Source organism: Sceloporus occidentalis, unplaced genomic scaffold (genome assembly GCF_023333645.1).
Source record: "Sceloporus occidentalis isolate IW3139 unplaced genomic scaffold, rSceOcc1.0.p SCAF_20, whole genome shotgun sequence".
Classification (NCBI taxonomy): Eukaryota; Metazoa; Chordata; class Lepidosauria; order Squamata; family Phrynosomatidae; genus Sceloporus; species Sceloporus occidentalis.
Window position 1 is genome coordinate 4,360,201 of NW_028317000.1, and position 140,344 is coordinate 4,500,544.

A 140,344-nucleotide genomic window follows, 5' to 3' on the forward strand; every position below is an offset into this window, starting at 1 on the left:
CATTTTCTCTAGGCTTCCCTGAGGACTAGAGCCTTCATAAGCAAAGTTGCGGGAGACTCCGTTCACTACAAAACCCTTCTTTCTGTGCAGCCCCAGGGCTCTTTGTTCCTTGCAGGTCCTCTGCCCCACCACCAAACGGCTGTGGATTTCACCAGAAAGGTTTTGAAGCATTGAGGATTTGTGATGGAGGAATGATTGTTTTGCTACCTTTTGGATTCAGAGATGTTTTGTCTGGTGGTGATCTTGGATTGGGGTCAGCAAGTAGCATTGAACTATTTTCTGTCCTTCCTCCATTGCTTCATATCAGTCTCTAGTTTGGACTCAAGGGTTATTTAGGCTGTGGGCTGCCAGCTGTAGAGCTGGACAGTAGACCTGGACAGATTTCCAGCTCAGTTAGCTGGCCAGGCAGGGTAAGACATTGAGATCAGTTTTGAGCGACACTTATCATAACAAAAATTCAGGCAGCTCTGTTGAATCGTACCAAAAAAATCAGCCACAGGTGGTTTGCAAAGCTAATGGCTCTTAATGGTCTGCTCAGCCAAACTCTCCCCTAACACTGGGCATGGTAGCAGAGTGGTTGGCATGGGTGCATTCTTCCTGAGCACAGTCCAACCGCAGAGTCCGATGCCTTTGCAGCTACACGCAGAGAAAAATAGGGATGCCTGAGAGGCAGGTGGGCTATGAAGCTGCTGGTCTTGGTGCCCAGAATGTCCTGGCACTCCAACTCCATGAGCCTTGGCCCCACTTCCAACAACACTGCAGGGAGGTTGGCTTGAATGGTCCTGGTGCAAGGAGTCCTTTTCTCCCTCTTGTTCCTGCAACTGACACCCCAGTCAGGCTCAGGGGAGTAAGAGGCCAAGCATGAAGGATGGAGTGCAGGCCGGCACCCGCTTCAGCCAGGAAGGAAGGGCAGTGTCAGAATGAGGCTGCTTCAGTCTCTCCAAGCCATAATGGTGTCTCCAAATAAAACCTCTTGCCATGGTCAGGGGCCTGTGACTTTCTGCGTAGGAAGGGCACTGTGCCTTCTGGTTTGGGTCTCTGCATGTCTAGAGGTTGGACCTGATTTCTAAACACTTTTGCCCCCTTCTCTGGTGCTCATTCTTCATGGGCCCTGTCCTGATTCCCTGGGGGTGGGTGAAGGGTTTTTCCATCCTTGTATTTATTTATTTGTTGTAGATTTGACTGCTTGCACACAGTAACCATCAATAGGAATAATTCCCGTCAACAGGTTGAGTCTCCCTTACCCGAAATGCTTGGAACCAGGAGGATTTTGGATTATGTGCATATAATCCTGGAGAAATCCTGGAGGTGAGACCCAACTCTAAACCCAAAACACATTCATGTTTTGCATACGCCTCATAGCCTGAAGGCAGCTTTATGCACAGTATTTTAATAATTTTGTGCATGAAACAAAAGTGTGTGTACGTTGCGCTGCTGGAAAGCAAAAGGGGTCACTGTCTCAGCCACCCATGTGGACAATTTTGGCTTCCGGATAAGGGGTACTCAACCTGTATTAGCAAGGGAAATGTTTGCCTTTCCTAAGTTTATAGCACCATTGTATTTCTTTCCTCCTATTCTCTAGCTTCAGTCTCTTCATGTTAGCTTGGCCCTCGGTCCTGTCCTCCTATCGCTGCCTCTTGAGTTTTTAGGTGAGTCAGTGGCATTTGGAAGTGGATTCTCCATTTCTTTGTGGCTGTTCCCCCCCCCCCCCCAAAAGGCTCATCTTCTCCTCCTCTTCCGGAGGCACTCCAGCTTCTTCTAGGCTCCTGCTCTTCTCCAACTCCTTTGAGCCCGTGCCGTTCTGCTGTTTGTCCCAGCCATACTGTAAATAGATATGAATCATATATATAAATATATAAATATATATAATTTTGTACATCACTGTCATCTCTATCTTCCAGTGTTTTGCTTTTTTTCTAACAAAACGTTGGGGTGGGGAGCAAAACGCCAAACAAAAACCCACGCCACGCACCGCAGCCTGCTATAGTGCACCACGGACTCCCGTTTGGGCTTTCTTGTTAACAGGCTTGGAGTTTAAAATGGCTGTTTTTGACAGAGGCCGACTGTTTTGGTCCCCTCCTGTTTTTGCTCGGGCGTTGGGATAGTTTTCCTGGTTGTGTGAAGGAAAAGAGCCAGAGTGTGAAAACGTAAGCAAGAACGTTTGGAAATAAAGTAACCCTTGTCTCAACCCGTGAATTGGATGCTTCTCTCTTAACCTCTGAAGAACCTATCTGTGTGTTTCATTTCTATCCTGTACATACACACTCCATTGAAAACCTTTCTGCCTAGCCATTTAGTCAAACACATCTTTACCTGCTGGCCCAAGGAAAGTGCCCTAGAAATGCAGCCTCTTTGAGTTTGCATCCGTCTCTGAATTCCTGCGTCTGCCTCTGCAGTGACTTGGACATTAACCTGAACAGTAACAGTTCCCTGTCTGATGGCTGTTTTATATTTCTCCCATCTTAATCTAGTCCTAACACAATGAAGGTATAAATGTTTCTTTAAACATAACAGACCTGTGCGACTCTGGGATTGCAGTTGGCCGGAAAAGCAGACCCATTCGTAATGCAAATCATTATGTACGCATCCTTGTCTTTGCCTCTTACTCAAGGGGTCTGTAATACAAGTGAGTGTTTCTCATGCTATCTGATCAAGGAAATCGTGTGCCAGGGCCTGGCATCATCTTTGTGTCTAATGATAGAACTATTTCTTTCCTACAATCCCCCTGAGTCTGTAACGCTGATATAAGCAGTAAAATTTGTAATCCCGAAAGCACCAAATCCTGGAAGATAACCATGTTCTGGCCTGGTTAGTATTTGGGTGGGGGGCTTCCAAGGAATGCCATGTGCTGTAGGTTATGTTTCAGAGGAATGCAATGGCAAACCACCTCTGAGTATTCCCTAAATGAACCCTGTAAAGACTGGGACACGATCTGGTGGGTTCCAGTTGCAAGGAAAGAGATTCCAGCTACATATTAGGAAGAACCTCTTGACTGTGAGAGATGTTTGTCAGTGGAATGGACTCCTCTGAGGCTGGTAGATTCCTTTGGAGATCCTTAAAAAGAGGTTGGATGGCTATCTCTTGGGAGTGCTTTCCTTGTGTGTTTGTGCATGGCAGGGGGTTGGACTAGGTGTCCCTTGGGGTCTCTTCTAGGGTTTTATGCCTTGTCAGGAAGGAGCCCTTGTAATTCGTCTTATGGCCGGCAGAGAGCGGAAAGAGCTTTGTCCGCACAGGACAGGAACATGATTCACCCGCAAACAAGGGAGCTGGATGTTGGTTTGCATTTTCCAAGGCTGAGGTCATACTGTTCTGTCTGGAAAATGTGGAAATACGTAGTTGAACAGCGGGTGGAGGGGGGCGAAGATGCAAAGACGATGGTTTTGCTGATTCTGCCCTGAGTCCGGAGAGCTGTGTAGCTTAGCTTGAAAACTTTGGATCTAGATACTGACTCAAACTTTTTGAAGCAGTTCTGCCTCTGCACACACATCATCAAAACATCAAATCGGAAACAAGCTTTTGCTTATTTTGGTGGGGCAAATGTCCAGTCACTCAAAAGTTAGCTCAAAGTCTAAACTATGCACAACTTGATTCAGGTTTTGGCTGCGTTTCCCTTGACATTTGCTCCCATCCCAGTTAAAGAAAATAAATTCTCAGGCTCCCCTTGCCTTCAGATGAAAGGATCTTAACCTCTTCTCAAGCCTGTCCTGCACAGCAGAGTCAACAGTCGATGTTTTTAAAGCCTGGATCCGGGCTGCAGCCTGTTGCTTGTGAGCCTTTTGAAAACAAGCCTCTCCTGTTTGCTTTCAAAGATTTAATCTCTTGTTTTCTTTTGCCCAGGTGCCTTGCTGGGACCCTGTTATTAAACTGGAGCGCATCAGGCTTGCAATAACATCACTTTGCCCAAACGGGTGGGGAGGACGCCTGGGAGGAAGGTGAGGGGCAAGCTTCGCTCAGCCAGGCTGGTAAAGTTTTGGGGTCTTTTTAAGACAGGGCACATGCCATAAAAACACGACTTCCAGCAAGCCCTTAACAGTCAAATCTCTCTTTAAATGAAAGTCTCTGAGGGCTGAGAGGAGGCCAGCTTACCTTCCTGTGGAAGGGAATTAACCTGGGAGCAGCCACCCAGAAGGCCCTCTCCAGGGCCCTCAGCAGATGGGCCTCTGATAAATGGTGGGACCAAGACCCTTCCCCTGAGAGTCTTAAGGCTTGGGTAGGTTCACATATGGGATGTATGCTCTTTCAGTCTGGCCTTAAGCTTTGTTGGACTATAGCTTCCATTGATCCCAGCCAGTGAATGTTGAATGCTGGGGTTTGTGGTCTGATAACATCTGTGGAGCTCCCCTGTACCTACTGCGACAAAAGGGGAGGTTTGGGGCCAAAGTGAATCCCTTAGTCTGGGCCACCTCCTTTAGTAAGTCTCATATCTCCATAAAGGGCAACCTTATAGGAAGCTGAAATCCCTACAGCGAGAGAAGGTGGGTTCCATCTCTCCTCCTTTGGCTTCTTGAAATCCCACAACCTCAATTTTGGGTAACGTTTAAGCATTGCGCCAGATCTGTTTGGACACAGAGGGAGGGCCAATGTACCCCCAAAGGCATTAGATCAGTCTGATCTTGCAAGCTAAGCAGAGTCAGCTCTGTTAACACTTGGTTTACTGGGTGCTGTAGGCAAAACCACCTATGAGGGTTCCCTGTCTACGGAAATCCTATGAAATCCATAAGTCCACAGGTGATGTGACAGTGACATGACACACACAAACAGGAGATGTGGTATCTCCAGCCTGGAAAGACTCACTCCTTAGGAATTAGAAGGAAGAAGGGAAAGGTTATCTCCGCATCTCTCTCTGTTTATTGCCTTTCCGAAAAGGAAGTCTCTTTCTGTGATCTGCTGACTCCTAACCCAAAAATAGCTCCCAACGGAATGCGTTGTCTGAAAAGCAAGGCTCACTTCTTCCCCTCCAGGCTCTGAATCTGTGAATCAAAAGACTTTTCAAAAGAGGGGAGGAGGGACGGCATGAAATTCCAGGTCTAGCAAAAATAACAGGGATCCCTTAGTATCCTTTGGATGCTTTCATCCCTTAAGAAAAATGTTAAAATCCACCAGTGACACCCTAATGTTGTGGGGGACATTCCATCCCAGATGCAAAAGGTATCTGCAAAGAGATTTTTCCAGTGGAAAATGTAAGAAAAGTCATTCCTTTTTGTGAACTGAACTGGACTGGACTCCGGAGGCAGCTGCTATTTGCCTGTTGTCGATAGGTACACACTTCTACAATAGGACCAGCTAGAGCAGTGATGGTGAACCTTTTGAGGCCGAGTGCCCAAACTGCAACCCAAAACCCACTTATTTATTGCAAAGCGCCATGTCCCTCTGGCTTTCTAGTAACAAACTCTGGCAAACTCTGTGCTGGGGCGATGGCACATGTGCCCAGAGAGAGGGCATGCCATAGGTTCGCCTTCACTGAGCTAGAGTATTATTGTTATGGTTTTATTTTCTTATATCCCGCCTTTCTCCCAACATAGGGACTCAAGGCGGCGAACAACACAATTAAAAACAGTACAAGAATATGAAAATAGAGAAATATAAAATTTTAAAAATTAATTAAACAATTGAAGGAGTTAAAACAGTTACAATTTAAAATATAACATGTTAAAATAAAAAGGGTAGCATCTTGTTTGTTCTCAGTTCAGTCTTATTGCGTTGTGTATTGCTGGCTCAAGCCAGCACTGAAAACCTGTGTTCCTCTAGCCTTCTTTTGCCATCCTCACATTGCTGATGCTGCTAAAAACAAAACCTAGCAACCAGACAGAGGATGAATAATAATAATAATAATAATAATAATAAGCCTACCTTTTCCCTAAACTATCAACGTAAATTGAAAGTGGCTAAAACCACGTTAAAAATAAAAACCATGAAGGGAAAATAGAGCACGTTGTCCAAGGCCTGCCCTGACTAAACAACTGGTCCTCAAAGGCTGGTTGAGAAGAAAACACTGTTCCCTTGTTTGCAAAAATGAGAATCAGAAGAGCACTGGCCAAACGCCTCCCAAAAGGGAATACCAGGCCCTGGGGGCCACCGGTGAGAAGACCCCGTCTCTGCCATGGTCCCATGGTGAAGACAGTGGGATAGAGAAGGGCTTCACAGCGGATGAAGCAGAAAAAAGGAGACTGGGTGGGCATAAAAAGACTGCAAAAAAGGAGCTTCTTGGTCAGACCATTTCTTAACTGGCATACCTGTATTGGCCAGCCAGTACTTTGACAGTTAATTGCATATGGAGATTGTAGACCACACTCGCCGGAGAGAAAGTTTGTGCATAGGATGCAGCCATACAAGGCGAAGGAGAGCTTGAGGCCAAGAGCGTGATCCAGTGCAATCTACAATGCGTTCTTGATATGGACTATACATTCCTGCATTTTTGATCCACACCCAGCGCTCTCCCACGCACCATGATTCTGCTGGGCCAAAGACCGACCGTAACTTCCTCTGAATTGAGATAAGACAGCAAACTTTGCTCCTTTGTCAAATATTTTCTCGTGTGAGTCAGCCTCTAGTCCCATGAAGGCAAGGCCGTTCAATGACTTCTCTTTTTCAATCCCACGGTTAGAAGATCTGCGCATGGGCCAACCTCCGGACATCCAGAGAGATGCCATGCTGAGTAATGCATGCTGACGTCATGCGGCTCCTGCACTTAATCGTTCCCTTGCAGGTTCTGACTTGGGTTCGACTTTAAAAAAGATACGCCTATGAGCAAGTGCAGAGTACGTTCCTTTGTCTCCGTTGCTGAAACATAGCACCGTTTTCAGGTTCTTTCCTATTCTGAAACTTCACAGTTGCATGCAAATTGGAGGAAGGAACCTCAGCAAAGTAAGATACGCAGATGACACCGTAACACTTGCAGAAAATAGCAAAGGCTTGGCGATGTTGAAGACACTGAAATAATTTGAGATTTTCCATACTTTGGCTCAGAAGGGAGACTACAGACAGGAAATGAGAAGAAGGCTAGGGCTTGGAAGAGCAACTAGACAAGATCCTGAAGTATAGGGATGTATCTACCATTGAATGCACGAATCACTAGAAAAGACCATGATGCTTGATAAGGCGGAAAGCAGTATGAAAGAGGAAGATCACATTAGAGGTGGATAGAGTCCACCAAGGAAGCCACAATAGTTGCCTGAGTTTGCAGGACCTGAGCAGGGCTGTTGAAGATAAGCGACCTGGAGGCCCTTCATTTATAGGGTTGCCGTAAGTCGAAGTTGGCTTGGTGTCACTCAACAGTATTTGCTCAGTATCATCATGTATCGCTGCTTTTCAGGGCTCCAGGTTTAGAAGGAGGTTAGGATTCAGATGCATTGTTGTCGTCATTATTTAAACTCGTTTGCTCATTTTCGCTTGTCAGCTCCACCAAATCTCCCTAACGGATGCCCCCCAAAATACTTAAAAGCAGAGGAAAACCATTTTCAAAGCCCGCCGTGAAAGCCAGGGACCTGACACAACAATGCTCAGGATGCTCCGACACACAAAGCACTAAATGACCCTCCATCTTGAAACGTTTGTGGGCCTCCATGGGGACCAGAAGCTTGCTCCGCTTGGCGGTCGATGTTTGCAAGCGGCTGTTTAATACGCATTGGGCTGTGGCTCGCTTTACATGCTGAATGGGCTTTGAGATGCTAAACAGGCTCTGTGTGTTTTGCTAATCTTATTTGCGTCTTTCCTAAAATAGAAACCAAACTGGACGGCTCGCAGCAGCGCCCAGGAGTCACAATCCGGAACAGGTTTGAGCTTGTTGCGTGCCATCTTTGCGACGCACGGACCTGGCGCATGCTTTTCAGAACCCAGGTGTGTGTTTTCCCTACCCTTCCTGTCGGTTCTTTCCCACCAAAGGAGCCTTGTGTAATCTCAAATTCGACCCGTTCAAAGCCTGGTCTTTTCAGAGACATTGTCTGAATCAGTAGGACAACGGTCTCATTCACGTCACTTTCTAGGACTGTCCAGGTTGACTGTCCTCAAATGGGGACACAGGACTGGGCCTTGGGAGGAAGACGACCAACTTGTACCCCACTTAGGGAGTACAGATAGCCATCCAGATTTGCAGACTCCACTGTTACGGATTCGATTAATTGCGTATTTGAGTATTGGGTTCTCTCTAGGAATCTCTAGGTCCTCCAGTACAACTCTAGCCTGACCATAGAGTCATGTCGGAGGCATTTGTAGGTCTTCTAATGTAATTGTATGGTCAACTTGCAGATGTTGGCTACAGAAGCATAGAATCGTAGAGTTGGAAGAGACCCCAAGGGCCACCCAGTCCAACCCCATTCAGCCATGCAGGAACTCTCAATCGAAATATCCCCTGTGACCGATGGCCACCCAGCCTCTTGTTTAAAGACCTCCAAAGAAGGAGACTCCACCACAGTCTCAGAGGGAATATCTTCCACCCTTGAACAGCCCTTACTGTCAGGACGTTCCTCCTAATGTTGAGCTGGAATCTCTTTTCCTGTGGCTTGCATCCATTGCTCCATTGGGTCCTATTCTCTGGAGCAGCAGAAAACAAGCTTGCTCCCTCCTCAATATGACATCCGTTCAAGTATTTAAACAGGGCTTTCAATCACCTCTTAATCTTCTCTTCTCCAGCTCCCTGAGTCCTTCCTCATAGGGCTTCATGGTTTCCAGACCCTTCACCATTTTAGTTGCTCTCCTTTGGACACATGGCTCCAGTTTCTCAAAGTCTTTTTTGAATTGTGGTGCCCAGAACTGGACACAGTATTCCAGGTGGGGCCTGACCAGAGCAGAATAGAGTGGCACTATTACTTCCCTTGATCTAGACACTATACTTCTATTGATGCAGCCTAGGATCGCATTGGCCTTCTTAGCTGCCGCATCACACTGTTGACTCATGTGGTCTACTTAGACTCCTAGCTCTGAGAAGGGCTTTCCCACCGCCTTCCTTCCTTACATATAATAAACATAAGAATAAAGATGACAGTCTGTTTCTTGCTTTTTCTCCTAATCCGGTTACATAAGAACATCCCTTTTTGGGGGCTGCTTTTGCAAAACCCTTCCTCTGCAAAAGTGCCCAGCTGCCACAGCTTCCTTCCCTTTTTCCTTCGCTCAAGATCTTCTTTCTCTGTAAGGAAAGGCAAGATGATGATGATGATGATGATGATGATGATGATGATGATGATCATCTTGTCTTTCCTTACAGAAGGAAGGAAAAAGGGAAGGAAGCTGTGGCAGCTGGGCACTTTTGCCCAGACATAAACGTCTCACAAAACTACAGATCCCAGGATTCCTTAAAAGCGGTGTCAGACTGCCCTAATTCTGCAGTGCGGACGCAACCTTACAGTCTTGTGGTGGCCAGATGTCCTCCTTGCAAAGGAGGACAAGGCAAAATGTAGGATGTGGGAGGGGAAAATGAGGACATGACCCAATAATGCATACTTCTTCTTCATGCTCAAGATGAGAGGCATTTTGGGGTTCCAGAAGGCTGGATTGGAGGGCATGTCCGGGAAAAGGAGGACATTCTCTACAGTCTGCAATGACAGGTGGCCAACACTCCAGGGCTGTTGTTGTGAGCATCATTGGCAAACCTTGGCATGAAACCAGGCCTGAGCGAGAAAGAGCAGTGGCTCATTTCTATACTTCCAGCAAAGTTGGCCTTTTGACCATCATTTGCCCCCAAATTTGGAATATCTTCCTCTTTATTGCTGGCAAAATTGGGAAGCGACCCGTTGAATCCGGGGCGGAGGTTCACTCTTTGACAATTCCTAGATCTATGGTGCCCATTTGGAGGCCACGCCCCCTCCTCCCTGCCAGCTTGGTTTCTGCTTAGCCACGCCCCTTAGCGCGCGGAGTGGCTGCTTTGTTCTGCGTGCGCGCTGGCGTCACGCGCCGGTATAAAAGCCGTCGCCGGCGACGCCTCTCCCCCTCAAAGCAGCTCCGCGTCGAGGAGTAAAGAGCTCGCGAAGCGTCTTGAGGAGGCCGCCGCCATGTTCAACAAGAAAACCATGGTGCTGTATTGCGGCGGGGCGCCCAGCATCGCGCCTAACGCGCCGACGTCGCCGGCAGCCGGAGGAGTCGTCGGAGGAAGCGGCGGAGGGACTACTACTGCCACCGCCGCCGCCGCCGCCGCTACTTCAGAGCCTGGGCGCCCGGCGCTGCCCTCCATGATGGGCGTGGCTTCTCCGTGGGGTTCCAACGGCCTTTCGGAGGGGCGGGGCTTAATCGGCGGACCCTTGGCGCTGATTGGTCACTGCGATGGGCCGCCGCGGGCGCTGATTGGCTCCGGCGCAGAGGAAGGCCGAGAGCAGCCGCCATTTTGGAGCCCGGCGCCTTCGTCGTCGTCGTCGTTGTCTCTCGAGGCAGAAGAGATCGACGGCTGCGAGGCGGACTCCGACTCGGAAGCGGTTGTAGTTCCCGAGATGGAGGCCAAGGCGGGCGAAGGAGCCGCTTCTCCTCCTCCCTCCCCGGAGCTTCCCCCGGACGAGCTCCGGAAGGTGACTCTGGCCGTCGTGGGGCGCTACCTGAGAGAAGCCGCCGACGGAAGAAGCACGAAAGGCGGCGTCGGCTTAGAGGCAGCAGCGGGGGTCAAAGGGCCCTTCTCCCTGCAGGGCTTCCTGGGCCGCTTCGGGAGCGGCGGGAGCGAGGCGGAGGCGGCCAGGGCCCTGGAGACCCTCAGGAGGGTCGGGGAGAGCATCCTCGAGAGGCACCAGGTCGCCTTCCAAGGTCAGAGGCTGCAGGGGAGGAGACAGACACACGTCCCCGGAGGGACATATTGGGCCCCGTTTCCCCGGAGGGAATCGCTGAGGGAGGACATTGGCCCATAGGGATGCATTGGGGAATACATCCCCATAGGGAACCATAGGGACACTGTTTCTGCCCATAGGGAATCATTGCAGAATGCTGGTCCATAGGGAGACATAGGGGAACACCTGCCCATAGAGAAACATCGGAGGGCACTTTGCCACCAGGAAACACTGAGGAATACTTGCCCATAGGGAAGCATTGAATACTGGCCCAGTGCTTCCCTATGGGCAAGGGCTCTGCCATGGTTCCCTACGGGCAGCAAGTGCCGCTTCCTTTAGCATGTCTCTTGTTTGCCGTTGGTGCGGAAGGAGTGGGAAACAGGCGGCTTGAAGGCAGACAGGTTCTACGTAATCCGTGCGGAGAGAGAGATTGTAGCACCTTTGACACTGGCTGAGAGAAAGAAGTTATTCCTTCGTGGCGGTTTTGCCACTTCCATGGCTATGTAGATATGTAGATATGCACAGGTTTATTCACACAACGTACTGCTTTGCTACTCTCAAAACTGTGCTCAACTATTAACCAGCCCCTTCTGATCATAGGTACTGTTTCCTTTGCATCTCATCCGCTCCATCTTCCTTGCCTTGGGAATGTTTTCCCTTATTAATTTCCTTCCTTTGTAATATGGAAGACGCTTTTGACAGCTCCCTTTACATCGTCATACCCCTTTCTCTCAACAAACTCAATCCTTATTTCCCCAAACCTTTCGGTTGACCAAAATACCCCCCCCCCCCCATTTTTCTCATTGTAAAGTCACACATCCCATTCCCTGATAAGTTCTGCCATTTCATAGTCTCTGCCCCCAATCCCTTGGTGTTTGGTTTCCCATCAAAGGACTAACCAGGCCAGGCCCTGCTTAGCTGCCAAGACCAGGCAGGGCTCTGGTGCCTCCAGGGCGTTACAGGCCTTGTGCTGCATTGTGTGTGGATGTTCATGGGGTTTTCTTAGGCGGAGAATCCCCCCCAGAGGTAGTTTGGCCAGTTCCTTCTGCCACAATCTACCCTGCAGCATGTGGGATTCATTGGTGGGCTCCCATCCAGAGAGTAACCATGCCTGGTATCAGGCCTCTGTTGCCTTGTGGGTGAGTCGCATTCAGCCTGAGGAAAGATTGTGACAGGGTTGCCTTAAGTCGGAAAGCGTTGGGAAAGAGGGGGACGGAGACATGAAACGTAAAGCCATAACTCTGAATGCTCAAGAGGGGATTCTTCCCCATCATCATGTGTGGATGTGAGAATTGGGCACTGAGAAAAAGCCAAAAGGAGTAAGAGAAACGCATTGGGGATGTGGCAATAGAGAAGACTTACAGAGGAAGAATTGGGGTTGGATTTCTGTCTGTTGGGGGAAGCCCACACTCTGGTTTCTCTCCTTCTCCCTCCCCCTTGCAAAAAACAACCAGCCACAAACATACACAAGAAAGCAAAGTATAAAACATGCCCAGGTCCTGTTTTCTCCCCTGCCAGACATTCATGGGCATTGAGCTGCTTTGGGAGGGGGATCGAGGGCCAAAATTGTGGTTTTCTGTGAATGGGGGGAGACCACCAAGAAGGGGGGAGATTGTGGGTGAGGGAAGAGGAAAGGGCGAGGGAATGAACCATCTGATGGTGGGGGACGGAAAATGGGTGTGAAAAGCCTCTAAGCTTAATGGACTCCTGGTCATGGTTTGGGGGAGAGGTAGAAAAGATGTGGGGGAGGAGATGGATGGAGAAAGGGAAGCCAAAAAGGGAGTGGAAGGGAGAAAGAGAGGTGTCCAGTTTAACCCAGGGAATGAGAGGCCACTTCAGGCAGATGGGAGTCAGGCTGCTTGGCTGCCTGTTACTGTTCCAGGGGACTGGAAGTTTTGCTGCCTAAGAGCTGTTGTCTGGCCTTTCAGGGTGTCTTTGAACATGGGAAGAGTACAGAAGATGGCAGTCTGTAGTGGTTGAAGGCAGTTCAGACATGAAAAGGGCATAGTTGTGATACCATCTGGTGGCAGAAGGATAACATAGGGGAGACCTATCTGATGGCCCTGGGTTGAATTTTCAGGGTTTGGGATCTGCCACTGAGAAGGCCCAGCCGACTTGATGGGTCTGAGAGAGAGGTCTGGGCAGGACCCATCTGGGAGGAGAGGCTCCTTCAGGTGGCCTGGGTTGAAGTGGTGTTTGTTGGTAAGGTTTAGGCATATATGCGAGGGAGGTCTTGACCTAGATCTGATTGTCTTTTAAACCATCCCTTAGCAGGAGCTGCGCAGAGGCTCAGCTGTGGTTGCCATCTCCTCTCTCTCTCACCCCCTTCGCTGCAAGGAGTCATTGTGAAAGCTCCAAACCAGCAGAAATGAAACTGAACTTTGTACTCCAGAGAGCAGAATGGGGAAAAACCTGGCCTGCAGAAAAGATCATCTGGTTATAGATTAGCCTTAGCTGTTGCTCACATCCGGCTCCGCTCAGCAGGGAAAACAGAAGTCACTATAAACAGTGATGGAAGATTAGCTAGCATTTGCTTATGGGCCATTAATTTCTACATTGGGGTGAAGAACCTGCGCTTTAGTGAGTGAAGTGGGAGCTCCTCTGAAAGCACTACAAAACAGATAACCAGAAACAGATGGCATACCAGTAGAGCTTTTTAAAGCTCCAGGGACAGAATCCTTCCAACAACAAAAAGCCAGATATCAAGGAAGAGGCACTGCAGTCCTTATTGCAAACACAGGTTTCATCTTTTGATATGGGAGAGTAGTCATTTGACTTGAAGTCATAATAGCACGGGTTGCTTTTCAGAGGGCGATGTTTATTTCCTGGATTAGACTGATCTTAAGATCCGGCTCACTCATTTAGTTCCATGGGAACATATTTCACCAGTGTGTTTACCAGTTGGCTTTCAAGTCTTACGTGTAGTTGCTTCACTTGAATAAAGAAGCTGGTTTGGTAACTCCCTGATGCAAATGCTAGCTTCCTTGTTCCTTAGTCTCAAAACTGTTTGGAGTCATTTCCTTTAAACCAGAATTTTAGCTGTCTTAAAAGACTTAAGTGGGAGTCCATAATAAAAATTCGTAGCAGTTGGGTGCAGTTGAAATGTTTCACAATTTAAAGATGTCCTGAAAATTAGTCCAAGTCAGGATGACCTCCAGACACTGATGATATTGGCAATGGTAGGAATAGGTCTGCCAAATACCAGAGAGAGCTAAAAGCAGTAGTATTGAAGGCAAAATAATATAAGAATGGTATTTTTCTCGTTCCTGGAGTGCCCACTTGACACACGTGTCCTTCTTTCTCATTCAGGGATGCTTAGGAAGATGGAAATAAAGAAAGAAGAAGACTTGAAGAGTATATCAGAAGTTGCAACCGAGGTCTTCAGAGATGGCATAATAAACTGGGGCCGCATTGTGACTCTCATCTCTTTTGGCGCCTTCGTTGCCAAGCATCTGAAGAGCATAAATCAAGAGAATGGCATCAACACTTTGATAGAAATCATCACTGATGTGCTGGTGACTGACAAACGAGAATGGCTGGTGAAGCACGATGCCTGGGTAAGTGGGCTGCCCTTTCTTCCTCTTGTAGCTCTTCTAAGGTTTGGTTTCAAAGTGTGTTTGGAAGGAGTCGTCTGGGCTAATAAACAAGTGGTTCAGCCAAAACATGGTCTGTTTTGCCAAGGCACCTTGTAAAGATGGTATGCCCTGAAAGGCAGAGTTAAATAGACTTTTAGGATGCCTTCCCATGATATTGATCTTGTGATACATCTAGCTGTTGCATGAAGAAGTACACTCTGGTAGGTTTCCCTGAAAGAACTAAAATCTCTGTATGCATAATCATTGAAAATTAAAATGGGGGGGAAACAGTTAATGCTTCAGTGCAGATCTCTCTTGTACTTTCTCAGTCTACCAACAATGTCTGTGGTCTGCTTTGTTGCTGGTCCATGCTGTGTCTTTGTGCTTTCTTAGACTTAAAATCTCCTGAACGCCACTGGCGCTATGGGCGCTCGAAAGCAATTAATGCTTCGCTTCTTTTTTTATCCAGGAAGGGTTTGTTAAATTCTTCCATGTAGAGGACATAGAAGGTGGCCTCAGGAACGTTCTGGTGGCTTTTGCGAGCATTGCTGGGATCGGAGCAAGTCTGGCGTACATGATCCGGTGAGCCAAAGAGCGTTCCCACGGAGGAACTCGCTTGGACAATCCTGTTCCTGCTGCGACTAGAAAACTGAGCTGTTCTTTGAAAGTTGATGGGAGAATAAACACCTGGAAATCCCATGGAAGAAGGTTTTGTTTGAGCTTTTCAGTTATACAAGGTAACCAACCAGGATGTCTTGCAGATGGGAGTAGATCTGTCCGATGAAGAAATGGTCGCTCTGCTTCCCCAAGAAGCAACGCGGCGAGAAACTAAAGGCGGCCCAGTGCAGGACTAACCTGTGGTTGCATTGGGTTTGGATTAAGAACAATCTCTTGGCTCAATAAACTGATGGCACTATTGACTAGTTGGCTCTGTTCAAAGCCTGTTCCCTTTTTTAAAAGTTCCACCTTCCTCTAAAAGGGGAAGGAAGCATTTTGAATTGTTAGGGCTTTTATACTTCATGTTTTATTTTGGCTCCTGCTTTCCTTAAAGTCAGTTTTTGAAAAGCTGCGTTTGTGGCTGAATTTGTACGTCTCTCTTAAGAATGAATGAATCCAGTCAGTTGGCGGTTTCCAGACCAGGCACATGCAAACAATGATGCTGCATATTTCCATGAGAGAGAATCTGGGGCAGGCTTGTAGACTTGGGGTTCTTCAACTCTGTTATTAGGCAGGTGGCTTCACGTAAGCAAGAGTTGTCAGTTGTCTTGCAGTTGGACTAGATTGCTCTTAGTCTCCACTGTACTGTTGGCTTTGTTTAGACCAAATTTTGGCAATGTGACTCGACATGGTGCTATGGTTTAGACCTGTTTGTTTACATAAACTTGTTTAATAAACCAATTTACAGGTGTTCGTTCCGCTGTGTCTCTTCTCTAAGAGGTGGAAAAATGAAACAATTTTGTCTCTGTGGCCAAATACTTGGTCAAGCTGCTCGAGGCCTGAGCACCGTCCTTTCTTTCTTTCTTTCTTTCTTTCTTTCTTTCTTTCTTTCTTTTACTTGTTGCAGGTAAATCTCCAGGGCGCCTGTGAGGAGAAACTTCAAAAGGGCTTGCTTTGCTTTGTGTTTCAATAGGGAAGTGTACAGACTGCAAAAAACTCTATCAGCTGGTAGCATTTTATGCATCAGGAGTGGAAACCATCCAGTAGTGGTGGACTTCCAATGTCCCATCGACCCCAAGCCATTATGTTCAATAGTCAGGAACAATAGATAGTACTTATTGGTAGCCTCAAGTCTATGAAAGTTCCTGCTGCCCACTTCTTTCTTTCAGTGAGCCTCAAAGGTGCTACAAGATCTCTCTACATACTGATTCTACAGACTAACATGGCTATATCGTTCAACAGCGTAGCTTAATACCTGGAGCGCCCTGGGTTCCAGACCAGGGTTCCTGACTTACACTCTGCTGTTTTTCAGCAATGATTCCCATCTTGTTTTGGCTTTCCTGTAACCTGTACAACTCGATCTGCATAGTTTGTGTAGCACAGCAGGTAGTTATGCCTAACATGTTCCATTTGTTTCAGAGGGTGTGCTCTAGCCAAGCCTAAAATTGGAATTAGTCCAGTGTAAGTTAAGACAAAGAGGAGGGAGTACGCTACCAGTATATGTCCTTCACGCAGTATGTAAAAATGGAAGAGTGTTAGGAACCAGCTCTTACACAAAGAATCAGGGCGTGTATTTTAAATATTTTGCCAGAGGTAAGTTGAAATGATCCAGCAAGTTGTGGAAGCTGTGTTTTTGAAAGCCTTGCATGGTTCTCAGGGTGCTGCCTGGCTCTATGCAAAGCTTTGCCCTGGAACTATGCAAATCGGCAGTTGTGCAAAGTTGGTGCAGCGCATATCGAAAAGTGGTTTCCTGGCAACCTCTGGGGTAGCTTCTTTCTCATAACAGGAAATCTGTTGTCTGGTGAGGAAGGGGTTGCTCCAGATAAGTGTTAAAACCCAAAACTTTTGCTTGCTTGTTTTGTTTTGAGCTTGTAAATAAAGTTCTAGGCATTTCATAGCTGGGGTGAGGAACCAAGCCCTCTACCAGAAACCTAACCTCCTTCCCTATTAGGCAGAACCATACACTTGAGGCTTACTTTCCCTGCTATTGCTATAGGCTTTAGAAGGGTTATTTTTTGCATTCAGTAGAAGTATTAAAGTCCTCCTGACATTTTGTACCTCAAGAAGTTAAGCCAAAATGTCTAGTGATCCAAACCTCTGGAATCCCAACGTTTGAGAAACACTTCTCTAGCTAACTTCCTTGGTCTAGCAGCATGAACATTATTGTTTCCAAAATCGCCCATACAGTTTTTGTTGGACGGCTCTTTTTCCAACCAGAAGTAAATTGCCTGCTTAAATTGCAGACTTCCGCCTGCAAAAGCGAGGATCCACAGTGCCTTTGAGGAGCGAATAAGGTTTTTCAACTTCCTTGAATGATGATGAAGAAGACTATTTGCTCAGGAATTACCAAGGTTATCCAAAACCCGTGTATTTTCCAGACCCTAAATTAGGTGGATCCCAGCACCTAAGCATACAAATCATCATCCCAGCCTTGACTATTCTCTAATCTGGTTTAATAGGCTTTGTTTCTGTTCCTCTTCCCAGAACCAGGCCTTGATCAATCTGAACAAACGTTTTTTTCAGCCTTGCAAGAAACAGATGGCTGTTTTGGAAGTGGGGCTGGGTGTGTTGTGGTTCACACTCCCTGGCTGTTCTTTAGGGAAGAAATAATAGCAAGGTCAAATGGGAGAGAATCACAGACACACGAGAACGAAATGAACAGAAAAAGAAGCAAACTTGAATCTCTACAGAGCTTTCTTGGGTGAGCTTTTTTCTCCTCCCAACCCTAAGAATTCAGCCTTTGCTGAAATGAAATTCTGATTCGCTTATTCCAGCGTTGGATGAATTGGTTGTGTTCGCCCAAATAAAAGGAAAACCACATTAAGTTTCCTATTTAAATGTTAAGCAATATTTGAATGAGCGAATGCTCCATTGAAGCCTAAGATCATGACACTTTTTGAGGAAGGCAGGCTGAAAAAGTCAAGAGTGAAATAAACAAGGGCTAGGAAACTTCTTTTTTGTTGTTTTGAGGAAGTTGAAAGACGCAGCTGAGTTCTGCAAACAGAACAACCCTGTCATAAATGGCTTTTCCTAGTTTAGATGGCTGGTAGAAGAAGCCTTCCTCCCAAAGGATGCAGACCTTCCCTCTTCCGAATCTCAAGGGAAGAGACCACCAAAGGAGCCGCTCCCTCTCTCAAACCCACCCACCCCTCCTCCATTTGTTTGCTAGGGATTCAGGCAGGTTTTATTGACCCTTTCCCTATGCTTATCTTATCTTAGGCAATTGCTTCCTTTTGGCTTCCTTCCTCCTGGGATCCAGCAGGGTCTTTTAATGGTGTTTTTCTCAGAGGCTTTTTAGTGCAGCTGCTTTTCACTTTCTGTTCCCAAAGCAAAAAAAAATAAAAGGCTTGTCCAAATGTTAACACCATTCCTCTTGGATGAAGTCAGCGCTCTGGCTTTTCCTGTAATAAGAGAGGCCCTGCAAAATGAAGGGAAGGGAAGCAACTGAGCAAGTCTGAAAGGGTGAAAGAGGCATCCCTGCTCAAATTCCTAAGACCTTCTCATTCTTTCTACCTGCGGGTTTATGGTTTTGCATCCAAACTCTCTTGAAATATCCCGAGTTTCCCTCCTCCCTTGGGTTCTTCTCCCCTTCATGTCACATCTAGACTGAACTTTGTTATTACTCGGGGCTTGTAGGTCAAGTGCTAAAGGTCTGTAGCAATATTATGCTAGGTAAGTATTAGGAGCTTTTTGTTTTGGTGCAAACATTGCTGTGTTTCTTGGTGGCAGCCGTCTTCGCTACTGCCGGCATAACACAGACATGGAGAAGTACATTTCATTTCAGGAAATGCTGGGTTAAAATCCTGGGGAATGGGAATGAAACGTCCTTGGTAATTTTGGGAGGTTTATTTTGCAAACTCCCAACATTACAGTCATGTAGATTTCCAAAGGGAAAAAATAAGGACAGGACCAAAACCAGGTACTTTCTGGTTCTTCCAGTCTATCTGGGTTCTGAACTGCACTCAACAGGGAAGCCGTTCCAGTGTGCCCACTATGTCCAGGTATTTTTGTATTTATTTTATTTGTATCCAACATTTCTCCTTGTAGGGAGCCAATGGTCGTGTTAACCTATACTTAAGACAGGTTAGGAAATCATTCTTCTACTTGGAAAGGCTTAGTTGCATCAGGTATGAGGATTAAAAGCTGAAAAATGAGACCCATGTTGGATCAGACCCCAGGTCTTTGTAGCTCAGGATACACACTGCATAGGAAACCAGGCAGTTGCTTCCAGAAAGCGGAAGAGCAAAGTGTGAAAGTGTATAGTTTTCATCCTAACCCCAGCGTCTAGAACTCAAAAGTACACTGCCACTGCATGAAAAGCATCCCAAGGCCAAAGAAGAGCAATCCTGGCCTAACAATACATCTGACCAAGTATCTTCTTAGCAACAGACCAATTGGGAAACCCACACGTCGTCCCTGAAGGTAACAGCCATTGTTTTTGTATTTAATAAGCATAGCTAGACCCACCCTCCATGAATTTGTCTAATCTTTTTGAAACCCACACACACATCCCCTGGCATGTTTTTAATTCTGCCTTCTAAAAGCCTACTAATAACAACCAGGGATCTACTGTTTGCATTTAGGTGGTGTCCCTTTAGTAACCTTGTGGCCTTTGTGATACTCGCAAGCAGCGAAACTGAAAGTCCAGTGTGGGTTTCTCTTCTGTGGAAAGCCCCTGGGAGACATTTCCCCCAACCTGGGGACCTTGAGAGAGGTTTTGGTCTGGAATGCCCATATCCCCTGCCTGGTTGGTCTGGTTGAGGGTGATAGGAGTTGTATTGCTTCTGGAAGATAATTGATAGGAGTTGTAGTTCCATTGCATCTGGAACAGTATCCAAACCATCCAAACCAAGACTGATATTAGCCATACTTGATGCTGCAGTCTGACTCATTTGCAAGGCTCCCTGTTAGAAGGCTGTCACGAGGCTATATTGCATACATTTTGATGGCACAAAATGTCACCTCGCCTCAAATGCCTAACTGGGTGGCCTGAAAAGAGCCTTCTTTACATCTGCAGGCAACTGGAATTGTTTCCTTGGAAGTGAATAAGGACCCCTGAGTTTGTGTGGTCGCAAGGCCTGAGCCGTCACGATGCAGGCGCAGGAAAGCCATGAATGAGGCTGTTGAGTTTCCAAAAGGCTTTCCGAACAGACAGCAGGAGACGGCATTCCTCAGCCATGAACTCACTTTTGGGTCCTGGCCAGGTCTGAAAGGAGAGCAGCTCTCCTTTAATTTAAATATACACAACGTGTGTTTTATCTTCTGAGAATAACTGGTGGCCTCAGTTGCTGTTTTAAAACAGAATCCCAACCATCATCATATTTTGTTTTTGTTTTCGGGGGCATGTGATGAATGGCTGTCTGCTGTTGCTTGCTTTTTTTTTTTTAGATGACAATGCAGTTGCTTCATTTCAAAAAGTCCAAAACAGAAGACACACACGTAGACAAAGTGCTTCCCTTCATGTGACTAACAGGGCCAGTTGGTGAAGTAATATCCAGCAGTATTTTAATGTATTTCAATATATTTCCTGTCAGTGCCCTGATGGCTGTGACCTAAGGTAGATCTCAACACAGTTTTGAAAAAGCACAACTCAGAATACAGGCAATGGTAATATTAAGACACCATTACGCAAATTGTGTTAAAAGCCTTCTGCATCAGTCCAGAAGACCTTAATTTTATTAAGCCTTGGCCTGCAGGCAAAAGTGCAAGAGGGATTGTGGCCAAGCCTAGTTTCCTTTGGAAAGAAATGTTACAATTTGGGAGTAGCCATCATGAAGGCTCTAGCTTCACCAAATGCACCTGGGAGGGTAACAGGATTGAGAGAAGGGCCTTTCTTGAAGATGTTCGAACCCAGGGAGGCTCATGGGGGGGGGGGGGGGGGGGGGGAGATAGCATCCTTCAAATAGCCTGGGTCCAAATCATAGCTGGTCATAACCAATACTTTGAATTGTTCCCGGAAGTGGACCAGCGTTAGACCACTAACCTGTGAAGCTTCTCATAACAAGGGTTTCCCCCAGAAACGGTGGTCTCCCTGGACTTGGTTCAGCTCTGTGATTTTGCTTCCACCATTTCCATATGTTTAGGATTAGGCAAGGGCCGTTACTCCTAGCACTCAGAGTCACCTTCTGTAAAAACAACTGCTAAACGATTTAGGCTCAGTAACGTCTTAGGTGCGCTATCAAACACATCTTCCAAAAACATCCACTCTTAGGGTGCTTTTGTTTCCATCCACAGCCTGACAAGCCTTCCCTGCCTTGGCATTTGAAGGCCCCCGTTAGAAAATAATCTATACTCTTCTAAAATGACCATTTCCAGGGTGTTGGAGTAGAAGGGACAACAGAATTGTTTTAATATTTGTCATTAAAGCAGAAACCACAGAAAGTTCTTTGGATCCTTAAAGGTTGTTGCTGTGTGCCTTCAAGTCGTTTCCAACGTATGGCAATCATAAGGGTTTTCTTGGTAAGATTTGTTCAGAGAGGATTTGGACGCTGAGATGATGTGACTCGCCCATGTTTCTCCAGTAAGTTTCCATGCCCTGGTTACCCGAGTCCTAGTCCAATACTCAAACCACTGCCTCTCAAAAGACTAGGTTTTGTGGGCTAGAACTCACTAAAACAGTTTAAATTTGTAACACACATTGGTCCTTGTTTAAAAATTTGACTTGTCTGAGGTCTTAGTTCTCCTGTATTAGGCTTTCCTTTAAAGCTTTTAGTTTCAGCTGCCCTATCTCTTGACTCCAAATGAGTGTCTGGTGTTTCCTTGACTTTAGTGTGAGTCAGAGGGCATCATTTTTCCCTGGGAAATGAAGAATTGGGTAGGAACGGTCTGCAAATGTCACCCTTGAGGCATTTGGGGAATGCAAGAAACAGGGTCCCATTTTGAAAAAGGGGAGATAAGAGGGTTTTTTATCAGCTGCGCACAGAAGGAGAGGGTGAAGCGAGGAGGACCGTGTGGCTTATGTTTCAAGGCTGCTGGCAGCGGCCAAGAGCGAGTTCACAGAAATGGCAACAACAATTCTCAGAAATGGAAGTACACATTTCCTCCCCGTTCGCAGCGAGGTTGAAGGGAACCTCGCAAGAGGCTGAGATGGCAAACGTTTATACCTCAATTCCTGGACTCTGTGGAGTTTTGTGTGGCTCTCGGAGCAAATGACCTTAGCTAAACCTAGCCTTTGCAAAGCAATGTTTAATCAAAGTTGTCTCACTTAGAGGTCATTGCCACACATGGCAGGAACACATTCCTTGGGTTACACTGCCCTTTGTCTGCCACTAGCTTCCCAAATGCTATTCAAAATGGTGACCCTTGGACCCAGGAAAGAACAAAGCTTTGATACCTATTCTCAGGTATATATGTTTAATAATGTTGTGCATGAAACCAAGTTTGCGTACATTGAACCATCCAAAATCCACACTTTTGGGTCGGCTGAAGAAAATGTCCCGTGGCCGACATTTGCCAACCTAGTCCTGGCTGGCTGGAGTAAAGTCAGTATGGCATGGGCATACTATTACGACATGTGCATACAACCAAAAGGTTGGCTGAAACGTATTGAAGAGCTCCTTTTGTGTGTGTGATGTAGGAACCTATCCTTTCCACCTTATTGCTGCTTCTGGCACCAAATGTTCTGGGAACGAAGTCATGGCCAGAAATATATTGACTTTGTGAAGTGAGCTGTACCTTTACTAACCAGGCCTGTCCCCCTTTAACTCCCAAATATTAGCTCTGCACCCTCCAGCAAAATTGCTCAGCTGTCGCCTTGAAGGCCAACGCCTTCTCCTCCTGCTTTCTGTTTCGTTTCTTCTTCTGCGTTCTACCATGGCTTTCCTGCATGGCTTTCCACTGCTCAATGCAAAGCAGCTGATCAACCAAGGCCTTTGTTCGTAGCCATCTGCCTTTTTGTGTTCGCAAACAAACAAAGGCTTGCATGAGCCCAGGAGCAAAAATGTCCCTTGTTTTATGGGAGGGGCAGATGGGAAGGAAAGATCCTTTTGGGCTTCGTAATGGGAAAAACAAGGGAACGGCAGGCACTTATTACTATAAGGAATACCCAAGACCCTGCAGAATGGCATTTCTTAGGTTGGACCCTTGTCTTGTGTGAGTCGAGTGCAAGGCCAGATTATCTTGGCTACTAAGCAGGGCCAGCTCTGCTTAGTCCTTGGAGGAGAGACCACAAACAAATACCAGGCGCAGTTCCCTTGGTTTCCCCATTACGAAGCCCAAAAGGATATTTCCTTTCCATCTGCCCTTCCCATAAAACGAGACATTTTTGTAGGCTGTATTTCTGAGGAACGGTCTGGAAAACCCACCTCTTGCTTAAGAAAACCCTATGAAATGCATTGGGTTGCCATAAGTCTATGGGCATCTCTGTGCGCCTTCCATTTCCCTTCTATGTTAATCCAGAAGTCTTTGGAAACATTGACAATTCCCAGTTCTTGTATTTTTCCCCTGCTCTAAAATGCAGAGGACTAAGATGCAGAAAGACAGCTACAAAGGAACTATGTAAGAGCCTCAAGCAGAAAGATATAGGCTTCAGTACCAAAGTTTGGGTCGTTCAGAATTACTCTCTTTAAGTATCTTTTTTGGCAACACCAGGACCTCCAAGAAGAGCACAAACATGTTGCACAAAAAGGGGCCCTACTTTGAAACCTCTCTGGAACCCCTTCGACACCAACATAACCCAGCCTTTCATGGGTCCAGTTTTGTCATAATTTATGGCTTGGACCTCAGGAAAGATCCTTCCAATAGGTAGGCATCTGATTTTTGAACCCATTTTACAGTGGGAAAAACTGAGCTTTCATCTCAGTCCATCCCAGGATCCCAAACGTTGCCTGCTGCATTGGGCTAAAAACGTTGCCGTATCAGGAGTGCCAGCTGCTTCGTGTTTCCCACCACTCCATCATTCTTTTTGCGTTTTGCTCCGGATTTCCTCCCTGGTTGTGTTGGTTCCCCCTTTGCCACCCATTTGTAAGAATGAGGTTAATTGGGAGTTTCAAAAGAGCAGAGCCTAGCAAAGAGGGAGGACAAAAGGGCCTATTCTGCAAACTCTCCCCAGAGCCGGCTGGAGCCAGATTGCGCTTCTTGGCAAAGGGAAGACCCAGCCAGCCTCTCAGCCCTGCCTTGCCATCTGCTCTCCTTTTGCAACGTATTTTGGGCTCTGAGCACAAACATGGCATCCGTCGGAAGCTCCCTTGCAGAAAAGTCCCTCTGAAAGATCACAGCCACCTTCGGCCAAAGAAGGAGGCCAAGGTTTCAGTGCCTTATGGAGCTCTAGCCATAGGAAGAAGGTGCAAAATGTGGGCATTGCCCCCCAAATGACATTTTCTCCCAGCCTTTGCACTTCGGCACCGAGGAATTGGGCTTTATGGCATCTGAATTAGGCATTTCTGTTGGTTTGCCAGTTTTTTTAAAACCAGACATAGTTATTATTATTATTATTAACCTTTATTTATGAAGCGCTAATAATAATAATAATAATAATAATAATAATAATAATAATAATAACTATGTCTGGTTTTAAAAAAGCTGGCAAACCAACAGACATGCCTAATTCAGATCCCATAAAGCCCAATTCCTCGGTGCCGAAGTGCAAGAAGTGCATTATTGCATTAAAGCCTACAGTTGCTGCCAACGTGGGTTTAAAACACGTTGCAGAAATTATCCAGTTTGAGATTGCTTTAACGGCTTTGGCTCAGTGCTTAGAGCCTTCCGACTGAGAAGGCTAAAGGTCTCACAAAATGAGAGTTCCCAGAATTCCCTAGCATCGAACCAGGGCAGTTAAAGCGGTCTCAAACTGGATTATTTCTGCAGTGTCTGTTTGGACCGTAGTTGCCATCGAACCATAGAGGTGGAAGAGACTCCAAGGGCCATCCAACCCAGCATGAATTCTCCCTGGAAGCCAAGGTGATGAAGGAGTTTATTGCACTGGGGCTGATTTTCGGCATTGAAGAGAGATTAAAGCGCATTTAAAGCATCCCACAAACAAAGCGAAAATGGCGAGTAATTGCACAAATGATTATCACACGCAATTGCGCAAATGAAGCGATGTCGGAAATGCATTGTCGCTGAAATCATGAAAGTAAAAAGATGCGCGTAACGCTTCTTTGTGACCACTTTAATGTCGGGTTTTGTGTGACGCTGTGTGACATCGTTCCCCAGGATATTCACGGGATAAACTCCTGATCGCCTTTGTGTGATAAACTCCAAAGCTGAGGCTGTCATACTTTGGCCACATCATGAGAAGGCATGAATCATTGGAAAAGACAGTAATGCTAGGAAAGATGGAGGAGAAGAAGACCACACGGCCGATGCTTAGACCTGATCAGAGAGGTCATGGGACTGAATTTGCAGGACCTGAGCAGAGCAATGGAGGACAGGAGATTTTGGAGAGGTCCCAGAAAGAAAACTGTGGACGTTTTTAAAGCCACTGAAAAAAGTAGGAGTAAGTCGGAGGATGAATTGGGACTCCATCTGCCAAATTTGGATCACTGGACGATGTGCAAAGATGGCACACATAGTGCTGTAATAGTTAGGATGGTGCACATAATATATTGTCTTTCTCCATGCCTCCAGCCTTTCCCAGCCTAGCATCCTCCAGATTGATTGGACTGCAGCTCCCATCATCCTTGACAAATGAACATGTTGGATGGGAACGATGATGGGTTGGATAGGAATGTATTGGTCAAACATTTTGTTTCAGGGTAATTCCAGCTATAATAAGCCCCTGCGTCTCAATTTTTGCACACTGTCTCTTCCCTGGAAAGAATGAATACTAGAAAAACAAGTGAAGGGGGATGCCCCTCCATGAATGCGAAACCCTTCTTGGTTTTTCTCTCTGTGGCGAGTTGGATCTCCCTTCTGCTCCCCAAAGGCCAGATGTCGAGGCTCACGGTTTTGCAAATTGCCATTCTCAGTTTTTGCAAAGAGGTTTCTCGTGCAGCAGAAGCCGGAAGGAAGCGCGATGAATTGATATTTGACACAAAGAGATCAGCTCTTTTTTGGGTCCTCTCTTTTGCTGTAGTTGCTTTTACCTCTGCGCCTAAGCCTGCTTGTTCAGAGCTAGCTAAACTCCACTGTGCTAATAATTTTAATGTTAACAGCCTTAAGTCTTCAGTCTGATTCGTAGTGGCAACCGGGGTCACCAGGCATCCTCCTTGTCCAGGGCATGTCCTACATTTCGAGGACATTCAGAGATATAGATAGAGCAAGGCAGTGAAAAATGGCTTCTTCCCTGGATCGCTTGCCTTCCCCTTTGGTTTGCATCCTGAAACCCCAATTGCTCAAACTTAACTTTTGCATTACCGCAATGCTATAAATTGTAGGACTGAAGGGATGCTCACTTCGGAAGGCCAAATTCTTATTTATTTGGGGGGGGGAATCCCCCTATTTTGCCTCCTTTCCCCATAACTATACCCCTCTTTTTGCAGCCCTGTCATGTCCATCCTTGTCCTGAGCTGCAAAGCAGAATGTCAGCATGTTTATGCAAGTTCTTAGTATTTTGTTTCTTGCAAGAATGTGGTTTTCTGCAGAAAAACCCCAAAGGGGAAAAAAAAGCACGCAAGCTGATTTCCCCGAAATGTTTGCTATGACTGTCACGGTTGCTAGGCAGAACTAGCTGCGACATATGAGTTGCAACCAAACAAACTGGGGGGAAATAGCGTGTGTTTGTGTGTGTAGATAAATATATGTATGAACGATGCATTTCAAAGATACAACAGGGGACACAACCAATATGAGAGTGTGGTCAAGATGGCAAAAGGTACAAGCGAGGAAGCTAGGAAACGATGCAGCAGTTTGCTTTTGCCTGATGTTTGCAGCCGTTGAAGCAAGCTGAGAAAATGGGATGGTAAAGGATTGGGATTGTCAAATTGGGACGGTTCGAGGGATACATTTAAGTCAGAAATGACGTAAAGAAACACAGCACATACCTTCTTCTGTAGGATATTAAATGCAAAATTATATATTTAAGCTTTTTAAAACTGAACACAGTCCCCCAATGCTTCTTTCCAATGCCAGGGTTCATAAGACAGATAATGCTGTGAACATATTCAGAGTGCCTTTTCCGCACCCTAACAACAGCCTTCCTGCCTCTTCCTAGGATTTGGAAGAAGATGCAAAGCAGCATACCATGAACTGGTTGAGCCCTGATGCTTTTAATGTTTTAAAAGATGAAGAACTTAAGCAAAAGAGTCGGGGTGTGCCTATCGATGTTTATGTGCGGTAAGTCGTTGCATCATTTGCATTACAAATAACTTTTTAGCAAGGAAATGTTGTTTCAGTGTTGGGCAACACTGTCGACTGACAGCCTGGAAAACAAAAATCTTTGGCCTTTGCAGCTAGTCCTCAAGGGCAATCCCAAACCAAGGGACCTCCGTTGGTCAAGCCTTGAGACTACCAAGCGATTCAAAGACATGCAACGACAGCAGTAAATGAGATCCCCTGGCCAAAGTCTGCTTGCTTTGCACATTCACGGTGGGCTTTTGCCCTTTTCGGTGCGAGAGGAGGAAACATCTCCTTGCAGGGGAAGGATTTAAAGTGTGGAAACATCCAGCCAGTTTAGTCCGGTGTCAGATTAGGGCAGGAAACGTGAACAAGGAAGGCCTTCATTGGGGGCAAAGAGGGGAGGCTGGTGAGCACAAAGGGTCTTCTGTCCATGGTGGCACGGCACCCTTTGCAAAGAAACACTGCGGGGTTTGAGACGACTGAGAAACACTGCCAGCTTCTCCGGGGCAAAATGGTGCAAGGGACTGCCTGGCACAATTCCTCTCCATGCATCCACTGGCACAGATGCTCAAAAGAGATGCTCAGAAGGAAAGGATGGCCTGTTTTCTGCAGGTTCGGAAACGTGGGACGGATTCCAGTTGAGAACTTATATCTTTGTAAATTAATTCAAAGATATATAGCTGTGTCCGTCTGTTGAATCAGTCTGTAGAGAGATCTTGTAGCACCTCTGAGACTCACTGAAAGAAAGAAGTTGGCATCATGGGCTTTTCTTGACTTAAGTCTACTTCCTCAGATGCATTTAGTGGAGTAGATACCAGGGACGGACATATATATGCCATGGGTATGTGAGGATGTCAATTCAAATTCAAAATCCTTTGTGTATGAAACTTGTATGGACTGGACTTGTTTTTTCATGAAACAGGACTTGCTTCTTCGTTTCCGTACACAAAGGGTTTTGAATTCAAATTGACATTCTCACACACTAATGGCATATATGTGTCTGTCCCTGGTTTCACTTCACCAAATGCATCTGAGGAAGTAGACTTAAGTCTACGAAAGCTCACGCTGCCAACTCCTTTCTTTCAGTTAGTCTCCAGGGTGCTACAAGATACCTCTTGATACTGATTTATTGAACTCCAAATGCTCAATTGCAATGTCCTAAACACACGTGTGTCTGTATGTGAGGGTGAAACATAGAGAATGGGAACCTTGAAGAAACAACTCACGCATACTGCCACCTGATTATGCCTGGCATCTGAGAAATGTGAGCATGCCACTTAACATGCCAGCCACCTGATCATACCAGACCAACCAGTACAACCGCATTCTGGGCAGCCACTGGCCTCAGAAAGGCGGTTGATTTTGGAGTGACAAAGGCAAGGGGTTCAATGTTTGCAAAACAGCTGCAAAACTTTGAATCAGGTTTGAAGGGGATTTATATTTGGGGTCCGTCGTACACAAAGCTGCTGGCTGTTCAGTGGGTCTCTGCAGATTTAACAAGTGTGGCAATCTGAAGGCAATTGGGTTCATCTCCAAAACTCTTTCAGTCACGTTCTCTGGCTGAGGCTGCTTATTATTATAATAATATGCATCTGAGGAAGTAGGCTTAAGTCTAGGAAGGTTCATGCTGACAACTTCTTTCTTTCAGTTAGACTCAAAGGTGCTTCAGGATCTCTTTACATACTTTGCCATCTAGTATAGTAACGTCCAAAATCCACAAAACAGCAATACTTTTAACCAGCCAACCAAAATGCACAAAAACACATGTGCATTTTGGTTGCCTGTTCTGTGGATTTGGGGTGTTATTGTACTTTGCTCTATGGCCAACATGGCTCCCCTGGAATATATTTGCCGTCTTGAACACACTGCAATATTGCTTGGCCATGCATGTCTTTGCTTTTCACTTGTGAAATGTTGGAGGGTATGCACCCCTTTGGAAACTTGGACCTAAACCAGGTAGGGCTCTATAGGTCATCACCAGCAATTGTGCTAAAAAACAGAGCAACAACCAGTGCAACCAGTTGCAACAAAGGGATGTATGTGTTCCCTGACCACGAGTCATCTTGGGTGCTATGGAGGAAGCAGAGATGCAGAAGGTAAATGTAAGACTGAGAAAGTAACATGCCAAGCCAAGCACATGGTCAGGCAGGTGCTATTCCAGCTGACCATGGGCAATGTGTGATGTATACACACTTTCACGTCTCTTGCCAGGTGAAGCCTGCAGGTGAGTGAGAGCCGCACCCTATTGTTCTTTATGTGTGTCTTTGAAGATCCCATACTCTGCAACATATCAGAGATGAAAAATAGGCTATGTGCAGCCACTCAACATCGCAGTGTGGTCAGGATGGCAGATATAATATTAATGGGGAAGAGCATGCATACTAGACAAGGCTGCAGCATTTTGCTTTTGCCTGAGTCTCCTGGAAAGGGCAAGATTTCACTCCCTCGTCTCTCCTTTCAAGTTAAGAGATTGCAAACTCCTTTTGCACTTTGAATTCAATTTGCAGCAGTGGAAGGAAGTGGGAGCTGGAGAGAGAAACCAGGACATTTTAAAAGCAGTTGGAAAAATGGGAAGCAGGGAAGTAATGGGAACTATCCATGCCAAATCCGGACAGTTGCAGCGTCTGAGATCTGTGTTGATTTTCTGCAGTATAAATGCACCTCTGTGTTGGCAGTAGTTTCCAATTTTGTTTCAAAGTGCATGGTTTGTTTGGGGTTTTTCTGTAGGGTATGAACCACATGGCATTTTTATAATGGGCATAGTCTACAGGGTGGAGAGGAAAAACAATTCTTAATGGCTCCAATCTTGTTGGCGGAGGTTCATTATAGCAGGTTGTATTGCCTTTTTACCAAGCTGGGGCTCGACCCAAAGCAGGTGAATAACGAAAATCGAAAGTCGCGCTCAGCAGAGTTGTTGGTTTTCTCACACACCTGAGTAAACCCAGCCCTTCCTTGGGCACACAGAAAATCTTCCTGATGCCATATCTGGACTCAACAGAGGAACCAAACCTAGCTAAGAAAACTGACTTATTTTCCAGACCTCCATGCTCAGAGGCAGTATACCTTACAGCCAAACTGGAGGAAGGCACTAGACTTCCCAGAGCAAAAGCTGGCTCATCCTTTCCAGGAGGATCTAGTAGCACCTTTGAGACTTGACTGAAAGAAAGAAGTTGGCAGCATGACTTCTAAGTCTACAAAAGCTCCTGCTGCCGACTTCTTTCTTTTATTGAGTCTCAAAGGTGCTACTAGATCTTTCTACGTACTGATTCTATAGACTAACATGGCTATATCTTTGAATACTTTCCAGAAGGGGTATTATTGGGCTGGAAGGATCCCACAAACAGATAAAACTGGCATAAAGGTACATAATTTGGGGGGGAAGCAGAAGAGCTCCATTTTCTTCTTTAATTTTTCTAATAAAACACTAAATTTCAAGTCCTTATGTTGGGACGAGACGATTTTCTAGTCCCCTTCCATTTCAGCTAAACCGTCTCAACTATATTAATTCATTTACAGATATATCTGCAGTCAATGCAGTGAATGTGTTCCTGAGCATGACTTCTTTAATGGAAGATTTGGGAACAGAGGCCGAAAGAACATGGAACGAAGAGGGGTAAGTTCCTACACCACACACTCACATAAAGAAGAGCAGGTCAATATGGGTGCAGAAATGATGCAGTTTGACACCGTTTTAACTGCCATGTCTCCATCCTACAGAATCCTGGGATTTGTAGTTTTGGTGACACTCTTGCGCAGAGAAGGCTCAAGACCTGGTCAAACTACAAACTCCAGGTTTTGTGCCCTAGCCTTTCATCTGTGAACAGTCGGAGGGGATTAAATTGTTAGTTCTTCTGGAGGAATTATCTACACTGAAGTTTGGGGGCTCATTCACACTTAACATTAAACGCACAGAGAGATTTGAATCTGTGAATTGATTCCCATGATCTTTAGGCCAGCGAATCTCTCCGTGGCATTTAAACCTAGCTGCCGTTCACATTCACCACTGTTCCAGGTCAAAACGGAGGTGCCGGCATTGCTGGAATGGTGGCGGTGCGATCCAAATCAATCTGATAGCTTACTCACACTATTGGAGCTTTGGATCATTACGGTTCTCTAAAAAAGAACTGCAGAAATATACAGAAATGCTCAAAATGTACTACTTTAAAAGAAAATTATGTTAAAATGTTTTACAGATGCTACGTGACACCAATCCAACTAGCTAAAATTAAAAGATCTAGAAGCAACAAATGTTGGAAATGTAAAAAAAAAACCGGTTCTTTTTACCACATGTGGTGGCAATGTAGAACAATACAAAAGTTTTGGAAGAGCATTCATAAACATATGGTAAAGTATATGCAAAAATACATACCGTACACTCCCGAATTACTCCTTTTAAACATAATTGATACTAGTGATCTTAAATTGAATCATGAGGAAATTAGCAAACTAATATATATGATTACAGCTGCCCGTCTGGTATACGCAAGATATTGGAAGAAGCCCAAAGGCCCTTTAATAAGCGAATGGAATAATAAAATATATGAATTTGCACTTATGGATAAGCTCTCCATGATAATGAATGGTAAAACAATACAGCAATACCAAAAGAAATGGAATTTTTTTTTGTTAAACGATTAAAATAATTTAGAGATTGGAAAGATAATAATGGATACATGGTATAGAGAAGTATAACTCTTAAAAATTTGTGCAATCTTATAGGATTTATTATGTAATCTTATAGGATCAAGGACATTTAATGTACAGATATGATCCATTTAATTGATAAATAATGTTTGTTGGTATCTTTGTTAACTATATGTAAATAAAAATAATTATAAAAAAAATAAAATAAAAAAGAACTGCTAAGGGCTCTGGTGCCAAATGCACCATTTAAGTGGGTTTTCGCTCACCCCTTCCTCTGCAAACTGCACCAATTGCAGTTGGGGTGAGTGTGAATGTAACGGAAATAAGCGTGAATGGGGCCAAGGTGGCCCTGATGCTTGGCGCCTGGTCATTTTGGGGGCATCTCAGCTCCTGCAGCCTAGCCTTGGGTGGCTAATGCTCCTGCTCTTTCCAGTTTTGGAGTCCATGTCTGCTGGTGCATGCAGCCCCACATTAAGGGGGAAATGGTTATGCAAGCCAGGCCTGGTCCCACAAGTCTGGTCCTGATGGTGTTCACCCAGCAGAAACGGGACAATCCATCGCTCAGCTACGCGTGCAAATGTTTGTTGGTTTTTGCTAGGAACACACCGTCCTTCTTCTCATGCGTGCTGACGTTAGCTTTGCTCCCTTGCTTGTGTTAGAGCTCTTTGGGACCATAAAAACAACTACCTCCACAACCAAACACACACACAATGGGGCTGCTGACTTCACAGAAATGGAACCAGTTTCACGTACAAACACACTCCCAGCAATGAGTTGCGTCTTGCCAATGGGTTTCCAACATTTTAACTTTGCTAAGTGTGGTGTAGTGGTTTGAGTTTTGGACTATGTCTCTAGAGAGCCAGGGTTCGATTTCCTGCTCTGCCATGAAACCCTGGGGTGGCCTTGGGCAAGTCACACTCTCTCAGCCTCAGGAAAGGTAAATTCCCTCTGAACAAATCTTGCCGAGGAACCCCCAGGATAGGGCCGTCTTAGGGTTGCTGTAAGTCAGAAATGGCTTGGAGGCACACAACAACAGCAACAACAACAACAACAATGTGCTATAAGTGTGTAGTGTGGAAGAGCCAGCAACCAGAACCAGACCAATCTGAGAGCAAAAAGTGGGATTTTCCCTTCTCCTGCAATTTGGAAGCTTGAGGTCTAAGGTTTTATTCCTGGCATGGCAAACCAAGGACTGTGTGAACCAACAACGCTGGCATTGCAGTAGATTATGGAGGTGTTTATGCTCCTTTGCCCAGAATCTCCAAGCTCAGCCTGGCATTGCCAACCTGCCTTCGACTTGAATTGCTGCCCGGGTACAATATTATCTCTGGGAGAGACCTTGAAGGTGGCTTTACTCCCTTTATAAGCCATGTTTTGTAAACCTTTTACCCTTATGATTTGGCTTAACAATCCTTTGGCTCGGGTCTGTTTTTCCTGGTTCATAAGGGATCGCTTTGATATCTGTGAGTGTTGGACTATGACTCTGGAAGCCAGGGTTCGATTCCTAGCTCGGCAATAACTTTCTGCCCTGTTTGGGCAAGTCACACTCTCTCAGCCTCAGAGGATGACAGTGGCAAACCTCTTCTGAGGCACACAGCAACAACAACAAAGTACTTTGCATATTTCACCCTTGCAGCTGTAGTCATGCAGTTTATAAAAATTCTATATTCTCTTTCCATTTTGTCTTCCAAACTATCACACTGCAGAAATAATCCAGTTTCAGACCGCTTTATCTTCCCTGGCTCATTTCTGGGGAATCCTGGGAACATAAATGTCTCACAAAACTACTGCATCCGCACCGCAAAAATAGTGTAGTTTGGCACCACTTTGACTGCCATGGCTCCTTCCTGTAGTCCTGGGATGTGGAGCTTCGTTTCGCCTAAGCACTCTTTGGCAGGGAAGGCTGGCAAAACTACAGATTCCAATAGCATGGAGCCATGGCTGTTAAAGTGGTGTCAAACTGCGTTATTTCTGCAGTGCAGATGAATGCAGAGTGAGGCCAAGGTGAGATTTAGGGTGGCTTTGGTGGTTGCCTTTATTTTGGCAAGGCAAAGCAGATTTCAGATCCAGGAGACTTGAGCACTGCCAGGATTGAAGTGCGTTGGCAGAGACACAAAAGGCAATAACATGTAATGGGGGAAAGTCCAAAGTGATATGATTTCTACTCCATATCTGTCAGGGCGTCTGAACTCTCTGCGCAGTTTCCTCTCCCTGCCGCCCACGCACCCTTCGTGGCTTCTTGACGTGGCTCGACTGAGAGGGCGGAGGGAGCCGACCTGGCAAAACAACCCAAAACCCAACATATTTGCTGGCACACCCACAGGCTGGCAATCTTTTTCAAATGGAGAATGCAAGGTTTGGTTGCCATCTCCAAATGCAAAGTGTGGCATTCAGAGGCATTCATTGTGCAGCGAGGCAGGGACCAGATTCAAGATTATCGGATCCTTTTGGATGGAGCGCAAACCACTTTTGCACTTGGGGCTCAGTTTGCAGCAAATGAGGACAAAAGCTGAGGGCGAAAGGGGGAAAGTGGGAGGAGGAGGGAGAAACCAGGACATTTTATAAACAGCTGAGAAATTGGAATGGCAGAGGATGAATTGGGAATAGCCATGCCAAATGGGGACAGTTGGAGATATGGTGTTGCTTATCTAATCTGTGCAAACTGCACTATCATGATAGTATTTCAAACCTGGTGCAAAAGGCATTAATGAGTTCAGGGGAATTGTAGCAATGCATTGCGTTGTTGACCACAGGTATGAGATGAATGCAAGGTACAGTGTGGCATAGTGGTTTTGAAGGTTGGACTACGACTCTGGAGACAAGGGTTTGGTTCCCAGCTTGGCCATGAAACTCATTTGGACAAGTCACACTCTCTCAGCCTCCGAGGAAAGCAAGGGCAAACCTCTGAACAAACCTTGCCAAGAAAACCCCACAGTAGGATGACCTGAGGGTTGCCATAAGACTTGAAGGCACAAGACATCAAGAACCTGAAGTCATACGAAAACAACACAACACAAATGCTTTGAAGAAGCGAGGTGACCCCTTTCAAAAGGGAAAGGCACTCTCTCTATGCTCAGGAGCATTTTGTCCTTAGGTCCCTTTACTTCTCCACCTCAAAAAGAAAGTCAAAACTTTCCCTTCTTTTCCAGTAACTGGAGATACGTATTCTATATATTCCTCAGATGGGAGCAGGAAGAGAAGAAATGCATTTGAAAGGGGGGGCTGCTTGAATTGGGGGCTCAGGGACAGCTACACAAACACACCAGTTTCCAGCATGTTGGAACATGCCTTCCTCCTTCCCCGAAATGTTGGGTTGGGTGCATTCAGGTATAATAAGCCAGGCTGGAATGCCATTTCGGCTGCCTTCCTTGTTTACCTTGGATCTGGTCCGGACAGGCCAGAGCTGATTCAGGGCTCTGGAATGTCTCTCCAAGGGGACATCGTGTTCAAAACAGCCTCCAGAGCCAAGAAAACATCAGCCCTGCCGTATTTGGGGGCTGGTTTGGCATCCCCACCACTGCCAGCTCCCAAATTTCCACTGAGCCTGTTTGTTGTGGGCCTTCGAGACATTGCCTATAATGCAAACCTATCATGGGTTTTTCCCCCAAGATTTGTTCGGAGGTGCTTTGCTTTTGCCTCCTCCTGAGGCCGAGAGAGTGTGACTTGCCCAAGGTGGGTTTCCATGGCCAAGCAGGGAAGGAAGTGGCAGAACCACCTCTGGGTCTTCCTTGTCTAAGAAAAACCTATGAAATCCATGGGTTTGCCATAAATTAAGAGGAGCTTTGAATGCACATATATGCCTACGATGCTCTGGGATGAAAGCACTGATGATAGCATAGCGTCGTCTAGTGGTTAAAAATAGGTAGTGCCTTTAAGGTCCATCAAACAGCTGTGTGCATTTTGTTGTTGCTGTTGTGTGCCTTCATCATTCCCAAGTTATGGCAACCCTAAGGGGAGCCTGTCATTGAGTTTTCTTGCAAGATTTGTTCAGAGGAGGTTTGCCATTGCCTTCCCCTGAGGCTGAGAGAGTGTGACTTGCCCAAGGTGGATTTCCATGGCCGAGCCAGGAATCGAAGCCTGGTCTCCATGAGGGGTTCATGGACCCTTCATGGATACCAAAATCCGTGGATGTTCAAGTCCCATAAAATACATCGAGGTGTTGTTGTTATTACAGTGTGCCCTTGGTATCCTCTGGGGTTCCAGAACCCCCATCAATACCAAAATTCATGGATGCTCAACTCCTATGAAATACAATAGCACAGTAAAATAGCATCCCTTATATAAAACGGTAACGTCAAGCTTTGCTTTTTGGAATTTATACATTTTGAAATATTAAAAAAAGAATTTGTTTCTTGTACAGAAGAGACGGGAAACTACCGCTGGAACATATGCAGCTGTTTTTAATTAAAAAAAACAAATATCTGTGTGCTCATTAAGTATTTATAACCAAAACAGTTGATGTAAAAGTGAACATGAACCAGACAGACAGGAATGAGCAAAATTTTGTCCCACCCAAATGAGGAAACGGTGGCAACCCCAATGTTTAAATGTCACGCTTGTGGACATTTAAATCAAAGTAATTTCAAATAAAAACAGTAACACACACACATTTAAACCCCTCTTTGGGATGTTGGCTGTGAAATGATTGTCTCTAAACATCAGAGCAAAATTAAGAAATGGGGGAAATTGCCATGTGGGACGCAACCTATCCCTCCCACTACACCCGCAACTTTCAAGGTAAACTTTCCCCGTCTTCCAACTCGGAAAAATTCAGAACGGCTGTAACTAAAACAGGTCCGAGGACAGAGATTTGGGGAACTCAAATCTGAACGTGCCAAAAATATCTTGTCAAAGATGAACGCTTATCTTTTGGAAAACCTCAGTGTGTCATCCGTTTCTTTTGCCGTCTTCTTTAATCTTTCTCGGAAACAACCCGCGGCCGGTAGAACTAATTCCAAAATAGCAGGAACCACATCAACTTTGGGGGAGGCTTCAATTTTTGTGGGGCAGAAGGATGATATGGTGGGCAGTCATGGAAACAAGCAATGTGTTTGGGACAACCATATACAATTTTAGGCGAAGTATGACTTCTTTTGGCAAAGTATGACAGATGATTGCTTAGCAAGCTTATGTCGTCTGCGTACATGAGTCCAAAGTGGCAAAGCAGCCGAAGTGGGGTGCCTCTAGGGAGAAAGGTTTGGCATTGAGATTCACACTCGGAGGGGGAAGGAGAGGAGTTACCGACTTGGGGCGTGCGTCGATGACACGGGGGAACTCGCCGTCTCTGCCACTTTCTCTGCGCCAACATGATGAAATTGCACCGACGATCCCTGCAAGCTGGGTGTCGTATCCCTGGATGATAGCGGCCGTGTTTTGCCCATCGAAAGATCCGTGGGCTGAAGCTCCAAATCCAATGATGTGCGCTGCTCTGGTTGCTCTGATTCCCTTCCTGCGACAGCTTTGGGGCAGCTTCCTTGCCCCGACGTACCGTGAGCCAAAGGCGCAGGCTCCGGCGAGCTGCTTCCCATCTCCTTCACCAAGATGGGAGGAACAGACCCTAGTCCTTTGATAACACTCACCTGGGAGGGCAGGATGGCTGGCTTTGACGGAGGGCATACAATGAGGCTACTGGCCACCGATGGGTTACTACTAGCCTTCGGACCCTTAGTGTCATCTCCACTTGCCACCTCAACAGGAAGACTCTCTCTTTGCAACTTCTGGCAAGAGGACAGAGAAGCCGCCCGGTCTTCATGACCAACTATTACAGCAATGATATCTGAGTCTTCCTTGGTACAAGCGAGTTCCTTCTCTTTCTCATCTGAAGCTGATTCTGGCTCATCTGGCCTCTTCCGAGGCCGCCCGCGCTTCCTTTTCACCATTGCTTCCGCAGACGTCTCTGCCGGCCGCTTGCTGGGAGGCTTGGCTTTCGGGGTCTCAGAGGGGCTTTGCCTGGTTTCGCAGCCATTCACCCCACTGCTACTAGGGACGCTCTTTGGCTTGGGCAGGATCTCAGCCACAGTGGGAGGCACGGCTACGTTGATGACGGGCATCATGTTGATAACTGGCATGGTGCCCTGGGGGCCAACAAGGCTGGCCGGCCCGTTCACTGCCGGTGCCAGCAACATAGGGGAAGGCGAGCCCATGGAGAGAGCCATTTTGACTGTGCCTCCGACAGGTGCGGCAGTGAGCTTTGGTGCCAAGAGAGGGGGGGATGGATGCATGGCTGTCCCCCCAGGAGACACCACCAATGTATCCCCAGGCTGGACCCGCATTCGAGGCAGCAGCAGCGGCAGGCGGGCCACAGAGGTATTGACCTGAGGACGGCTGGCTGGCTTAGCAGGTGAATCCGAAGGTTTCTTCACATCGCTGTGCAGAAGTGGCGCTGAGGGTTTGGGGCTGTTATCTGTTTTAGTCTGAAAGACCAAGAGAAGTTTTGAGATAACTCTGTTTTGATGCTGCATAGGTATATATCAGGGTATCTACAGCAGGGGTGGGAAATGTGTGGCTCCAGAGGTCCACTTCTCTAGTCCCCAGACAAAAATTTGAAGGTGATTTTTCACCTCAACATCACAGAGCATGCCCCCTAATTGTGCAAAAATGTGCAAAAGCACCTCCTCAACCCTTCTCAGTACCATCAAATACCTCCAGTTTCATCGCAGTCCCTCTCAAAAAGGTGACAGGCAGTGACATGACATCACTACCAGCCAAAATTTTGAGAGGGACAGCAACAGAAACAGGGGTATTTGAGCTTACAATGGTGAGACCCCCAGGGACAGAGGAAGTGTCCCTTGGCTCCTGCTATGTTGCCCACCTCTGCAAAGAGGCCCAAAGACTCACAGGCAGTCAACTTGGTGCCCCTGCTAGGTGTTCCTGGACTACAACTCCCATATGGTCAGAAATCATGGAAACTACAGCCTAAAATACATAAAATACTCAGCCTCAGAACCTAAGAGACCTCTTTCACTGCCAAAGAGAGAAACTTTAGGATTTTAATTCTTCACGCTCCGTTCCCTCCTCATGTCCTACTTGTGGACTTCCTGGAGGCTCAACAATGGATTTTTAATGCCATCCAAAAGAGTTCCTTCTTATTATGATTTGCCCCATCTTCCTATGCCAAAGGCTGGAATCATGAGGCCATCCAGACATTATTAGACTACAACCACCAGCAGCCCCAAGCTGGCATACCCAATGGTGAAGAATGCTAGGAACTGCAATTCAACAAGATCTGGAGGGAGTTCCATAATTCCTGTTTCCCGCCCATAAATTTGCCATTCGTCCGCCTCTGGGGAGAGAAGCCAACTTCTTGAAGTTTCTGTATGGCACCCATTTCCTAGAAAGCGGCAGTGCATCTCCCACTAGACTCTCTTACCTGAGGCTGTGTTTTGGCTGTGTTTTCCAGGGCTTCCGGTTCATTCTTCTTCATGCTTGGAGGGGACCGTTTATCCCTGTGGCTTTCCGCTGTTTCTGAAACCAGAAAGGGAAGAGAAAGATTTAATCAACGGCGTCTCCTCAGTGGTTGCTCCAGCCTAAAGAGTCCCCTTCAAAGGTCTCATCCTTCATGTCCTTCTACCGGGAGGCAAAAGACCTTTTTATTTGGGCAAGTCTTTGGGCAACTGCTACAAATTCCCTACATGGAATCTCCCCAGGGCCATTCATGTGGCTCCCCCAAGGTAAAATGTGTGGGGTCATTTTTGCCATGTTGCCTCTAAGTTGACTTAAGGTGCCCCCATCACAGAGTTGTCTTGGTCAGATTTCTTCAGATAAGGTCCACCATTGCCTTCCTCTAAAGCTGAGGGACTTTGACTTGCCCAAGATCACCCAGTGGGTTTCTGTGACTGAGCAGCGATTCAAACCCTGGCCTCCATAGAATCGTAAAGTTGGAAGAGACCACAAGGGCCATCCAGTCCAACCCCATCATGCCATGCAGGAACCCTCCATCAAAGCATCCCCAACAGATGGCCATCCAGCCTCTGTTTAAAGTCCTCCAAGAAGGAAGGGAAAGGAAGTGAATGGAGGAAGGAAGGCAGTGGGACCTACCTGAGACCACCATGGCCATGACAAGGTCGGCGTGGGCAGAGCGGGAGCTGATGATGTGCTGCTGGATGAGGAACTGAGCCACCTCCACGATGTTGTTGAAGGAACGCTTGAGGATCTTCTCAGCCCAGTCACAGGTCAAGGCACAGGCCGCGTCCATCACCTCGTCATTGTAGGACTGGACCACCTCCGTCCTTTCCGGCTGCAGGAAAGGAAAAGAAGGGAGAGGTGGATTTTTTGCTGAAAGATCAATCAGCTCAGCGCAGCTGGGAAGAGCTGATTTTCTGGACTGTCTTGACAGTTCCCACGATTCAGGATTTGGGGTCAGGATATCTGAGGACTCCTTCCCAAATGTTGAGATGCTCAGTGGAGGTCCTGTTGTGTGTTTCGGCACCTCATGCAGTTAAGTTGGTGGGTACACATAACAGGACCTTCTCTGTAGGAGCACCCCAACTGTGCAATCTCTATGTCCACAGAATACCTTCGAAAACCAGACGGTTGGGGATAAGATCCAGGGAATGGACACTTCCCTCAGGTTTATGATCTTACAGGAATATCTCTACTGGAAAATAATATGCTGGGCCAGGTGGAGGCTGCCATTCTGGTTACAAGATCGTAAGTTGGACTTGCAATCTCAAAACTGCTTTAAAAAATTCTGATCTGGCCAATACTTTCTTGCTTTTTTGAGCACATTCACAGACATTGAAGACGACAGGTTATGTCAACTACTTACAGTCTCCGTTTCTTTCAGGTCCAGGCTGGGGAGGGGCGGCATGCTGACCACAGTCTTTCTCCGTATCCCACTATAGCAATATGTTGAGAGCAGGGTTAAGGAGATGACCCCAAAGATCACGTTTTCTTTCCCGGTGTCCCTAGTGCAAATTTGGGCACCAAAGCTGCAAAAGGCAATTAGTTAGCTTTTTTGGCCAGTAAGTCAGGAATGAACATTTGCAAAAGCTCATTCAGAATCTCACAAAAAATTGGATTGCAAAATACCCAGGAGAGGTCCTCCAGAAACCTGTGACTGGTTTTCTCCATCCTTCACTTTGCACATGCTCAGGGGGCATTTCAACAGTCAAACGTTTATTTTGTACATAAAATAAATTTTAGGAGCTGAGTCTTCCCAGAAAGCTAACCACAGGTTCAGATCTGAACTGGATTTTCATCTGTTTGCATTGGATTTTCCCTGTGGTGGTCGATGCTCTAAAACAGCAGCGTAACTAGAAAGGATATACTGATCCAGGTCCACAGCCTAATACAGAAAAGCACATTCTGCCATTTTTTAGATTATAAACCCGAAGGCAAGGAACTGTCAGATTAGTCATCTATAAACCACCCTGAGAGCCTTTGTGGCTGGAGAGCAGGGTATAAATAACCTAAATAGGTAAAATAAATTCCACCCATCCCATCGCACGGATTCCCCTTCCACAGCCCTTCTGGTCCACCTCATCCCGACTTCATACGCGGAAGGATATTTTGACTGCCCGCGGCTGCCCAATCTTCTCGCTATAATGTTGGGAAAGATCTCCCGCATGATCTTGCCGAAATTCGCTGCGCTCAGGGAACGGCTGCAGAGGTTATCGCAGTAGCGCCTATCCAGGAGGAGGCAGGAGAGAGACAAAAAGTGACTTTAGACATTTAGGAGAAACAACATTCCCCCATCCCTTGGACCATTCCACGCTCAGGAGAGGCCTTGTTCCAAAAACAGAAAAGCCTCCCCTGTTCTAAATCGAGGTAAAAAATGTCCCCCACAATTCTAATGCAGTCTCCTAGTTGCTCACAGGAGGAAGGTTCTGGAAAAACGGGTCCCGTTTGCCTCCCGCGCTGCCCTCCCGCATCCCATGTCGGTCAGAGTACCTACTTGTAAGCATCATAGACATCTTGTTTGGGCAGGCAGGTGTCCGGATACACCTCCAGGTGGTTCTGGATCCAAGTGCAAGCATGCATGTGTTCAGCTGAGCTCAGAGAGGTGAGGTCCAGACTGGTGGACCCAAAGGGAAATGTAATTTTACTCAGTTTGTAACATCAGTGTCTCATTCAACACACATCCCTCTCCACACCATGCTGTGTTTCCCTCCTATATCCTTACATGTTTTCAAGCCTGACTCACATCTTCAAACCTGACCTGGGAGCCATAAGGACTAGCAACTTGACTTCAGTATTAAGAGCCATGGACTCTCAGGCACCAGCTGCCTGTCTGTTGTTGTCGTTGTGTACCTTCAAGTCATTTCGACTTATGGCAACCCCAAGGCAAACCTGTTGTGGGGTTCTCTTGGCCCGATTTGCAAATGTGGGCACCTGTACCATGTGTTCAATGGCTCGACAGCACCTATAAGATCTAAGTCTGGAAAATCGATTTAATTCACTCTGGAGCCTCAGGTTGCTGGTATTTATCATCTTCTGTAAAAGGCTGCTGAACTGAAATGTACACACAGCCTGAGCAATGGCATGTTCTTGCATTTCTAAGGTGTCATCAACTTGGTAATACCCAAACATATTAATTTGCGTGTCCGGCAAAAAGTTAAAGGTCCCAAATCCTACCCTACCTATCACATCCGCTTCCAAATTTTATTTCTATAGCTCCTTAAAAACAGACAAACCCAAAACCTTGGACAGTTAGGTTAGACCCAACATTTTACCAACTACAGGGCTGGATATATCCAGAAGCTACCTACTGCTGATGTCTGGACTGGGTTGTTTTTATAACAACCCTCTAATTCACTCTAGTCTTCCTTATTTAAAAGATGTTCGGAACAAACAGTACCTTTCTAAAAGCCTGAGCTCCCATTCGTGTCATAGATTTTGAAGCAATACGGAAATAAAAGGTGGCTTTTCATCTGAGCAGGAGAGACTCCATAACCATTGGTACCACAAAACCCATCTGTCGGACCACTTTGGTGAGGATTACTCACCTTTTTTCTCCCGAACTCGGGCCCGAAGGTAACTGGAGGTAGAGATAGAGTTTGGCGTGATCAGAAAACTTCTGGACATCTTGCTATGATCGCAGAGGAGAGAAAAAAATAGACACGCATATACTAAATTATCAATCAGAAGTTAAATACTAACATTTTTAAAGGAGAAAGGTTGGGATTCTGTGCAGGCTGAGCATCCCTGATCCGAAAATCCAGAGTGTTCCAAAATCCAACACTTGTTTTCGTGGTTGGTTGAGACAGTGCTTTCCGACGGTTCGATGTATGTAAACTTTGTTTCATGCACAAAATTATTAAACAACTTGGTATGAAATTACCTTCAGGTTATTGAATTTAGATTTGGGTCTCATCTCCAAGATTGCTCATAACGTATGCGCAGATGTTCCAAAATCCAAAAACAATCCCAAAGCATTTCGGATAAAGGCGACCCAACCTGGTACGGATCCGTAACTTCTCCGTATCCAGCAAGATTACACGGTCCACAATTGTGGCACTATGCCCAAAATTGCAATTTGTGTGAGTTGACAACAGTGGCCACAAAAATTCCTTCTACCTGATACCTTTGGTTTAAACTCATAACTTAGTTTGTCTGACCTCATAACTTTTATCACACAAACTGCTCTTAATGTCATCTATAAAACAGCAGAAGGCCCACCTAGAGACCTAGGACAGAAGATGCCAGGTGGCCCCAATACCAACATATGTCAAATTACAACAAGTCCTCATTTGTTTTAAAGGCTGCACACAATGAAGGGGAAAGGGAATGGGGCTCAGCAAAACCCCCATTTTGCCAACTCTCTCGTAAGGCCCAAAGTTACTTCTTTAACATGAGAAGCACATCTGCAAACGCTGTCTGGAAAGTTGGCAACCCGGACGTGGTCTGGGCACGCACAAGCAGATGGCAACCCTTTGGAGAATTTCAATGGGACCCATCTCTTTCACTCACCAAAATACCGTTGACTTTGGTCTGGACAGATTTCCTGTTCAAGATACAAAAGGAAAACAATCGGTTATTTCTCGAACGCTTATCTGCAAATCCAACTCATTGTTCGGCGGAGCTCTGGAAGGAAGGAAGGAAGGAAGGAAGGAAGGAAGGAAGGAGGAAAAAATGAATAAAAGGATGGGCAGAGCAAGGAAGAAAAATACGAAGCGCTTCTCTTACGAAATGGCGCCCTTCAGTTTCTGCAGCAAAGTGCTGGGCTCGGCGGTGACTCCCTCCGAATCCACTTCCAAAGGTTCGCTCCTGTCTTCCATGATTTTCAGATCCAGGCTGTTTTCGTCCGCCATGACATCGGCTCCCTTGGACCAAAAGGAGAAACATAAGCCATTTTCTTTGCCCACGAAACCTTAAAGGGACCGACTGGGTTGTATCTACACTGCAAAATTAATCCAGTTTGCCCCCACTTTAACTGTTGTGGCTCAAGGCTATGGGATCCTGGGATTCAACTCCCATCGTCCACGCTGGTTGTAATGCCAGTCCAAACTCACCCAAAGGGTTTCTAGTCCTGACACAAAAACTGTCAAAGGGTGCGTTTCCCCCCATCTCCGCACATTCCCCCAAGTGCTCCAAATCTCACCTTCGCACGCGAAAGAGATGACTTTTTATTTCAAATCCCAGCTTCTGGCGCGGAACGGAGTCTGAACTTCAGCAGAGCATTTTCATCCGTTGTGGCCAGAAAAATACAATCGGTCAACCGGTCAGACGTCTGGTTTCTCGGCTCCCCAACTTTTCTTTCGCATTCTGCAAAAAAACAAGAGGAATACAGGTTGAGCGTCCCTTATCCAAAACGCCTATATGTGTGTATGTACGTATATGTGCACATAAACATATATATGTGTGTCTAGATATATATGTGTGTGTGTGTATACGTATATACATACATATATATATATATATATATATACACACACACACACATATGTGTGCATGTTTATGTATATATAAAGTCGCCCCTCCAGGTCTGCAGCTTTGAGAATCCGCGAAGGGGTGACTGCTATTAATCTTAATGGGGCGTGCGCCCCATTAAAGTCTATGGGCCTTGAATATGTGTGGGTTTTGGAAGTCGTCGGGGGGGGGTTTCAGAACGGATCCCCCACAAGTTCCAAGGGCCAACTGTGTATATATACATATAAATGTGCATGTGCATATTCATGGCTGTGTGTACATACATATATATGTGTGTATATGTATGTGTGTGTGTATATACATACACATATTGTGTATGTATATATTTGTGTGTGTGTATATATATACACACACACACACGTATACATACATATATGTGTATAGATATGTTTGTGTGTGTGTATATATATATATATATATATATAAACATATGCATATATATGTGTATATATACATATATATTTGTGTATATAATACACGTGTGTGTATATATGTGTGTGTGTGTATACACACACATATACATACACAATATATGTATGTATATACACACAGAGGATCCGATTCCTAGTTCTGCCATGGAAACCCACTGGCTGTCCTTGGCCAAGTCACACTCTCTCAGCTTTCCAAGATAAACCTCATGACGCAGGTCCGTCTTTGCGCCGCCATAAGTTGGAAACAACTTGAAGGCACACTAAAACATGCATGTACATGTACATACACACACACACATATATATATAAGAGCCCAACCCAGCTCCTTTCCCCAACTTTTCCTGCCTTTGTGAGTTTTTTTGCAGCAGCTCCCTTTGCACCCTGCAGTACCCAATGCAACACCAGCAGGGCATTAATATCTATATCTATATCTATATACATATACACACACACACATTTCACCAAGAGGGAAATTCAAAATCCAAGGCAGCAGAAGTGGAAAGGATGCATTTCACTGCAGAGAAGGCATTGCCAAGGCAAAGAAGAAGGAGGCTGAACTACATTTGTGTCACTTTTAAACATCAGAAACAATCCAGTTCCTTCCACGCCTTTTAAAAAAACAAAGCCCCAACTCTTTCAAAACCAATGTCTTTAAAACCCTTAAAAGCATCCCTCCTCTTCTCCCCATTCTTTAAGGGCCATGCTTTAAGTATACTTTTCTCCCCCAAAGATCTCGCAAATCGAAGAGAGAAATGTCATTCTGACCCCAGAACTTTCGTCCCTTCCTTCCAGCAAATGCAACATTTCAAACACTGCACCCAACAAATTGCATGCAAAAATCATGATCGTTATCCTTATCATTATTAGGGGTTGCAACTCACCTTTCAAGGCTGAGATTCTGCTTCCTCTGTTTTATTTTGTTTTGCAAGGAAGCCTAAATTGCAAAAAGAGGAAAAGGGAGAAGAAGCTTTGCATTTTGCAAAGGTCCCCCCAAAAATCACTCCAAAAAAACACACAAAACAATTCTAATTTTAACTTCTTTTTAAATTAGCATTCCTCCTTTGCTTGCAAATAATAATAATAATAATAATAATAATAATAATAATCAGGATAATAATAATAATAATAAGATCTGGTTGCATTTCACGCCTTGCCACGCATGTTAGCAGCACTTTCAATTGCAAGAAGCAAAGAGAAAAAGAAAGTATTGGCACAGAAAGGGAGGGCTCAGAGCCTGCTCTTTTCTCTGATTGGCTGAGCCCCTCCACTTCTGCCCAGATACTGGGCTATTCTTTAATGCCAGTGGCTGCCTCCTCTTTTTTCCACCCGGATACAGCAGAGCAGGGCTTCCGATTGGTTCAGGGGCTCAGGGAGTCTGCCTAGCAACGGGGACTGATTGGTGCAGGGTCTGCCAGTTTTGAAGCTGGGAGGCGGGGCTTGGAGGAGAGAGAGGGAGGGAGAGAGGGAGAGAGAACCATGCTTGCAATTTTTGGGGAGATGCGCATGGATGCGAAACCTCCAGCGCACCTTAGCTGCATTCATAAAAAGCACATGTGCACATGTGAGCAATGCGTATTTTTCATTTGTAGATTTGTATTGCGCTACTGTACATTTGTATTACACTTTTGTACATTTGCATCATGCTTTGTACATTTGTGTCATTCTGTTATATATTTGTATCACACTTTTGTACATTTGCATCACGATTTTGTACATTTGCATCACACTTTTGTACATTTGCATCATGCTTTTGTACATTTGCATCACACTTTTGTACATGTGCATCATGCCTTTGTACATTTGCATCAGGCTTTTGTACATTTGTATTACGCTTTTGTGTATTTGCATCACACTTGTACGTTTGCATCACGCTTTTGTACATTTGCATCACACTTTTGAACATTTGCATCATGCTTTTGTGCATTTGTAGTCAACTTTGGTACATTGGCATCACACTATTGTACATTTGTATCAGGCTTTTGTACATTTGCATTATGCTTTTGTACATTCAAATCATGCTATTGTACATTTGCATTACACTTTTGTACATTTGCATCAGCCTTTTGTGCATTTGGTTCACGCTTTTGTAGAACGACAACTTTTGTCAAACTGTCTTAATGTTGGCTATGTTGTTGTCGTTCTTGTTGTTGTTGTTAACCGCCTTCGGGTTGATCTGGACCCATGGATTTTCAGACACAGCGTGATAACAGAGCCATTAACTTGTGAATAACCAGCCATTAAAAACATCAAGAAAGCGTTTTGGGGATCTTCCCGTGAATCATTTGTTGCTTGTACAGAAGAGATGACCTATGGTCTCTAAAGCGCATGCTGATTCTCTTTGGGCATTCCTTACTGCGCTCCCTTATCCGTCGTATGTTTGCAACGCGGTCCCTGTTTTCGTAAGACAGTTGTCTATGCCTTATGCAATTCGGAGGGTTGGAGTTTTGCCAAGCGCCAGCACTCTTTGGCAGAGAAGGCCGACGGTTTTGCAAAACGACAAACCCAATGTTGGAGTTACGGCACTTAAAGCAGCGCCAAACTGCATTATTTCTGCCGTGTAGACGCACCCTCGGATTCAACCCTTGCAGCTATTCTCAATAGAAACAGCAGATGGAGGTGTTTCACATTAAATGTCTGAATTTTTACTATTTATTAATTTACTATTTATTAATTTATTGGACTTTCCCTCCCTTTCTTTTCCCTCCAGGGCAGCGATGTCCAAACTCTGGCCCTCCAGGTGTTTTGGACTTCATCTCCCAGAAGCCTTAGCCCCCTTGACCAATGGTCTGGGATGCTGGGAGCTGAAGTCCTATACTGAGCCTGGACTGTGGTCTTCCCCTTTTTCCCTACAGCCTTCTTCCTTACAAAATACAGCTTGGGTCTCCCTAATCCGGAATCCCAAAAGATCCTAAAAGCTTACCCTTTTTTCACGGGTGGCTGAGATAGCGACACCTTTGCTTTGGTTCAGTGCACACCAACTGTGTTCCATGCACAAAATTATATTAAAAGATGGTATAAAAAGTACCTTCAGGCTATGTATAGGAAACATGAATGAATTCAGTGTTTAGTGTTTAGGTCTGACCTCCAGGATGGTTTACATATATGGAAATACAGGTGTTCTGAAATCCAAAACAAGCATTTCAGATAAGGGAGACTCCACCTGTATCTTTTCTCGTGATAGAAAAGACCTTTCTTCTCATGCTGTTTCCAAAGCATGAAACCTATGTACATATGCGCATATACAGGTATTCCAAAATGCAAAGCAACTCAAGCATTTCAGATAAGGGAGACTCCACCTGTATTATCATCTTTTCTAGTGATGGAGAAGATCTTGCCTCGATCCGTTGCTTGATCTGTTTCTAAGGCCCATTTTTTTGTCTTTTTAGCTGTCTAGGATATCTGCAGAACTCTTCTCCAGCACCGCATCTCAAATCAGCTTCGTTCACAGGTAAGGGATGCAATTTTCAAATGGTCCCTATGCGCCGTCATCTGTCTGTCTGTCTATTTAACTCTCTGTCTCAAAGGACAACTTGAGGGGCGAGATGCCTATTATGTCTCCTCTTCTTAAGTCACATTTCCATCAGACACTTAAGACTTCTTGTCATGAAATAAAGGCAACCACAGACTTCACAAGGTTATGGAAAAACGTTTAATTGGTCACGACAGCATCCATGCCTCCGCTTACTTGCTTGAGAGCTGCCCAGGGGGGCTTTTGGGGACTCAGTGGGACTCGTAGTTCACATATTGTGGGCCATTAAGTTGCATATAAGAGCATGCTTGCAATCATGAGGTGCTGCCACAGGGGACTTTGACGGGAGAGAGGGAAAGCAAGCAGACAAACGCCCCGCCATGTTATTTTTTGCATAGATCTCTTCACACCCAGGACATGTTTCAACCATAAGCATAAAGCACACATGGGTTGGCTTTCTGTTTGGGACACATGCATGCGTGCATTTGGATCAGAGAGGTTTCTGGCTCTGTCCATGTAGCCAGACGCAAAATGATCACATTAGTGCTGAGATCCCCAGAGGCCCCCAGCGGAATTCAGTGCTGTGGTCATCATTTCACATCTGGCTATGGCAGGGTGGGCAAAGGTGTGGCCTGTGTCTCATTTTGCCCACTCTCCATGAATCATGGAGCCACTGCGAGGATGGAGATTCAGAAATTGCATTGCAAGTCCGGAGCTGGTGTTATATGGCTCAGCCTAGCATAGACATCCACATGTGGAGCTTCTATGGGGCAGTGAGCCCTATAGGATTACAACCATAGTATGCAGCCCAAAGCACTCTTATGTGGGACTCAGCCATGTATTCAGAGGAGAACCAGAGACTCATAGAGCTGGAAGAGACCTTAAGGGCCATCCAGTCCAAGCCCCTGCCATGCAGGAACACGCTTAAAGCATGCACTTTAAAACTCCTCCGCACACACCAGGATCAGGTTAGACTCCAATAGCAGTGGGGGTAGGTTTATTTCCTTGGATATGGTTCCTTCAAGGGTTAGACAAGTGTCCTGTAGCAAATTCCTTGCCCAACTGGTATCTGAGGCATGGCCCGGTTCCCGCTATGTAAGCATGGGCTATTATTTTAGAGAGATAGAGAGAGCAAACACAATAGTGGAACAGCACAAACCCTGGGGCCTGCCTCACTTGTAGCCAGCCAATGATGACCCGAAAGAGAGTCAGCATTTCCAGCACTGAGTGCATAAAGCATTAAAAGAAGCTGGACAGACCCCCCAACCCAGGTGCATTTTGAGCATCTCTCCCACACCCACAAAGGCTCTTTAGAAAGAGAAAGGAGCACGCTACACCCAAATGTCAGAGGTGCAATCTCCTCCTGGGAAGCGCATTTCGTGGGTCCGAGCGGGACCAAACGGCTCCTTCCCAAAATCCACCAAGAAGTTCGAGTTGACGCAGAGGCCGCCGTTCACGGTGTCCACGTCGATCTGAAGCATAACCGAACCTTCCCTGCAAAGAGTCAGAGGGACACAGATCTTCATAAGTAGAGAAAAAGAAAAGGCGTTTACAATAGAAAAACTAATGAAACAAGGGTGCCTTTTGCCTCTGTTGCTTTTCATTATGATTTTAGAAGTCCAGACTAAAGACATCAGAGTTAGAGCCCGAATATCCAAGGCTGAGGTAGTGACACCTTTGCTTTCCAATGGTTGAATGTACACACACTTTGTTTTGTGTGTAAAGTGATTATTGTGTATAAAATTAGCTCCAGGCTATGCATATGAGACTTCTATGAAATAGGCATGGATTTCATGTTTAGACTTGGGTGCCTTCCCCAAGATGTCTCATCCTGCAAATATCTCATTGTGTAAATAGGCAAATAATTCCAAAGTCCAAACAAAATTTACAAAATCTGTAGCTGGCCGAATGGTCTCGCTTCCAACCATCTAGAAAAAGGGTTTCTTACCTGACTATCTGAGGATAAAACTGCTTGTCCCAAGGAGTATAAAAAGAGGTGGTGCAATAAAGTCTGGTGCCATCCAAGCTGAGCTGCAGCATTTGGGGTCCTCCGTGAACCCTCTTTCCCTAAAAACAGAAAAAGAAAATAGAGCAGAGATTCTGGAGGGTGGGTTGTTGTTGTTGTTGTTGTTGTTGTTGTTGTTGTTGTTGATGATGATGATAATAATAATAATAATAATAATAATAATAATAATAATAATAGGGGGACTGATGGGCAGCTTTGGGGACCATAAAAGAGGTATCCAGGAGCTGCATGCAGAGACCCTACACATCACACACCCTCACAGGTGTGTTGCCCACATTGCACATTACCTGGATCACAAAGGGATCGGGTTGGCAGTCCAGCTCTGGATCGTCAATGACTGTCACGGACCCACCTTTCACGATGCTGCCCCCAACAAACACCTGTCAAACACAAATCAAGGTGCCCTCCATCATCCCAAAGAGAAGTGGTCGGTGTAGAACCAGGAGCAATAGGGACGCTGGGGTTCCTGGCATGGGACAGCAATCCCCATCAGGCTCAGCCAGTGACCAGGAGTGATGGGTTTCACAGTCTGGACACAGATAGGCCAGGTGGGGAAGGTTGCTCATGCAGGTGAGCTTACCTGGCCGACCAGTTTGGGACAGTAAGGGTCAGTGATGTCATACTGTCGGATGTCCCCATGAAGCCAGTTGCTCAGGTAGATGTAACGGTCATCCAGGGAAATGAGGAAGTCGGTGAGGAAGCCTGGAGGAGGAAGAGGAAGAGGAAGAGTCAGTAGTGGCAGATGGCTGCCATGTCATGGGCATGGTGGATCTGCTCTGGATTTCAGTTAGAACTTTAAAGGCCATCTTCTTTTTTTACTAACCTGGCATTTCGGAGAAGTACCATCCCATTACTTTCTTGTTTGGGATTTGGATGACTTTGTTGGCTACCCAGCATCCATCCTGCAAAGAAAACCAAGTGGACCGATGAGATGGGTGAGGAAATAGACATGGTTCCCACTTTCTTCCACGAGTCGAAATTCATGCTCGGCAGGCTTAGTCCTCCTTGGCTGTTTGGAGTTCCCAACCCACCTTATACTTGACATTTTAATTTGGTTTTATTTCTCAGGAGTGTCATTGCTTTGGGCATGTGAGGATTGCCATGCAGAGGCAGAACATCACAAACAGGAAGAATGATGGCAGAAATCAGAGCGTTGGTCCATCCAGCCTACATTGGGAGCTGAGCACCAGGGTCTTAAACCATGGACATCTTTTGCCTCGGGTGGCTGAGCATCATGTGTGCCTTCAAGTCTTACTGACTTATGGTGACCCTACGGAGAACCTGTCATGGCGTTTTCTTGGCAAGGTTTGTTCAGAGGAGGTGTGCCATTGCCCTGAGGCTGAGAGCATGTGACTTGCTCAGGGTCACCCAGTGGGTTTCATGGCTGAGCTGAGGATTGAACCACAGGGTTTTTTAATGGCTGCGATTCTCAGCCGGTCACAGTCCTCCACCACCAATTCCTTTTTACCTCCGTCTTGTAGAAGTGCTGGATGGAGCTTTGCAGAGTACAGCCGACGAAACCATGCATCGAGTCCGGATTGTGCAAGAACCGGATCTCCAAGGGGGAGGAATCCTCCCCGACGTCGATCGACTGGATGAGGCAGTGGGTTGTCCAGTCCCAGACATTCAGGCGGCGGCCGTAGCGCTCTGCAGACAAACAGACAAGGAGGGTGCAAACCAGAGGGGTATGAGGTTGGAGGCCTACCTCTCAGGAATGGATTGCATGACAGACTAGGTGACCGCCGAGGAAGGAAAAGTCTCACCTTTTCTCAGATCGTCTGGGTTCAACCCAGTGACAAAGTATTTGGGCACGCCCCATTCAGTGCTGATCAAGACGTTGTGTCGCGGTTGGTACCAAAAGTCATACCCCTGGGGTGCCGCGTCTCCAGGCCTCTCCCAGGTCCCTTTCACATCAAAGCATTCCCCATCCAGAAGGACAAATCCACCTAGGACCAGGGACAGCAACCACACCGGGTTCAGAAGGAAATATATTTGCAGACAATAACATTTGTTTTTGTTGCTGTGTACATTAAAGTCATGTCTGACTTATGGCAACCCTAAGGTGTCAAAGTACAGATCCCAAGATTCCACAGGATGGAGCTACAGCACTTAAAGTGTTGCCAAACTGCATTATTTCTACAGTGTAGATGCACCCTAGAAGCAAACTTCCCGGAAACGTCTGGGAACTTTTAGGTGCGTTCATATTTTTTGAACCGTGGCTGGCTGAAATCCGTGGATGTAAAATCCGTAGATAAGAAGGGATGACTGTATTTATTTATATATATTGAATAGTTTTATATTAATATATGGCTATGATCATAGTTAGTAATACAAGTATTAAAGTGGTTGTGTCCTGTCTTGGGGAAACCAATCCTGAGTAGTCTTTCCAAACCAGCGTATTTGCTCCAAATACCTTTTCCGTTGCCGTAGACATCTCCAATACCGCTGATCATGATTTCTCCGCTCCCCAGGCAATGGGACGTGTGCAAGAAAGTCAAGTTACATTTCTCGATAACTTCTCTGGGTTCGATGACCTGTCAAAGAACCAGGGAGATATCATGTTCTTTATTCCTTCTTTCCTAAGGACTTAAGCAAGGCCCTTTCCCTTAAGATCTAGACTTGGATCACCACAAATCAAACCCGTGGCACTGTTGAAGAAGGCTTGGACCACTGATTCCCACACTTTGGTTTTGGACTTCCAGAAGCCTCAAATCAGCTTGGCCAACAGTTAGGAATTCTGGGAGCTGAAGTCCAAAACATCTGGAAGACCAAAGTTTGGGAACCACAGCCTTGGACCAACACAAGATGTCAACTCCTGTCGAATAACAAGTAGCACCTTGTTACTCAAGGTAGTAAATTGATAAGCAGGATCTTTGCCAATAGGTCTCAGTTTCCCATCAATGACAAATGGAAGTTAGCGCATCCCGCCCTTTCCTTGGAATGTGCCCTGTCTCTTCTTCCTGCTTTGCATAAATTTGCATCTAACTCAACCCAGAGCTATGCAGTCCAATCTAATGTAGTCCAATCCAATGCAAATCCTTCCTTCCGGTGGCGTCAGAAGTTACAAAGGATTAAAAATAGACAAGCTAAGTAAAGGAAACAAGGATGTAAGAGAGGATGGGAGGTTGCTTTGAATAAACGTCAACAGGTAATGATCGTAATGGTTATAAAGGATGCAGGAAAAAGAAGAAGAGAAAGAAGCAACGGAAGAATCGGGAAGCATGCAAGTATAGAAAAATACAGAACAGAAGACGTTAAATGGAAGCGACTATATAAAATACCACACTATGATATGCGACATAGAGAAATGTAAATCATGATGGTGAAATATCGTTGAATACAGATAAAAAAGGAATGGCTCCATGACAGATAAAGCATGTCAAATTTTGCAACATGGCAGCAGCCAAAGTGATCTGAGCCAACTTCTGGTTCACTTCTGATTTGGGGGGGAAAGGCCTTAAAATAGTCCTGGGAAGCCAAAAATGTGGGGAGATTGCCCCCAAATCCTTATGGGGCTATTTGCGGACTCCTTCGCTGCTTTCTCCAAGACTTTTCTGAGTCTTCCCTAATGCCCAACATCCCCAATGTCTCGCCCCTTTCCTTCCCACCTTTCCGTTCCTAAAACTAGGCTTGCAACCCACTTGGGGCCAACCTACTTTGAACATCCTGGGCTCCCGCAGGTTGGTCCCTGTATCCACCACGTAAATTCGGGAAGAGCCCAGGCAAGGGAGGATGAGGCGGTTGCGTTTCTTGGAGGTGTCCCCAAAACAGCTGCTGCAGGCGTTCCAGCCGGTGTGGTGGAGTTCGTCGTCGATGTAAGGCATCTGCAGCCGATGGATCACCTTTTCGGAAGACAGGAAAACACATTTAAAACATCTGGAAATCAGACGGCAAAGAACCTGGGAAGGAAGGGTGAAAGGAAGAGAAGGACCAAATCACCAGCTAGAAAACCAAACCTGCTCAATAAACTCACGGCAAGGAGCCAATGACAACAAATGTCTTCGAAAAGCAAAGAAATCTGATGTATAAGTTGACTCTCCCTCATCCAGAAATATAACCAAAACCTTTTTCAAGTGTGGCTGAGATAGTGACACCTTTGCTTTCTGATGGTTTGATGCATGCCAACTATGTTTCTTGCACAAAATTAGTACAAATCTTGTGCATCAAATTACCTTCTGGCCTGAAAACCCGGGAACTCTTGCACAATAGTCGTGATAAATAATGAAATAGGTCATGATATAGACTTGACTGGATTAACATGGACTCAGGTCACTTCAGTGACTTGACTTGGACTTAACAATAAATGACGCACTGACTCGCCTCGCCTCGATTCGTATATATTTGACTTGTATATTTGTAGCATGCAATGCATCTGAGGAAGTAGACTGAGGTCTACGAAAGCTCATGCTGCCAACTTCTTTATTTCAGTTAGTCTCAAAGGTGCTACAAAAGCTCTCTCTAGAAATGTTACAGAACAGAAAATGGTTTTCATCCTTTGAGTAACAGTTCCATCTTGCTGCTTTTTGCTTACCCTGTGATGGATTTTACACTTGTCATACGGCGACCCCATTCCTCAAACCCATTGCTTATGTGTTTGTTGTTCTGCTTCGAAAAATGCACCCCACACTTTGGGAGCAAATTATGTCTGCCATTCCAAGGAAAAAGCTTCAGATGTGCAATGGAGGCAAGTGGTTGAGTAGGTCTCATTTTTCTAAAATGCAATCTTGATAATTTGCCTATGATAATATTTTTTTTGTCTAACTTAGTTCAAGTCTTCTTGATTTTCTAGTTATTGAATCTCCACCCATCCCACCACCACCTCCTTTTTCCCCCCAGTGAAAGTATGTCTCCCAGACTTGAAACTCGACTCAGTGTGAAAGTATCTCGCAAGGACTTGAGCCTTGACTTTTGAGACCTGAAAGTATAGAGGCTTAAGACCTGCTGGAGTCAAAGACTTGGGGGCATCGCTGGTCCTAGGTCTCCCATGTCTCCAAGGTGGTGCCTTCTGCCCAGTTTTTCAGACCATGGCAAAGCCAGAGAAAATGGCTGCCACAACACCTGGTTCCTTGCAATTCTCCATTGGTGACGCCCGCATGATTTATGTGTAGATTTAGGGTGTATTTCTTTTGGGAGGTTGCCCGAAATCTCAGTGGCAAGACTATATATGAAAGAAGTGAATTCTCGCTCTCCTCAAAGTGTTCTCATTAAGTAGACAAACGAACCTCAGGCAGAGAATGCTGTTGAGTCTGGAAGTTCTGGCAGAAGCCACTCTCTTAATTGGAGCCGAGTTAATTTGTTCCCAGATCTTTATATAACATCCAAGTTTTCTTTTTCATTCTTGGCTTCTCTTCTGCTTTTCTCCCCGGTGCTTTTAAAAAAGATATCTATCTCTATACGCTCAGCAGATTAGACAAATGAATGGAGTATGGTGCAGGAGCATCACTTGGGAAGTGCGAGAGATGCGCACCACACCGGTTGGCACCTCAGAAGACTAGTATAATGCTATAAATGGCTACTAGCCATGATGGCTATATGAAGCTTCCATGTTCACATGCGGTCGACTTCAGAATACTAGGCACTGAGAAACAAAGTTGGTAAACAGCCATTGTACTGATGACTTCTTATGGACTTCCCAACTAACGGTGGGAACAGAATGACACTCGGACACTCCTTTGGTTGGATCCATCAAGCAGGGCTCCTTGCCATTCCAGGTACTTTTTTGATTTTAGTTTTTGACCATACCAAAATGTGATTTAAGGCAGTAGCTGTCCAGTTTTGAGGGATTTGAACTCCCTCAAACCCTTGACCATTGTAGGACTTCTGGGTGCCGAATGTGGAAACATCTAGATGGCCGAAGGTTGAGAACCATAGCTTTGAAGGCCTGCAAGGCAATGGTGTAAAGGCTCCTTTGTCAAGAGGAGAGAGTGAATCTTTGGGATATGCCCAAAGATACCCAATCCCCTCAAGCAGACAACAGGATGTGAAAGAAATGCAACCTCCCTGACACACTCTTTTCTACATGCAAGGGTTCAGTGTTGATCATCATCATCATCAACCTAGAAAAAGTCAAGAGAAGATGCCAAGCCTTAAGAAATGGAGGAGGAAAAGCAGGGAGGGCCTTGGAGCAATGCAGTGCAATGCAAATCTCAAAGCTTGCTGGTATCTCTTGGGAATCACTTTTATCATCTAGAATTTTGGGTAAGCATATTTCATTGTTTTTAATATATAGACTCCTGATAGCATCTGGAAACTTTGGAAGGGGAGGCAAAAGATCCTTCATCTCTCTGCAGTTCCCAACTCGAAAGTATACGCAGTCGGCCCTCCATAGCCACGGATATTTCCCCCCCACGGATTCAAGCATCCGCAGCTTGAAAATATTCCCGTATGCATATATACATACATGTCTGCATGTGTATATTCCAATAAGTAAACCTTGGTTTTTCCATTTTAGATAAGGGATGCCGTTTTACTACAACATTGTATATAAGGGGACTTGAGCATCCATGGGTTTTGGGGTCCTGGAACCAAACCAAGAGCTAACTCTTTTCAGTTTCATCTCTCTCCCTATATCCTCTGTCTCTACTCCATCTCTCACAGATAGATTTAAAAAGGGGAGTCAGCTGGAACCCATGCAAGGTGACGTCCTGAAAAATAAGGTTTACCTTGGAGTAGCACGGCGATTCTGGATCCACGTCCACAGTGGCCAAGTAGTCGGGTTGGCGGGCCCCGCTTTCGGTTAAAATGCACGGCACATAAATCAGCTTCTCTCGGGGTCCTGTGGAAACAAACGCCTAGCATTAGGATCCTAGGGATGGGACGGCGTTGGATGTATTAGGGAGCTTGAGCCAAGCTGGGAGAAGCCTTTTGCAATGTCCTCAGGGTAAAGATTCGTTTTACAAACATATGAATTCCAATAAGCGAATCTTGATTTATGCCCTTCTATATAAGGGATGCCATTTTAATATGCCACTGTTTTTAATGGGGCTTGAGCATCCACAGATTTTGGCATCCATGAAGGATCCTGAAACCAAATCCCAGAGGATACCAAGCGATTTTGCTTGTGTTTAGCGATTTTGCATTTTCTTTTTTTAATTTAGATCCTCAGACTAGGAAATTGCAGAGGACACCATTCCCCTTCTCCCTTTTCATTTTCCAAAATCTGCTCCAACAAATTGCCCAGAGAGGTTTTCATGAGATGTCTATGTGTTGTGCATTCATTCCAAGGAAGGCCTTTGAAGTCCCATGTCATTTTAGGGGAAGAATGTGTGACTATAATAACTTGGGTGTCATTTTAGCAAGTCTTCCCTTTTCGTCTTCTTCTTGGAAGACACTGCACCCATAGGACTGCCATCGGCCAGTTTCACACTTGAAAACTGTTGAGAGATGTGATGGTTAATTGTTTTAATCTTCTCTCTCATCCAAGTTGCTTGGAGCAGAATTCTTATCTCCTCCTTGCACCCATTTTATCGACACAACAACCCTATGAGGCAGGTTTGGCTCATAGCCGAATGCTTTGGCTTGGGAAGGGGGGCAGACTCCTGAAATGCCTGGAGTTAAAGTGGAATCATAGTGCTATCACTGCATAGTAAGGAAGGATCCGTTTCTTGTCATCGCCGACAGAAACCTTCATGAAGTCCCGACGCAGGACGTAAAGGTAGACTGCCTCTGAACATGCAGGATCCATTGTGCAACTCTTGATAAGCATCATGTTCTCACATCCACAGACTTGTCTAAAGTTTAAGGCTGCATCTACATTGCAGAATTGATGCAATCTGATGCCTCTTTAACTGCCATGGCTCAATGCTGTGGACTCCTGGGATTTGTAGTTTGGTGAGCTATCGAGCCTAACCTGTCTGAGAGCGCTGGTGCCACAAGAAACTAAAAATCCCAGGATCCCATAGCATGGAGTCATGACAATTAAAGCAGTGTCAGACTGCGTTATTTCTGCAGTGCAGATGCAGCCTCTGTGAATCAGTCTCATTGGATAAATTCCATCTTTGCCTGGAAATCCAAAAGGAGGTACCCAGTTTTGGGGCAGAAAACGTAGGCATGACTTACCGCACATTGCTTCCAGGGGTGATGCATAGCCAGGCCCATGACACGAATCGCAGTGCCCTGTCGATTTGGAAAGAAGGGGGGGGGGTCAAGATTTGGTTTTATTCAAATTAAAAGGAACATGCTATGGTCCTTAGTTGGAGCAAAGGGCAACCTGGACCATCATTTGCCTCCAAAAGCTGTACCTGGCATTGGAAATTGACATTGCAGATGGCATAGCCTTTGAGCGTCCCAATTTGACTGGGACATTCCTGATTAATTCTCTACCATCCCACTTTCCCATCTACTTTTAACATGTCCCAGTTTCTCTCTCCTCTTCCCACTTCCCCCCTTGCTCTCACCTTACTCCAGATGCTGCAAACTATGTGCAAAGCGCAACAGGTGTTTGCACTCAGTTTACTCAGCCGTGGAGAGAGGAGAGAAAGAAGCAGAGTCCTGCCCTTCCCAGGAAGCTTAGGCAAAAGCAAACTGCGGCGGCCTTGCCTGGCTTGTCTGCTCTTCTACATTAATAACTTTTTGCAGTTTGGAAGAAAGCTTGACATGCAATGCCTACCCAACCTAGTTATGCACATGTGCACATATAGTTAGTTTTGAATAAAACGTTTGCAGAAACATGTTTCCCTGCTCTTCTGTTTTCTAGTGTAGCGTAGTGCCCTCAATGAATGAGTCCCCGTTCTCTCCATTTTATATCTGCATCTGGTACTTGTTTTTATAATTCAAGTAGTCATGCCCAGGCTTTGTTAACAGAAGAATATCTGTATCATGAAAATTGAGGAGGGTGAGTTTTCAGCTGATCTAGGGAACATTTGGTTCATCGCCATGGTGTGCAGTTGCGCACAAGGCATTTGCTTGATGCCGCAACCATGCCATCCTGAGATTATTCTCCCATCACTACCCATGAATGAGTGTCCTCAAAAAAGGCTACTATCTCAGCTCCTATCTCAGTCCATCCTTCTTCCTTCTCTTCCTCCTCCATCTGGTGTTTGTCGTCCGACATGCCATCTTCATGAGTGCCAACCTATTACTCGGCAGCATTCCTTGGACTGAATCAGACGTAATTGGCTGGCGTTGGTAATCAATTTGTAATCAAGATGCAAACAAACACAGTCTAGCAGTGCCAGCAGCTGGCATCACAGATTCAATGAAAGGATGATCCCTTCCTTCTGCCCAGTTCCAAAGCCTTTGGAAAGATTCCTGAGTAACAAAACCATCACTGCCAACTGTCCAGATCTAGGTCCTGCTTAATCCTGTACCAACCAAAAGACTGTCCCAGTCCAAATCCTGACGCACTAGAGTCAGCCCTCCATATCCACCAATTCTTTATTCATGGATTCAAGCATCCACAGCTTAAAATTATTAAATATGTATAGATAAATTCCAAAAAAATTGATTTTGAAATTTTATATTAGAAGGGACACCATTTTCTTATGCCATTGTATTTCATGGGACTTGAGCATCCATGGATTTTGGTATCCATGGATGGTCCTGCAACCAAACCCCAGCAGATACCAAGTGACCACTGCAATATTAGTAGTAATAATAATAATAATAATAATAATACCCCATTGCATATAATGGGATTTGAGCATCCATGCATTTCGGTATCCACATTTTGGACCCAAACCCTAGCGGATTCGAAGAGCTCACTGGCAAATATTGCAACGAAGATAAAAGTACATTGTACCCTTCAAAGAATTAGGATTGGGCACTCTCTGGGCACAACACCCATTCATCGCCTTGAGTTCAAGGATGAAAGAAAGGCAGGGATGAATTCATAAACCAGATCCTGGCCAACACATGCCCCAGTTGGTACCAGAGAGAGACAGCTGGGCATCTTACCTTCTTCGCCTGGGAGTTTACTTTCTGATACTTTTTCCTCCTCCACGATTTTGGTCTGGTGCTTCGACATCTCTGCGGGTGATGGATGGCAGGGAAAAGATGCTCAGGATGGGTTCCCTTCACGCTCTGAAGGAACGTCTCTAATTGAGATCTACCTATCTATATAGCTGAGAGCCTCTCCAAGGGCGGAGAAGGAAGGCGTGTTCCCCGGAATAAACTCATTAAGGGAATGGCTGACTCCTAAAAAATAGATTCAAAAGCGGGTAGTTTCAGACGTGGCCTTTTTCATCATGGCCTCATCTTGCTGTTGCACAACTGTCGCTTTCTGCTTGCGTGACAAGCCCTTTTCTCTTTCCCCCTCCAAACACACTTCTTCCATCTTTTAAAGAAACCTCTATGAAGGACTGAAGGCAGAATAGCTTTCCTTATCACTATTGGGGATGTTTCACGGGTGTATATTGTTTTTGCTTGGACTGTTTTCAATTTTGTGAGCCGCCTTGAGTCCCTATTTCAATAGGAATTCAAGATATAAATATAAATACAATAATAATAATAATTTAATTTCCCTGTTAACAATTGGGGAGAGGGGGAATTGTGGCTCTCACCAATGCTGCCCTGAAAGGTCCATAATCCATAATCCACCCACTTTTTAGGCTGCATTTCATAACCTCCAATTGTCCTATTTGACAGGTAAAGTCCCGATTAATCCTCTGCCATCCCACTTTTCCATCCAATGTTAAAATGTCCCAGTTTCTCCCTCCTTCCTCCTTTCGTCCTCAGTTTACTTCCGTTGTTGCAGACTGGTTTCCATGCGAACGTTTGCAGAAGTGCGCATGGTCCCGTGTGTGTCCACCCATCTGCTTTGCGTGGATTCGGATGGCATTTTCTGCAAAGGGAGGCCAAAGAGATGCAAAGAGATGTGAGTTTGTGCAGGAAAGTAAAATCACTGTTGATGCAAATGTGCGAAAATGTGCACCAATGCTTATAGTACACTTAAGTGTTGACTAGTCCACTGTTATAGGCCACTACCTTATCCATGGATTCTGCACCCACGGATTCCACCATCCACGGCTTGAAAATATTGAGAAAGAAATCACCCAAAGCAAACCTTGGTTTTGCCATTTTACATCGGGGATGCCTATTTTGCTACCCCATTGTATGGGACTTGAGCATTGGGGGGATCCTGGAACAAAACCTTGCTGTGCTTTTCAGCACTCAGCTTCCTATGTTTTTCCCTTGTGTTTCTTTTAATTTTGTGGGTTGCATGGAAGCCTGGCTGCAAGAGGCATGATATAAATGAATGAGGTTTCAAAATGGCTCCAAACCATAATGAAAAACCTAACTTGTGTCTTCCCGGTGCCATGAAGAGTAAATGACTATGGGGCTTGGCTATGGAGCTGCCATGTCCCTGGGACGGTGAATCTGTTTCGGGATGTAGTATGAACTTTAAACCAGCGACCCATAGTCCTGAACGTATCTAAGGAATGGGTTAAAGTCTAACACCGTCGAACTCGCCTTTAAAAATCCAACTAAAACTGGGAACAGGTCCGTGGTTGAGATGACCTGCAAGCCGCCGGCTGCTATTGGAAAACCATCTCTTACCAAGGAGATCGGACTTGGGAGAAGTGTTGAGGAAGATTTCAAAATCCAGTCCGTCTAGTTCTTCTAATTGCAACGAACATATCCTTGGTTTGCATAACCTCCGTCTTGGCCTGGGTCCATCTGTTTTCTGTCCCTGGTCAGTCTTGGCTGCCCTACTTCTGTAACCTTTGAGGAGCTTTTGGGAAGAGGAGGAGAAGAAGTAGGGTATTCATATATGCGCTACTTTTTCCCAGGCCAGGATCTAACCTACACTGCAGAAATAATGTGGTTTGATACCATTTTAATTGTCATGGCTCCGTGCGATGGATTTCTAGGATCTGTAGTTTTGTGCGCTATTTAGCCTTCTCTGTCAGAGAGCTCTGGTGCTACAAGAAACTACAAATCGCTGGATTCCATAGCATTGGCTTCCTCTTTCTCCTCCTCTTCTTTCTTTTCCTCCTCCTCCTCTCCTTCTTCCTTCTCCTCATCTTACACCTCTTCCTTGTCCTCCTCTTCTTCCTTCCTCCCCTCCTCTTCTTCTTCTTCCTCGTCTTCTAACTTTTCCTCCTCCTTCTCTGCCTCAACTTCTTCTTCTGCTTTTCCTTCCATTCATTCATTCAATTTAATTTCTATGCCACCTTCCTCCCAAAAAGGGACCCAAGGTGGCTCACAAGATTCTTCCTCTTCCTCCTCCTCCTCCTCTTCATCTTCCTCCTTTTCTTCTTTTCTTCTTTCCCTCTCCTCCTCTTCTTTCTCCCTCCTTAACTTTATCCATGCCCCACACCTCACGTTTTTTCCAGAAACCAGGATGCCAGCCAGCTTACAAATTAAAACAATAAAGGTAAACCAGCCTTACAATGGAGTTACACGGCCACTCCCCATCTGTTGCAGCCAGGAGCCAGCCGATGGGAACCATAAGCCCTCCGCAAAACGGTTAATGAGCGTAACTCGGCAGAGGTTTCCCACCTTTCTCCATCTGACTCCTTCAGAAACCATACCTGTGGTTCCGAGAGCAAAGGAACCTGCCTCAAGGGAGATGTATCAGATGGATTCACTTTCAACAGCAAAACACCCAGAGCTGCATCAGCGCTTTTGAGAATCGCCTCGGTTTGCAAGCAGGAGTTGACATGTTGCAGTGCGCAGAGGGGCTGCTTTTCAGGAAACTCAAGTCTGATGGCCCCAACTCAGAGATGATGAACATCTTCAAAATCTGCACCAAGGCCTCAGCTGGCTGACATGAGCTCAGCATTTCCGGAGAGCCGACAGCTTCCATGCTAACAGAGCACCGAATCTCGGCTTCAAGAGTTGGAAGAGACCCCAAGGAGCCAAAGGTCTGGAGACCACCAAGACCTAAGCTTGGGGAAGAGAAGGTTAAGGGGTGACACGATGGTGGCCGTATTTCAATATTTGAAGGTCTGTCATACTGAAGATGGAGCAATGCTTGTTTCCTGCTGCTCTGGACACTAAGACATGGAGCAAGGGATGCAAACGAAAAGAGATTCCGCCTAAACATTAGGAAGAACTTCCCGACGGTAAGAGTTGTTCAACAGTAGAAGACGCTGCCTCAGGGAGTGGTTGGATCCCTTTCTTTGGAGGTTTTTAAACAGAGCTTGGATGGCCATTTGTCACTTATGTCTTCCTGCGTGGCAGAATGAGGTTGGATTGGATGGCCCTTGAGGTCTCTTCCAGCTCTATTGAGGAATGTCCCACATCCTGAGTTTTCCGAGTCAAACCCTGGTCCAGCGCTCAAACCACTATGCCACGTTGGTTCACGCACTTGTAAATGGCCTTACATGTGTCACAAAATTGATTCTTTCACCGTGTCTCCATTCCCCAAGGGTCTGCCATGATATTGCAACACATGTACGTCTGTTGTACAATGGTAGCCAGTGGAGCGACTCATGAACAAAAGCCCGATGTACAATGGGCGGCATGCGCAATTGTTCCACCTCTCAATGCATGTCCGGACGCCAGGTAAGGACCACTGGAGCATGACAGGGGTGTCCGACGTGCATCGTACGCTTGACGCATCCCTGCTTTAAGAGCTGTACACTTGGCCCTCCATATCCACCGATTCTGCATTCACAGATTCAACCATCCATAGGTTGAATATTTGTAACTTCCAAAAAGCCAACCTTGATGTTGCCATTTTAGATAAGAGACAACATTTCACTATTTAAAGATATAGCTGTGTTCGTCTGTAGAATCAATATGTAGAGAGACCTTGTAGCACCTTTGAGACTAACTGAAAGAAAGAAGTTGGCAGCATGGGCTTTTGTAGACCTAAATCTTACTTCCTCAGATAATATTTAGTATACTGTAATATGGTAGTATGTTTAGATATTGCCATTTTAGTCTGTAGAATCAGTCTGTAGAGAGATCTTGTAGCACCATTGGGACTCACTGGAAGAAAGAAATTGGCAGCATGTGCTTTCATAGACCTAAATCTACTTCCTCATGCATTTAGTGGAGTGTAAACCAGGGACGGAGATATATATGCCATTGGTATGTGAGAATGTCAATTCAAATTACAAATTCTTTGCATATGGAAATGAAGAAGCAAGTCCAGTTCCATGACGAAGCAAGTCCAGTCCATACAAGTACACAAAGGATTTTGAATTTGAATTGATATCCGCACACACCAATGACATATATTGCTTTGGTTTCCACTCCATTAAATGCATCTGAGGAAGTAGATTTCGGCGTAGGAAAGCTCATGCTGCCAACTTCTTTCTTTCAGTGAGTCTCAAATGTGCTACAAGATCTCTCTACATACCATTTTACTATGCCGCTGTATTTAATGGGACTTAAGCATCCTGGAACAAAACCCCGGAGGATACCAAGGACTGCTTTTATGGAAGTGAGAATTTCAGCAAGTGCAGCTTGTTAGGAAAACTTTTATGCAAGCTAAAATTGCTTCTTTTGCATAACAATTAAATGCACAGGAGCCCAGTCCTTTCTCCTTTTTGCTTGTGGCCACCCTGCCTTCAAGAATTTGGATGAAGGGCGAGATAAAAATTAAATCCCAGCACCAAAGAGCTTTCAAGTCTGAAAATTAGCCCGTCTAGACCCCAAGGGCTTTGTGGCTTATGCTGAGGAGAAGATAGAGAAGATTTCTCAAAGTGACAACTAACTGATCCTATGTGTATGTATTTATCTTCCTCTTCTTTTTAAAATGAGAAAGAACCTCATCAAAGCTTCCTCCAGAATTAAAATACTTGCAAAAGCTCATTAAATCGTCGCTGCTGATCAGGTTGCTTGGGCAGTTTTTGGAAAAGACTGGGAGCGGGCGACGAAAGTATCTTACATGAACCTGGAGATGGGAATTGTGTGTGTGTTTTCAATGTGGAGTCACAGGAATTTATCATGCGAAGGCGATCGGGAGTTTATCCCGTGAATATCCCGGAAGGATCGCGCAATTACGCGAAAGGATTTCACACGGCGTCGCACAAAACCCGCCATTAAAGTGGTCACAAAGAAGCATTAACGCACATCTTTTTACTTCCGGGATTTGAGCCACAACGCATTTCTGATATCACTTTATTTGCATAATTGCTTGTGATAATCATTTGCGCAGTTACCATTTCCGCTTCATTCGCGGGATGCTTTAAATGCGCTTTAATCTCTCTTTAATGCCGAAGTCAACCCCAGTATGATAAACTCCTATGAAATATTGAGACCTAATAAGAGGGATTTGGGACCTTTCTGAAAAGAAAGCGGTGGTTGTTCCCAGCCTGTTGTGCCTGGAAGCAATGCCAAACGGACCGACAAAGCAGCCGAAGGAAATTGCTGTAGATGCAATCTAGAGACGCAGCATCTCAAGTCAACCGGACACTCAGATCAAATGTCTGCCTTGCGTTTGCGCAGGAGTCTGCAGCGGAGCCACTTGTCTCCTCTTCCTTTTCCAAATCCCCGTAAAACAAGCATTTTGATTTCGAGTTACGATAGCCAAGAGCTGTGTGTGGGTGCTCCTAATCCCTTTTTAAAAGCCGTGCCGGCTCACACAACATCCTGTGCCAACACGATTCATCGATGAACGATGCATCCGAAATGTTTCCTGCCGCTTTACCGGAAACTTGCCTCCAATTAGCGTTCCCAGATGGCTTTTAAACTCTTGACGTTGCGAAAGAGAGGGCTAATGATTCCTAGGCTGTATCCGCACTGCAGAAATGATCCTGGTTTGACACCACTTTAACTGCCATGGCTCAATGGTATGCAATTCTGGTTCTGGGAATTGTCGTGGCACCAACAACAAACCAATTCTGCTTGGTGTTATATATTCTACTCTTTAGATTTTAATACACACACACACACACACACACACACACACATATACATACATACATACTACATACACGTACATACAGTATATATATATATTTCCTTGTAATGGTTTGCCCTTAGAATGTATGCCCTCTGGCGGGTCTTTATTCTTGTTTTCAGTATTTGATTAATTGATTACTATGTACAGCATGTAAATAATAATAATAATAATAATAATAATAATAATAATAATAATAATAATAATACCAGGGTTTTCGGCCAGTCTGGATAACCACGATCTTAATTTCTGCCATACAGGTACAGCTTGGCTCTCCCTTATCCAAAATGGAACCAGAAATGTTTTGGATGTCAGAGCTTTTTGAATTTTGGAAGGTTTGCATCTACATCATGAGATATCTTGGAGATGGGACCCAAGTTTCAACCCGAAATTCGTTTATGTTACATACGCACATCGCCTGAAGGTAATGTTATGTATAACGTATACAATGAACAACTAACATTGTTTGTAGCTTGCGAATTCAAAGTTCTGCGACACACATGCCATTTGCATAATTGTCGCTTACTATTTGATGTTCTTTTGGTGACTGTTTATCGAACCATTTCCTGAATTGCTATGTACTGTATATGCATTATCCTACTTGAGAGTATGTATTTTCCCTGGAAGATTAACCATCCATTATGAAGCCAAGCCCTCCCTCCAGTCCATCTGCCTTGGTCCAGGCCTTGGAGGTAGAGAGGAACTGCTGGACCTCTTACCCTTTCCCTCCACCACTCCCTTCTCCTTCTGTGTCATGTCTTTTTAGATTGTAAGCCCGAGGGCAGGGAACCGTCTAACTAAAAAGATTGCATGTACAGCGCTGTGTAAATTTACAGCGCTTCATAAATAAAGGTTAATAATAATAATGATAATGGTCGGGTGGAACTTGGCGACCCCAAAAAAGCAAGCAGGCTTGTAGAAGCGACAGCAAAGATTACCTTTATTATGGTTACTATTGTTTAAGTGATTTTTTCTGAATCAAGTGGCACAAAGCGCGCTAGATCCCAAGAAGGGTTATTGATTTCCAGATGATGATCAAGTCTGTATTCAGCCATGCTGAGCTTCTAAGCCCCTAGTTAAACCAGTGTCAAAAAATGGCTTGAAAGTCCTGCAAGTGGAAATGTCACCGGAGTTGCCGGTCAGGCTTATGTGCAGCCACAGGTTGGGTTTTTTGTTCCACATGCAAAATCTGAGTGCGACCTCTTGTGCCACAATGTTGTCATTGCCACATAAAGAACAAATAAGGAAATGTTATATGTGCGTTGTGTACTGTATATAAGATATATTGCTTTGCTTTGCTTCCTGCTACTTTGACAATGGTGCTTAAGTGCATTTTTATGGCAGTGCGTTTTGATGGAGCTTACATCAAGTTGTCACAGGGGTTCATTGAACCCCCCCCAAAAGCTTGGGAACCATGGATTCAATGAAATTCAAGCGTCTAGCTTTCTAGTACATATATTTCTGGTGGAGACGAAAACATCCAAGCAAGATTATACTGTGCAACACAGACCAATTTGCTATATTCAAAGCAAATTGAGTGATATAGCTTTTCTTAGGCTGCGCTACTTGTAGCATCCAGTTTGGGGGATATGCATGTTGAAATAATCTCCGCTCTTCCAAAATGACCCTCAAATTCCCTGTATCTATATAGCATCTCAAGCAGAAAGCTAATAGTTCTTGCTGACCATGCTAGGTTTCTTTCTAAAGAGGGGAAAATTTGGGGGGAATCTGTGATTTTATCTTAAGATAGCACAACTTTCCCTTCTTGCAACCTGAAGGAATATATTCTGGGGTAGACTGTATCGCTACATAAATTGGTCTTTGATCACCATGGGGAGCGTGAAACCACATGCAAAGCCACGGGAATCTTCTAAACTGATTCAACGAGAGTCCCACATCAATTTTTCACGCCTGGATTTAGAAAAGGAGAAAAAGACCCTATTTTTTGTGCCCTGGTCCATGGTGCTCTGCCACAGTGGCCTTTGCTTAGACCCAAATGTCGGAGGTGCAGTCTCCACCCGGGTAGCGGATTTCGTGGGCGAGGGAGGGACCCTCCGGCTCCTTCCCGAAGTCCACGAGGAACTTTTCGTTCACCTTCAAGCCCCCTTTGTTGGTATCCACATCGATCTGTAGCATGACAGAGCCTTCCCTGAATGAAGAAGGGGGAAAAAAAGGAATCAGAAAATGTGGTCGGTGCGGGAAAGCTGTGCGCCATTGGCAGGAAAGAGAAAGTCAGACCCTCAAATCAATGATGGGAAAATGGTGGCCCTTTTGCTGAGCCCCTTTTTCTTTCTGCGGGCAGACTGTATGTATATACATAAGTATGTCAGTTAAAACTAGAAGATAAAGAAGTTGTCGTACTTGACCATGTCTGGGTAGAACTGCTTATCCCAGCCACTGTAGAGGGAGGTTGTAACATACAGCCTCTTGCCATCCAAGCTCAGCTGGATCATTTGGGGAGATCCTTGAACCCTCTTCCCCTGAAGAATAAGAGAAACCAGAGGTGAGTAAACCGTAAACATCTTCAAAAGCAAAGGGACGGATCCGGTAGCTAGTGAAGCTGTTCCAACAAGGGAGTTGTATGTAACCCAACAGTTTCCAAAGGCAGCCCCATGTAGAGTGTGTAGTAGTCCAAATAGGATGTAAGTAAAGCATGCATACCATAGCCAGATCTGACGTCTCAAGGAATGGATGCAGCTGGCATAGTAGTTTTAAATGTGCAAATGAACTCCTAGCCACTGCTGAAACCTGGGCATCACTTAGTAATCTCTTAAGTCCTCTAGCACAACTCTATGGTCAATTTCTAGCAGAGCTGCGCTGGAAGACCTAGAGAGTCCAAAGTCAAACCTGCAAATGTGGAGGGCTAACTGTAGTAAGCGACGGGATTTCAGCCAGTGGGTGGGAAGAGGAGGAATGACGCCAATGTAATACAACAATAAATAAGGAAGAAAGTGGCTGCCATGGTTTACCTTGATGACAAATGGATCTGGCTGGTGGTTCATTTCTTGGTCTTCGATCACAGTGACAGGCCCACCCTTGACAATGCTGCCACCGAGAAACACCTTCAAGGAAACAGAACCAAAGTTAGGATGTCATTGACTTCAGGACAAAGCCATGGAAAGCTAAACCTCAGATTTATTCATCTTTGGCTCAATGAAAGCTGGTGGCTGTGGTTGTCAATGGGGCAATGAATCCATCTGGCGTTTAGTGGGAGCCTCAAGGATACTATCCTGGTTGTTGAACCTATTTCAGGGCTAAAGAGTATTTCAATATCATGGTTGATTTCTTTAAAAGTTTAAAGGATATTAACTCCAAAATAGGTTCTGCACCATGGAGAGCACCACTAAAATTCAGATTATAATGCAGAGCAGATCCACTCTCGCCAGTGACAACTGAAGCAACCAAGTGGAGTCACCGTTCTTTGCACTCTTGGAATGCTTCTTTCTCCGTATTTTCATGCGATGGGTTGATATCCACCTTTAAGATCCTGTTCTAAAGGACAACCCAACATTCCCTTTAAAAACCAATCTGACTTTGGTAACTCAGCCCAAGTGTGTTGTTTTTACCTGTCCCACCAGTTTGGGCTTCTGAGTGTTCGTAATGTCATATTGGCGGATGTCCCCATGGAGCCAGTTACTAAAATACAGGAACCGATCATCCAGGGAGAGCAGGATATCCGTGATGAGACCTGAAGGGAAAGATGAGGGAATAAAAACCATTGCAGGAAAGAAGATTTTGGCTAAACTTTAGGAAGAGCTATTCCAGCAATGGAATAGGTGATGCCAGAAGGTGACAGATACGGCTTGAAAATAGCCCTTTGAGACTAACCTGGCATGTCTGGGAGAGTCCATCCCTTCACCTTCTTACTAGGGACCTGGATCACTTTCTCGGCCGCCCAGGTTCCATTCTGCAAAGAGAAGGATCCATAAAGGAAACGGTTACTTATGTCCAGAAAGTGGATGCAAAGCAGAGCAGAAAGCGAGTCCAGATGCCAAAATGATTGCTACAGAAGGTGGAAACTACAAGTGGTGGTTAGTACAGAAGGTCCGGTTAGTACGTTAGTAAAGATGGAGGAAACTACAAGTTGGCATCAGTGGGGCAAGTCGGGATCTGCACAGGTGGTGCCATGGGATTAGTAGAAGTCCTTGCAAGAGATGATGGTGGAAGTGAGATTTTTCAACCCCAGACTTCCTCATTTTGAATCACCTCTTGGCCATATTCCACCGTATAAGAGTTCTGCAAACAAGATACAACGTGTCCATTAAGCGTGGACAATAGGAATCTTATTGGTAGGATTATAGTGCTCAGCAGATGCAAAGGTGACCCAAGAGCTGAGCAAACAACACTTGCAACAAGAGAGAAACAAGCCACAGGTGGCAAGCAAGCCATTTTGTCGCTGTGCCGCCCCATAAAATGAAAGGGTTAGCCGTTCACTTATGCAACTCCATAGAGTGCTAATAATGCAACAAGGAGTGGCTGGCGGGTTTGGCCCTGGGTCCAGATGGCTGTAGAGATCATGGAGCCCTTCTCCTTGGCCTGATGACCGTTCACCTACCTCTCCAGCTCTATTTACATATAATTCCTGTGGAGTAAGAGCTGAAGCACTGCTGAGGTTTTAGGATATATTTTCAAAGGGGAATCTGGTGCCATTGGCTCATTGTCCCAGCATGCTCTGGAGCAACCTGAGATCTTTGGCACACAGCACCAGCCATAGCCTGCAAAGTATATGAATACGCACAGAAAAGATTATCAGATGCAGGAAATCGGGGAAGACAAAGGCATACTCCCAGCAGAGTCTTTCGGATGGACTTCCCTGTGAATGGTTTGTTGCTGGAGCATTCCTGGATCTTCATGGGTTACGTCTTGGATAAGCGCGATGTGTCTGAAAATCTTAAGCACAATTGTGCGACTTTGCTGGGAGTATGCCTTTCTACATACGGGAGTGAAAGTTGGGCCATGAAGAAAGCTGGAATTGTTGGACTCCAGAGGGTAAGTCATGGCCCAACACATATGAAATGTGGCGCTGGAGGAGAGCTCTACGGATCCCATGGGCACATGCCACGGTTAGGCATACTTCAAGCAAGGCAAGATAAAGATTCAGTTGAGCCAATATATTGAGTGCACGACCGAATGCAAGAGTGGGAACACCCATTACGAGGCCGTCCAAGGTGTGAAATCCAGAACCGAGCGACCCAACACTCACCCAACATTCACCATAACTATTGGCCAATCTGAAAAAAATCCAGTCTGGACAAACATGGATTTAGGCTACTTGGCGCTCGGCTCAATATTAAGGAAGGTGAAAGGGATGGCGAAAATAGTCAAACTGACATAGAGGAAACAAGGCAAACAGTGCAAGGACCCAGCAGTGGGAGGCAAAAAAACTTGCACAGGCAGCAAGTAAAAGGGAACCATGGTCTGCGATGTCTCTACACTAATGCACAGAGCATGGGAAATAAGCAAGATGAACTCGAACTCCTAGTACAACAAAGCAAATATGACATAATAGGCATCACTGAAACCTGGTGGGATGAGTCTCATGATTGGAATGTGGAAATAGAGGGGTATAACCTTATTAAGAGAAATAGGCCAAACAGGAAAGGAGGAGGAATAGCACTATATGTCAGAGATATTTACACCAGTGAAGAGATCCTGGACATCAATCATGGAAGCCAGGTGGAGAGCATCTGGATAAGAATCAAAGGGGACGGAAACAACAAGGGTGTTACGGTGGGAGTCTACTACAGACCCCCAAGTCAGACTGAGGAATTGGATGATATCTTTCTAGAACAGATGACCACACAGTCAGAAAAGAGAGATGTAGTAGTGATGGGCGACTTCAACTATCCTGATATTTGCTGGAAGTCAAACTCAGCAAAATCCTCAAGGCCTAGCAAATTCCTCACTTGCCTGGAAGACAATTTCATGGTCCAAAAGGTGGAAGAGGCAACAAGGGGGTCAGCTATTTTAGATCTGATCCTAACCAACAAGGATGACTTGGTTAATGAGGTGCAAGTGGTGGGATCATTAGGTGGAAGTGACCATGTTCTCCTGGAGTTTGTTATACAATGGAGAGGAGAAGCCAGGCAGAGTCAGACACGCATCCTAGACTTTAGGAGAGCGGATTTCAGTAAACTTAGAGAAGTATTGAGGGCAATTCCATGGTCAGAAATACTACAAGATAAAGGAGTTCAGGACGGATGGGACTTTCTCAAAAGGGAGATACTGAAGGCACAATTTCAAACAGTTCCAGTGAGAAAGAAAAACGGGAGGTGTCTCAAGAAACCAGGATGGATGACTAAGGAACTTTCAACGGAGCTAAGTTTGAAACGGAACATGTATAAGAAATGGAAAAAGGGGGAAATCACGAAAAAGGAATTCAAAGAAATAGCAGGCATGTGTAGGGGTAAAGTCAGAAAAGCTAAAGTGCAGAATGAACTCAGGCTTGCTAGAGAGGTTAAGAACAATAAAAAGGGCTTTTTTGGATATGTCCGCAGCAAAAGGAAGAAGAAGGAAATGGTAGGGCCACTGCGTGGAGAAGATGGCAAAATGCTAACAGAAGACAGAGAAAAGGCAGAATTACTCAACACCTTCTTTGCCTCAGTCTTCTCAGAAAAGGCAAAGGGTGCTCAACCTGAGGATAATGGAGCAGAGGACAGAATAGGGGAATTTCAGCACAGAATAAGTAAAGAGATAGTAGAGGAACACCTTGTTAATCTAAATGAATTTAAGTCTCCGGGACCAGATGAACTCCATCCAAGGGTATTAAAAGAACTGGCAAAAGTAATATCGGAGCCATTGGCAATCATATTTGAAAACTCCTGGAGAACAGGAGAAGTCCCAGCAGACTGGCGAAGGGCAAACGTCCCCATCTTCAAAAAGGGGAAAAAAGAGGATCCCAACAATTATCGTCCAGTTAGTCTGACATCAGTTCTAGGAAAGATTCTGGAGCAGATCATTAAACAGAGAGTCTGTGAACATCTAGAAGGCAATGCCATAATCACAAAAAGTCAACATGGGTTTCAGAGAAACAAGTCATGCCAGACAAATCTAATCTCTTTCTTTGATAAAATTACCAGCTTGGTAGATGAAGGGAATGCTGGGGATATAGTATATCTTGATTTCAGTAAGGCCTTTGACAAGGTTTCCCATGACATTCTTGCAAACAAGCTTGTAAAATGTGGGCTAGACAAAGGAACTGTTAAATGGATCTGTAATTGGTTGACCGGCCGAACCCAAAGGGTGCTCAACAATGGCTCCTTTTCATCCTGGAGAGAAGTGACCAGTGGGGTCCCACAGGGCTCTGTCCTGGGCCCAGTGCTATTCAACATCTTTATCAATGACCTGGATGACAGAATTGGGAGCATACTTATCAAATTTGCAGATGACACCAAATTAGGGGGAATAGCTAATACCCCAGAGGACAGGATCAAGATTCAAAATGACCTGAATAGACTAGAAAGCTGGGCCAAAGCTAACAAAATGAAATTCAACACAGAGAAATGTAAGGTATTGCACTTAGGGCGGAAAAATAAAATGCACAGATATAGGATGGGGGACACCTGGCTGAATGAAACTACGTGTGAAAGGGATCTAGGAGTCCAAGTAGACCACAAGTTGAACATGAGTGAACAGTGTGATGCGGCAGCTAAAAAGGCCAATGCTATTTTAGGCTGCATCAATAGAAGTATAGTGTCTAGATCAAGAGAAGTAATAGTGCCACTGTATTCAGCTTTGGTCAGGCCCCACCTAGAATATTGTGTCCAGTTCTGGGCGCCACAATTCAAAAAGGACATTGAGAAACTGGAGCGTGTCCAAAGGAGGGCGACAAAAATGGTGAAGGGTCTGGAGACCATGCCCTATGAGGAACGACTTAGGGAGCTGGGTATGTTTAGCCTGGAGAAGAGAAGGTTAAGGGGTGATATGATAACCCTGTTTAAATATTTGAAAGGATGTCATATTGAGGAGGGAGCAAGCTTGTTTTCTGCTGCTCCAGAGAACAGGACCCGGAACAATGGATGCAAGCTACAGGAAAAGAGATTCCACCTGAACATTAGGAGGAACTTCCTGACAGTAAGGGCTGTTTGGCAGGTGATAGAGTCTCCTTCCTTGGAGGTCTTTAAACAGAGGCTGGATGGCCATCTGTCAGGGATGCTTTGATTTGGATTTCCTGCATGGCAGGGGGTTGGACTGGATGGCCCTAGTGGTCTCTTCCAACTCTACGATTCTATGATTCTATGATTCTTCTAGGGGTCTTTCTCTCCAAATATTTGTCACCTTGTTGCTAAAACTCCTGCCGTTACCTCGGTCTTGTAGAATCGGTGGACTGCGCTGCTGAGGGCACAGCCGACAAACCCCTCTGTGGCATCGGGGTTGTGAAGGAACCGGATTTCCAAAGGGATGGAGTTTTTGCCCACGTCAATTGTCTGGATGAGCTCATGCGTGGTCCAGTCCCAGACGTTGATGCTTCCGCCATAGCAGCCTTCAATGATGCAAAAATAATTATGAATAAAGAACAGGAAAGTAGTCTCTCCCCCTCTTTCTCCCTCTCCTTATTCATTTATTCATTGTTGGCCTGAGGTTTTAAGCTTTTGCAAGGCTAGATATGTGGGGACTGAAGGAAAATTTAATGGGAGAGTCAGAAACACTTATTTTGGGGGGCTCCCACTTTGCTCCCCAGCAGCCACATCTCCTTCTTCCTTGCATGAGAAGACCCTTCTGAAGCCACCCTTTTCATGGATAGAAAGGCCTCTGCTTGTCAATGGGACGAGATCAGAGATGGACCAACCTAGTTCTCTCCAACTTCTCCTTCTGTTGGATGGAGCCCTGGATGTTGGCCCCTAAACCCCAGCCGGATGGGGCCACCACCGAGGAGGACCTTCTCTCACCTTTTTCCAAGTCGGCCGGATTAAACCCATTGGCAAGGCATTTTGGCACTCCCCATTCTGTGCTCATCAAGACGTTGTGTCTCGGCTGGTACCAGAAATCGTAGCCAAACAGAGGCGTCTTGGATCCCTTTTCCCAGTTCCCCTTCACTTCAAAGCTCTCTCCATCCAGCAGGACAAAACCGCCTGAGAGTGGGAGAGAAAAGGCTGTTGTTGATAAGATTCATTTTTTGGCAAATCCCCAAATATCTTTTGATACTGCCCAGCACTCCTGCCCACTCCTCCTTCGGGCCTTTGGGAGAAAGAGACATATAAAGTCCAGGAAACAAAATTTAAGCTGCATTAGCAACACAGAAAGATACTTCTTTTGAGATCCAAGTTGCCTCTGCCTGCCTACATGAATATCCCTCCATACCATTTTATCCGGGAACAGCAACAACATCTTGACAAAACGGAGGCCTGCGACTCTACTGTCTTCATATTTTTCTTTCTACAGTTTGATTTTTAACACCTTCGTCTGACGAAGAAAGCTTGCAACATGTATTTTGTGGCTTTGCATTGGCCTGTGTTTTGGATGTTTCTGTACTTTGCTGTAAGGTCAGCACAGCTGTTTCTGGACATGTTTTCTGTACATATTGATAGTTTCGGATATGAAGTTTGCGAAAGCATTTTGAACTGCCTTTCTTTTTGGTGATGCATTGGTTCCCTGTTATTCCTGCCTCTGGGACCAAAATTTCAGGAGGTAATGCCCAGGAAAACATCTACTTTGTGGACTAAAGTATGTCTGTACTTTGTTGTTGTGGTGTGTCTTTGAGTCATTTCCGACCTCTAAGGCAAACCTCATTGGGGTTTCCTTGGCAAGTTTCTTCAGAAATTTTGCAAAGCAGATGCTGAATCCCACAATTCATACCTTTGCCGTTGCCGGAAGGGTCTCCTATGGTGCTGATCATGATTTCCCCGCTCCCCAGGCAATGGCTGGTGTGAGGATTGGCCAAGTTGCACTTCCAGTATATGTCGATGGGCTCGACAACCTACGCAGAAATGTTTGCACAGAGAAAGTGAGGCTCTCAGATGAAACCGCCATGCTGTATTTCTACAACGTAGATGCACCCTGCGGTATCTGGAAAGGGGCTAGAATTGGGGGAGTCCGTACCTTATGGAGCCTGGGAGCCCGCTGGTCTGTGCCCGTATCAACCACGTAAATCCGGGAGGAGATCAAACTAGGAAGGATCAGCCTGTTCCGCTTCTTGGTTGTATCTCCAAAGCAACTGCTGCAGGCGTTCCACCCGGTGTGGTGCAACTCATCATTGACATTGGGCATGGGCAGGCGATGGATAACCTAGGAAATGGCAAAGAACAAAGATGAAGATACAAGGCTCAGTCCTATGAGCTGGAGAACCACCTTCCACAAATGGCAAGAGGGAGAATCCCAAGCACAGGCACAATGCAGTTAACAAAATGGTAAAAGATGTAGCCATGGAAGTCTGTAGAATCAGTATGTCCAGAGATCTTGTAGCACCTTTGAGACTAACTGAAAGAAAGAAGTTGGCAGCGGGAGAGTTCGTAGACCTAAGTTTACTTCCTCAGATGCATTGGAAATGCATCATTTGGAAATGCATCTAAAGAAGCAGACTTGGGTCTACAAAAGCTCATGTTTGCCAACTCCTTTCTTTCACTTAGTCTCAAAGGTGGTGCAAGATCTCTCTCGGTTAACAAAGCCTCTGATTCGAATTCATAGGACCAGGCCTTGTGAATCCTCTTTGTATAAAGCACACCGGGCCCCCCATTTTCCCTCCTTGTTTCTCTGCCTAGCTAGGAGTTTCTTAGCAGAATCAGCATTGGGAGGATGGTAAAGGAGGGATGGAGAGGCACGTACTTTTCTGTGTCGGACTAATATTTGTGGCATTTATTTTTGCCAACCGAGGCCATTCAAATCCCTTTAGATAAGTTTGGACAAGGTATCTGGTCGAACTGGACTGATGCTTCCCCTAAAGCTTAAAAGCAAACAATTGAGCAACTTGAACCACTCAGATATGAAAAGAGACTTGTTGGGAGTGGGAATGGGCCTTGCCCACATTTGTACTGTTCACCTTTTTGTTTTTGAATGGAAAGCATGCAGTCACACAACATAACTAACAGCTTGCAAGAGCTGGTTTGTGATGTCTTAATCTTTAAAAAAATATGTGAATCACAATAGTAATGTGTTTGGTTTTGTTTTTTTTAACAGAGTCTGCCATGTAGAATTATCCTTCTCATTCGAATGTTAAAAAACAACATGGATCAGACCTCCAAGTCATCCCCAGCCCAGCTCAGGTCTTGCAAACTCAGGGCCATGGCCTCCTTTGCTTGAGTCGATCGAATGCACCGTTTGGAAGCCTGTCCTCTGATCCTTAAGATTTCCTTAATCTGGTGTGATCACCAGAAAAATCACATATATGGAGAAAGACCAGAAGCAATAGTTGGAAGAGGCTGGACTTAGGAGACACACAATGCGCACACACATGCATGTACACTTTTAAAGGCAGATCTTGCCCTGGGATTCCTCCTCTTCCCTCGGAGGACCAGAGAAAAACAACCCAGGCCCTGAGATCGGGTAAGTAAGGCTGTCCCCATTCAGAGTCCTACCACTTCATTTGGCTGCAAGGATAACCCAAATGTCTCGTCGCACGTTGTTGTTGTGTGCCTTCTCGAGTCATTTCTGACTTATGGCAACCTTAAGGCAAACCTATCCTGTGGTTTTCTTGGCAAGGTTTGTTCAGAGGAGGTTTGCCATTGCCTTCCCCTGAGGCTGAGACAGTGTGACTTGCCCAGGGTCACCAGTTGTCATAGTCGAGCCGGGAATCGAATCCTACCTCCAGAGTTGCAGTCCAACACTAAAACTATTACACTATTACACTCTTTCTTATTTCACGACAAAGGTTATTTCCCTCTTCTTTTTGAGAAAACAGCTTGCTTCTAGCCAAACTGCCATTGCCAAAGTCCATTTAGGAACGAGGAAGAGGTGATTCTGACCAGAAGGAAAAGTCTGAACGAAACGTACTTGGCAATAGGTTGAGGATTTGGGATCCACATCAACGGTCGCCAAATAATCCGGCTTCTGTTTCCCAGTATTCCTGTAGATACAGGGCAGGTAGACAATCTCCTCCCGGGGACCTTTCAGGAAAGAAAAGAAACATCTGTAGTATATTCAAGCACAGAAACATGCTCTTAAAGACACATTTTGTTCTTGACCATCCCACCCTTGTGCATTACTTCAGGGAGTGTGTGCATATGCGCCTTCAAGTCTTTTGTTCGCTTATGGCGACCCCATGAATTTCATGGGGTTTTCTTAGGCGAAGGATCCTCAGGGATGGTTTTGCTAGTTCTTCTATAGCCTATAGCGCCTGGTATTCCTTGGCAGTCTCCCAACCAAGTATTGACCAGAGCTGACCCTGCTTAGCATCCTGGTGCCTTCAGATAGAGAGGCAATAAAAACATTGCTCCCGTTTAGGTCAAAGAAGGCCGGGCTTACCTTTCATGGCATCCAAGGGACTTTTGTAACCAGGTCCGCATGCTCCGCATTTTGCTACAAACAGAAATAGGACATTTTTAGGCTTGATAAAACATGGTCTCAAATCCCAAAATGAAACCCAGAAAGTTTAGAGAGATCTCAGCTTTGGTCAGTTGTCCAGAGAGCATACAAAATCTTGGGGGAATTGCTTTTGTTTTGCGGTTTCGGTGGCTATGTTGGGAGTCTGGGAGATCTAGTCCACACCAATAAGGAACTTTGCTGAGCTCTGGGAAGCAGCCAAAGAAGGTGGTGGGAGTCTGTCATCTGCAATGAGCCATAAAGAAATGCAAGGTGCTACATATATATATATATACACACACACACACACACACACACACACAGATTGAGCCAGGGACTGCCAGATCCACTACCCTCCCATATTTAAGACCATTTGAGATTCAGCAAAGCATCCTTAAAAGCACCAGATCCTGTCTGTTCTGAGAGACTTATAGGGTTAGTATTTGGATGGGAAACCGACAACGGATACCAAGTGCTGCAGGATATATTTCAGAGGAAGAAACTTGCAAAAACGCCGTTGAGGATTTCTTTTGCTTAAGAAAACCCTTTGAAATCCATGGGGTCACCATAAATGCACAGGCAACTTGAACATACGCACATAGCCACACATCCACAGACAAGATCCAGCGGATGTGAGTGAATGTTTTTAAGATGATGTTTTGGAACGGTCATACTTGGCTTTTAGGAGCTCCTTTGGCCTCAAGATGGAGTTTCAGGACCAGACATTTTTCAGTTTTATAGACCAGTAATTCAGGCTGAACCTTCCCTCTCCTAAGTTTTATGTTTATGGCGCTGTAAAGGCTACTGAGACAGCTGCTGTCTCTGTCACGCAAGGGATCCAAAGGAAGTCTAAGGGCTTCATAAGATGTTCTGGGTCATGGGTTGCAAAAGGCCTTTGCAGAGGACACCCAGATCCTCCAGGAACCTTCAGTGCTTTGCAATGCGCTCTGCAACATGCTGCCAAGTGGCACATCCTCTATTCAGGAGGAGCGCCAGCTGGGCTTTACTGTGCCGAATCCTGGAAAGTACCCTCAAATCTCTTCCATGTAAATAGAGAGAAGCTTCCTTTACAGAAACTGGCGTCAACCTGCTTCAGATCTTGATCCAAAGTGTAAATGTTGGCAGATCCTACTTTTGGAAACGCAACCTCTACAATAATATTACGCACCGAAACAACTAGGGAAAAGCCACTGGTGGCTGCTAGCTTTGACATCATTGGGGTGGTGACCCCATTCTAGATTTTAATCCAGATTTTAATGTGTAGAGAGATGCGGCAGCACCTTTGAGAGTAACAGAAAGAAAGAAATTGGCAGCAGGAGCTCTCAAACTAGATTATTTCTGCAGTGTGTTTTGGACCATTGAGGACAGGAGTTGATGACGCCTTGACCTTCCCAGTAGGCCCAGGCCAAAGGAAACTGCTGCACAACTCTCCGAAATTGTGTGTTCTTCCTCGCAAATAACTTTTGCCACCTTGACCACCCTTGGATGTTGCGTGGCCAAACGTGTCCGGTTTGCATCCCTGGCACGTTGCAGGGTAGGAACCCAAAACCCAGGAAATTCAAGGCAAGGTCTGGCTGGGTCTGCGATGGACGAACTATCCTTTCTGCAAAACAGCTGTCCCTGGCTTTAAAAGCTCATATTTTATCCCCATGTTTTTGCGATCCCTTGAAACGCCGCATCATGCTGTCGTGTCACGCGGCTGGTTTATCGCTGTGAGGCAAGAAGATGGTTTTCATTGCTTGTCAGTTGCAAAAACCAAACAGAGAACTTGTGACTTTTGGGATTGTTTTTTGAGGGTGTATCCACATTACACAATTGCGTTAGTTTCATAACACAAACTGCTTTAACTGCATTTGCAGTTTGGTGAGGTCCTTACAATTCTTTGCTAGAGAGCTTTCACCAAACGGTTCAAAAGAGTGCAATAGAGAATTGTGTGTGTCTCTCTCCAGACTACAGATCCCAAGGCTCTATAGGACAGAGCTATTGCAGTTTAAAATAGGATCAAAACATTACAATTAGGGTTGTCAGATATCCCTGAGTCTCTGTTTTTTGTGTGTGTGGACTATCTCTGGTGCCACAGCAAGCTACATAGCACTGAGCCATGGCAGTTAAAGTGGCGTCAAACCAGATTATTTCTGCAGTGCGGATGCAAACATAATTGGGATTTGGTTTTCCTGACTCCGCACCACGGCCTGTTTAATAAGTAACACATTAAACAAAAAGTGGAGAAGAGTGGGGGGAAATGGCTTTATAGCGGCAATAAGCTGAAGGGATATAGCTCAGTTATGGCTCAGTTAGGAACTCCCTTTTAGGACCGGAGCTTTCCAAAGGCCTGGCAACATAAAAGGAAACAGGTGCTTCAGATAAGGGCTGCCCAAAGCACCATAAAGCGGAGCTGCCACCGAACATCAATTGCAAATGATGCATGTTGAAAACCACATTTTCCCTTTCTCTTTTTGCAGCCATGTCACCCTGCGGAGAGAGAGAAATGACAGAGGAATAACCGAGACGCTCCCTTTCAAATCAGGATAGTTGGAGGGTATGTAGTTGGTGGGACTTACTGAAAACAGTGAGACTTACCTTTGAAGAAACACACCTAGGCTTACACTGTGACAGTGCTATACCTAGTATGTTTGACACACATTTTTAATACCCCTTCACCTCTTTTCAACAGACTTTTCTGGGTCTGGTGGAGCTGCTGGCTGAGACGGAAAGGGAGGCGACTCACTTTTCTATCCATCCAGCAGATCCGCCAAACCCAGAAAGTGTCACCTAGTGCCATTTGCACCCTCCTTTCCAACGGAACCATCGGTCGATCGAATGTAAGTTCTTCCTTCATTCGTTTGATTTACATAGGAAATAAATGGGAACCGTGTTAGCTCAAAGGTATTCTTATCTTCCTGTTCTTTTGCTCATCTTATACTTTCTGTGTTAGTCTTTCCAATAGGGCTAAAGGACCTGACAGATGCAAAAGAGAGTTCGGTGGGAACGTACACATAGTGTTGCCACCCATGGCAGAGACAGAACCGAAAGATTTCACTATAGATACCACATCTAGAATCACAGAGTTGGAGGAGACCCCAAGGGCCATCCAGTCCAACCCCATTCTGCCATGCAGGAACTCTCCGTCAAAGCATCCCCATTGACAGATGGCCATCCAGCCTCTGTTTAAAGACCTCCAAGGAAGGAGACTCCATCACCTTCTGAGGGAATGTATCCCAATGTCAGACAGCTCTTACTATCAAGAAGTTAGGTGGAGTCTCTTTTCCTGTAGCTTGCATTCATTGCTCTGGGTCCTATTCTCTGGAGCAGCAGAAAACAAGCTTGCTCCCTCCTCAATATGACATCCCTCCAAATGCTTAATCAGGGCCATCGTATCACCTCTTAACCGTCTCTTCTCCTGGCTGAACATACTAAGTCTCTACTCACTGGGCTTCATGGTTTCCGGACCCTTCACCATTTTGGTGGAATCCCTTTTCCTCTCATTTGAATCCATTGCTCCAGGTCTTGTTCTCTGGAGCAGCAGAAAACAAGCTTGCTCCCTCCTCAATATGACACCCCTTTCAATATTTAACCAGGGCTAACCTATCACCTCTCATTCCTCCACCGTCCACAGGATCCAAAGAATGAAACGATCCCTTTTCCGAAGTGGAACCCTTCGGTGTCCCACGGGTTGCACACTGTCCAGCAATGCTACTTTGCAAGCTGAGTAAGGTTTCTCTTACCCATGCCGGATCCAAGTTATGTCTTGTTCCCTCGGCGGGTTGGGAAGACTTTTCTCTTGCCAAACAAAAGGAGACCACACAGCTTTGGAGCACCGCTGTGAAGCAAGGGTCATATATGCCACAGCTGAAGGGGTGGAGAGAAGGCGTGTTGCATGGAGGAAGCTCTCGGAAACTGTGCCACACGCAGCAGCTGCAGAGGGAGGGATCCCAGGACAAAAGGCGATTGGTTTTCTCCTTCTTGAAATAATATTATTATTCTTTCCTCCTTTCCCCGTCTTCTAACTTGGATCCTTTCTTTACAGACCCTATGGATAAGCATGCATCCACTTCAGCTTCGACCGGAAGGGAAATATTCTGTGAGCAAAGGTGAAAAGGTGCAACTTCAATATATGAAACCCTTTTTCAGAGCTTCGGAACAGCCCAGCCTAAGCATGTCTTATCTGAGCCCAGCTTTGGAAATGATAGGCAGTTCAGGGTTGGCTTTCCTCACAAAAGCAGCGACCAAAACACTTAGAAAAGTTATGTTTCTGCACCTACACAGATTCCTCACATCATCCAGGCTGCGTCTCCCATGCAGATTGACACTGCTTTAATGCCATGGCTCCATGCTATGGGATTCTTACATTTGTAGTGCAGTGAGATATTTAGTCTTCTCTGTCAGAGAGCCACAGAGAACGACAAATCCCAGGATTCCATAGTATGGTTCCCTCAGAGAGTGGCAGAGTCTCCTTTGGAGGCTTTTAAACAGAGGCTGGATGGTCATCTGTCGGGGATGCTTTGATTGAGAGTTTCTGCATGCCAGAAGGGGGTTGGACTGGATGACCATTAGGAGCTTCAGCCTTATGCTTCTATGACTCTATGTGACTGTCAAAGTGGTGTCAAACTCCAAGTTGCACCTTCATTTCTGATTTCTCTTCAACACTGATGTATCCCCAGCATCAGTCAGTGGCTAAGGCCCATATATTTATTCACTGGAACTGGTGGAACCATAGAAATGTGGAGTTATATTATGCAATATTGTGCATCATGACTCTCTAGATAAGGTAATAATGCTTGGTAAAGTGGAAGGCAGTACTAAAAGCAGAAGACTACATCCCAGTTGGAGAGACTCCATCAAGGAAGCCATGACTGCCTTGAGTTTGCAAGACCTGAACAGGTCCTCCAGAGCAAGTCTGTGGTCAACATCTGCCCAATGCTGACCACTGAATTGCACTGGAGGACCTACAAATGGATAGAGAAGTGTTCTCTCTAGGAATCTCTAGGTCCTCCAGTGAGACCTCTGGCAGATATTGAGCACAGAGTTGCGCTGGAGACCCTAGAGATTCCTAGAGAGAACATAGGAATCAAATCCGTGAACCATCAAATTTGCAAAAGTCAATGTGGAGGACTGACTGTGTTGTGTTTGTTCCCATAGAGAAACGAGCTGCGGGGTTTGTTTCTAGATCTTGACTGACCCTGGTTTTATTGTTCCCCTTGTTAATTTAAACTAAATAGGTTGTTCCAGCCAAATGAAAAGCTAGCAGACACAGGAAAGGGACATGGATAAACTGGAAGAGGAATTGCGCGGTTTACGGTAAGCAGTGTTTTGCATGGGACATCTGGAAGATCTCCTTGACCATGGAAGGAGGCCAACACCATTGCGGACATGGACAATTTTGTGCGCATTGACCCCCTCTGCTGGGCACAACTTTACAGATTCCCTTCGTGAATCATACTTAACAAAGAATGAGCGTTTACTTCTATTTCGTGTTGTTTATTCTGTGAACGTTGCTTCGCTCCTTGGGCTGCTTCTTCACTGTCGCTAATTCTGAAAGGACAGAATATGCCAAGGACTTTAAAGGGAAGTATATACTCAACTATAATTCAACCTCATGTTCAAGTCGAGGGCAGATTTTGGAACCAGAATTGGGGATTTTGATGCGACCCATGGCTAAGTCCGAGGGTCAAATTTAGGGCCACGTAACAAAGGATGCAAAGGATGATGCAAAGGAAAGCAATGCCAAAGAACATACAAAATCCCAACAGACATGAACTTTTTGCGCTTATACTAAAGGCTTTTGTCAGAGTATGGTTCCTTTTTTCCATAAGTATTAAAGTATACTTACTTATATTGACCTGAGGATAAGTCGACACAGGTTTCTGGGGTCAGTTTTTTGACTAACATTTCTATACACGACTATGTACAGTATATATTTGTTGACATTTTTGCACCAGGCCCTGTATTATGGGATTTCGGGGCAGCGTACAAATCACTTAAAACACAATATAAAGCATTTCCCCCCCTATGTTATAAAAGCCAACCCCCAAAGCGTTTACGGCGATGTGATAATAAACAGTGAAGGGATGTTAGAGACGGCAGAAACAATCCAGTTTGACACCAGTCTAACCAGCGCAGCTCCATGCTTTGGGATGGCAGGGTTTGTTGTTTTGTGAAACGGTTGGCCTTCTCCGTCGGAGAGCTCTGGCGCCACGGCGAACCGCACATCCCCAAAGTCCACAGCGTTGAGCCGTGGCAGTTTAAGCGGTGTCAACACAGCATTATTCCTGCAGCGCAGATGCAAACGTAGACCTATGAAAGCCTTTGACTTCAAAAACATAAGCACCGGTTTTATCTGGAAGGATAATAGTAGGTTCCTGCTCCCAGCTTCCTAACAAGAGTAGGATTTGTTCTGGCCACAAGGCTCTAAACATGCGCTAGGCATCATTAAGTTGTTCCAAGGAAGACGTAATGATCTAAGTAGTTCGCTACCAGTCTCCGGTTCTAATTAACTGTTCGTTTAAAAAGCCTGAAGGTGTTAAAATTCTTGCTGAATTAGGATGCGGCCTCTGGGCGTTGTTGTCTCAGCGTATACAACAACCACAACACTGTCCCATGTTTGTTTGCGTGGGTTTGAAGCTATGGAATAACTTCAGTCACGAAGTTGCGTAGTTCCTGGGAGATCAGTAGCGCTGTTTTAAGTATTTGAAGGGATGTCATATTGAGGATGGAGCGAGCTTGTTTTCTGCTGCTCCAGAGAATAGAACCCAGAGCAATGGATTCAAACTACAGGAAAAGAGATTTCCCCCTCAGCTTTGAATCATATTTGCCCTCCTTGGATAAGAGTTCAAATTCATCTTATGATCTGTGGAGCCTGAGGATGGAGCAAGCTTGTTTCCTGCTGCTCCAGAGAACAGGACAAGGAGCAATGGGTTCAAACTGCAGGAAAAGATTCCAGCTCAACATTAGGAGGAACTTCCTGACAGTGGAAGATATTGCCTTGGAGTCTCCTTCTTTGGAGGTCTTCAAACAGAGGCTGGAGGGCCATCTGTCAATGGGGATGCTTTGACGGAGAGTTCCTGCATGGCAGAATAGGGTTGGACTGGGCTTGGGGCGCCTTCCAACTCTAGGATACTGTGATTCTGTGTATTCCTGCATGGCAGAAGGGGGCTGGTCTAGATGGCCCTCAGGGGTCTCTTCCATCTCTAGCATTTAACTTTGGGAGTGTTATTTTGTTAACCATGACAATTCCTTTTCCTTCCCTCCATTTCCCCAGTGGGCAAGAATCACTCAAGGACCATTATATTCATCTATTTGTTTATTTTATCGAGGATGTGAGGTGAAAAGAAAACAACAACAACAACAACAAACAAGCTCCAAAAACACTTTTTTCCCCTCACAAAAAGAGAGGCCCATTTTTTGCCTCAGACAAACTTGACCCTCCTCGACCAGCGGGGGTCGGGTTAGGCTGCGCCAGCCCCGCCGCCGGTGACGTCACGCGCCCTCCCTCCAATCAGGAGCGGGGCCTGGCTGTGGACGGAGGAAGTGACGTCACCGTATCCCTCCGCCAAGCCCCGGACCCCCTTTTTTGTGTATATGTGTGTGTGGTGTGGAGTGTGAGTGTGCTTGTGTACATATAGAGATATATAATATCAAGCCGCAGCCATATTATTATCTTAAAGCAACGAAGTAAATATAAGGAGGGGAGGCTTCATGCGCGGCGGCCCTTTAAGAGCCCTTTAAGGGGCGTGTGCCCCTTTAAGAGCGTGAGGGAGAAGCCGCGGAGGAGGAGGCGGAGGCAGCCGAAGCACAGCCGCCGCTACTACTATTACTACTGCTACTGCTGGCAGCACCAGCAGCGGGAGCGCCGCCAAGGAGACTGTGGGAAGGTGCGTTGGCGCCGGTCCGTTATGTAGGGGAGAGGCGGACGCGAAGGAAAACGGTTCCTGTCGCGGTCGAAAGGGGGGGAAAGAGAAGGGGAAAGAAAGGCCTTCTGTTCTGCGCACGCGTGTTGCGACCCCTCAGCCGTTCCGGGCGACCGTTGGGAAACCGGTTCGAACTGCCCGGCTTTTTTTGGGGTGGGGGGTGGGGAAAAGAGAATGGATCTGTAAGGAGAGGGTATGCGTATGCGCGCGCAACGCACCTAGAGAGAGACGCATACACACACTCACACACACACAAAGCGGGACGTTTCTGCGAAGGGGCGGGACTTGCGTCGCGGACGCGGACCGCGATTGGCGCGCCTCTTCTACCCCTTGAATCTGAGTGGACGAAAGGGGGAAGAGGGCGGGGCTTGGTTCGCGGGCACTTTTTCCCCCTGTCTCGCTAGGGGGCGGGACTTGCGTCGCCGACGCGGGTGGCAATTGGTTCTCCCTCTTCTCCCCATTGAATCTGAGTGGACAAGGGGGAAAAGAGGGTGGGGCTTGGATGCGGGCACTTCTTCCTTTCTCGCTAGGGGGCGGGACTTAGTTCTCTTCTCATTGAATCAGTGGAAGAGGGCGGGGCTTGGCTCGCTAGGGGGCGGGACTTGGGCGGTGATTGGTGCTCCTCCTCGAACCTGAGTGGACCAGTTTGGGAAGAGGGCGGGGCTTGGTTAACGGACCCTTTTTCCTTTCTCTTTCTTACGCTAGGTGGCGCTCATTGGCCACTGCTACTTTTTTCTCTCCCTTGTGCGGAGTGATACCAGACTCCTTTTTCTCTCCCTTCAGTCCTGAGGGGCGGGACGTGAGGGGGCTCGGAAAGGAGCGATGCGGCCTGGTCCTTTTTTCACCGTCTCCCTCCGCCTCGCTCTTTTTTCTCCCCCTCGTTTCGTATTTTTACCTCAGAGCCTTGCCTTGTCCCCTCAGGAAAGGTTGCGAAGCGTGTAAATAAAGACACACACCAAAAAGCACCCTCACGTCACTCCCCCTCACGCCTAATATATGCAAAAGTGAAGAAAACGTGTCATTATTGTTCCCTCTCTCTTTTTTTACCTCAGACACCCGCCCTTTTTGCCTCTTAAGCTGCACAACTCGGTTCTGGGTGGGCGGCCATGTTGGCCAAAGGGACTCTTTTCCCCCCCTCAAGAACCACTAAAAACAGACTCTGTGGAAACGTTAAAAATACACTCACACAAAAAAGTATGTGTGTTTTATATATATATATATATATATATATATATATATATAATCAGACCTGTTTGCTGAGAATATGCTTTATTCTCCTCAGCAAACACAACAACCACACGTGTGTATATATAATACACACACACATGCGTGGTTGTTGTGTTTGCTGAGGAGAATAAGCCTTGTTCTCAGCAAACACAACAACCACACGTGTGTTTATGTATAATACATACACACGTGCGTGGTTGTTGAGTTTGCTGAGGAGAATAAGCCTTATTCTCATCAGCAAACACAACAACCACACATATGTGTGTGTATATATAATATACACACACACACACATGCGTGGTTGTTGTGTTTGCTGAGGAGAATAAGCCTTATTCTCCTCAGCGAACAAGTCTGATAACACCCAAACAAGGATATCTTTATTGGCCTGAACCAAAATACACAATTATATGCATAGTACGCTGCTGGCTGTGTTGCGTTTTTCCTCAGCTTGGAGGGAATTTAGGTTTTCACACAACACGCAACAAAAGCCTACAGTTGTGTCGAATAAGGGATTCCAGCAGGTGTTTCTTGCGTGGGAACCCTTTCTTCTATACAACTGCACAAGCTATGCGAGTTTTACAGTTTGCTATCCCAAACGCACTGTGGAAATGATCCGGTTTGAGACCGCTTTAACCACTAGGGAATCCTGGGAATTGTAGTCCGTCGCGACACCAGAGCTCTCCTCTGACAGGGAAGGCTCAATGCCCCACAAAACTACAGTTCCCAGAATTCTCCAGCACTGAGCCGGGGAAGTTAAAGTGGTCTCAAACTGGATTTATTTTGTGTGGTTATTCCCAGAATTCCCTAGCATTGAGCCAGGGCATTAAAGCAGTCTATATCTATGGATATAAACCTAACCATAATTGTAAGAAGAGACATAGTCTGCCTTTCAGGAAGGGGACCCTTTCCTCCCCTTTTACCCTGACATCAAAATTAAGGAAGGAGTTGTCACCCCTTGTCAAGGCAATGCCTCTGTTTTTAATTTTGGCGTTAAGTGGCATTTCGTATTTGCCACCACGGTTGTGGATTGGCCATGCTGCTGCCTGGCAGCCCCTGCCAAACTGGCGCAAGGCCGCTGTAGAGAAACATGTGCCGAATGACGGGGGAAAACCTCCCTTTCCCCAGCTTCACTTGTTACAAGCCTCACACCAGAAGCTATGGAGACATTGCTCCATTCAGTAGCCCTCACCCCAATGTTTGCACAGTTGTTGCTCTCTGGCCCGCTGGGGCTTTCCTATATATTAATCCGCATGGAATGTAATACGACATTCAACACTCGCAACATACATGAGAAGGGGAAGCTGTAATTCGGCCGTGCATCACTACCATAGCTTATACATTTCATTTTATCCATTTCATTTCATTGTGTGCGCCGTTGCTGCATGTTATTGGTTTCCTGTGGTCCAAAACCCACTGCAGAAATGAGACCACTTTCACTGCCTTGGCTCAGCTGATCCTGGGAATTGTAGTTTGTTGTGGCACCACTTTCTCTGATAGATAAGGCTCAATGTTTTGCAAAACTATAGATCCTGGGATTCCCTAGCATTGAGCCTCTGGATTATTTCTGCAGTGTGGTTTGGACCAGTGATGCATCGTATTTCTATACCACTTTCCAGAGTGTTACAAAATGCTGTGTTGTCTCCATGTGCATAACCCACTAAGTTAGCTTCTTTTTATTACTGTCAAGACATTCTGTTCCAGGAGGTGCTTTCCAGGTCCTGAATGTTGCCTTGCTTCTGGAATCGTACTCCTGATCTTTTCCCAATTCACATCCTAAAATGGCCATTGCATTTCTGTATCATAGCAACATATTGTTGACTCATATTCATCTTTATTCCACTGCAATCCCTGAATTCCCCATTTGAAGGGCTACTTGGATGTCGTTGTACTTTGCTATACGTCCGACACGGCTACCTTGGGTATCTTTACTAACTAGTGAGTTACATTTCCACCTGACAGTTAGTTGGTTTTCCTCTGTGTGTCACTTACTCTCTACTACAACCAGACCTAGGTAGGTGTTTCAGGTGACTTTGAATTCCCAGCGTATCTCGAAAAGTGGTTGCGCTACAAGGATCAAAGGTGCCGCAGAGAGGTTTGAAGTTCCCCTTAAAGTTACTTGTCTTATTATTAACCATCACACTTTTACAAAAGAAACTTGGGGCAGGCTCCCATGTTCCAGCACTCCTCCATGTCTTGGACTACAACACCCACCGTCCCCACGGCCATTTGCAGTTGGCACGATGGGAATCATTATCTGCCACGTTGGGCTGCGGATTGCTGGGAGGCTCTTTTATTCATTCAGAGTCAGAATTTACATGGCTGAGGGGGATTCAAAGAGGACCACTTTTCGTAGACCATTTTAGCCACATGATGCTGTCTCTTATGTGTTCATAGCCATAGATCAATGGGTTGGCTGGTTTTGGGGGACTTGTAGGTCACTGTCCAAAGGGTTTGGACTGGGGCTATATAAAAGGGACCTCTAAACCTGCCAGCTGTCATTTAGAGCTGAGCTGCCAAGAGCTGAAGAAGAGCTGAAATCACTGAAGGCAGAAGATGGGAAGAAGATAGAAGGAAAGATGAATGCACTGAAGGGAGAGGATGGGAAGAAGATAGAAAGAAAGATGAAGGCACTGAAGGGAGAAGATGGGAAGAAGATAGAAGGAAAGATGAAGGCACTGAAGGGAGAAGAGGGGAAGAAAATAGAAGGAAAGAAAGATGAATGCACTAAAGGTAGAAGATGGGAAGAAGATAGAAGGAAAGATGAAGGCACTGAAGGTAGAAGATGGGGAGAAAATAGAAGGAAAGATGAAGGCACTGAAGGTAGAAGATGGGAAGAAGATAGAAGGAAAGATGAATACACTGAAGGGAGAAGATGGGAAGAAGATAGAAGGAAAGATGAAAGCACTGAAGGGAGAGGATGGGAAGAAGATAGAAGGAAAGATGAAGGCACTGAAGGTTGAAGATGGGAAGAAGATAGAAGGAAAGATGAATACACTGAAGGGAGAAGATGGGAAGAAGATAGAAGGAAAGATGAAAGCACTGAAGGGAGAGGATGGGAAGAAGATAGAAGGAAAGATGAAGGCACTGAAGGTTGAAGATGGGAAGAAGATAGAAGGAAAGATGAAAGCACTGAAGGGAGAGGATGGGAAGAAGATAGAAGGAAAGATGAAAGCACTGAAGGGAGAGGATGGGAAGAAGATGGAAGGAAAGATGAAGGCACTGAAGGTTGAAGATGGGACGAAGATAGAAAGAAAGATGAAGGCACTGAAGGGAGAAGATGGGAAGAAGATAGAAAGAAAGATGAAGGCACTGAAGGTAGAAGATGGGAAGAAGATAGAAGGAAAGATGAAGGCACTGAAGGGAGAGGATGGGAAGAAGATGGAAGGAAAGATGAAGGCACTGAAGGTTGAAGATGGGACGAAGATAGAAAGAAAGATGAAGGCACTGAAGGGAGAAGATGGGAAGAAGATAGAAAGAAAGATGAAGGCACTGAAGGTAGAAGATGGGAAGAAGATAGAAAGAAAGATGAATGCACTGAAGGTAGAAGAGGGGAAGAAGATAGAAGGAAAGATGAAGGCACTGAAGGTAGAAGATGGGAAGAAGATAGAAAGAAAGATGAAGGCACTGAAGGGAGAGGATGGGAAGAAGATAGAAAGAAAGATGAAGGCACTGAAGGGAGAGGATGGGAAGAAGATAGAAAGAAAGATGAAGGCACTGAAGGGAGAGGATGGGAAGAAGATAGAAAGAAAGATGAAGGCACTGAAGGGAGAGGATGGGAAGAAGATAGAAAGAAAGATGAAGGCACTGAAGGGAGAGGATGGGAAGAAGATAGAAAGAAAGATGAAGGCACTGAAGGTAGAAGAGGGGAAGAAGATAGAAGGAAAGATGAAGGCACTGAAGGGAGAAGATGGGAAGAAGATAGAAGGAAAGAAAGATGAATGCACTGAAGGTAGAAGAGGGGAAGAAGATAGAAAGAAAGATGAAGGCACAAGGGAGAAGATGGGAAGAAGATAGAAGGAAAGATGGAGGCACTGAAGGTAGAAGATGGGAAGCGTTCCAGAAGGAGAGCCTGGGAAGAAGGCAGAAGGAAAGCTGGACTGACTGAAGGCAGGAGCTTGGGAAGAGCTTAGCCAGAAGGCCCTGGGAAGCAGGTGGATGAAAAGCTGTGAAGAAGGCAGAAGAAAAACTGGAATCCTCAGAAAAAGAACTGAAATCACTGAAGGCAAAAGGTGGGGGCAGATGGTGGAAGAAGGCAGAAGAAAAAACTTATTACGTTGTCCTGTGTTTATATCCTTAGATCTGGGATAGTACTGGATCCAAGCCTGGCGTCTCTAGAGACCTTTCCTGGATGCTGTGGTTTATCTTAGCAAATAAACACACTGTGGCAGGTAGACCTCAGTTGGCAAAGTCAGTGTGTTCCTGAAAACCCAGTGCCCAAGGCAGAAACACCAGGAAAAAGGATGTGGGGAGGTTCTCCTGCCACAAATAAGGGGAGAAGTTCAGTGTGTTTTAGCAAACTTTGTATCTAGAATTGACAGTATTCACACCTGAAATGAAACAACCAGGTCGGGGAAGCCTTGCCTAAGTAAAAACATTTGGTACCTTCTAGAGACCGCTTGAAGGCTTCTTCCAGGCTTAATCTGCTTTTTTTGCTCTCTAAGAAATCCTGCCAGGAAAACCCCATGATAGGGTTGCCTTAGGGTTGCTATAAGTTGGATATGACTTGAAGGCACACGGCGCACGCAGAGGATGAGAAAGAAAAGGGGGGCTTGTCAAAGACTTGGGCTTGAACAGACAGGCCAAAATAAAGCTGCTTCGAGTCACTTTGGAGGTATGCTATTTAAATGCTGCATGCGTCCGAAGAGTCCAGAAGCCGCGTCAAAGCCATGCTCCAGTCCTAAGAAGCCTGCTTCCCAAGCCTTCTGACAGATGCTGCAGGAACCTATCCCTATTCATAGAAACATAGGATCCTAGCATTGGAAGAGACCCTAAAGGTCATCCAGTCCAGTGCCATTCTGCCATGCAGGAACTCTCAATCTAAGCATTCCCATTCAGCCTCTGTTTAAAGACCTCCGAAGAAGGAGACCCCACCACTTTCCAAGGGAGCGTCCTCCACTCTCAAACAGCTTTTACTGTCAGGCAGTTCCTCCTAATGCTTTAGTCTTTGCAAGTTACTTCTGTTTCTGGTGTCAAATGTTCTGTTAAACAAGTGACACCCAGGAACATGCTGACTTTGCGAATGGCGGCATACCTGTGTAGCGCCAGTGATGAGGAATGATGGGAGTTGCAATCTGGCAACATCTGGAGGGCTGACTGTTCCCCATTCCAGGTCAGAAGGCTTATTGATCTTCACCTAGTCGCTGAATCAAAAGGTTTTTTTGGGGGGGAATACTTTTTTGGGCCACAGTTCGGGGTTAGCGTTCTGCAGAGTTTGGCGACGGCTGCAATAAATGACTTCAGCTTTGTAGGTTGGCTTGCAGCGTTTCACCTGGAAAGATTTATTTCCCTATCTAACTCCTTTCAGAAGAATCCAGGGGACTTTGATTTCTATGGTTCCGTGCCGTTTTGGTTTGTGTTTAGCTGTTGGAGGCTGGATCTGTTTCCCTCGTCCTGGCTTCAGCATCTTAAAAGCAGATTGGCAGCCTTCCTCTGGCTTGGAAGGGAAGCCTGGTTTCCTAGACAGACCGTCTGTCTGGCTTGTTGCTCCCAAGTTGCCGTTGGAGCAGAGTCCCTTTCTGTTTCTCCTGCGCTTCTGTTTCTGTCGATCAAGCGCCAGCCCCATCTGGGCGCTCCGAGGCCTACGCCAAATCGCGCTTCTTCAGCCCATTGAGTATCTTGAGAGTAGAGAGGCTCGACCCCGCAGAAACCTCCGAGATGGTTTCCCTGCCTTTGGACGGTGCCTCGCCTCGCTGCCCCAAGAGACTTGAGAGTCCCAAGACAAATAAGCCTTTTACACAAGGGGACAGATCGATACCCCAGCGAGGCTTGCCATCTTGAAAGAGAAAATGGAGTTACTCAGTGTGTCTGTTCTTTCCCTTATATATTATCCTGTCGTTCTTTTGTGGAGGGAAGAATAGGTAGATCACCGTTTGTGTGTGTGTATTTGTTGGGGAGATTTGAAATACATTAGTTTTATGTCGCTTCCTAAGCGCTGGTGGGTGATTTTCAGTGCTGTCGAATAGGAGACAGACGCATAGCAGAAAACTACATTTTAGACTATTTATCACAAGGATTCATCACAAGGGGAGTTTTGACATTTCCGGTACTTTCACGGCGGAAGACGTAAGAGAAGAAAGACAGAAATAAACGGAAGAGTAGAAAGACTGTGAAGTCGAAGAAGGCTTTCATGGCCGGTATCCATAGTTTTTTTGTGGGTTTTTGGGGCTACGTGGCCATGTTCCAGAAGAGTTTGTTCCTGACGTTTCGCCAGCATCTGTGGCTTTGGCATCTTCAGAGACGAAAGACTTCAGTAGAAAGACTTTTAAAAAGTCTCCTTCTTCTGAGGTCTTTAAGCAGAGGCTGGATAGCCATCTGTCAGGGATGCTTTGTGAGTTCCTGCATGGCAGAAGAGGGTTGGACTAGGTGGCTTTTGTAGCCCTCTTCCAACTCTAGGATTCTATGTACAAAAGCAATGCAACTTGGTGCATCCAAACATTTAACACTTCAGGCATAACTATTCGTGTGTGTGTCAAAATTTGGAGGTGCATGCTTCTCACACTCAAAATCATCCCTCTTTTTTCCCAGCTCACGTTGGGCAGCCAACTCACCTGCGCAGCATTCCTCCTTGGCTAGTAGCTAAATACAAGATCTTTGCTGCAATGCTCTGTACAGGTGCACCGCAGTGAACAAATTCGATGTGTCCTTTCCTGGCCATTACTTCTCTAACAGGAAATTTGGCGCCAGAGGCAGAAAGAGCATGGAAAGAACATTGACAGGTTCCTGCAGCGCTTAGAAGAAGAACGGTTCAACCTGTTGCAGCAAACCTTTTGTTCAAAACTGTGTGCATATATGAAACAATCTGGTCAGGGAAGCCTTATATAAGTAAACAAAGACATATTGCCAATGATGTTTGTGTAGTAGGCAAACAGTGCTGTGCAAAGACAACACTTGGGGTAGTTATAAAAAAAAACCCTAAATGCTAGCTTTTCAAGGCGGTTTGGCTAAATAGGCACCAAACCAGTTCCTCCAACCATGCTTTTGGCTTGACTGTGGTCAAGTTGTAGGTGGTCAAGCAATAATAACTTTGATGGTTTGACTGACTGTTGTGTGAGGTCTTTCCAGGTAGTAGCTGCTTCCTAGCGAGACTGAAAGCCTGTCCTTAATGGCCACATTTGGTGGGGATGATGGGACTTACAGCCCAACACAACTGGAAGACAGCAGGTTAGGAAATACTGCCCTAATGAATCAAGGTTCTACTCAAGGGATTACTTGAAAGTGTTTTCAGAGATTAGAATAGTTGGAAAGAAGTCGAATTAGACAAACCATGTGTGAGCTTAGGTGTTATCTTTCCTTAGCCCAAGAAGAGACATTGACACATCCTTTCTTTCTCATTTTTCCTTCCAGGATGGCGGACACAGACCTATTTATGGAGTGTGAGGAGGAGGAGTTGGAGCCGTGGCAGAAAATCAGCGACGTGATCGAGGACTCGGTGGTGGAAGACTACAATTCGGTTGACAAAACAGCTACCGGTATGGTCTCCCCCGTACTTCAAGAGTATCAAATAACGCCCCATTTCTACACGAATTTCCTTGGCTGTGTCATTTTGGCCGGTTGTAGTAATGACGCTTCATCCACACACGTTACTATATCTTCTGTCGCATTGCCGTATTCTTTCCAGTTCCTCCTGATAGGGATCCATTTATCTCTCTCGCTGTTGTCATTCAGCAGCAAGACTGAGGACTTTCTTGGTGTAGGCTTTTAGGGAACATGGAAATAGTAACTGTGCCTCATTGCTAATCCTTGCTGATGGTGTTACATTTGTTATGAAATACTTGTGATGTTACAACTATGGTGTTCATGGTGTTTGTGGGTTGCATTGGGTTTGAAGTAGAAACCCTGGTTATTGGCTAGTCTGAAACGAGAAAGGACAAATAATAACATAAAGAAATAGATGGTGAGTTGCCCTGTGCTCTCTGTTAACCACACTCTTCTGACTCTGAGGATCTTGGTGGCAATGCACTGAGCAGGAGGAGCCATTTTCAAGAAGAAATTCAAGGGCTGCCAGAGAGAGGACGAGGCAGGTTTATTCTTTGCTGCCCCGGTGGGTAAGACTAATGGTTACCCTCCCAGGACCATTACCCAGGACTAATGGTTTGGAGTTACAGGAGGGTAGGTTTCAATTGAACATTAGGAGGGGCTTCTAGAGCAGTGGTTCTCAACCTTTGGGCCTCCAGATTTTTTGGACTTCAACTCCCAGAAGTCCCAGTCAGTGTGCTCATTGTTCAGGAATTCTGGGAGTTGAAGTCTCAAAAATCTAGAGGACCAAAGGTTGAGAACCACTGTTCTAGAGAGTAAGAATGGTTTGGCCATGGGAACCATTACCTAAAGAGATGGTGGGGTCTCCTTCTGTGGACGTCTTCAAAAAGAAGTTGGACAGCTGCCTGCTGGGGATGCTTTAGCGCAGATGAGGGGATTGGATGTTATGGCCTAAGAGGCCCCAATGATTCTATAACTGTTAGGACTCTATAACTTTTCCCTCATTACCAAACCACTGTATCCCATCCCTCATTGCCTTAGGATGAACAAGGGACAGAAAGAAGCCTGCTTTTCCAAACCATGACTTGAGCCTTGCCCACATCTCCATACATTTAACACATCCTTCTGACCCTGGATGGGTATCTCAGGAGGGAGACCACCATGTTGGGGATGGTCAGACCGTAATTCTGTGGCGTAGCACTTGTTCCGTTCTGGAGTCCCGAGTCCAGCACTCTCTAATTTGATGGCCAGTGTTGGGGTTCATGTGTCCCTCCTCTACAGTGTTAGACTTCAAGAACTCTTGGAGGCATTTTTGAGTGCGTTTCTGCACTGATCCATCCCATATTCTTGCGTTTGGCATGGAAAGGACGGGGTGGGGGAGGACTCCAACAAATCATCTCATCTTTGGCTATTAATATCCTTGTGGGTGTAACAGATTGGCACGCTTAATAGCTCTTATTCTCGTCTGGCTGTTCCAATTTGCTCCTTCCCTGCCTTCTGGCGGATACGGAGAATAAGCTTTGGTTTGAGCTCAAGAAGAGATGTAGGCTTGAGCCGTGTCTTGAGATCCAGTTAATAATGTTACTGCTTTGTCTTTGGTGTGTAGTGCTGTGAGTGTGGTGGGGTGACGTGTTTGAATGTGTTGACCCTGCAGGTATAAAAATCGGTACGCCAGTCAGAACGTGAGGCTAGAAACATCCCCATTTTCTACATGCAGAGGTTAGGCTAGGTCCTCAGTGCCGCTCCTCACATTGCCGGTTGGCGCTTCTGGGTATCCTCACAGGTGAAACTGTGCCCCGTGGACATTCTCTGCGCTCCTGTAGACTATATAGCCATTTTGAATTTCCTTCCCGGCAGTGTCCGTCAGCGTCCAGCCAGTTGCCACCCCGGTGCCGATTGTTGCCCACGCGTCCATTGGCGGCGGCCTCCAGACCCCCACGTCCGTCAGCAGCAGCATGCCGCCCAACAGCGACAGCGCAAAGAAGACGTTGGTGACCCTCTTTGCAAACAACAGCGGTGAGAGGGGAGAGACAGACCTTGCAAAGTAGATGGAATTTGAGCTGGAGTGTAGGATCCATTCTGTTCCCAGGATTGCATTTACCCATGACCAGAACCCTTTTGCTGAGGAAAGTGGGCATTTGTCTCTTGTGTGGATTGTGAAAACTGCATACCTTCTGTTATTCGGCATAATTTAACTTTACCCCCTCCATTTATTCCATTGTTTTTTTCTTTTGGCTTGAAGTTGTTTAGCAGGACTCCAACCTTGGATTTTATAAAGGTACATAATATACCCTGCCCCTGAGCTGTTCCTTTACGTCAGAAACAGGCAAAAAGTAGTGTTGGTAGAGCTCTGTGTGATGCAGTAGCTTGGCCAGAGTTTCTGGCCCCGATAGTTGAGCAGCAACAAGCAAAATTGCAAGGGTTAAAGGGGGAAAAAAAGGAAAATTCTCTGGGTTGGTGAGAGGAGGAATCCACCGATGTTGTGTAGATTCCTCCTCAACAATACACCTTCACAACAAGGAGCTAGTATGGCATTCTCTAGCGTGGTTGTGCTAATCTCTTCTCCCTCAGCCTCTGTATTCTTCTGCTGTGAGAATAGGGTTGCCAAGTTGGATATGGGACGGGGCTCTTGTAGCTCTAAGCCAGAGGTCTCCAGCCCTTTAAGAGGTTTTAGACTTCAGCTCCCCAAAGCCCCAGCCATTTTGACCAATAGTCTGGGATTCTGGGAGTCGAAGTGCAAAATCCCTTAAAGAGCACAGTTTGGGGACTACTGTCAAAGAGATTGGGAAGCAATATGAGATCCCATAATGCTCTGTGACGCCAAGTGAAGGTACTTCTTCCCTTCCCTTTCAACCTCAGACTTCCAGCCGCAGCCGCTCCTTCTCAACTTGACTTTTGCTGCTTGCTTGATGCTTCTGTGCTCTTCTCCCTTTGCTCTCACAAAGGAAGCAAGAGCCCTGTTGGGAGGGAGCAGGTGCAGCTGAAAATTCAAGGTTGAAAGGGAAGACGGGTACTTTTGGCCAGCTTCACAAAGTTTCATGGCACCTCTTCCTACGTCTCTGCGTTCAGCCTTGGCTTCAAGTTACACAAACCCCATCCTATATCCCACTTAGCAATCCTGTGTAAGAGATATGAACTGTTGCCTTTGTTCAGATCTGTGAGAGCATGTGCTTCCATGCCCTGGACTGTTGTTTTCTTGTGCAGTCCCAGGTGATACACCTAAAACTCCAAATTAGATCCTCCAGAATGTGACGTCTGTATTATTTAAGTGATCTTTGGAAAAGAGAGCAGCTTGGAACAACCAGAGTTTGAAAAGATGATTTTTTTGTGGGGAGACTACAGCGTTCAAGATATACATGCCAGTGTTGCCACTGGCTGGAGGTTTCCGGGAGTTGTGATCTCAAATTCTATTTGTAGAGCTGACTTTTCCCCTCTGAGGCCAAATCACCAGCAAATAGCCTCTCTTTCATCCAACTATTCAGCGGGCACGCCTATCGTCCAGCAAAGTGGGCAGCCTCTGATCCTCACACAGAACCCGGCTTCCGGTCTGAGTACGGTGGTGACGCAGCCAGTGCTCCGTCCCGTACAGGTCATGCAAAATGCCAACCACGTGACCAATTCTCCAGTGACAAGCCAGCCCATCTTCATCACCACCCAGGTGAGGACTCCTTCCCAGGGCTCCTTGGGTACCTGGGTACCTTGTGTCTGGCTTTGTTGTTGCCATGTGCTTTCAAGTGGTTTCTGACTTATGGCAACCCTGTTACTGAGTTTTCTTGGCCAGATTAGTTCAGAGGGGCATTTTAGCCTCACGGTGCCAGGTGCCGACTCCAAGGCTGTTCCTTTCCAGCTGAAGACACAAAACTATCCCATGAGTCGTTACACAGAACATGTTTGTATTGCATTTTTCAGTTTTTGTATATATTTAGGAATGCATATATATATGAATGGAGTTTAGTTGAGAGAGGGAAGGAATGTGTGTCTTTTGAAGAGGCCACACAACATCTTGGTGTATTGAAGTGGGTAGGGGGGCAAAAGTGCCACCTGAAGCCTCCATGTCTTCCCAGTTGAACACAAATGTCTGGGCAATTCTTTGTTCAAAATGGGTCAAGTGAAAACCCAGAGTTTTAACTCCCTGCACCTATTTGGTTCCTAACGCTGCTAAGAACGCTTCTCCATTCTTCTGTGCCCCAGGGTTTTCCTGTACGGAACGTCCGGCCTGTGCAAAACACAATGAATCAAGTTGGAATTGTCTTGAATGTCCAGCAAGGCCAAACCGTCAGGCCCATCACTCTTGTCCCAGGTAAGGCAGAGATGGGGACTTACCAAGGCAAGGTGAGGAGGTGAACGTGGGCCAGAGCTATGCAATCTGGAAACTTATCCCACTTGCAGGATAGCTCCAGTAAACATGTGTGTATTTTAACTAAGAAGGGAGAAACGGCCAGATCATGTACTTTACAAAATTTAGCCTAGCCCTTCCAAAAATGGTGTCCCTTCTCTGGCTGGGAGATGATGGGAGTTATATTCCTGGCACATCTGGAAGGCACCCTGTTAACATTGCTCAGACATTGTGATCCTACTATTTTCCAAAGCTGGAGTGTCATGAACTGACCAGCTCTTCCTTTGCTTTTCTTGCAGCCCCAGGGACCCAGTTTGTGAAGCCCACTGTTGGCGTCCCTCAGGTGTTCTCCCAAATGGCCCAGGTGAGACCTGGTCCAACCATGCCGGTCCGACCGTCCTCCAACACTTTCACGACGGTCATTCCGGCCACTCTTACCATCCGGAGCACAGTACCGCAGTCCCAGCAACAACCGCAAAGTAAGTCCTCTCCCAGCACCTCCACCACTCCTACTTCAGCGCAGCCAACAGCACTGGGACAGTTAACTGTACAACAGCCAGGGCAGTCCACTCAACCTACTAACCCCAAATTAGGTAAGCCTTCCCATGGGGAAGAAAACCAAGTCTAACAAACATACAAAGAAAAGCAAATAACAAAACACAACCTATTATAATTATTATTATTATGTATTGATCCTGGTGGTAGTGACGATCAGTATTGTTTTAACTGCTCTAGGCCTCTTTCAGTCCCATACAGGGGAAAAAGGCAGGATATAAATATAGGCATAATAGCCTCTCTCCACCAGGTGGAAAATAGTGAGCAGGTTGGTGCCCATTAGATCACACTGACATTACTAAAGATTGTCCAGTTGGTCACCTATAAGTGATTCTGAATTGCTGTTGTTGTTGTTGTTTTATTAACTGGGTCTACAGATCCTAACAAGTAACAATTCCAAGCCTTGCTTTAGCCAGGATTCTGATCTCACGGTGACTAACCGGATGCCTCTCTTTATTGTTTTAACCTAGTTTATCGACCATCTTGGGTAGGCTTTTGGTTGGAAGACAGTATGGAAATATTTTTAGTATAATAAATAAATAAACAACCCTACAAGCAGGATACAAACTTCACAGCACCTTCCCCTTTTGTTTTTGCCAATGACTAGCATGAAATAGTATTCAGCCTTTTAAACTTGTGGTATAAGCACTGTAGAATATGACTAGTAGTCATTGATACAGTTAACTTTAATGTCTGTCAGTGTCACAGAGTGAACCTCTGGGCCTAGAGTTTATTTGTTAATTATATTTTTATCCTGTTCTTATTTTATCTATGATTCTGTCACTGGCCTCACATCCTCCGCTGCCTCCATTGTATCCTCATAACAGTGCTACAAGGTAGACGAAGCTGAAGTGTCTGGGTTTAGGGTCACCTACAGAGTTTCATAGCCAGAATGTCTATACAGACTGGCCGCAAGGGCTTTGTACAGTCCCAGGCCAAGAAAAGTCTTTCCCAGCACCTCCCAGCTGAAATCTTTTCACTAGAGTCTCAAAAGGAATGTACTTCTGCATATTGTTTCTAGCACCTGGAACATCCTGGCTCCATTTTTGTAAAGCACACTAATGCGTCTTTCTTTTATCTTAAACCAGCTCAGCCCATTTCCCTTCCAGATGTATTTAATGGCATCTCCCATTATTCCTAGCTAATATGGCCAGGCTGACATGGGACACATCTGGAAGCTGGGGAAGACTGCTTTAACTATAACATGAAAACCTGCCTGCCTCTCTCTCTGTTTCTGTCTTTCTCTCTGCCCCCCAATAAAATATTTGCTCCAACTCTTCCCTTTCCTACTCGGGTATGAAACCATTCCCCCCATCCCTCCTTTTTTCCTCCTGGCAGTGAGCATTGCAAGTTTTGTTACAGTGAAGAGACCCGGGGTGACGGGCGAAAACAGCAACGAGGTGGCAAAACTAGTGAACACCTTGAACACCATTCCTTCGCTGGCCCAGAGTTCTGGTCCCATTGTGGTCTCCAACAACAGCCCCGCTCATGGCTCCCAGCGAGTGGGCACCTCTGAATCCTCATCACAGAAAGGTAAGCGCTGGGGGTGCTGGTGTGCTTGGAAAACCCGGAAAGGGCTGAGACTTATTTGGACCAGTACTTTGTGTCACAAGCTCCACGTCTGTGTTAGTTGCATGGGAGGGCAGGTTCTGTGCTACCAGAGAGGGTGCCTGGCGTGGGTTCCTCCCAAGACAGAGTCACATATACCTTTCCAGTCCTCCCTGGTCCACCAAAAAAAAAAAAAAGGATGTGTTTGAAAGTCCTACGCTTGTAGAAGGAGCAGGTGGTAGCTTTGGTCCATGCAGCTCTCCTCTCCCTCACTTCTCTGGCACTGGTTTTGTAATATGAGAAGGTACCCAGGTTGTTTCTTTCTGCCACACCTGGGGAAAAAGTGCATTTAATCATATTGTGCCAAGCAGAGAAGGAAGGAAAGTGCCCAGGATCAGATGCCTTGTCCTGCATCAACAGAAAGAACTCATTGTCTAGTGTCTGGCAGAGTGGCTCCTCTTAACCCCTGCCCTGTCTTGATCCGCTTGCCTTTCTCCTTTCCAAGTTCAGCTCTTCAGTCCTTTTTTCTTTTCTTTTTTAACAATTCCATTTATGCTTGTTATTTGCCTTCTGGCGTTATGGTGACTTTAAGGTGACTTGTATCGTGGGGTTTTCTTGGGTGAATTTGTTCAGAGGGATTTCTCCGTGGCTGGGAGAGAATATCATTTGCCCATAGTCACCCAGTAGGTTTCTGTGGCTGAGCGGGAATTCCAGCCCTGGTCTCCCAGTGTCCTAGTCCAGCCCTCAGACCCCATTGACTGTTACAGTTTATGTTGCCCTTTCAAAAATGGAAAACCTCAGTGTTGTTTTTGCGTAGGGCCAAGTCCCTCTTTCCCAAGCCTCTTCGTGCAGCCTGACCCGTTCCTTGGCTTGTGTGGTGTGGGACTGAAAAAGGAGTCCTCTTTGGCTTGGGTTAGCCTTGCTTGAAAAACAGGCAAGGCTAGATTGGAGCAGTATTATTCTCCTGTTCCTCCAACCCCTCAGCTTCATATTGCAAGTGGGACTGAGATGAAATTGGGAGCTGCCTCCTTGCCAACAGCAAGAGGTTGGCAGATAAGAGAGTCAAACTGGGACTTTCCAGCTTTATGCTGGCATTGTTAGCGCTTCCACCTGTGAGTACTAGAAAATGCCTTCCCTCCCACAAACAGGAAAGCATAAGGAGCTCCTTGACTTTTCGGAATCTGTTTGGGACACAGGGATGCTGTTGTTTGTGGTCTGGCTGCCTTTCCCCCTAAGTAAAAGAAAGCAATAGAAGGAGGGAGGAAAAGAAGGGACGAGACCAGGTTGTGTGAAGGCTTCTGAAGAAGAGCGCAGGGCTGGTGGATTCCAGCCATGACCCTTTTTCCTGGTTCTGTTTCTTATAGTCAGCTCCTCGCCCATCCCCTCCTTCGACTTGCAAGAGAGCGGGCGGAAAGTCTGTCCACGGTGCAATGCCCAGTTTAGAATCACTGAAGCTTTAAGAGGCCATATGTGCGTAAGTAAACCCTTCCCGTATTATGAGGTGGAGAACTGGTAAGGCATTGCCTCAGACGAGGGATATTATCTTACCAGAGTTGGAAGCTTGGGTTGGTCATGGCCTAGAATCCTAAACTTCAGGGCAGGTGGTCATTGGGATAACCCACACTTATTCACTGACTCACAAGATATTCACTGGGTTTGAGATCCATAGATGCAGCAATGGACTTTTGACTTACAAAGGGGCTCCTGGCTTTGATAGCTAAATGGAGCCTCTGTGTTCAGAGGCGTTCTATCTAAGAGAAAGCTTTTCTTTCTGGTCATCTTTTCCCCCCAATACAGTATTGCTGCCCCGAAATGGTGGAATTTCTGAAAAAAGGGAAGCCTCTAGAATCTGAACCAAATATCCAAGCCCCCAAGCCCTCTTCCCCGGAAAAGTCGGCTGTTGTGGTTTCCCCGCCTTCCTCCACCCCGATCCCTACGCTGTCACCCTCTGCCAAAATCTCTGAGCAAAGCGACGGCGTAAGCGACGGGGCGCAGAGCAAGCTGATCATGCTGGTGGACGACTTCTACTACGGCAGGGACAGCGGCAAGGCGAACCAGCTGCTCAACTTCCCCAAAGTGCCGACCTCCTTCCGCTGCCCACACTGCACCAAGAGGCTCAAGAACAACATCCGGTAATGGCAGCCGGAGAAATGGCCAGGGTGGCGGAAGGGGCAGGGGATGCGTGGGAGATGGTCAGACATCCCTCCGGATGCAGTGAATGTCTGGCCACAGAAATCAGAGGCCTTGAGGGAGGGACCTGCCTTCATCAGAAGTCTCCTGTGTCTGCTTTGAAATGTTCAAAATGCTAATATGTAAAGAGATCTTGCTGCACCTTTGAGACTAACTGAAAGAAAGGAGTTGGCAGCATGAGCTTTCATAGACTTAAATCTACTTCCACAGATGCATTTGGTGCAGTGGAAAGCCAGGGACAGACCTAAATAAGTCATTTGCTTTCCACTCCACGAAATGCATCTGAGGAAGTAGACTTAAGTCTGTGCTGCTAACTTCTTTCATTTAGTCTCAAAGGTGCAACAAGATCTCTTTACATGCCAATTTTACAGACTTGCCTGGCTATATCTTTCAGTTCATCCACTTTGAAATGTTAGCACAGGTTGAGTATCAAACCATAAAACAGGCGCATTATGCAGTTAAACTATGCATGGCTGTTCATATACACATGTAATAAAGCAAGTTACACAACCTATTTGGTTCAGTATGTATCAACAAGTGACTGAAGTTCAGAAAAAAACAACTGTATTTTATACACAAAGTACTATACAGAAGGGAATACTTCCCAATTGTTCAAAATGAATTATTACCCAACAAGAGTTTACAATTGTAGAAACTGTTGGCAGACAGCACCAGATGTTTGGCTGAGAGCACCAGCAATGTTCCCAGGTAGCTTTCTTTTCTGTTTTGCCAGAATTAATGGCACAAGTGTCTCCTTCCTCCTGGCAGGTTTATGAATCACATGAAACACCATGTCGAACTGGATCAGCAGAATGGGGAGGTGGATGTCCATACCACTTGTCAGCACTGTTACCGGCAGTTCCCCACTCTCTTGCATCTACAGTGCCACTTGGAAAATGTCCATAGTCCCTATGAGTCAACCAGTAAGTTCTTGCCCCTGGGGGCTGGTTTCCATGGCATCTTAAATGGTTGCGCCACAGCCATTGCCTGGCATGCATGAGCTGGAGTTGTCCCCTTACTCTTTGTATCAGAAACCTACCTGTCTGTTCTGTCAGCCAAGAGAAGGACAGGAAGCTGGTGTTACTTGTCTAGTGGTAAAAAGAGTAGCAGTGTGTATATATGTACAGCAGGAAAGAGAAAGGAGAGACAAGCTCCATGCGCTGTTAGATGGTCAACAGTTGACCTTCCCACAGCATGTGGAGCTTGCTTATCTCCTTTACATTTGTTATTTTCTGCTAGCCCCATCATCAGATATGATGTACTGAAAAATGCAATGAGATTCATCCTTGCTCAGAGAGCCTTCCATCAAAATTTGGATACTGCAGGGGACCAAAAAGGAGGGGGAAATGGATGGCGGTGGGAGTAAGAGAAATCCTATTTTTCAGTCACATCTACTAAGGCATAGTTGCATTGGATATGGAATTTCCCTGCAAATTGTTTTCTTTTTAATTTTCCACATTTCTCTGTTACTAAACAGAATATCTTAATAAACTGGGGGCAGGGGGATTTCATCTGGAAAGCCATGTTCCTGAGGCTTGCCTCAGACCTCACACCAAACTGTGGTTTGCAAAGTTTTGTCTCTGGTTTCTTGCAATGTACAAGTCGGTCCTGCTGTATTTGACTGTTACAGCAAAGTGCAAGATCTGTGAATGGGCTTTTGAGAGCGAACCAATGTTCCTGCAGCATATGAAGGACAACCACAAGCCAGGGGAGATGCCCTATGTCTGCCAGGTACGGGAGTGTTGTTTTAAACAAGCTGGGATCCAAATTCAAGTTGGAGTAAGGGTGAACCCCCAGACGTTCATAGACTGAAACCCCCATTAACCATAGCTAGCACAGCCAACGGTGATGGATGATAGATCTAGCAGCCCAGGGATGTTTGAAGGGCCACAGTGGCCCACCTCTGGTTTAAAAGAGATAAAGACCAGGCTTCCGTGGAGCTTCTAGCATGGTTTGTAATAAGTACAGACTAAGTACACAGAACATAGGGATGTATATTGGTCAGCTCTTCTTGGGTTCTTAATGCTGCTGTACTGATGGCTCTCCCAGGTCTGCCAGTACCGTTCGTCCCTCTACTCCGACGTGGACACCCATTTTCGAATGGTTCATGAGGACACGCGACACCTTCTCTGCCCTTACTGCCTCAAGGTCTTCAAGAACGGCAATGCCTTCCAGCAACACTTCATGAGGCACCAGGTAATACCCCTCCTCCTCCTCAGCATAAGATGGCCGCTTAGGGCTGTAGGCACCAGTCACTTGTTCCATATGCCCACGCCATCTTGTTTTAGGCAGCAGCAGCCCATTGCTAGCTGGACAATAAAGCAGAGTTAAAACTAGAAATAAAACTGTAGGAAAATCACAGGAGTCCTAAGGGGGGGAAAGCGGAAGTGTTTCTAATCTCTGGCACAGTTTTTCAAAACAATTACACAAAAACATGGAATGAAATAAAAAAAGACTTAATTAAATGGAGTAAATATAATCTATCCCTTATGGGAAGAATCGCCGCAATAAAAATGAACATCCTGCCACGAATGTTATATCTATTTAGCAACATTCTGATAATAGCAAATGAGAAATGTTTTGATATATGGCAGAAAGACTTGTCCAGATTTCTATGGCAAGGTAAAAAAGCAAGAATCAAATGGAAATTACTTACAGAAGAAAAAATCAATGGGGGATGTAATCTACCAGACTTAAAGATTTATTACTACGTGACATGCTTTAATTGGTTAGAAGAATGGATCAGCCTAAGAGATGAAAAATTGCTGGACTTGGAGTGTGCAAATTTAAACGTGGGAATCCACGCATATTTGTGGTATGTTAAACCTAAGGACAAAAGCAACTTTAATCACCATGTGTTGAGAAAATCATTACTAAAAGTGTGGTATGAAATTAAAAAACAATTCTATAACCACATCCCCAAATGGGTATCAATTCAAGAAGCATATTACAAAAGAACAAAAGGCAAAGATCAACAATGGATAAAATATGAAGACTTAATTCGTAAAAATATGGAGGGGAAACTCATCATAAAAAAGATAGAAGAAATTCATATAAATGGAGAAATGCAGGACTGGTTTCTATATAACCAACTAAAAAGCCGCTTTAAAGCTGACAATGAAACAATCGGTTTGACCAGTGATAATAATGAGCTTGATAAAATAATGTTTGATAAACAAGGAAAACATATATCTAAATATTATAAATTACTGAAGGGAAGAGATTTGGAAACTGAAGTGATTAAATATAACATGATAAGATGGGCACAGGACACCAAAAAAACAGTCACTATAGAAGAATGGGGAAAATCGTGGAAAGGGACGAATAAATTTACACTCTGCCAAAATTATAAAGAAAACTACCTGAAGATGTTTTACAGGTGGTATCTAACCCCTCAAAAAATTCATCGAATTTACAAATCAGGTAGTGTTAATTGTTGGAAGTGTGGAAGACCAGAAGGAAATTTCTTTCATAGGTGGTGGCTGTGTCCCAAGACAAGGAATTATTGGCATTTGATTCATAAGTTTATAGAAGGTATCTTCAATATAAGTTTCCCTTTTGAACCAAAATTGTTTTTACTGAACATGACGCATGGCATCAAAACGTTAAGATAAGCAGAGTTATTTTATATATGGTTACGTGTGCAAGAATGTCCTTTGCACAATATTGGGAAACACCCAATATCCCACCGATCGAGGAATGGCTGAGCAGACTTTACGAGGCTAAGAATATGGACGTATTGTCTGCTTTACTAAAGGGAAAATCTGTAGAAAGTATGGAAAAAGAATGGAGTGTATTGAATTTCATTGAAGGAAATGTGTTACTAAAAAGTTCAAAGAAATAAGGTTGATATATAATTGAAAAACGGAAAGCACCATGTGAATTTAACATTATAAGTTATAGACCAGGAACAAGTGTATAACTTACAGTATATAGTAATATCCAGATGTAAGGGAAGGAACAAATAGAAGGATAACAATATGGATGATCAGATGTAAATATTTGTTATATGTTTAATTGTTTAAATGTGTAAATGTTGGTTTTAATAGGGGTGTTTCTAGGGTTATGGGGTTTCTTCTTCTTTATTCCTTAGATATTGTACTAGTCTATTCTAAATAAAAAATTTTAAAAAAGGAAAATAATCTCTGGCACAGTTTAGATAAAACTCGACAGGAAAAGTTCTCCATGAAGCTGCAGCAGTCAAGGGAGAATTGGAAGGGGAAGGAGATTGCTCTGGCCCTCCAAAGGCTTGAGCACTGGGAACAAAAATTCCCTGAAGGAGGAGGAAAGATTTTGAGTACCAATTGGTAGGTTTTCACTCTTGAAATGTTGAATTTATTCTTCATGGTGAAACCGTCGGTACTGTGCCTCAACCTAAAACCTAAACAACGTGATGCCTGAGGGATCCGAGACAGAAGCTGCCCTGGGTATATTCCCCAGTAACTCCATGTAGGACTGGGAGAGACTTGTTCCTAACATTTAAAAAAGCTGCTCCCAGTTCAGTTGATAACACTGGACTTTGAGTTACTTCCTCTGTTCCTAACACAATTACTTTCTGGTCAGTAGTGCCACCTTCCAAGGCTAGAGAAGAGCTCCAGTTTCCATTAGTGAATTAACCTTCCACTTTGTGTTGTGTGATTATTTGTGTGTGGCTGTGTTTCCTCCCACAGAAAAAGGGGGTCTATGGCTGCAACAAGTGCCGGCTGCAGTTCCTCTTTGCCAAGGACAAGATCGAACACAAGCTGCAGCACCACAAAACGTTCCGCAAGCCCAAACAGCTGGAGGGACTGAAGCCAGGCACCAAGGTAAAAGCAGCTTGTGTGGCGGGACAGCGGGGTTTGGCGCAGGGACATAGCCAGGGTTTTAGGAAGGGGGGGTCCAGACTAAGTGCCACCATTATAATGGGGCTTGGGTGCGGTGGCGCAGCAGCACACACCATTCTGGACCCCAAGAACCCCCCCTGGCTACGTCCCTGTTTGGCAGGAGCCTTTGTACCTTCGCCAGTGGCCAGCGCTTGAAAATAACCAAGCGCCCTATATGCCCACTCTCTTCCTGTTTAGCATTCTCTGAAGATGCCAGCCACAGATGCTGGCAAAACGTCAGGAATAAACTCTTATAGAACGTGGCCACATAGCCCGAAAAGCCCACAAAAAACTAACCAAGCACCCCTAGGAGGGAAATTTAGGTTGGTCATGTCTAACTAGCAACTGGCACAATTGTTTGCACAGTTGCCTTGGCCTCACAGCATTCAGTTAGCTCCTCCATTCCAGTCATCAGCATAGATACACCTCAGTTAACAAAGCGGATGTGTTCCTGGACATGGCTTCGTTATGCTTTTTACAAGATGGATGTCAGGTGGACATGCCGGGTATTGTTACTACTATTGCTGCTGTTACTATTATTATTACATCCACCCTTCTTTGCACGGCAGGTTACCATCAGGGCATCCAGAGGACAACCGCGGGCAGTGCCCCTCTCAGCCAGCGACATGCCCCCAGGCCTCCTGCCGGACGCCACGTTGCTTTCTGCTTCGTCGGACCCCCAGCCCAACTTCCCGTACCCGCCTTTGCAGAGGAACATCCAGAAGAAAGCTGTCAGGAAAATGTCAGCACTTTTTACCAAGTTTCTAACTAAATTGTTCCCTTAAAAATAATTCCCAGGCTTCTTTTCAGCCCCAGAAACAAAAATGTAGTGCAGCAGTTAGGAACGCTGAGGTCTTTCTCCTTTGGCAGGATGCATGTTTTCAATATTCCAGGCAAAAGATAAGGGCAGGCAAAGAGTAGTAGTTTCTCTGCATGGAGGAGTGGTGTGTATATGTGTGTGAGAAAGAGAAAGAGGGAACCTTCTCTGCTTTGGGCCAGGTACCTGTTCGCAATGCCATATTAACATCCAAATTCTGCACTTGGGATGAATTATTAATTACAGTGCAGCTTACCTTTTAGCCATTTCTCCTTAAGCATCCCATGTGTCTGTTTGCATCAGGACTATTTAGTAATAGAAACAGGGACTGGTACTTCATTATCTCTCTTAGTCGTTTTGGCAAAGCTGGGTTTATAAAACACAGGACCATAATCTGAATGTGGCTGCTGCCTGGTATTAGCTTCCCGTGGAGGTTTTCCTGGCCTTACCTGAAAGTCTCAAGGTTCAAACCTAGAGCCACGTATGTGTTCTGGCCCTCCAAAAGAGCCCTTCGTAGTGCTGTGAATCTTTGCATCAGGGGTGGAATCCATGCAACATCTTCTCTTGTCTGTTGTGGAAGCTGTCTACTTCCCTGCTTTTGGCTCTGCTGTTGGATGATTTAATCCTACCTTTCCCACACACATACATACACACAGATTCTTGCTGCGTTACAACAGGACAGTAAAACCCTGCCCCTGCTTTGGCTCTCTCCTCTTGCCTGTAGGAGCATCCTCGGCAGGCAGACGTGCCTGGAGTGCAGTTTCGAGATCCCGGATTTCCCCAACCACTTCCCCACCTACGTCCACTGTTCGCTCTGCCGTTACAGCACCTGCTGCTCTCGCGCCTACGCCAACCACATGATCAAGTAAGGACTGTGGGCCGAGCAGGATTGATACCTGGGGAGAAATGTATTTTCTCCCATGGCTTCCAAATTTTGAAAAGTGTTATATCTCTAGCCCTCCAGCTGCTTTGGACAGCAACTTCCAGCCATGAGTTGCAAAGACATGCCTGCAATATATAGATGTCTCTTCATCCTATCAGTAGCCTCACAGTTGGAGCAAGTAGGCTCATAGTAGCCCTATTCTGTTGTGAGAGGCTACTTGGTGTTCCTTGTTGGTGCAGCAGCTCTCCCTTGCTCCTGAGAAGCTAGAAGAGCCCTTCCTCCGTGGTCCAAAGGTTGGGATTACATATGGACTGGCTTGCACTGGGATGAAGTATTATTGGTATCTTTGAGAAGAACGGTGTTCCAAGTTTGAGGTGACATTATAAGCGCTGTATTTCCTAATCTCCATGTGTTCTTGTTCTTTTTAACAGCAACCATGTTCCTCGCAAGAGTCCAAAATACCTGGCCTTGTTCAAAAACTACACCGCGTGGTAAGGAGAAGGGTTTCCTTTGTCTATCCTTTGGCAACACTTTTTGTCTGCAGGGGCCCGTTCACACTAAGAATTATAGCACCCTGATTCCACTTACCTGCCCTGGCAACATCCCATGGAATCCTGGGATTAGGAGTTCAGTATTTATAGTGCCTCATCAAGCTACAGATCTCAGGAATCCCTAAGATGTTGCTGTGGCATTTAAAGTGGAGTCAGACCTCTATAATGGGATTTGTTGTTGTTGTTGTAGGTCTTTATGTCAACTCTGACTTACGGCAACCTTAGCATGGCTTTTTCTCGGCAAGATTTGTTCTAAGGAGCTTTGCCATGGCCTTCTTCTATGGCCGAGAGAGTGCATCACGCCTAAGCTCACTCAGTGAGATTCCCTGGTCTTCCAGAGTCCCTAGTACAACAGTCAAACCACTGCATTAAATTATCCCGTTTTATAGCCAAGGGTGGCATTCTCAGAAATAAAACAAGGACCTCTAAAGGGCCAGATAAAAGCTCTAGATGCAGTTTGATTTTATGTTGTTTGGAAATATTTGGTTGGTTTAAAAAAAAAAATCACAGAAAGCATTCTCAAATGGATGTGCTTCTTGGCAGCAAGACCCGCCACTTGAAGAGTGCCATTCTTGTTTTCTTTTCTCTTCCCTCTCTCAGTGGGGTACGGTTGGCCTGCTCTGCGTGTGTCTTTGCAACGTCAGAAGGAGACGCAATGGCCAAACACCTCGTGTTCAACCCTTCACACGAGTTCAGCAACGTCATTCTACGAGGTACGGACAAGGAGCTGGGTGGAGGGCTGGGAATGGGAACCCAACCACCACACCCACGTTCTCCCTGTTACATTTTCCTTTCTCTGCCAGTGCTTGCACCACCAAACACAATTCCTCATGGGAAAAGAATCCCCCTCTGTCACCATCTTTCTGTTACATGCCACTCTGCTGCTCATTCTCCCTCATATTCTTGCACACGTTTCGAGAGGGAGACCAAAAGTAAAGTTTCCTCTTTCTTTGAAGCAGACTCTTGTGCTTCTCTCTTGCTCCTGCTGTACATCCACTTGGGCCCTCAGTGGTTCTGTCTTGTCTTACCACAGCATCCCTGGCTGCCTTTCCTTTTCCAGATCCTTTTCACACTGAGCCATGGCAATGTTCTGTGGAATCCTGGGATTTGTAGTTTGGTGAGGCCCTAGAGAACTCAAAATGCCCTCTCCCTGAACTGTAGTTCCCAGGGGAACATAGGATGATGCCATGGCAGTTAAAGTGGAGCCACAGTGCTGTAACTGTGCAGGGCAAATGGGCCCCTGGTCTCTTTGTTCTCCCTATTTTTGCAGTTGTGTTCCTCCCTCTTTGTCTCAGGAGCCCCTTGGGAACTCCTGGGTTTGTTGGAATTGGGGCTCCCTTTCAGAATGTACCACATAGTCGTTGGGCCAGGTTTTGGTATTTTATGGGCCTTCCTTTCCGTGTTAGGAGAAACTTCAATGGCTCAGGGGAAGAGGAAACAAGGGGGAAAGGCCATGCCAGCCAATGGAAGGGTTGGCCCATGCCTGACTTGTGGGGAGGGCAGAAGGCGCAGGCTTTGGGTGGCCAGTGGTTGACCAAGGGGCAAGAGACATTTGCAGGCCAAGCAGACTGGTTCCAGAAAGGAAGAAGCAGCAGAGGGTAGCAGAGTTGGCACACACACTGGGAACAGCAGGCTAAGGGTGGCAAGCATTTCTGAGCTACTATGGTTTTGTTACATGGTTGCTCTCTTAAGACTTGAATTTTAAATGGTGATAGAAGAGGGCATGAGACAGTCACTGGGGTGGCATGGGACTGGGGCAGTGCCACTGATTGGGGCAAAGTGTCTTGGCTACTGAAAGCCCAGTGGCTTTCCTCAGAGTGGAAAGGGCAAAGTGTGGTCCTTCCCTCCCAAGAGACCTTCTGTGCTTGGAGACCACCTGCAGACAATGACTGGCTGCCTGCCTGTTTGTATGCATTATAAACAGGAAACCTGACATTGTATTTCCTGTACCCACCTTACCTTGTCCTTCTTGCCTTTTTTTTAGGTGGTACTACCTGGATTTCCAATTCAAGGTGAGCCTTTGCCAGTTTGCTGTCTGGCAGATTCTGTTCTTCCCTCTATTTCCCTATGGAATATTTTCCTTTCTCTTTTTCTCAAAATGAGAATAACTCTCTTGTTCTTCCTCTGCCTTCAGGTCTGCCCAGTCCTTTGACCAAGCCGTGAAGGCTCCAAGCCCCACATACTCCCCAAGTAAAGCTGCTACTGTGAACGCACCCTCTCCTCCGCCCGAGGAGGAGGTGGAGAAGGAAGTGGAAGCGCCCGAGGAAGTGCCCGAGGCTCCCAAAAGACCAACTGCCCCGGTGGCCCAGCCGGAAGAATGCTTGACCATCGAAGAGCAAGAAGAGGCGCCGCCTGCAAAGGAAGTCCCTGAACTGGCCAGCAAAAAGGAACAGCTCTCAGTCAAGAAACTCCGGGTGGTTCTCTTTGCCTTGTGCTGCAACACGGAGCAAGCGGCCGAACACTTCAAGAACCCTCCGCGGAGGATTCGGCGTTGGCTGAGGAGGTTCCAGGCCTTCCAAGAGGAGAACGTGGGCTCTCTGTCAGAGGGCAAGTACCTGGGTTTGGAGGCTGAAGAGAAGCTGGCCGAGTGGGTTCTCACCCAGAGGGAGCAGCAGCTGCCCGTCAATGAGGAGACCCTCTTCCAGAAGGCCACGAAGATCGGGCGGTCCTTGGAGGGGGGCTTCAAGATCTCCTACGAGTGGGCCGTCCGGTTCATGCTCCGGCACAACCTCAGCACACACAGCCGCCGGGCGGTGGCGCACCCACTCCCCAAAGATGTGGAGGAGAATGCCAACTGCTTCCTTGAGTTTGTCCAGCGGCAGATCCACACCCAGGACCTCCCGCTCTCCATGATTGCCGCCATCGATGAGATCTCCCTCTTCCTGGACGCGGAGGTGCTCTGCAGTGATGACCGGAAGGAGAATGCCTTGCAGACAGTGGGGACGGGCGAGCCTTGGTGCGATGTCGTCTTGGCCATCCTGGCCGACGGGAGCGTCCTGCCTACCCTCGTCTTCTATCGGGGTCGTGTGGAGCAAGTCGCCAACGTGCCGGAGACTATCATCCTCGAGGTGAAGGAGAGCGGCTACAGCGACGACGAAGTCATGGAGGTGTGGGCCGCCAAGGTGTGGCAGAAGCACATAGAGAGCCAGAACAGCAAGGGCATGCTGGTCTTGGACTGCCACCGGACGCACCTCTCGGAAGAAGTCCTCTCCGTGCTGAGCTCCTCCAGCACCCTCCCGGCCGTGGTCCCCGCCGGCTGCAGCTCCAAAATCCAACCCTTGGACGTTTGCATCAAACGGACCGTGAAAAACTTTGTGCACAAAAAGTGGAAAGAACAGGCCAAGGAGATGGCCGACTCCACCTGCGACTCGGACATCCTGCTCCAGCTGGTGCTGTGCTGGCTGGCCGAGGCCCTGGAGGTCATCAGCGACTGCCCCGAACTGGTGCAGCAGTCCTTCCTGGTGGCCAGCGTCCTTCCTGGCCCCGACGGGACGGCCAACACCCCCAACCGCAATGCCGACATGCAGGAGGAGCTGATCGCCTCGCTGGAGGACCAGCTGAAGCTCAACCAGGAGCCGCAGGACGACGAGGGTGACTTGCAAGACGGCCCTCCGGCCGAGGAGTCCGCCACCCCAGAGATTCTCCACCAGCTCTTTGAAGGCGAGAGCGAGACGGAGTCCTTCTACGGCTTTGAGGACGCGGATTTGGAACTGATGGAAGTCTGAGCCTCTGCCTGGTCTGGAGAGGAGGAAGAATTCTCTCTTCCTCACTTTCTCTTTTTTAAACAAGAAAATTGATGTTGGACGAGACCATTTTCACCTCCCTGTGGATTTGTGGGTATAGGAGATTGGTAGGCGAACGTGCGGACTAATAATAGCCATTTCTGATTTTAAAAATTTTCCGTGATTAATTTGTTTCTGGATCTCCCCCCTTTTGTTGAATCACTGTGTTGGTATTTTCCGGAGAGATATCGTGGGTGAATTTTTATTTTTTGGCATTTTTCTTTACCTCACTGTATTATAGTTTTTTTTTTGGGGGGGGGGGGTCATTGTTGGGGTTTTGTTTTTGTTTTTTGGTTTTATACTGTGCGAGAAAAGGTTTTTAATTATCCTACATCATCATCGTGACCTTTTTTATTTCGGAAGACAAGGAAGAACCAGTGTGTAACTAACAAACGAGTATCTCAAAATCTCTTTTTAATTTGTTGTAACATGGATCTTTTTCCCCCCCCCTCTTCTTTTAACACCTGGACCCAGAAACGTAGTTTTCTGAAATAACCTCCCCTCCTTTTTTAAAATGATTTTTAGGAATGAATGATTACCGTGTGACAGATTCGAGACCTGCCCCTTCAAACGTCTTTATTGAAAATGGCAATTCGTTGCAGGCGCTGTTGTATAGGGAGCGAAGGGAGAAACGCCACCTGTTCGTCACCAGCAAATGGATCTTGGGACACAGTAGTGCGGTTGTTTGAAAGAAAGGTTGTGAGCTACTTCGAGGAACGTTACCTGGACTTTGGGACAACTGATGTAACCGTCTCTTTTTTCGGCTATCGGACAATGTGTTCCTTTGAACGCCGCTTGTGGAAGATCTCCAGCGACGGCAACTTTTCTCGGCCGGTTGCTTGCGCACGCTAACTCTCTTATGGACCAGCGACTTGACCGTTTCGAAGGCAAAAAAACAACCCCGTTATCCCACTTCCCCGGCCACATCAAGACACTACGTTTCCCCGAACCGAGTGCTCCGATCGAAACACGGCGGGCACAAAACCTAGGGTTTTCTCTCTCTTCTTATTTTTCACTGCCAGCTTAGAGACAAAAAAAAGAGAAAATGACATTTTTCTACCGTTTGCATGTTTGAGGTTTTTTTTTCTTAAAAAAAATTGTAACGTATTACGGTCTGAAAAACGAAACCGTTTTGACATAAAAGGAAAAAAGAAAATATGGGACCCTCTTCCCTGCACCTTTTCTGTTCTTTCCGTTGAGGTTTCAAGACTTTCCCCCTAAAAAAACCCTGCTCCGCCCCGTTGACTCAAGGCAACCAGGACAAAAGGGTGGGCTGGCCTGTAAATGGTTCATCTTCAAAAAATGTACATATGTGGAACATTTAATAAAGCCAGGGAAATGGATTTATAAACACGTGGTCCCTTTATTTGACAGCGAAAGGTTGGGGTTGTGGAAACAGTGAAGTTCGTAGGGGAGGAAGAGACCTGGGCTCCGAACCTGCATTTTCTTTGGGCTCGGTGTGCCAGATGTAAGGGTTGCTCAAGGGAAGGTGGATACCAAAATGGTCTTGATGTTTCCCACACAAGGTTTATAACACCGGAGAGAAATTATCCTCTGCTCCCCTTTTAGTATAGCTCAGTTCCTCTTGTTACTTCACCTTCTTTCTGTTTTGGCAGCCAGACGGGGTACAGTTGTGGATGACGCGAATGCAAGCCAGGAGGAATGGTCTTCAGCAGTAGGAAATAGCGGCAGAGCACAGGAGCCACCCAAAATGTGAGAGCCCATACTTTCCAGCTTTAACCCATGGGTGGGCAACTAGGGGGCTGCACTGACCCATAGATGGCTACTACCTGTATTTGGATTTCAGTCTTCTTCATAATCCACGACTGGAGGTTGTCATGGGTGGCATCACCCAAAACATCTGCCAGACAACAACAGCAAAGTAGGCAACTCTGTGATGGGGGCTGGCAAGAAAGGGATGCTAATGTTAAGTGTGTGCTAATGTGCATGTGGAACATAACGCGTTATGTTCCACATACACATTAGAAAACTAGGACACAACATTCCCTAAAGGGCTAGTTTCCTATGTGTGTGCATTTTCTTTTAACGTAGCTACATCCGAGGAACATGCAGAACAACTCCGAAAAAGTGTAAACCTGCAGCATAGTTCCTAAAGCAAGACCAGAAGCATCCGACGGAAGTTGTGCTTTCAACTGAGAAACAGCTCCTTGTGGGAAATGACAAATCAGGTTTTCAAGTGACAACTGTTCATAAACAGGCAAGAATCTCTTGTTTTATTTGTGTTTACAAAAAAACAAATATTTGAAGTTGTGTTAATTCTTGAACGCCAAACAGTTGCTAGCAGGACGGGGAATTTTATCTCCATAGAAAACAGCTGGCATGTTTTCCAGATTCATTCAAAGCCACTAGAGAAAAGGGGAGGGAAAAAAAAGAGGGGGAGTATCAGGTTTGCTCCAACTGAATTGATAACATTTACAACACGGAAAGTAAATTGGATTGTGGGTGGGTGTTTTTTTGGTTAACTAACGTGAGTAAATGAAGTGCAGTGTGTAAGTATGGCATGATGACCTCAATCCTGCATCCCAGGAGTAGTGTAAATAGTGAGTATGGACAGGCTTAGAAAAGCATCGGTTTACGTTCCCATAGCCAGACGTGAAATGGTTTACCGCAGCACTGAAACCCTTGGAGAACATTGGTGGATCTCGACACTAATGTCTTCACATTTGACTATGAGAACGTAGCCAGACACGTCTCTGAGACTGTTTGCTCGCTGCAAAGTACAGAATGGCTGTGTGGGATGCTGTCGAGGCCTTTTCAATAAGTCGGTAATGGGTGGGAGCTTTGGCCATTGTAGGAAATGGGGAATACTATCATAAGAATACTATAGTTCTAGGATGCCCTCTTCTACTGACCAAGAAGCTGCCAGCAAGGCCAGCCAATGTCTCTGGATGAGGTCTGGAAATGCTTTTTTGCTATGCAGACCAACACGATCTCTGGACCTCTATCCAGGAGATGAGGGCACGTTCTTTTGAACCTTTCCGGCTTACCTGACCAGGTGCGCTATGTCCCAGTTGGTCTCCAAGGAGAGAGGGCCTTCTACTTCCACGCCTTTTTCCGTAACAACTGTGATCTCGTACTGAAGAGAGGAGAGCAAAACGTTAGCCCCCTCCGCCAGATCGGTTTGCCTCTTAAAACAGTAGGTCGACCAAAGGCAGACTGGGATCCACTGCAAGATCCCAGGGGATCTGCAAACCAGGGTACAGACTTGCGTCTTAAGGGAGGGTAAGCCTATCTATCCAACCTGAAGCCTGTCCACCTTTTATACCTCTCAAGGCTACAAAGCACAAGGGGGGGATTTAGGAATGGACCAATGTTACTCAGGCGTTCCTGGGCTTGTGGTCCAATAGCTAAATAGTGCCTTTGAAGGCCTATTTAATGCCTTTGAAGCCGCAGCTCCCCGCCTGCCGCTGCCATAAACGTAACAACCTGGAGACTTACTCTATTGAAGGAGCGAGCATCTCTGTAGTAGAGGATTTTCATGCAACGCTCGATGAGGGCCCGGGCCTCTTGCTGAGACAGGCTGGGCTTCTTCTCCAGGGCGTCTCTCATTAGAGGCTGCGACAGAGAGAAAGCAGAGTCACCTAACCAGGGTTTGCAAGATGGAGCTCAACATTATTGCTTGCCCGCTCATAGCTGAACTCAGCTGGGGCTCTGGGCACCACTTCCAACAAGCTGCCCTTCTCCTCGACGCACGATGCTCACCTGCGCCACGTAAGACCCATACCCAGTCGCGAGCGAAGGAGCTTCGTACGCCACGCCAAGCATGTCGACATAACCTAGGAACCTGAGAGAGAAGCAGGGGCTTTTAAGTACGGTAGGGAGCAAAACCCACCTTTGAGATTTCAACTGCGAGCTGCGTTTGTTAGGAACTGTCAGATATTGTACTGCAGAATGGGCCACATCCAGAAAGCGCCAGTGGTCAAAAGCACTGTCGCGACCGCGGCCCATGGATTGCGCAGGGCTGGCTTACCCTTCTCCGTTGGCATAGCCGCCAATGACCACAGTGTTCCAGAGAGGGTTCATCTTGGACCGGCGGTTGTACATGGCGCGCGTCAACCAGGAGTGGATGGCCTTGGGGCTGTAGCTGTGGCCGTCTCCCAAGAGCTCCTCGTCGATCCTGGAAGAGACAAAGCGACATTTAGGGCTGCCAAACCCACAGCTATGGGCCGTCAGAGCGTTTGCGTTAAAGATGGTCAAACTACAGAGCTTACACGGCTTTCCTTCAGAGACTTGTGCATTCAAAACCCAATGGAGAAGATGGCAACTTGGGGAACGATGGGATGGATGGGGAGGAAGCAACGGAAGGATCCCTCGAACATAAAGCTAGAAATGTTGAGAGGAAACGTCCTCAACCAGTATTCTCTAGTTTGGACTACAATTCCCATCTTTCTGGGCCATGAGGAGAATGGAAGGTGTTGCCCAAAATATGTGAAGGGGGAAAATGGATAGAATGACCATCCTGAATGTCTATTGCATGAGTGAAAACCCAGTTTATTGGACAGAACCACAGCTGGGTTTTTGCCTCTAAGGTAATAATGGTGGGCAGATTTCAGGCTCAAGGGATCCGTTTTGTGCCTTACTAGGATCCTGAAATCCATCGACCGGATCCTGATGCCCAAGACACGCATTTAGCATTTGAGATAGACATGCTTCCAAGACTTGGTTGCAACCGCAAGCCTTCTGGGGGACCTAAGATCATAGAGTTGGAAGAGACCCCAAGAAGGGCCTTGATCCAGTCCAACCCTATTCTGCCATGCAGGAACTCTCCATCAAAGCATCCCCATTGACAGATGGCCATCCAGCCTCTGTTTGAAGACCTCCAAGATGGCTTCCTAGCTCCACTCAGCCCTCTTTTACAGGAAGAGGGGTCCATTAGTCCCACGCTTCGGGGGCCACCTGACTTACACCATCTGTTCGACGACTTGCTTGAGGTACTGGAAGTCGGCGTAGTCTCCGGAGGCCCCCAGGACGGTGCTGTCGTTCACCTTCATGATCCTGGAGATGTTCCGGAACCGGGCCAGAGACCCGTAGGAGCCCAGCATGTCGGCAGCGATGATCACCCCGCCGTCAAACTTCAGCCCCAGGACGGAGGTCCCCGTCACCATGGGGCTCCTTTTGGGGGAGAGAGAAAGGGACATCAGGCGCATTGACCCACAGCCTTAGAATCATAGAGTTGGAAGAGACCCCAAGAAGGGCTCTGGTCCAGTCCAAGCCCATTCTGCCATGCAGGAACTCTCCATCTTTGGCAGATGGCCATCCAGCCTCTGCTTAAAGACCTCCAAAGGAGGATGCAAGGTGGGCATCAAAATGCATTGAAGGCGGCAAAGAAAGAGGCAGAGGAGCCAAGGGAAAGAGGGGATGATGGGAGATGTTATCCCCAAAGGAGAGGCAACGTAGCCTAGCATTCCTATATAAGAAGCATCACTCCTCCTGCTTTAGCTGCCTTGGCTCCCTCCTACACTAGAAAGAACTACAAGTCCCAGGAGTCCATGGGGGCGAAGCTGCGTCATTTCCGCACTGAGGAGGCCCCCCCTCTGACGTCACAGTGACGTCACTGTGTGTCCCCAAAACAAAGCCCCCGACTCACAGCGTCCTGGAGGTTTCTGCTGCCTGGGCTCCGGTTCCCGGGACGGAGGGCGAGTAAAGCTCCCCCGGAGCAGGACCTCCGGTCCAGAAGGGGATCGGGCTCCGGAGTAGCGAAGGGACCTCCATCATTCCTGCCTTCCTCGCTGAGCAGCCGCTTAGTCACTGAGCAGGAAGCTCTCTGATTGCGACTGAGCATGCGCGAAGCGGAGAGGCGCATGCGCGGCAGAGGAGGAGAGGAGTTGGGCCGCACTCAACATGGCGGCTCCGCTTCTCCTTTACTGCGCATGCGCCGCATCACCTCTCCGCACGGAGCCGCCATGTTGAGTGCGGCCCAACTCCCCGACCCTTTCCTCCTTTCCGCTCGCAACTCCTGGAGCCCGCAGACTAAGGCTGCCTCATCTTTTGAAGGAAAGTCTCGAGGCGTGTGAAGAAGAAGAGTCTCGAGGCGGAGGAGAAAGGCGAGTTTGGGTTTTTTTATTCGCCATTTTGAGTGTGGCTCAAAGCTGGGGTCATAGAGTATCAAGCAACGGGCAGCCTAGAGCGGCGCGTAGAGACTGGACACACTTCCGGTCTTCGAGAGAACTTGTTCTCTGCGAGAGCTTTCAAGGGGTCATAGAGAGGGAAGCCCAGAGCGGATGTGGGAAAGGAGGCGTGGCCAAGGGCGGAGGGGGCGTGGCAGAGGCCTCATGGCGGGAGAGTCAAAACCCAGCCGAATGGGTTCTCCATCGCTAATGTTGAGCTGGAGTCTCTTTCTCTGGAACTTGCATCCATTGCTCCAGGTCCTATTCTCTGGAGCAGCAGAAAACAAGCTCGCTCCCTGTTCAATGTGACATCCCATAGGACACAATGGAGCAATGGATGCAAGCTCCAGGAAAAGAGATTCCACCTCAACATTAGGAGGAACTTCCTGACAGTAAAGGGCTGTTTAATAGTGGAAGATATGCCCTCTGAGATTTGGAGGAGTCCCCTCCTTTGGAGGTCTTTAAACAGAGGCTGGATGGCCATCTGTCAATGGGGATGCTTTGATTGAGAGTTCCTGCAGGGCAGAATAAAGGGGTTGGACTGGATCAGGGCCCTTCTTAGGGTCCCTTCCAATCTAGGATTCAAAGTATGGTGGCCCCTTGGTATCTGATGGTATCAAAATCGTATATGAACACACAGCAATAGCATCAAAAAAAGTCAGCAATTAACAAACAACGAGGAAATGGAATAAAACGAGCGGATTCCTTCAGTTCTGGCCATCATCAATTGGGGAAGGACTGCTTTGTGTGTGTGTGTGTGTGTGTGTGTGTGTGTGTGTGTATACACACATATACATATACATACATATATACACAAGCCATGGATAGTTGACTCTGTGGATAAGGAATCCATTCAGGCTGTAAATTAGCAGCCGTTACAAAACCAGCATGTAATACCTGGGTTTGCAACCCTAGCAATGTAGGTGAATATGTGGCTTGGTCATGGCCACCCCATGGTTTTCTATGGCTGAGCAAGGAATCGAACTCGGGTCTCAAAAGTTTCAGTCAAATGCTCAAAGGCGGCCTGGTGTTAGACAAAATGGCACGGTTGCAGGGGATGCAAAACTACCAGGCATCTATAGTTTGGGTGTGTGTATATATTGTGTGACCTGGAAGGCAGGAGTGATTTGCATGTGTATTGTTTTGTTGCTATATATACCCAAGTCCTTTCCAGGCAAGCGTTCTCTGAAGATGCCAAAGCCACGGATGCTGGCGAAACGTCAGGAAGAAACTCTTCCAGAACATGGCATTCACAGAGCCCCCCTGAAAACCCCACAAAAAACCATGGATGCCGGCCATGAAAGCCTTCGACTTCATACCAGGCATCTCTCTTCGTGGTGAAATGGGCCCTGGGCTTCACCAACACCTTCCAAGGAGTAGAAAACAACGTTACAATTTTGCAATTTGCATTTCTAATTGGGTGGGTGGGCTCTCCTGTTGAACTCCCAGTGCTTCCAATTAAGCCCTTGGCCATCCGTACGAAAAGGGGGCAAAGCCGCGGAGGCGTTTTTGGCTCCTGACGCGGTGCGGTCTGGTCCGGGCGCTCTTGTTTTATTTTTCCGCCGTCTTACACAAGCAGAAAAGAAAGTGACAAGGCGGTGATAATGATTAAGGCTAACGAACCGCTTGATTTACCCGGCCGAGAGCGGCATCGGGGTGACAGGGTTCCAGGAATGATGGCGAGGTGGAAGAATGGAAGCGGAGTTGCTGTTTCTCTTCCTCCTCCTGGCTAGGAGCCATACTCTACCCTGCGGGAGTAAACTTTACAAATTGGTATAGATTGGGCAGAGAAAAGACAGATGCCCCGCACAATAGGATGAATTTATGTGCATATCTCTTTAACAAAGCCTCTGACAAAGCTATGGGTTTTGTAATACGTGTGTGTGTGTGTGTGTGTGTGTGTGTGTGTGTGTATATATATATATATAAATGAGATAGCTTGGAATCCACTGGCCCTTCGTACTTTGCACCAATGAAAAGTGGGATACGTGGGGACCGAGTCAAAACGTGAAACGAATGGATGTTTCTTATGCCCATAGCCTGAAGGTAATTTTATACACAATGTTTTGAATCACATTTTGTGCTCTGGACTCGGTTTGCTTCAAATGAGTTAAGCTGAGGACAAAAGGGGGAAGGAGAGAGTAAACTGGGGCATTTTATAAGCCGCTGAGAAAGTGGGATGGCGGAGAATTGTGCCCAGTTGTGCATTGGATCCAGTTGTTATACATTCCATTCTTTTTGCTGCCCATTATAGAGAAAGGGAACCCTTTGGGCATCGCTTGGCATTGGTGGCAGGCTGGTGGCAGACGGTCGGCTCGAAGGAAGAAGACAGACCCGACAGGGGCCTTCGGTGAGCGGCTGTGTCTCATCCTTGCGTCGCAACCTGGAAGGGAAATTGGCGAGGTGAGCTTGGCGTTCAGGTGTCGGGAGTCGTCACGCTCAAGCCAGGCTCTGTGACAGTGCCCTGCTTGTGCCCAGAATTGGGTAAGCTTTATATAACTTTGCAAGAAGACGACGTGGCGGTTCAGGACCAAGATGCAGCGGGAAGGGATTGATTTGGGGTGGAAAAGTGCAAAAGGTCCACAGAGGGTTTGCTGTGTTTGTGCAACTTGTCTGAATTCAGCTTCGACAAACTTGTTTCTGAATCAGGACAGGAAGCATTAGTTCGCCTTCGTTGTTGTTGCATGGCTTCGAGTAATATATTCATATGTTTATTTACGGTCTTTGACCAAAACATCTCAGAGTTATAAAAACACTGTCAATAAAAAACACTCTTACAAAGAACTAATAAAAACACATTAAAACCCAAATGTGCATGGGCCTTCAAGTCATTTTTGACTTATGGGGACCCTAAGGCGAACCTCTCATGGTGTTTTCTGGCCAAGGTTTGTTCAGATAAGGTTTGCCTTTGCCTTCCTCTGAGTCTAAGAGAGTGTGACTTGCCCAAACTTATCCAATTGGGTTTCATGGCCGACTGGGCAATTGAACCCTAACCCATATCATGGCTTTTATAAGGAGGAAGATCCAGGTGGACTTACATTTGCAATCCCTGGTGTGCTCAGAGTTTAAATATGAATAATAAACACTTATATTTTTTTTTACAAGGGAAACAAAAGACATTAATGGCTGGTTGAGTCCAAAGGCGTCAAGAAGGATTTTGGGTTCGGTCACAGTCTGAGACAAGAATCGTCCAGGCGGCCGTCTCCAGAGACGTCTCTTTAAACTCGAGCTTTCCCCATCAAGGGTCTAATCTGATCTCTCCCCAGCGTCCTCCAATTTGGCTTCCGGCGGCCTTTTCGTTACTTCAGGGTCGGCTACCCAAAATCGAAATGACACGCTTCTGCGGAGGGTCATCCATGTCCGTGTCCGAGGGGTGTTTTTCTTTTGGTATCTGGTTTCTTTGCTGGAGGCTCTCCGAGTTCATGGAAGGATCTTGAGCAGAAGATGCTTCGGCCTCCGGAGCCCCGAGGGAGGATGCTGTTTCTTCCTCCGTCCTCCGCTATCCTGAGATACTCTTTGCTCAGTCGTTTCACCAAGACATTTTCCATTTCCAAGCTAAGATGACCACTGTCATGGCCGAAGAGAAATCTTTTGTTTGCCAGTGGTCCTTCTAAGGGTGCATCTACAATGCAGAATTAATGCTGGTTTGAGACCACAAACTACAACTCCCATTATTGTATAGTATTGAACCGTGGCAGGCAAAGCGGTCTCAAACTGCATTAATTCTGCAGCCTAAAAAACAGGTTTAGGCCAACACATGGCGTTTGCGTCTCTGATGCGCATCAATAGCATTGATTTTCACCAGAAGCGGCGTCGCCAGCCTTCTCCGAAATGCTTGGGACCAAAACCGTGTTGAATTTTGGATTTTGGAGTTTGTCTCTCTCCAGATTTTGGCATATTTGCAGATACGTAATGAGATATTTTGGAGACGGGACTCAAGTCTAAACGTCAAAATCCATGTACGTTTCATAGACACCTTGCTTAGACACATAGCCTGAAATGTAATTTTATGCACGTTTTAAATGATTTTGTGCATGAAGCAAAGTTATTATTAATAATAATAATAATAAATGGCAGCCATCCTTAAGACTTAAATGGCAGTCTTATTACTTTAATTGTTACATGTGAGTTTGTAATGAGGAAATAATATATATATATATATATATATATATATATATAAAATAAAATAAAATAAATATATATCTAAACAAGTGACAGACGTCCCACGGGCCTGTTTTGCTATTTTAACTGTTACGTGTGAGTTTGTAATGTGGAAATAATAATAAATAAAAATATTTTAAAAATTAAAAATAAATAAGCGACAGACATCCCAATAGGCCTGTTTTAATCATTTTTTTCTTCTGTAATGTGAAAATAATAAATATTTTAAAATAAATAAATAAGTGACAAACATCCCACACAAGCCTATTTTAATGCTTCCTGTAATGTGGAAGTTAATAAAAAATATCCCACAGGCCCTGTTTTGTTACTTTAACGGTTACATGCAAGTTTGTAACGTGGAAATAAAAATATTTTTAAAAGAATATATATATATATATATATATATATATTAAAATGAAGTAAATATATAAATAAGTGACAGACGTCCTACAGGCCTGTTTTTTTACTTTAACTGTTGTTATGTGGAAATAAAAAATAAAAATATTTTAAATATTATATATCAATACATACACACACACACACATATATAATATGTATATATAAATAAGTGACAGGCGTCCTACAGGCCTGTTTTGTTACTTTAATTGCTACATGTGAGTTTGTAATGTGGAAATAATAAATATAAACATTTAATTAAATAAATAAGCCTCTTTTAGCCATGCTTTCAAGACTTTATTTTTAATATAAACAAGGCCTATTTATCAGTGAAGGCCTAGGCCTAGCTCGGTTGCTAGGCAGGACGGTTGCTAAGGACTCTTTACGCCCCGCCCCTTTTCCCCTGCCAAGGCGGCCGCCATTTTAAATCTCGCACTCTTCGGCTCAAGCGCCTTGTTCTTCCCGCTCGGTGACGTCATCCCTCCAAGCCACGCCTGCCGGGGGGGGCTTGGAGAAGCTTGGCTTCCCGGAGGTGGGCGTGGTCGAGGGCGTGGGGCCGGGCCAATGGGAATCGGCGGGGGCGTGGCCGCGGCGCGAGGCTCAGGTGAGAGGTAGAGAGAAGCTCAGAACGGCGTGAGGCGCCGAGGAGAGAGCGTTGCTCCTGAGGGAAGCAATAGAGGTAAATGACCTCCCCTTTTATTATGTTGTTATTGTTTCTGCTCTGTGTTTGGGACCAAAGGCTCCTGAAAGGATTAAAGGAGAAACTGTGTTGTTGGCTTTAAAGTGAAAGGTTTACAGCAAATGGGAAGAAAGGACAGGTTTAGAGACAGGTGTGTTCTGAAAAAGCCTTTGTTTTTATGTATGTGTTTGGGAAAATATATATTAAAATATACATCATTACTATACAATACGTGTGTGTGTGTGTGTGTGTAAGAAATATATATATATATATGAAAAATATAAACATAATAATAATATATATATGTGTATGTGTGTAAGAACTCATATAGATATATATATATGTGGGAAATATGTTAAAATATGAAAAATATATAATATATGTGTGTGTAAGAATTATATATGTATGTGTATATGTATATTTGTAAAATATAAAAATATAAATAATATATATATGTGTGTGCGTGTATAATAATCTAACTATATATATATATAGAAATCTGGAAAAATATATTAAAATATAAATAATTAATATAGAATACATATATATATGTGTGTGTGTGAATCATATACATATAAATATATATTAGGAAAAATGTATTAAAATATTAATAATTAATTATATAATACATATATGTGTGTAAGAAATATATATATATATATATATGGAAAAATACATCAAATTAATATATTTATATATGAGTGTGTGTAAGAATCATATATATATTTATATATATATTTGGAAAAATATAATAAAATATAGAATTAATATAGAATACTTTTATATATATATATACATATTTATTTATATATGAAAAAATATAATAAAATATATAATATAGAATGCATATATATATATATATATATATATTTGAAAAAATACATCAAAATACATCAAAATATTAAGAATGCGTGTGTGTGTGTAAGAAGCATATATATATATATATATATTTGGAAAAATATAATAAAATATGTAATTAGTATAGAATACATATATATATATGTGTGTGTGTAAGAATCATATATATATATATACTTATTTGGAAAAATATATATTAAAATGTGTAACACATATAAATATGTGTGTACATAAGAATCATATATGTGTATATAAATGCTTCTATATTTGGGGAAATATATTGGAATATTAAGAATTCATATAGAATACATATAAGTGTGTGCCAATCTCAGCTTTAATTCACATTTGTCTTCCTGTGATGATGATAAATGGGCTTTTATGGCTGCAAGTTCCAGCTAGGAGGGGGCCTTTGCAGGGTCAGACAGGAGGCCAAGGGTGCGTCTGCACGGCAGGAATAATCCAGTTTGAAACCCCTTTAGCTGTCATGGCTCCATCCCATGGACTCCTGGGAATTGTAGTCTTGGGAGACATTGAGCCTTCTCTGCCGGAGAGCTCTGGTGCCTCAACAGACTCCAACTCCCAGATCCCAATGGACGGAGCCATGGCCGCTGTAGCAGCGTCGAACCGGGTTATTCCAGCAGTGCAGACGCAGCCTGGTTCAGTTCCACTTGTTGGCAGAGCAACCTCTAGACTGGCTTTGTGTGCTTTATTCATTTGTTATCTCTTAGAGGTGCATTTCCTCACTGGAGGCATTTGCAGAGATCCTCACCTCTTTGCCTCTCTCTGCGGTTTCCATTTACAGGGTTTGCATACTTCCTTCTCTGCATCCTCCTTCCATCAGCTGATTGAAACTAGAGTTAAAGGCTGAAACTCCAGCCTCACTTTTTTTCCTTTCTCACAAATCGGGAACAATATCCCTGTGTTTTGACAGCATTATAGTATTGGAGGTGCCTCTCAATCCAGTCCAGGGTCTTCCCAACTGAGTTGGCTCTTGCTGCAAAGAACCAGACTGTGGTCAAATCCTGTTTGGATAAACTCAGGAGGAACAACTTAGATCTTGCTATGCCTCTGATCCCTTTTATTGTCACTTTGGTTCCAGAAGGACCCAATTCCAGGGGATTTTGGCTGCCATGGGTCAATAGCCGGCAGGGCGAACAGAAGGCAATAGATAAGGATTCATGCCCTTCGTGGAGGAATGGATTTGGAAAGCAGATAAAAATGTACAAACAAGGCAAAATCCAGTTTCTAGGCCTTCTCAGGTTGCATTTGGGTCTAGATTTCCGATGCAAACAGATGCAACCTCTGATCTCCTAAGTGGGTTTTCCATGCAATAGCAAAAATAACCAAGATCCAAAACTCGCCGCAGAAATAATCTGGTTTGAGACAGCTTTAACGTCTGGGAACTGTACTTTGGTGGGACATTGAGCCTTCTCTGTCAGTGCCACAATAAACTATACTTCCCAGGATTCCTTAGCACTGAACCAGGGCAGGCAAAGCGGTCTCAAACTGGATTATTTCCGCAGTCTGTTTGGAATCCAGGTGCTTTATGTTCTATTTGGCATAGGATTTTGACCGCCAAAGCTTGCACCAGTTGCAAATAAGGTGAAATTGCAAATGAGGTGAAGTCTTCGTTGTCTTCAAGTTGCCTATTATGGCGACCCCATGAATTAGGAAGGTGGCCTAAGAAGGTGGTTTGGCCAGTTCTTTCTCCGAAATACAGCCTATAGCACCTGGGATTCATTGGCGGTCTCCCATCCAGGGCTCGACCCTTGCTTAGCTTCTGAGATGAGATGGGATCCAATGATGCCTTGATGATTTGCACCGACAAAAACTTGTCAGCCGTCAAGATGCAACCAGATTCTTTGACCAAATTCCTTATATTCATGTGCGAAAGAGGTGGAGGTCTGCCCCATGCCAAAGCTGCACTGTACCTGACTGTTTTTATCTCCCAAGGTTGAGACCTGGCATGCCTTGTGCCCCAGACCTCCTCCTGTAACGCGACGCCGTTTAAAAATTTAGCGTCCGGCTCTTTTGGCGCCCCAGCTTTGACACTCGCAGTCCAGGTGGGTGATATTCTAGCAGAAGTTTCCACCGGAGGGGATAACCTGAGCCGCCGGTCCTCCGAAATCTGGATGTTTTCCACCGTTGAGAGCGAGGACTGGTCGTTCTGGTTCAGGGTGGTGTCCGGTGTCGTTCTTTCAGGGTTTAGCCTTGGCCTCAGACAAAAGGGAGAGGATTGCAGTTGCTCTGCCATTCCTTAATGACACCTTGCTCCTTGGGTTCATACCTCTGTATCTCTCCCCGTGATGCCACAGTTGTGCCCATTTCGTAGACAGGAAGACTTGCTATATATCCCAACACTCTCCTTATTTGAAGTCGAAGGCTTTCACAGCCAGTGCCCGTAGTTTTTCATGAGTTTTTTGGGCGATGTGGCCATGTCCTAGAAGAGTTTATTCTTGACTTTTTCGCTTGCATCTGTGGCTGGCATCTTCAGAGGATGCTGGCATGGAAGTGAGTGGCGTCCTCTGAAGGTGCCAGCCCCAGATGGAGGTGAAATGTCAGGAATCACGGCCACAAAAACCCTCTCCTTATTCCCTTCCTCCTTAGAGTTGGGAAGAGATGTTTGGGGAAGGAGCGGATTGTGGTCTTAAGAAAAGGAGACACATACCTTAGGTCCAAAACACACTACAGAAATAACCCAGTTTGAGACCACTTTGGCTGCCCTGGGAGTCCTAGGGACTGTAGTTTTGTCAGACATGGAGCCTTCTCTGTCAGAGAGACTACAAACTGCAATTCCCAGGATTGCCTAGTGCTGAGCCAAAGCAGTTAAAGCGGTCTCAATCTGGATTAATTCTGCAGTGTGTTTTGGACCTTAGTTCCATCCCGTTTGGATTAGTGTAACGTATTAGAGCCTGCGTAATGTAATGGTTTGAATGCTGGACTATGACTCTGGAGACCAGGGTTCGATTCCCTGACTTTGGGCGGTCTCAAACTGGGTTATTTCTGCAGTCTGTTTTGACTCTGGGCTTGACCCACAACTCTATTGGCTGCTAGTCTGTTTCTATTCAATTCAAAGTATGGGTTATGACCCATGAAGCTCTATATAGCTCAAACTCTTCTCCCATATGAGCCTGTCTGTGTCTTAAGAAATCCTGGGGTGCTACATCTGCCGGAAACATTGGAAAGGGCCTTTTTGGTGGCCGCTCCCAGGTTCTCGAACTCACAAGGTGCCACTTTTTGGAGTTAAATTTCTTGTGTGTTTGTGTATATTTGTGAGAATGCACTTGCTCTCCTGGAGCAAATGCTTGTAAAGGGGATTCATGCGGACAGAAGAGATTGAGGACCTCTCTTTTCTGCCGTACAGTATCTGCAACACAAACCTATTCCTTCTTTTCGCTTCCGATTCCGTAATAAGTACAAGCAGTTCTGTGGTGAGATTAGGCGTCCTTAAGCTTTTTTAAAACCAAGGAAACGGGTGGCGGAGGCCAGGCAGAAGAAGAGATTGCAGAGAAAATCAGTGCCGCAGAAAGGAAGACGTGGGAATAAGTCGGGATCCGCAGAAGATCCTGGGGTGAATTTTCTATCCTTGGGACTCTCTGGGGACCCAAAGCCCACCCCCAAATAAACCCAGAAGCTAGAAGTCTGGTTTCGAAAAACAGGAATTTCTTTTGCGTGCAAAGTAATGCGGTGGCAGAGCTATGACCTATTTTCGCAGGTAAAATATCACATCCAGTGTATTCCAGTAAAGGTAACTTGCCCTCTTTTGGGGCCAGAAAGAGATCAGTCTGCGGAGATTCAGGACTACAAAGCCACGCTGAACTAGATGATAACCTTAAGGCCAGCCTTTCACTGAGCTTTCTTTGGGAAGATTTGCTCAGAGAGAGAATTTGACTTGTCCAAGATGATCCAGTGGGTCTTCATGGCCGAGCAGGAATTCAAACTTTGGTCTCCTTTCCATCATGAATTGTCTCTTTTTAGGATGGTTTTGCCATGCCTTAGTGTGGGTTGTGCTTTTGGGGAAGAGCCGACAACTCCCTTCACACCTAGAACCGGTTGTGCAGTTCTCTAGATCCTGGCTAGATCCGGAGACCAAAGTTCGAATCCCCGCTCGGCCACGAAAACCCACTGGGCCATCTTGGACGAGTCGAGTTCTCTCTTGAAAGGAGGCAAAGGCAAACTCCCTCTGAGCAAATCTTGCCAAGAAAGCCTCGTGAAAGGCTGGCCTTAAGGTCATCGTAAGTCAGAAACGAACAAACAGTACTGGCTTGTAGCAAACACGGCTGTTTTTTGGCAAACAAGCGTGACTTCTTTCTTCCTGTTAGTTTTTTCTTGTCCTGCCTCTTTCCCTTCCCTCTTCTCTGATCCAAACTGACCTGTTAGACTGCTTTTTTTTCTGGAGAAGGTTTAGGTTTTTAGTTGGAAGGAGCTATTAAAAAGGGCTTAAGACATTTGTTTACGGCTTCTTTTTCCTTGCCTCTCCAGTTTGGAACAGCGTGTGATCCCTTTGCGCTACGCTTTCCCCCAAATGCTGGAGAAGGTTTGAACTACGGTGCCTTTGCACAATGCTGCTTTTTCATCTTGCCACCCAAACCAGCAAAGACGCTGCGATCCAGTGAGTCACGGGGCAAGTTTGGTACAGTATTAACCCTTTTTAATGATTATACCAAGTTTGGAAGGAGACAGAAGACTGTGGGAGAGGATGGAGACAATGCGGCGGAAGTACTATATACACTCACGCATAAGTCTAGAAATTTAGGTAAAAAACATGGCCCAAAAAACCTGCGTCGACTTATCCATGGGTCAATGTAGGTACTGTACTTTAAATCTCAAAAGGGAACCTGGTGAAAGGAAAGAGTATAATTTTGTCCTGGAAGCACTGACTTTCCTCTATTCTCTTATCCATCCAGCCTTTAAAGTGAACACAAAGTTATGGCTGCTGGCATTTTGTACGTTCTTTGACGTTGTTTTCCTTTGCTGCATCATTTAGATCCTTTGTTATATGCCCCTAAGTTTTACCTTTGACTTATCCATCATATAAAAATCCATCATTTTGGCCCCAAAACCTGCCCTTGACTTATACATGAAGTCAACTTACAGTCAAGTATATACAACAGTTAACACATGCTTCCATATTTTCAACTGCTTTTAACATGTCCCAATTTCTTTCTCCTCCTCTTTGTCTTTGGTTTACTTCAGTTGCTGCAAGCTCCATCCTGGGGAATCCTTGGGTTTGTAGTTTCAGATGGTCTTTTGTGAAGGAAGGCTGGTGCTTCGCCAAACTACAAATCCCAGGATTCGGTAGGATGGAGCCATGGCAGTTAAAGTGGTGCCAAACTGCATTATTTCTAGATGCGCCCAGAGTCATGTCAGGCTTCTGGGTCAGTTCCCTGATGGCAATGCCCCTTGGCTAGTGAGACTGGGACCAGACAAGGGTTGTGACTTTATTTTCCAAGGAGATGATGATGATGGTGATGATGATGATGATGATTCAAGTCTATCTTTGCATCGGGACGTGTCTAGACCTTTGGCACTGTTTGTGCCTTCAGTCGGCACTTCAATTTTCAGGAAAGTGGTTTAAGGAAGCAATAATCTTAATGCTCTCAGTAGTGCATTTGGTGCCTCTTTCTTCTGCCTAGGTGCATTCAGCGCTTCAGGTGCTACTACAAAAACCAGGAAGCAATTTATTTTCTACATCTTATTTTCCTTTTCTATTTTCCCTGTTTCAAGAGCCTGGCTTATGATTAACAGCGCTTCAGGTTTTTTATCTTTTAATTTCTTGGCCTCTGGAATGATAAACCCGAACAGAATGCAAGAGACGCCTTGCTGTTTTCTCACGGCTCCAAAGCAGAAATAAGAGCTGGGCAGCCCTCCAGATGTTGTTGGGCTCCAACTCCTAGCATTCCTTGTCATTGGCTGGGGCTGTTGGGACTTGCAGTCCACTTCCATTTGGAGGGCCATACGCTTCCGGCTCCTTGTGCAGAATAGCTCCTTTCTGCCAAAAGCACAAGAGCAAAATAGAGTATCGGCTTGATTCGGGCACGATGCCACCCCAGGATTAGTGCAAACGGTGGTTAACAAACCTTCAAATAGTAGAGGTTCAGCAAATCCCCCGGGGATCTTGTGCTCCTCCCTGTGAATTGCAATGTGAATTATTTTTTGATTTGCCGAGCAGGCTGATCGGCCAGGATTAAACCCTAATGGTAATTTGTGAGCAGGTTGTGGTTTTAACCAAGTTGCAGGGCGTTGCATGCAGTCATAACATGAATATCTGGACATGGGTGCAGAAAATGCTAATACAAGAGGACGCAGTTGCCCTTCCATGGATTAAATAAATCGGAAGTCATGCTTTTTTTGGTCTCCGATGCCTAGCTTGTATCTGTTTTGCTATTAGAGGTTGAGTCTGCCTTATCCAGTATTCTGAAATTCAAAATATTCCAAAACCTAAAACCTATTTCATGGGTGGCTGAGATAGTGACATCTTTGCTTTTTGATGGCTCACTTTACACCAACTTTGTTTCATGGATGATGTTTTTTAAAAATCACTTTCAGGCTATGCGTATAAAGTGTACATGATACATACATTTCTCTCTCTCTCTCTCTCTCTCTCTCTCTCTCTATATATATATATATATATATATATATATAATTAATGTTATTGAAGAGATTAAAATACATGTAAATCCACATGAGAAACACATCATATGGATTTCATAGATGCACAGTAGTCCTTTGGGTAGATTAAATTGTTCCTAGTTCCCCATCACAGTCAATGGCATTCTTTCTTATATCCTTACTTATATTGTTCTGTCCATTGTACGGTTTACATCTTTTCCATCTTCATCGTCATTTAATGGAGTACTTCTTTTCTCTATTTCCTTTCTTTTCTTTTTTCTTCTCTGTCTCACCACTTTCCTTCATTCCTTCTTACCTCCCTCCTTCATTCTGTCTTTCCACTGCAATAATTATCTACTTACTCCTAGTATATGAAACATGAATGTCATGTTTAGGCCTGGGTCCCATCTCTAAGAGATCTCAGTGTGTGTGTGTGTGTGTGTAATGCAAAAATGGGGGAAAATATTATTTCTTTCCCTTGCTCAGCTTCAACTGTCAAGAGTTTGCAAAGCCATTGATGCGGAGGCAGGGGGATTTCTAGGGAAGGCAGGGAGCCATAATCCCAGTAGGGCTGTCAGCTTTTGGGAATGCGGAGAGCAGAGGTGTCTAGAAATTCACACGCTTCGTCCAAATGTCAAGACTGCGAGATCAGAGCCGCCGCCGCCGCCGAGCCTCCGACTTGCCAAGTGGAAATTTGCAAAGAACAGGCAAAGGCGGGATCTGCTTTAAAAAGACTGGAAGGTTCACTGTTGACGCTGAAGTCTTCAGAGCAAAAAATTGGGCTTTCCGAGGAAACAAGCAGGACAGAAGTGTGTCCTGGAGGCTGAGAGACAAATCAGCATATATACATAAAAAAGAATTTATTCAAACATTGCATATTTGACTGTGGGCACTGGGAAATGTAGAATTCTTCGACCTGGATCCTTTGTGCAAATGGAGAAAACTGCCTGCAGTCTCTTTCTGTTTCAACAGTTTTTGCTTTCCTAGTCCTAGGTGAGAACTGAGGAATTAAATAGAATATCACTGTCATCCTCCTACTGCTCCTTCCAGACATTTTCTACCTTTCTGCCCTCTTTCTAACTTCAGCAGATATTATTAGAAGTTCTCATCCCCCATTCAAACCATGACACCACACTGACTCTTTAAAACAATTGGGTTTTCTTGGGAAGAAGCCCACAAAGTATGGGTTCGAGCATTGGGCTACGACTCCGGATTCAAATCCGCACTTGGTCATGGAAACCTATGGAGAAAGTCCCATTAGAAGAAGGTAAGGGCAACGTCTCCTCAACAAATCCTGCCAAGGAAACCCAGTAATAGGGTTGCCACAAGTCAAAAACGACTGGGCACGCCACAATGATCATTCCTTGGCAAGATTTGTTTGGAAGGGCATCCCATTGCCTTCCTCGGAGGCTGAGGGAGTGATTTGTCTGTGGTCTTCTACGGAAAGGAAGATTGGAATTCGGCAGATGATTCCTGCAGCTAAATAGTTGTAAACATCTGGAAGGCTAACGTTTCCGGCTCTCGTTTTTCCCTAATTGCTAACTCCGCGCCACAACAAAAAAAGCGTAATTATTTCGTTCTTCACGCCGTCTCTCAGCATCTTAAATCCTGCTTTTCTCCACCTCGGGGGATATGATGGAGGAACAGGCAATATACACATTGAGTTCTGAAGACTTGAGAAGTTTAGCCCAGCGGGTGTCCTAAGCTCCCTTCCCACGATTGCAGGGATTTAATTTTCCTTTTTGCCCCTAAGCGCAAAGGCTGCAGGAGTTGGCCTTCCTTCTCTTGTCCTTCTTGGGAACCTTGGTTGCAAAATGGTGCAAGGTTAGGTTCCAGGTGTAGAAGGAGACGAACCGAGGAAGGTGCCTGGACTTATACCTCGATGGCTTGCATGTCCAATTGCAAGGGAAGGAAAAAGGGCCGGAGGGAGCAGAGTCCACCGAAGCCCACCCCGCAATAAATCTGTCAGCCTTTAACATGACACAGGGCCCTTTCTCACTTTTGCTTCAACAAGCTGATGTAGTTAGTCATCTCTTTGGAAACGCCTTCCGAAACAACAGGTTGCTATTTATAAATGTGAGCCGATGTGGTGGAGCAGTTTGTGTTGGGCCATGACTGGTTGAGAATAAGGTTCGAATCCCCGCTTGGCTATGAAACCCGTTGGGTGACTTTTGCCATCCTCTGAGGCTGAGAGAGTGTGCCTTGCAATGGCAAACCCCCTTTTAAGAAACCTGCCAAGAAAACCCTGCAATAGCTTTGCTTTAGGGTTGCCATAAGTTGGAAATGACTTGAAGCAAGATTTCTTCAGAGGGAGTTTGCCATTGCCTTCTCCTTGGGCTGAGAGTGTGTGACTTGCCCAAGGCCAGTTTTCATGGCCGAGGGGGGATTTAAACCCCGGTCTCCTGAGTCTTAGACCAACACTCAGACCACTACATCGTACTTAGGAATTACTAAATGTTGTAAATTCAATGCTGGAGAATCAGGAGGCAGGCAGTCAAACCATGGGGCAGTTATCTCAAGCTTCTAGTCCTCATGGAAACCTTCCCGTGCGTTGTATTTTGGTGACTTTGGTTGCAAAAGAATCCATGCAAGCCTACCTTTATTGGTCCAACCAAAATGCACAATTACATGTTGCAAGCTTTCGAAGACACAGTGGCTTCTTCATCAGGCAATGGAGATGTTAGTCATGGGCCTCTATTTTGCTGTTTCTGGTCTTAGTTCAGATGGTACGGAGGGCTATCTTTAGGCTGGCACCTTTCCCTTTGGCCATGCGTTCACTGGGAGATTCGTCCAGGAAATTTCATGTCCATTTGCAACTCAAAGAAGAGGCTTCTTTTGAAATCCATCACGTCTCTTTTCTTTGTGAAGCCACAGTCCACTTTGCAGGTAGAGAACACTGCATTTCCCAAGAAGCCTTTGTGTTTGTGCATCGGGAAAATCTCAGGTGGTGTTGAGGTAAAGCGTGCCAGTCCAGTCCCAATATTAGAAAGAAAGAATGACTTTCCCTTTGTTGGAGGCAGAAGCCTCAAGTAACAAGGCCCCAGTGCACTGACTCTCCTAGAATTCTAGAGTTGGAAGAGACCCCAAGAAGGGCCATCCAGTCCAGCCCTATCCTGCCCTGCAGGAACTCTCAATCAAAGCATCCCTGACAGATGGCCATCCAGCTTCTGTTTTAAAAGCCTCCAAAGAAGGAGACTCCACCACTTTCCAAGGGAGTGTCTTCCACCATCGAACGGCTCTTACTGTCGGGAAGGTCTTCCTAATGCTGAGGTGGAATCTCTTTTCCTGTAGCTTGCACCCATTGTCCTGTATTCTAATCTCTGGAGCAGCAGGAAACAAGCTTGCTCCATCTTCAGTGCGACACCTCTTCAAATGTTTAAACAAGGCTTCATATCACCTCTTAACCATCTCTTCTCCAGGCTAAACATCCCCAACTCCCTAAGTAGTTCCTCATAGGACATGGTTTCCTAACCTTCCAACATTTTAGTTGCCCTCCTTTGGACAAGCTCCAATTGTCTCAATTGTGGCGTCCAGAACTGGACATAAGATTATTCCAGGGGAGGCCTGACCACTCTTTAGCAGCGGCTATCGATTCTACCGATAAAGGGCTTTTGAGAGAGAAGTCTCACAACCGGCCTGCGACAGGGACACAGGTGTGTTACTCATCCGTCGAGAGGAGGCTCTCTGCTAAGCCCTCCTTCCGGTGGCAGGGACATGTCTGTCACTCTAATCTCTGTTTACCTGGGACGTCCTGGCCTTGCGCAACAGACGAAAGGTCGCGGTTCTACCTGTGGAATTCCATTCCGCCCGCTGCACCTGCAAAGGATGGATCGGTGATGTCAGCTCAGGTGTGTCGGTTTCAGGTTTCTCCAGGCCGCTGAGTCCTTTCGCAGGCTTTTTTTTTTTAAAAGCTGCCATTTTGGATAGGTTTTAAATGACCTCTTCGACATTTCAAGACAGCCCCAACACCTCCATCAGCCTCGCCTTCCCTTTGATCGTAGTGGCAAAAAGGTGAGTCTCTTTTACAGCTTCCTTCTTTTTGGAGCAGTAAGATCAGACAAGGAGATTTTAAATTTGAGGCTTGTTTCCCAAAGCAGTGCGGCTATTCAGCTTTCGCTGGTTTTGGGAACTGATGCTCGGAGAAGATGGGGGTATTGCTTTGCCAAACCCAGGTAGTCTTAAGCAGTGGAAATCCTGAGAAAAGATCGGTGCTGGTTTTATATTTTTGCTGATCCGATCCATTGGTCTGTCTATGGAGAAGGAATGATCTTACTTGCCATACAAGTAACTTTCCCAAGCCTTGAGAAGACTAGACTGGAAAGCAGAACCTTTTCCAATAGTCAATTTATGGCTCTTTCTGCCCAAGGTGCTTTGACATGGAATAAACTAGAGTTTTTATTTTAAAGATAAGGGAGATTGGCAGAGGATGCTTGCATTTTGAATTTAATCCCACCTTCTCCAGGTTTAGTGTGATCAGTCTGTCCAAGCACCGTAGGTTTTGCTGATGGCTGATAGCCACAATATCTAGAAACCTCCGTGTTCAGAAGCAATATAATCTCCGAGGACCAGATGCTTGCGACAAAAGAATGGGAGATGCCATTTTTTGTGCCAGTTGTGGTTTCCTAGGCATCTGGTTCACTGCTCTGGAGCCGAATTGGAGAGGCATTAGGCCTAATGCAGCAGCGCTCTTCTTTTGCGCTTGTTATCTTTGCAATTTTGAATGAAACCTCCATCTACAGGAGCAGTATACCTCTGGGAATTGACTATTGCAGTTAGAAAAGTGGGAGGGTTAAGGACTTGATGGTCCTGCTTGTTGTTGTTGTCATTGTATTTATGTCCCACCTTCCTCCCAGTGTAGGGACTCCAAGCAGCTAACCTTTTAAATGGATTTAAAAATCCATATGCATTGCAGCTGAAGAGTGTCATTGATAGGGTTTTATGGGGGGGCTTCTTAGCATTTTCTCCCCCTTTTCACCACCTCTGGGTCCTTCCTCGCTCTGTTTCCCCGACAGCTGCAGGTGAGAAGGAAAGAGTTGTGGAATTCCACGTAGCAAAATCTCGACCGACAGGTTCGGTTTCTCTCTCTGTAAGTTCATCTTGTTAACGCTAATGCTCTAGAGAGGATTGAAATAACAAGCTGTGGATTATGAGAGGGCTTGGGAGGCTGGATCTCTTCCCTTTCTCCGCCAGTCCCTTTGGAGAGACCTGGTTTCCTAGGCTTTGAGCTCTGGAGGTTTCGGATGGCGTCAGTCGCTCTGTAACTTCTTCAGGTGTGTTTTGCCACAAGCAGGTACAGAAGTTGCATTAGGTCTTCTCTATCTTTCCCTTGCACATTCTTTGTCAGGCCTACGCAGGGTGACCAGATGTCCTAACCGCAAAGGAGGACAAGACACCGCAAAAGGTAAGACATTCGCGAAAAACGTAGGCCAGTATGACGTAGTGGTTTGAGTGTTGTACTGAGACTTTGGAGAATAGGGTTCAAATCCTGGATCGCCCACAAAACCCACTGCGTGACCTCGGGCAAGTTACACGCTTTCAGCCTCATGGCAATGGCAAACCTCCTCAAGAAAACCCCATGGTAGGTTTGCCTTTGGGTCTTGAAGGCACACGACACACACACACACAAAATAAAATCGAAAAGCACTAGTGTAAATGTAAATTAATCCTCCTTAGTCATGCTCAAAATGGAGGACATTTTGAAATCCCTCATGGACAAAAGGTTGAAATAATAGGGCATGTCCTGGAAAAGGAGGGTGTCTGGTCACCTTTTAGCCATATGAACTAGATGCTTGGCATTGCATTCATGGTTGGGGAAACAGGAGGCACTTTGTGAAAAGTGGGAGGTGAAACACACAACCAAAATTTCTCCTTGCCCTTTCCTCCTTCCACAACCTCCCAAAAACCCTCCTCAGAGGATGATGGGTCCTATTCTTGAACAGCAGAACAAAGGATTTGCTCAAAACAGGGGTAAGGATCCCTTTGACAGCTTCTGGTCTGGACAGTCAGTCCCACTTAATAATCTTCTGTCGGTGTTTTATGTTAATGTAGTTGAAACTGTGTAGGGTGCTTGTGGGATATGCCATTAAGATTGTGTAACAACGTTTTAATCGAGAGACATGTTGATCTGGAATATCATTATGCAAAGGGATCTTGCAGCAGCTTTGAGTCTAAGGCTGCGTCCTCATTGCAGAAGCCATGCAGTTTGACACCACTTTAACTGCCATGGCTCCATTCTATGGAATCCTGGGATTTGTGGGTTGTTGTGGCACCAGAACTCTGTT

At 45.7% G+C, this 140,344-nt stretch overlaps 8 protein-coding genes across 20 annotated transcripts in view; 4 read left to right on the forward strand and 4 right to left on the reverse strand.

Annotated features, from left to right (window-relative positions):
• Positions 1-2,188, forward strand: part of LOC149301810 (alpha-endosulfine-like) — a 12,514-nt gene extending 10,326 nt beyond the window's left edge. The window contains exon 3 of the mRNA XM_089483824.1: positions 1-2,188. This exon is cut by the window's left edge and continues 2,996 nt beyond it. The gene's annotated coding sequence lies outside the window, so the exon portion shown is untranslated.
• Positions 2,189-9,918: 7,730 nt separating this feature from the next.
• On the forward strand, positions 9,919-15,722 carry LOC149301811 (uncharacterized). The gene is made up of 3 exons (XM_089482833.1): positions 9,919-10,719; positions 14,049-14,296; positions 14,784-15,722. Exons 1-3 carry the CDS (start codon positions 9,984-9,986, stop codon positions 14,898-14,900), a joined length of 1,101 nt encoding a protein of 366 aa, XP_089338959.1. The 5' UTR covers positions 9,919-9,983; the 3' UTR covers positions 14,901-15,722.
• Positions 15,723-25,253: 9,531 nt separating this feature from the next.
• Positions 25,254-84,731, forward strand: LOC149301812 (uncharacterized). 7 transcript variants are annotated; one of them, XR_016272146.1, is made up of 10 exons: positions 25,254-25,400; positions 27,063-27,184; positions 30,704-30,800; positions 48,519-48,580; positions 66,684-66,847; positions 77,536-77,901; positions 81,339-81,415; positions 82,493-82,585; positions 82,904-82,975; positions 84,096-84,731. XR_016272146.1 is itself a non-coding variant. In XM_089483372.1 (5 exons), exons 2-5 carry the CDS (start codon positions 27,093-27,095, stop codon positions 51,718-51,720), a joined length of 276 nt encoding a protein of 91 aa, XP_089339498.1. In that variant the 5' UTR covers positions 25,254-25,400; positions 27,063-27,092; the 3' UTR covers positions 51,721-51,812. The 7 variants fall into 7 exon arrangements, 1 of the variants encoding a protein (XP_089339498.1); XR_016272149.1 differs by having other exon boundaries at positions 82,904-82,967; XR_016272144.1 differs by having other exon boundaries at positions 82,493-82,975.
• Positions 36,212-46,312, reverse strand: LOC149301813 (DNA-binding protein RFX5-like). The gene is made up of 11 exons (XM_089483086.1): positions 46,014-46,312; positions 44,373-44,536; positions 43,958-44,094; positions 43,742-43,775; positions 42,778-42,860; positions 41,727-41,846; positions 41,337-41,457; positions 40,599-40,676; positions 39,869-40,067; positions 39,201-39,295; positions 36,212-38,244 (listed from the first exon to the last, which is right to left on the reverse strand). The coding sequence occupies exons 3-11, from the start codon at positions 44,080-44,082 to the stop codon at positions 37,069-37,071; spliced, it is 2,031 nt and encodes a 676-aa protein (XP_089339212.1). The 5' UTR covers positions 44,083-44,094; positions 44,373-44,536; positions 46,014-46,312; the 3' UTR covers positions 36,212-37,068.
• LOC149301814 (methanethiol oxidase-like) lies at positions 49,541-61,010 on the reverse strand. The gene is made up of 12 exons (XM_089483373.1): positions 60,522-61,010; positions 58,686-58,742; positions 57,290-57,402; positions 54,284-54,469; positions 53,041-53,161; positions 52,391-52,573; positions 52,096-52,274; positions 51,451-51,529; positions 51,208-51,329; positions 50,915-51,007; positions 50,550-50,668; positions 49,541-50,095 (listed from the first exon to the last, which is right to left on the reverse strand). Exons 1-12 carry the CDS (start codon positions 60,589-60,591, stop codon positions 49,933-49,935), a joined length of 1,485 nt encoding a protein of 494 aa, XP_089339499.1. The 5' UTR covers positions 60,592-61,010; the 3' UTR covers positions 49,541-49,932.
• SELENBP1 (selenium binding protein 1) lies at positions 67,337-82,697 on the reverse strand. The gene is made up of 12 exons (XM_089483370.1): positions 82,602-82,697; positions 78,820-78,873; positions 78,349-78,461; positions 76,462-76,647; positions 76,219-76,339; positions 75,312-75,494; positions 74,727-74,905; positions 70,252-70,330; positions 69,990-70,111; positions 69,393-69,485; positions 68,785-68,903; positions 67,337-68,572 (listed from the first exon to the last, which is right to left on the reverse strand). The coding sequence occupies exons 1-12, from the start codon at positions 82,603-82,605 to the stop codon at positions 68,410-68,412; spliced, it is 1,416 nt and encodes a 471-aa protein (XP_089339496.1). The 5' UTR covers positions 82,606-82,697; the 3' UTR covers positions 67,337-68,409.
• Positions 84,732-86,438: 1,707 nt separating the features above from the next.
• POGZ (pogo transposable element derived with ZNF domain) lies at positions 86,439-116,572 on the forward strand. Of its 6 annotated transcripts, none has more exons than XM_089483187.1 (19): positions 86,439-86,747; positions 95,574-95,698; positions 97,563-97,721; positions 99,188-99,363; positions 99,897-100,005; positions 100,341-100,634; positions 101,935-102,129; positions 103,509-103,618; positions 103,942-104,276; positions 105,103-105,257; positions 105,965-106,065; positions 106,384-106,530; positions 109,005-109,139; positions 109,766-109,938; positions 110,738-110,878; positions 111,328-111,387; positions 112,048-112,160; positions 113,432-113,459; positions 113,582-116,572. In XM_089483187.1, the coding sequence occupies exons 2-19, from the start codon at positions 95,575-95,577 to the stop codon at positions 115,170-115,172; spliced, it is 4,146 nt and encodes a 1,381-aa protein (XP_089339313.1). In that variant the 5' UTR covers positions 86,439-86,747; position 95,574; the 3' UTR covers positions 115,173-116,572. The 6 variants fall into 6 exon arrangements, with proteins under 6 accessions (XP_089339313.1, XP_089339316.1, XP_089339317.1 ...); XM_089483190.1 differs by having other exon boundaries at positions 100,341-100,520; XM_089483191.1 differs by having other exon boundaries at positions 100,341-100,520; positions 101,959-102,129.
• Positions 116,573-117,440: 868 nt separating this feature from the next.
• PSMB4 (proteasome 20S subunit beta 4) lies at positions 117,441-121,006 on the reverse strand. Of its 2 annotated transcripts, XM_089483194.1 has the most exons (7): positions 120,838-121,005; positions 120,156-120,362; positions 119,221-119,367; positions 118,953-119,034; positions 118,689-118,805; positions 118,238-118,326; positions 117,441-117,595 (listed from the first exon to the last, which is right to left on the reverse strand). In XM_089483194.1, the coding sequence occupies exons 1-7, from the start codon at positions 120,963-120,965 to the stop codon at positions 117,583-117,585; spliced, it is 783 nt and encodes a 260-aa protein (XP_089339320.1). In that variant the 5' UTR covers positions 120,966-121,005; the 3' UTR covers positions 117,441-117,582. The 2 variants fall into 2 exon arrangements, with proteins under 2 accessions (XP_089339320.1, XP_089339321.1); XM_089483195.1 differs by lacking the exon at positions 117,441-117,595 and having other exon boundaries at positions 118,234-118,326; positions 120,838-121,006.
• Positions 121,007-140,344: the final 19,338 nt, after the last annotated feature.

Coding starts and splice junctions, on each gene's coding strand:
- LOC149301811 (XM_089482833.1), top strand. CDS start 9,984: ATGTTCAACAAGAAAACCATGGTGCTGTATTGCGGCGGGGCGCCCAGC. Junction 10,720..14,048: donor GCACCAGGTCGCCTTCCAAG/GTCAGAGGCTGC, acceptor TTTCTCATTCAG/GGATGCTTAGGAAGATGGAA. Junction 14,297..14,783: donor TGGTGAAGCACGATGCCTGG/GTAAGTGGGCTG, acceptor TTTTTTATCCAG/GAAGGGTTTGTTAAATTCTT.
- LOC149301812 (XM_089483372.1), top strand. CDS start 27,093: ATGAACTGGTTGAGCCCTGATGCTTTTAATGTTTTAAAAGATGAAGAA. Junction 27,185..30,703: donor CCTATCGATGTTTATGTGCG/GTAAGTCGTTGC, acceptor ATTCATTTACAG/ATATATCTGCAGTCAATGCA. Junction 30,801..48,518: donor AGAACATGGAACGAAGAGGG/GTAAGTTCCTAC, acceptor TTGTCTTTTTAG/CTGTCTAGGATATCTGCAGA.
- LOC149301813 (XM_089483086.1), bottom strand. CDS start 44,082: ATGGCGGACGAAAACAGCCTGGATCTGAAAATCATGGAAGACAGGAGC. Junction 43,776..43,957: donor AAACTGAAGGGCGCCATTTC/GTAAGAGAAGCG, acceptor TATCTTGAACAG/GAAATCTGTCCAGACCAAAG. Junction 40,677..41,336: donor GCCGCGGGCAGTCAAAATAT/CCTTCCGCGTAT, acceptor CTCTCAACATAT/TGCTATAGTGGGATACGGAG.
- LOC149301814 (XM_089483373.1), bottom strand. CDS start 60,591: ATGTCGAAGCACCAGACCAAAATCGTGGAGGAGGAAAAAGTATCAGAA. Junction 51,008..51,207: donor GTCCCAAACTGGTCGGCCAG/GTAAGCTCACCT, acceptor TGTGTTTGACAG/GTGTTTGTTGGGGGCAGCAT. Junction 50,669..50,914: donor CCGATCCCTTTGTGATCCAG/GTAATGTGCAAT, acceptor TTCTGTTTTTAG/GGAAAGAGGGTTCACGGAGG.
- SELENBP1 (XM_089483370.1), bottom strand. Junction 76,648..78,348: donor AATCCTCAACCTATTGCCAA/GTACGTTTCGTT, acceptor GCCATTTCCTAG/GTTATCCATCGCCTGCCCAT. Junction 70,331..74,726: donor ACCGATTCTACAAGACCGAG/GTAACGGCAGGA, acceptor TTCTCTTTGCAG/AATGGAACCTGGGCGGCCGA.
- POGZ (XM_089483187.1), top strand. CDS start 95,575: ATGGCGGACACAGACCTATTTATGGAGTGTGAGGAGGAGGAGTTGGAG. Junction 106,066..106,383: donor AGATGCCCTATGTCTGCCAG/GTACGGGAGTGT, acceptor TGGCTCTCCCAG/GTCTGCCAGTACCGTTCGTC. Junction 106,531..109,004: donor AACACTTCATGAGGCACCAG/GTAATACCCCTC, acceptor TTCCTCCCACAG/AAAAAGGGGGTCTATGGCTG.
- PSMB4 (XM_089483194.1), bottom strand. CDS start 120,965: ATGATGGAGGTCCCTTCGCTACTCCGGAGCCCGATCCCCTTCTGGACC. Junction 120,363..120,837: donor GCAGAAACCTCCAGGACGCT/GTGAGTCGGGGG, acceptor CTCCCCCAAAAG/GAGCCCCATGGTGACGGGGA. Junction 118,806..118,952: donor ATGGGTCTTACGTGGCGCAG/GTGAGCATCGTG, acceptor TCTCTGTCGCAG/CCTCTAATGAGAGACGCCCT.